The 144179-nt window shown below is 41.4% G+C and overlaps 1 protein-coding gene and 1 long non-coding RNA gene across 2 annotated transcripts; both read left to right on the top strand.

The window, feature by feature from the left end:
* The first annotated feature begins 33448 nt into the window (after nt 1-33448).
* On the top strand, nt 33449-38346 carry SOX4 (SRY-box transcription factor 4). Its single transcript, XM_059851438.1, has one exon. The coding sequence runs from the start codon at nt 34371-34373 to the stop codon at nt 35670-35672; it is 1302 nt and encodes a 433-aa protein (XP_059707421.1). The 5' UTR covers nt 33449-34370; the 3' UTR covers nt 35673-38346.
* Nucleotides 38347-62562: 24216 nt separating this feature from the next.
* On the top strand, nt 62563-143159 carry LOC132324990 (uncharacterized). The gene is made up of 3 exons (XR_009485812.1): nt 62563-62820; nt 64980-65285; nt 143066-143159. It is a non-coding gene; the product is annotated as an uncharacterized LOC132324990 (long non-coding RNA).
* Nucleotides 143160-144179: the final 1020 nt, after the last annotated feature.

The following is a 144179-nucleotide window of genomic DNA, read 5'->3' as shown; positions in this document are numbered from 1 at the left end:
TGAAAAGATCTGTTTACATTGTATTTAACTGAGCACTGATAAATATACAGAATATTGGCTACCTCATGTCTAGAAGTCTTTGTCCAGGCCTGATAAGTTCTTAAAACTCTGCAGAAGACACATAAAGTTTACAAAACTGGTGCTGGCAGAGGAAAAGCTTTTCAAGACTTCCATGCATATTAAACTATTTTTTGCTACATGTAAGTTTATGAATGCTATAAGAATGATTGGTTAAGGGTATTATTATTGTTATTTCTAACATCTAATCAGGTCTGAAAGCAGTTATTCTTTGGAGGGAGTGGGAGTCACACTTTCTTTTAAATCCAATCATCAATTCATCACTGTGGGTGCATTTCATTTTTGATGAAAAAAGGTAAGGATTTGCAATAAGGTTGCTCAAAATATGGATTACTCTTATAATATGAATCTTTCAGCTATAATTTATAGCTTCGTGTTTTCTAAAAATTATCTTCTTTATCTGAAAATGGCATATTGTCCTCTCCAATATTCGGTGATTATCCTTCCTTCAGATAAAAATCTACTCCAAAGTATGGACCTTTTGTTTTCCCTTCATACAGTGCCTTGCACAATAAGAACGTTTTTTTCTTGACAGGCATTGTGATTAAATATATAGTAATGCAAATATTTTCCCCTGTGCTGTTATGAATGCACAGAAATTATGGAAGAAAATAGACTACTTATCCACAAATAATAAAAAATATCTGGGTAGAAATACGTACCTGCCTAGAGTCCCTAGGCTACTGCTGTAGTGGAAGATGAAAGGACCTCTCAAATTTGAAATAAAAGGGAGGCTGGGATCCTTTCAGTACTACATTAAGACAGCATTTCAATGCTTTATAAATAAAGAAAAAAAATACGGTTAGGTATTCAGTAATTTTCACACATTTATGATACACCTTGGCAGCTACATTTCATTTTTAGCCCCTAACATTCCCAAATACCACTGCAACCTAAAATTATTTGGAGTAGCCAATTTTATAACTTTTGTGTATTAGCTAGTGATGAAAATTCCCCAAAGTTATCTATGTGTGTGTGTGTATATATATATATATATATATATATATATATATATATATATATATATATGTATGTATGTATTTATCTCAAACACAAACTTAAGGTGTTCTTATTGTTCTTAAAGAGCATGAACTCTGTGCTCAAGACAAACTCTTAATGAGCAGCAATTCCGTCTTTTTTGTCCTCATTTCCTGAAGAGCCTGCTCCTAATTTACCACACACAGCACTAATGATGAGAGCACTACTTTCCATCAGGATTTCCCCCAACTTTTAGTGATTCATTATGTGACTCACATTTGTTAAATAAATTATTTTCATGAAGTGCCCTGTAAGGTGAAAGAATTGTGTTTAGAGGCACTTATTTGCAAAAGTAAAATAAAGACTCAAAGATTATGGCTACAAGTATTGTCTAGATTGAGGCAAACAGTCAGAAGCACCAGAAAACTGCTTTCTTTTTTTGTTTTTTTCCCCCCAATGAAATCCATCCTGCACATACTCCAGATTCTGCTCTGAAAGCTCAGGAAGTCACACACACTCTGAGGCATTCAGAAAATGAAGCACATGTCCTTAATTTTTTTTAAGTAATTACGTAGCATTAAGTTCTGTGGCAGAGGAAAGGGTGCACTTCTGAATATAAGAAAATAAACACAGAATACAAAAAATACAAAGTGCAAGCATTCATAACCATATCAATCCCATTAGCTTGCAAAGACAGGCTGCCCCTCATGGAAAGGTGGTAAGTTTAGTACAGGCAAGCTTTGAGGAAAAACCTTACCTTTTGACAAAAGGAGTTGCAACAATTCATGCTTACTTGCACGCATAACAAAGGGCATGCTGTGTCACTCAAAGGAAAAGCAAAAATACCTTTACCAAAAAGGCCAGTTTAAGTGGGATGTAGCTGCTTAAGCCAAATCTGAAATATACAGTCACTTTACAGACATTATGGGTGCAGTGGCACAGGCAGCTGCATTTACATGCAAATTAACAGAAATGCTCACTGTGTATGAGCAAACATCAGGGTAGCCTCTTGGGTTATGGACCCTTTTTCCACAATCGCGACTGACAATTTAAATTTCCCCCATGACGTGGAGCTTCACCACATGATAGTCATGCTAGGTATAAATTTGACAAGTTTGCAGAAGAGCTGCCTTTGAAAACATAGAAATTAAAGATGTTCCTATTCCTCTTTAATTACTTAATACTGATGTTTTCCCACTTTTGCTTTGTAGGAGAGTCAGAAGTGTGTCATGTCAATGCCCTTCTGCACACCTGCCTCTCCCCAGGCCCCACCAACTAGGACATTGCCTTCAGGAGCACAAGATGAGGGATCTCATCCTTTGGCTACCTCAGTGAAACTTCTTACCTGAAGGTTAGAGGAGTAGCCAGTTGTTGTGACTGCTGTGCCACTGGAGGAGGGTTTTGAATGAACATAGGCAGAAGAAACAGAAACAGGTGAGTACAACATAAGGTTTTTCTGTTGAGCATTTCACTGAATGTAACGGCATATAATTTAGCTGTACATTTATTTCTGCACTATCTCTGTGAAATATTGAGTATAAGTGAACAGCACAGTGGCAACACCATAATCTATCCATTTATATTTTTTTTTTATTTCAACAACATTTCCCAGTTTAGCACACAACTGCTAATTTGTTGTGTGTGCTTCACTATGCATGGCCATCTACAAATGAAATATAGCATTGCAAATATTATTTTGAATAGAGTTTCTTGGTAAACTGTGAGGCAAGGCCTGTGGCAGAAATAATGCCAAATGTAGTTAGAAAAGAAAAAAAAATCCCTTATGCTTTTGGACAAAACTTTGGCCATGTTTTGAATTCCTGCTCATTTTTAACTATGGGGGTTTTTAAGAACAAGTTCTAACACAATAAGAAGTTTAAGCTGACCTGGAAAACCCCCAGCAAGCATCTCTGTTGGCATGAGACCTGGGAAACCCATTGCCTCTTCTGTAATTCTCATTTAGGTTTTCATTTCCCTCTTTTGGTTGGTCAGAAATCATTTGATAACATAGCTTCTGGTTATGTTACACAGCTAAAAGCACAGAGCAGGTGTACACATGTAGTCCATAAAGAAACTGAACCAATAGTGTGAAATGCAGTGCACATACTTTGAAAGCCAAAAGTTGGTTGTGGTCCTATCTGTATGGTATAAACTGACATGGCAAAATTATTTACCTCTATCACATCCTGGAGTTATGACATCAAAGAGGAAGGGAGCTGCTCAGGTATTTTAATTGTGTCAGTGAAACACTTGGATTTTCTTCTGTTTAACTCTGAATTTCCTGTGTCAAAAATGATTGGTTTGGAAATGCTGCAGTTTTCATTTCAAGTTACATTGGTCTGACTTTCTCCCTAATGTTTGTCTTTGGAGGTGATGGTGTAAAATTCCCAGCAGCCAGATTGCAGGGGAATCTAGCAATTCTTCATACATAATCATTAATAATGTATTTCTCTACATTCTTAAGGGATCATATTTCCATAGGCAGCTGCAATTAATTCAAATCAACAGTACAGTGAAAAGAAAAACGCAATGAAACCCACCACAGACCCCTGTCCTCAGGGCTCTTGTCCAAATAGATACAACCATTTCAGATCAGAACTTGTGTGTTTTATAGCAGATGATAATGCAGAATTGACAAGCAAGTGAGCACAAATATTATCAGCTACAGATGAGAAGCTCTCTTCAGTTGTCAAATAAACCTATCCTGAGATGTTGATTTCAGTGTATGTTTGGCTCAGATCTTGTGTCCTGAGAAAGAATCTTCTGTTCAGGGTTGTGTCAACTATACATGACTCTTGTAATCAAGGAGAAAAAAAAACCCCAACAAAATAGCAGCAACTTTCACAAAAAGGATGTAATGGAAGTACATTAATGGATCTATCTTTTATGTTGATGGCACAGGGAGACTTGTTAGCAAATTCTGTGGTGATAGAATGGGCTCCAATATGTTTTTCATGTGTGTGATTGCATCATGGATGCTGCCTAGATGCAGATGAGGGTTCACCAAATGCATGGGAGTAATTCGACTGTGGGGGATATATGTGTTTACTTGGGAACTTAGGTAAAGAAGGGTTTTGTCCGTCCTTTGCATTGCAGATTGATTTATAGACAAGTGTAAAACAGTGAAAAACAGGCTTGAAACTAGACTAATACATCTTTTGATATGATGTATATTAACTGTTCAATCCCTACTGCTGAAATTAGTGGCTTTATGTTAGAAGTTTCTTGTTGCAGTCTGCCATTTATTTTGACTCGTATAATTATAAATACTAAACACTTCAGCTATAACTATCCTATAGGAAATACAGAAAATGCATAGATGATATAACTTGACTACATTTTAATACTTTCTATTAAATAATATTGCTATATTCTCTTCACAATCCTGCATCTGGAAAAGTTTAAAGGCTTTTTCCCCATTTGCACTTGCAGTGTATCCTGTTGACAGATTGCAATCCTGCTACCTTTGAAACACACATCACCCCAAATGGCAGAGCTCACTTTCCAAACTTTTCCAGAGTACTTTTCTCAGAATCTCATGGATACTCTCACCTCCTGAGCGCGCTGTCCTAACAATGTCTGGCAAATCCTGCAGGAGCTCACACTGGCAAACATCATTAGGCCTGACCAGCACAGCATGTTTTGGAATATGAGGCCAGTGTGGAGCAGTGGGAGAAAGCCAGCAGCATGCTTAAAACTCAATAACAGAAACACAAAGTTAGAGGACTCCAGCACAGTTCCACAGAAGGATTTGTTTGGGGCCCTTATGTGAAGCCACCAATAGCTTTTGAGCTCTTCCTTAGCTCTGCTCTGCACTTGTTAGTGAGGACATCTTGCACCCCATGGCCAGCTGCTTTCTACAGGCTGTTGCAGCAAATATGATTGATAAAAAATTAGGGTTGTAAATACCCTGGGGAATCCAGTTGGTAAACAGACCATGATTTCAATGCAGTATATGACACTGGAGGAGTGTGGCAGTAATAATAATACTGTAAATGCTGCCTGGTACTTGTACAGTGTTTTGCAAAACATTCACATTTCTGTTTGCATAGGGTCCTTAGAGTATAGTACTTATATCAGTATATGTCATATTTCTGTACATAAAAATGTAAATGCCCTTCATAAAATAGTTAAACCACAATGACTAGTTCTCTTCAGCAAGTTCAGTCTAAATGTCTTGATTTTATTACCACAGTAACATAATGTAGGTGTTACACTTTTACCAAAGTTTCAGTATTTGCTCTCAGTTTTTCTTTGTTAAGTTTCAAATACTACACGAAAACGAAGAATACAAATATAACACTGAATGGATGAATTATTTCCAGATAGTATAGTAGCTTGAGAGTCTGTTGTCTAAGAACAGCATTTTGCTAAATCACATTACTGAATCATTTAAAATTTGAGACTTTTGTATAATCATATTTTGTGCCCTTTCAAGTTCCTTTGTTATCACAGCTCACGCTGTAAAACCTTTTGCCCCTTCTACCTCTAGAGAAGTCCCCACTAATATACTGAAAATTTGGAAGTACAGTAAAATGTGTTTTGAAAAGACAAAACATATAAACAAAACATATAAAAACCGAAGGTTTCAGGACCATTAGTATTTAGGTAAAATAGGCACTTATTTAGCAACAGTAAAGAGCAAAAGATTATTGCAAACAAAATTTGTAAACTGTTTTTGTGTAACATTTTTAGAAATGCATTTTCAATAAAAATCCATCTTTTAAATATGCTTTCTTGCTCAGTTTTAACATGAATATTGAAAAATTTAATTAGAGGTCATGAGATCATGCTGTATTATGTAACTATGTGCTGTAAACGTGCACTTCCCTTAACAGAAATACAACACCGCCATAGAAATAAGAAGAAATACTGCTTACCTTCCTTCCTTAGAAAATATTCCCTGAAGGCAGAGTAAATCTGATTATAAAATGAAAAACAAGCCTGAAGTATACAACTCACACACATACAAACAGCAGATACAGTCGCCTCCATGCCTGCTTCTAGCCTTCTGTACGTTTCTCACTTCTTCACATTCTACTTATGCTACAAGGACTCAAACTGTGCTTAAAATACTGTTCTGCAGCATAGCTGTAGCCACCAACATATTGCATAAATGGTACTTACTGTTCCAGAAGTCACGCATCATCCTATAGGAAATTTACACCTTCAAAAGAGGGATTTGTTACAACTGAGCAGATTGCAGCAAAACACAGCGCCTGGCTTGTCAGAGAAAGTTGTTACTTTCAGAGATCAGCACATATTCATTCACAGAGCACAGTAGCTTTACATTTATGTATGTGCATGCATACCTACACACACACACACACACACGCACGCAGAAGGAGTCACAGCCTGTCTCTCACAACCACATGCTAATTGCTGAATGGGGGGAAAATCTTGTTAGTATTGCACGCAATCATTTCTCTTGACCATGGCTTTTGCATACATATTTCACATAGTATGACCAAGACCGGTGATGCTACAAAACGTTTCTAACTCAGACAGGAGTAATTATTCACATAAGGCACAGAACTCTTTTTTGCTTCCCCAGTGAGAGTGCTACAACTGCAGCAGCAGTGCAGGGTCCCTGTGCTGGCACTCGCTGCAGTCTTTGTGCGTGAGTATACATTATAAACTAATTAGTAACACAAAGACATCTGATACCCAAGAACTAAAGAAAATCATAGAGAATCAATCAAATCCTACAGCAGGCATGTAGATTGGCTGTAAAAACATTTAACAGCAGGTAGATTTTTTCCTGTGCTGTCAAAGTTAAAGGTACCAAAAGGAAGCACACGCTAAGGCATTTTTGTTCCACTGTGATATTGATCCAATGCCAGACGTGGTGAAACACAATGGGCACACAGTCAGCCTTGGTAAATTAGGTAGATTAGAGATCATTTGATGGTATTCTATTGTTGCTATTGTAATCACAGTAATTTTCACTGGTAATGGTGCTTCGTGATGAAGTGCGGTTCTCACAGGATAATTGTGAAAGGTATCGAAAGATTCAGGGTGTAGCATCTGGTTTAAAAAGCTCTTCAGATTCAAATTGGCATTTTACTTTATCTTGAAAATTTATTAGAGATTCAGATCATGCCGGTTTAAATGGAAAGGTGAAAGCAGGGTAATTTCAATCTATGAATTATTCAGATTCAGACTGGTGAAATTGCCATCCATGAACTGATTCTCTGACAGTCTCTTTTGCAGAGCCTCCATTACGCTTGTCATTTTTATTTCTTTATCTACAATCTCTCCCTCAGTTACTGAGCTCGTCCCTTAGGGCTGTGCTTCACAAACCAAGTATTTAAAATTGGCAATAACCTAAATGTGTTGCTGTCTCGAATCGCAGTCTCCACAGGCTGTCTTTTCCAAATCATTAAAAGCCACATTCACGATGGTGTCTGTTAGGCTCTTCGATTAGATGAATTAAATTTAAAAAAAAATAGAAAGCCAGCAAAGAGAAGAGACCAGGGTGTCATATCGAAGAAGAGCTATGTTCCTGTAACAGTCCAGCAAAGAAAGTGGTGCTTTGTGCTTGCTCCTTTGTTGTCAGTGTAACCCATTCTAGTTGCATAGCATCACGCAGAAAGAAACAACTGTTAAAGCAGGCTGACTTCGTGCCCTGGTTTCCAGCAGGAGCAGATAAGGACTGCGTTATAGACAGACTAATCCACGCAAATGGACAGGCAGAGACCAACCGCAATTAACAGCTTCTTACAGGCAAGAGAAACAGCAGTAGCAGCAGTAGTAGTTGCAGTTGTAGTATTTGTAGTATTAGAAGAAGAAGCGACTGGATACCCGAAAGGGTTTCGTTCTCTCAGACTCCAACTGATACGGATTGCAATCCCAGAGACTCTCCACTTGATGGCTGGTTGTGTCATTGCTAGTCGACTGCTGCCCTGTATCCAGAAGGACTGGGACTGATTTAGGTCAGAGAGTCTGGTTTCTTGTTTGAGCTTTGCCCTAACTGATGTAGGAAATTGCGGCAATCTGTATCACCAATCTATCTGACCCGGGGATGCTGGCACAGCTTCGGCCGTGAAGTACCTGCAAAAGGCCCCAGTCGGACGGACAGTGACAAGTGCCATCTCCTTTGTCCTATTGCTGCAGGTACATCACCGTAGCATAAAGAAAAAACCCCTCTTAGTACGCAAAGTGGGAAATCAGGCGTTCTTCCTCAGAGGCAATTTGGGTACAGAGCTCCGAGCAATCCCTGCTAAGCTGAAAATGCTGCCAGGCGGAAGCCAACACATCCAAGCTGTGTCTGTTCCTACGCTAACACCAGGAATATTCCCCTCATATGAAAAAGATAAGAATAAAAAAAATCTATGCTGCTTTGTGCCTGGTTCTATGCGTCTGCTTTGCCGCACTGCGACTAGAAAACTGCAGCAGTAAGAGCTCTGGCAGTTGCGATAATGTAGAAAGCAGCAGCTCTGTGACACAGCAGTCAGCTGACTCGCAGTGTTATCATTCAATGTCCTCTATAGAATAAGGCCAGTTTCTAAGGTAGCACCAGGAGGATGACCTTGGACGCAGAAACTGGGCAAGAAGGAGTGGCAAGGCTTGTGTACACCTGCGAGTGATTTTTGTGGTGATGTACTGCATTATCACCCTGTCGGTCTTTAAAGGTTTCTTTTCCCTCTCTTCTTTCCTCCTTGGCCAAACAGAACTTGTCATCTGTTGAGCAGTATTTCTTCCATCACAATATGATCATGTACAGACAATGACAACTATTATCATTAATAACAGTGTTTGGGTAAACTGTTTTAAAAATGTTTTTTTCCCTTGTGGATACATTTCCACAAGAAATTATAAGTTTTTATTAACTTCCCCCTCTCTGTGACTATGGACATGCTCCAGGAGACAGAAAGTTATCAGGTAAACACCCCTGAAAGGCAAATCCTAGTTGGCAAGACTATGTCTCTGAGTTCTAATTGAAGCATCTGACTACCTAGACTGATTTTCACAGTTCTCTGTAGCTCCCAACTAGATTCACGGGTAACAGCTTGTTGTTCCTGCCTCTGGGAAATCAGAGGGGAGAAATTTAAACTTACAGCTGGCAAATATGGAAACTTACTAGAGTTCTGAGTCCACAGGAGTCAAATACCCCACTGCCACCAGGGGCTTTGAAAGTTCCCATGGGGAGCATCAGGCAAGCTCTTGAAAACCTTCAGCATGTGTGTGCCTACTTAAATTATACCTAAAGCTACAGCAGGTTTGTCAGAAATTGCCATAAATCAGCTTGTCAGTCACTTACTGAAAGAATTTATATTACATTGCGTTATCCTTGGCCAAGGATGGATCATCTTCCACTCATCCCAGTGGATGTGTTGTACGTGCTCAGGCCAGAGCTAAATTGGCTCCCACAACTACTACTGTAGACTGTGCAATTTCAGTGAGACACTTTATAAGTTCATTTTAAAGTGCACAGAAAGTCTTATCCTGGAGTTTAGCAACAGCCAAGTAAGGAATAGCCATTATACACCAAGCTAGTATGTCCTCTGATTTCCATACTCATGCTAAATTACATAAGCATTAAAATGGACATAATACAGAATTTGGTTAGAACACAGCAGTTTGCACCAAAACCCAAACAAACTGTAATAAAGCCATAAAACTGGTGAAAGTCCTGGTGTATCTTTAAAGTGCAATTCTCTTGGACAACACAAAGAGCAGAGCACCCATACAAAGACTGCAGTCCATTGCTGGATTGCTTCAGGGGGAGGGATGTCTGGTCTCATGTGCAGACAGTTAATGGGTGAGTAATGTAGCCACAGTCCTGTCTCTTCCTTAATAATTTTTTATTAAATGCCCTGAAGGCCACTATTCCTGCAATCAGCAAAATCAGCACAGACGTCAAGTGGGGAAATGCTTGCGCTCTGCCCCCTGCCTTACAACCCCCAGACCTCGATTACAGCCTGTGCCTCCTCAGCCCCATGCATTTGATGCTCAAGACTATCTTTTTACTTGCTCATCTGGGATCTCCTACAGAAGCCTAGGAAAGGAGCATGAACTCTAAGCAAACTCCTGGAAGCCAGGGATGCCAGTTTTCCTGCCTTATAGGATTTGCTGAGTGACTGTTGTTGCCTTGACTGAAGGCTCTTTTCCTGCTGAGCTCTGCATAGCCCCACTTTTTGGCAAGATAAGCTGGATGGCTGTTCCTCCAAGAGGGGCCTTTCTAGCCTCAGCTCTTCCTAAGCAAAGGATGGTCTGTAGATGGCAGAATTTGTGTTTCTGCCACCATTACTGCCTTTGGAGAGGGAGCACTTCTCTCCTCCAGCCCCCACCTCTGTGGGGCCAGCTACAGCTGTAACAATCATAAATCTGAATTTTCCACCATGTTTTTTTCCCTGTAATCCTGTAGTCGCTTCGGGAGTAGATAGAAGTATTTTATTCCCCCAAAGCTCTGTAGGTTGATATATGCTTTGCAGCCTTTGCTGAGGGAAGGGTGAGGAAAGCCAGCAGTGCCTGGGGGGTCAGCAATGTGTGAAATGCAGGATGGGACATATCCACTGAGAACAGAAGCTCTTTTAAAGCCCACATCAGAGTTTGTTTCTGAGATTGACTTTTCACTTTAGTTTTCCGGTGTTGATGAAGGCTAATGCAATTTCCTGCAATGTGTGCAGAGCTCCTTTTCTAGTCATTAACACACACATTTCCCCCCATGAACAAGATCCTAATTTGGTTTACTTGAAGAAGGTTCAAAGATGAGAGTTTTGATTAGCTCTTGTCTATGTATCCATGTGTTTGTACTGTGTTTCACTGAATGATATTGCATTATGTTTTGGGTAAGAAATCACACTTGGACAAATTTGGGAAAAGAAACTTTTACCTCATTCCCCACTTAAGCACTCCAGGAAAAGAACACATATAAGTTTTGCCTCTTTTGTCCCCTTTTTCTTTTTCACTGAAATGGAAATTGCATCCAAGCCCATAAACGGGATGCCAAGTTTCAACTGAACACAATTAGAAACAGCTTAAATATTAAACTGAAAGCTGAGGGGCCAGTGACTTTTAAGGGACTCTCTCCCAGGCTCTCAACCATAGCACTTCTGACAGAATGCTGTGTTAGAGATTCATTTTGAAGGCATCACCAAATATATCCCCCATATGATCCTACATAAATTACAAATTCAGATGTTTTGGAAGTCTTTTGGATGCAGTGTTCCCTCTTGTAAACATGCAACACTGTATCCATTTGGCAGAATGGCTATTTCTTTTGGTATTTCTTTCTATATTGCTTACAGTTTTTTGTCAGTGTGTACAATCAAATGCTACTTTTTCACCAAATAATATTTATTTCAAATAGATCTTTTCAATTTTTTTTCCTTTTTACTTGTCAGATTTAAGTAAGTTTGATTGTCTTGATTTTACTGATACTATTGTGTAGGCATGTAACAGGGAATACATTAACCTACAGGTTTTTCATGTCCATTGTTCATTGACTTATTTTTTGTCATTACTTCCCGGTGTACAAAACTGGGGCCTTCAGGCATTTTAAATGATAAGCACATACTGCATAAGATCTTCCCAACAGCTAGTTCTCTTAGGATTTCACCTGTGTCTCTGTATATTCAATAAGGCCCATTAAGTTGAGTCTACTGGGAGAAATAAACTCCAAAATTCTTACTTTTCTTCCACAAAATTTGCTAAGGAACTGACTTTTCTGAGAACCAGAAAAGGCTTTCAGAACTAGTCCCTAAATACACTTTAAAAATGGCCTTCTCAAATGGGACTCAAATTTGAGACACAGAATTAAACTTTTACAAGCTGCCTTTGGAAGACTAACAGGGGCCAATTAAAAATGTAACTCCTGTCACGGAAGTGAAAGAGAATCCTGTGTATTTCCCAATCCTGCTTCTGCAAATCCTTCCTGCTGAAACAGCTGAATCAGAACAAATTGCTTGTGTGTGAGTTACTTCAGCCATATGGTGAAGGAAAAAACGAGCTGTGTGCCTCCTCAGCTATGTGGTAAATAGGAACTACCTCCATGTGGGTTTATACATTTATAGCTAATGTGGAGGCTTATATGTGAAATCAGGGAAATTAAGTGAATTTGTGGGTCCCTCTCTGGGACTTGTGGCTTATAACCTGTTAAAAAGATGATATTCAAACAAGTATAGGCATATATTGATATATTGATATGCATGTGTGTCTATATATATATATATATATATATATATATATATATATATATATATAAATATATATATAAATGCTAATTTCTGGTATGAATAACCTTTTGCCATTCAAGTGATTAAAATACAAATAAGACTGTGTGAAAAATAGAACAAAATGGTGATACACAAGCCCTGCTAAGAATAACATGGAAATTTTTTGATCCAAAGTGTGAGAGGATCACTGCACAAGGTTGGTGGATAGGATGTGACAGGAATGTCAGTAAAGGACAGGCGCAAAAGAGACATCTTGTTGTCTGTGACACATCATTGGTGTCAGTCACTAATGATCTTCTTGACATGTTGAGCGTATAGCTCAGAATGTATCAACATTACTTCTTTCTTCTATCATTACTGTTGGAAGTCAGTTTTAAGTTCCCATGATAGAAACCAAGGCTTGTGTAAAGGGGTGGTTGTGTGCCTTGAGGAGGATTACAATTACATGTTTGACCTTATTTGGTTATGGCATTTGATAGATCTGGGATAATTAATCATGGAATAATCAATGAGATTATCCATTTGGGGCCTCTGGTTTTTCAGCTTTTGTTTGTACTTGACTTGGTAGTTCTGTTTGCTGAGAACGACTGCAGTAGTGCCAGGGATGAATGAGGAAACAATCCTGGAGAGAAATAAAAAGTAAAAAATCTGGCATAAATAGGGGGGCCTCTATAAAAGGACAGAACTGAGAGAGTGCACTGAATGTATTGGGCAAATGCAGCAGTCTGGAGATAAAGCCATTAATCTGCAACAGCCCACCCAGAAACTTTAAATTCTCTACAAACTCTCAGGAACATAATCCTCTAACAAAAAAATTTCACACCTATATCCAGATCCACAAGCTGTCAGTGCTTACACAGTTGTGTATTTTTTGTGTTTGATAGGTAGTGATTTTATTTAAAATTCTCATACTCTTAATAGATACATTTTTAATGACCACTATTACTTGCAAAATTAGAAAATGAATCAATATGTTGAGTTAAATTATAAAAATACTCACAGCTAAAAATAAAAATTGAAATTAAAAATTACAAATAGAAACAAACATGCAGGGAAGTGCTAAAATGAATGCAATCAGTTCCAGATTTAAAACAGCCTCCCCACACTCACCCTCCCCCCACTTTCCACTACTGGGTGGTCACGGACTCATGGCAGTTACTACTGGTTTTCTTTAGAGTCATTCCAGACTTCTATTTTCACTCATTTTAAATGGGAAGAAACAGAGGTATTGACTTAATTTTCTACATGTTCTGCCTAGGTTTCAAAATTAAGGAAGCAGCCTACTGAAATGGTGGCAGAGTGTTCCTAATCAGGGGAGCCCCAGGAGCCTGGAGGAGGCTTATGGTATGGAGAAGTTATTTTCCCTCAGGATGGATCTTGCTAGGTTTATAGTGGTGGACAAGGGCTGGGCTCCCAGGCCTTAGCAAGGGATGCAGCCCACTATCAGCTGAGGGATACAGCACAACACTTGATGCCAAGCACCTGGAACCAGCCCTGCCTGAACTTGTGGGGCTTACTTGGTACTTTACAGCTGAAAGGTGTGCTTCAAAAGACCCCTCTTGATCCAAGCTGAAGTAGTTTCTGTCTCTTACAGACAGAAACTCTGTTCCCATCCTATGGTCAGTCCTATAATACTGCACTATTTCAAAGAAAACAGATACTGGGGACCTGCCATTCTGACCTCTGCTCCCTTACCAGCCTTCGTCTGCTGTGTGTCCTGAGTCAGGCCCTGTGTGACACAAAACTGCTTGTATCCAGTAGCCAGAAGGATAAAAGCACCTGGGGCTTTGTGTAAAACTAAAAAAGAAATTTGTGTAGGAATACTATGTGGGTTGATGTTATGTAATTAAGTAATCAATTAACACAGTTACTTTTTTTTTTTCCTGTTCCCATTCAGTTACTAAATAAACATTTTAAAGGATATTGCATTGCTGCTTGTTTTAACTTGCATGTTTCTTACTTTCCCTTTCTCACAGCACAACTCTGATGGCCACTTGCCGTTTGACTCTCTAGTTCTGAGATGCAACAGTGACTCGGTCTGACCTCCCCTGCTACAGGGGCAAGAGCTCAGCCTTGTGTCCCACCCACCCAGGTGTTCTGATTTGGCAAGTCCCAGCTTGAAGTTCTCCTACGTGTGTGCAGTGCAAAGTTCAGCTGTAAATACCCTGCCTTTCAGAGCATTAAAAGAAGCATTAGCTGCGAGGTAGTGAGGAGCTAATCCACACCTCCTTCAAGGAAATAACCCCATGGGACAAGAAAAAATGTCCTGAGAGCCTGGCTTGGCTGCAGGCAAACCTGTTAAAGCCTCCTGCACAGTCCTCCTCTCTGGACACAGGGCTCCCCATACCCTGGATGTCAGCTTAGCTTCCCTAAAACTAAAACACATATTTTTAATGAGCCTTAGCAAGCTTTCCCTGCAAATATTCTTTCTGACATTCTAAAGTAAGTAGGGCAATAAATCACAGTGTAATGCAGGTTTCATGTTTGGTCTGCTGGGATCTGTGGAGCTGTGGCAATGCAGCCACTTAGTTAGAATTAACCAAACCACTGGTCTGCTCACTGGCTTAATGGAAACCATTTTACATGCAGATTTGTTACTTGTTCTTCTGTTGAACTGTAAGAACACTTGCACTTGTGCACTGCTCTTGTACTACACTCAGCATAGCTCCCTCTTCCAAAGCTGTGAAGTTGCTTGTACAATAAAGTATTATCCCTCAGAATTAGTAAGATTATTAAAACTGCTTTCAATGCTGCTGAAGGCAACCACTGTGTTTTAGTTTTTCAATTAAGAGAATAAATAAGCTCCTGTATAAAGGAATAGACAGTTCTCTCATGCAAGTGCACCCAAAGGTAACATCTGGAAGACCTTCTTCCATACATGTACATGGATTTTTGACAGGCCCCAAACTCAAGCACAATTCATGGGTAAGACACGTGGGCACACCTGCAAACAGGTTCAGGCTTGAGCACCTGGAACACTGGAGGCTCCTGTGCAGATAAAACCCTACACACAATGACCTCTCTTTCATCCTTCACCCAGGAACTTTCCTCCTTTTTTAAGCAGGGGTAAACCACACTTACACACCACATTTCATACCAAGGCAGGCAAACTCTCTGCTATGCATGTAGGACAAGCAAATTGCTAGGTCTTGAGAGATGTCTCTGTGAAATACCACCCTAGACTTACCCACTTTCTCATGCTTTGTTTTCTCCAACATTCCTCTTTCCAGAAGCAGAAAACTCTGCCTGATGGACTCTCACCGACTCAGAGGAACTCTAAAGCAATTATATTAAGCACATGGCAAGCACACATCACTTAGCAGCCATGCACTTACATCCACAGCTCATTCACCAGCCATGTGAGAGTGCTTCACAGTCACTCACAATTTACAGGCTTCTTCACTTTACATTTTCAGTTTTGCTCTATTTAATGTGTCTGTAGTTTTATACAGCCCCTGAAAATTAGTCGTTCCTCCCTCTGTCTGCAAATCAAGTATAGCTTGATCAAATATAAAATAGAATTTAAATCTATTTCGGGGGAAATAAAAATGTGCCACTCTGGTTTGAAATTTATGATGAGTAATAGTGGTTATATTTTCCCATTGACTTAACAGGGCCAGGATTTTATGTGCAGTATTTCCTCTGCTCTGCAGTCTGAGGATGGGAATCATGTTTCTGTGTGTCGTTGACTTAACACAAATTGCAGTGCATCTCTGATCTTATCTGGAACTATAAAGTGCTGTTATGCTAAACAATAAAGTAATTAATGATTTAAAAAGAAAAATCAGCAAATGAAGCTCAACCAGTTCTTCTAGTTGAGCAATTAGATGCAATTAACATTTGCCTCAAATTTATCCCCTCATTCCTTTCTGGCATAGTTTAAAAACTGAACTAAATGTTTCAAAAGTAACAGAAGCCTCATTTAAAGTATATGCTTAAAATTACATAAAACTCTTTCCTGTAAAGAGGTTTCTCGGATCTCTGTTAACCATTCTCCTGAAGGTTCACTCAGGTGAAAGTTTTTTATTTGTTTTCCTCTTTGATCTTCTTAGTTCTGTGGTCTGTGAGCAGCTTTTGGGCTGGTGAGTTGCTATGTGGTTGTTATTTATTTGGTTATAAGTTTAAGCAGTCAAATGTGTTGAGTTAGATACTGAAATTCTAGGTTAGAAATACAGTCTGCATCTATAACAGCATAAACAAGGTTGTGTATATTTACCATATCATTAAATTACTCATAGTGCATTTTAAAAATATGATGCCAATGTTTCTGAAAGATAGAATAAAATTAGTCTTAATCAGTGTAAAATAAGGTGAATCCAATCCTTAGGAATGAACAACTCCTTCCCTGCTGTGAGATACTGTCTTAATTTTATTGATGCAATACTTAAAACTGCTTAGGCTGAAATGTTTCATGGCACACATCGAGTTCAGGCTGGCAATTTACTGAGAAGTTGTAGCTGAGACCATTGTGATATTGTCACCAAGAAAGAACATATCCTCATTAGGAACACCACCACATTTTCAAGCAGCTGTCTCAAGAAGCTGCTTTGTTAAAGCATGGACTGAAAATCTGAGAGCCAAAGAACTGCATCACTGTGAAAATAGTATGACAAAATAATTAATGTTTGAAATATCAAAGCTCATGTGTTTGGGGTTTAAGGTCTAGTATTCAGTGTTTTGGAAAATTAGGAGCTGCCCACAGGCTCTGCTTGTTCCATCTCCAGAGTGACTGAGGGTGCTCCATCACCTTGCACTTCTGGGTATGTGGCTGGCCAATGCCCATGTCATTCCAAGGAAACATTATATAGTCTGAGGCTGCAGCATTTCCTTGTACTTGCAGTTTTTGACCATTGAAGGCTGCTGCAATCCCAAGAAGAATGTCACAATACTTGTCAAGAGAAAATCTATTTTCTTACATGATAAAAATTTATATATTAAGTAAATACAAAAAGTAGTTTTGCAGAATGCCAGGATTACGGTTAAAATTAAAGAAATGCATTACTAATATATCCTACAGACTTCTAGGCCAACATTTTAAATCGTATTTTAAATAGTCCTGCTTTCACCACATAATTTCATTGCACAGAACTTTGTATCTAATAACGACTTCTCAGCTTGCTCATAGCTGTTTTATAGCCATTTAAACTTTTGATAACCTCATTCTTAGCTTAACTCTGCTGGAGCTGTTTACCCTACTTACTGTTTATTTTAAGTAAGTAGAAGTCCAATCCCCTCTCTTCCTTGAGATTGCCAAATTAAAGAAACCAATCATTTTTAGCCTCCATACACCCATCAGATATCTCCACTCCCTCCAGGAGTGACTATTCTCTAAGTCTATACTAATCTGAATTAATCTTTTTGGAAAAACGAAGGACTAGTGTCCCAGGTTTCTCACTAGTATCTTACCAGGGCTGTGTTTAACAGTATTAATACTTTGCAAAACCTCTGCTGAAAAAATAAGATTGATCTTAGAATCATTATGATTTATGAAATCATTAAATTTATGGCTTTCTGTGTCTGCTGTGCCTTGACAGATACTAACCCTGCTGTTACAGACCTGTGTATGCAGAATGTTCCGTCTGCCTTTATAATTTATCAGCACTGAACACTTATTCCACAGTAATAATGATTGCTGGGAACCTCTACCAGCTTGGACTCACACTTTGTGCTTTTGTAGCCCTTTCCTCCTGCCCCATTCATATGGTAACCCAGCTCTTCCTGTAAGTTATCCCAGTCCTGCTCTCTAACAGCAGTGTCTCTGAGTTATGAGCAAATTTCTTTAATGTGCTTCCAAATCATTAATGAAAATGCTAAATGAAAACAGTGTCAGGACCAATCCTTGTCTACTTCACTATGAGCTTCCCTCCAGCTAAAATCTTCTCTTTTCAGCAGCCCCCAGAGCTGATCTCCCTGCCCCCATACCTCACTAATGTCACAAATAAAATTTCCTCTTCTTCTCCAGTTAAATTAATTATTTCCTCTGCAGCACTGCATCAAATACTTTACCGACCTCTTAATCCTTCTTTCTGTTTTCCTAGAGAATTTTTTATTTTAGCTAAGGCAGCCTTCGTGTCACTCAGCCAGAAGATGCCTTTGGTAGAGCCTAAACTGTGTTTGTTCCATCTGCCATCTGTATGTTATGCTGCCTGGACTGTTGAGGATCAAGGACATTTCTTGTCATCACCTTGATCTAATTTTGTTCTAAAACTCAATTATTACTGGGTGCAGCAATGGTACCAGTGGTATCATCTGTCCCTTCTGTGTCACATGCATTTAGACTCGTGTCAAAACTGAAGGGCAGATCCTGGCTCCAGTAGATGATCCCATCTTTCCCTGCCTGAGTTTATATCCAGCAGAGGACTTCGGCTGACAATATGAAATCTTCAGTCTGGAGCACAAACAGAAGGACCTCTGCTGTGGGACACCTGCCAGGTTTGTTAGAGTTTAAATACCACTGAGAGCCACATTTTCTCCTACACACTGCTTTGGGCAACAAATGGCACTGCACAGTCCAGGGGGAACTGTCTTTCTCAAGAAGGTTTGCTGTGAATGGAAAGGGAAGTTCCTGCATCCTTCAAATAACAGCACTCACTTCCCTTAGCTGAGGCCAATGCTTAAATTTATGCCCACTTGCTGCAGAGGTAGCATCTGAGACTGGTAACAAGTCTTTTTAAGGCTTGAAATCAAGGTGTAACGTAATAAATTTAGGAAGGAAAGAATGCATTTCTTACCCCCTTTCATAAATATTTCCCCTAAGCCGAGAAATGGAAGATTACTTCTAAAATCTAAAATTCTGTACTTCAAAAGTGTAAAAAATTAATATTCTGTGAGGGTAAAAAAAAGTCAGTTGTGTTTTCCTGCTCTGAAATCTGACAGAATGTTGGTTTAGTAGCATATTCTGAGTTGTATATGCTCACCTGTAGACTGTCAGTAATGAGTACGTGGGTGACTGAAGCATCATTATTAAAATAATTGTGTGTTTAGTCATTTAAAAGCAAAATGAATCCAATACCATTTCAAGTTCTAAACTGGCAAATTTGCAGAAAGCCTTCAGAGTGACTTGAGAAGTCATCTTGGAAGTGGAGCATTCCCTCCCTAACCTACCTGCAGGGAGAAAAGCTTGGCCCTGGCAGGGTAAAGTAGTGCAGGTTCTGAACTGCTGAACTCCCAGGGCCAAAACAACTCTATGTACCTACAACCAAAGGGAAAAAGCCTAAAGTTTCATGGCACAGGAGAGCCAGGTCAGTTCAGGGCTGCTGCTGCTGCTGCAATGGTATTTGAGCCTTGAGGACTGACTGCATGATATTAGGAGTCAGACCATGCTCTGCACTGCAAAAGGTAAACACAAAATAAAACACTCCCTTAGAGAGCACGTTGGATTAGGCACTCTCACGATGGTTGTGTCCCACACTGGGAAGTTGCCCACATTCAATCAGTAAAAGAACAGGCAGACACAAAGAGGGTGATGAGCACCTCAGCACCTGGTGGTTTGTGCTGCCCTTGGCACTGTCACGGGGAAGCACAGAGCAGCACTTCTCTCCAACATGGCACCCCTTTCAGCTGTGCACTCACCTGTGTTCCTCAAGAAAATTACATGCACCCTGCACTTCCTAAGACTAAAACTTCCCCCAGTGGATTACTTCTTACTTCAGTGGATTACACAGGGCTGCAGTCAAAAATAGTAATATAATAAGGAAGTATATAGAATCCTGATACCTAGAGACCTTTGGTGACACCTGAGCCACAGTATTTCCTTGGCAAACAGCCAAAACAGTCTCACTCTCTTTGCTTTGGGAGAAAAAAACATGAAAACATGACCCAGGTGCTAAAGCTGCTGAGATGTGTACCTTGGTGAGCAAGAAGATGTCGTGAGAATTGGGAGACTCCAGCATCTTGCCCCAGATTCCAGAGAAGAGGTGGACCTCCTTGGGAACCAGACTGGTTGGGAGTGGTATTGCTCCTGCACTTTTGCAGTTGGCTTCCCTTCAGTGCAAGGCTGATAGGAACCTCTAATGCCCTGAGTGGGCAGAGAACAGCATTTGCCTGACATCCTCCTGCCACAGCACCAAAATGGGGCACTGCCCCCTGTGCCTTTCTTCTTTGGTTTGCTCAGCAGTAAAATGTCAGAATTCAGGACATCCCTCTGGCTGTCCTGGACTGCCAAGACCCCTGCCAGGGGGCTCAGAGACCCTGGCACAGACCCCAAGATGCCTGTGCTTTTGATTGTGACCCATGGAGCAAATTACCAACCTTAAATAAAGATCTACAAGCCACGACAGTTTAAGTAGAATGATAGTGAATTTATCATGGGGTGAAAAATAGATTTTTGGAGTTTTTAGAATGGGGGTTCAGGGGGCAAGATGGAGGAATCTGCGTGTGTCCAGCCTTTCTCCTTCTTCTTGGCCTCCATCTTCTGCTGTGATATTGGCACTTTTTAGATTGGTTTAGAGTAGAAGCTCACTGTCTGACATAAGTGTTAAGTATTGAAAAGTAATTGTAAATATTGTACACGTAGTTTTTAGTTTAAAAAGATAGCACTGCCCAGGGGCAGGCAGAGTGCCTCTGACTGTCTTGCTGAGCAGACCTTGGCAGGCCAGGAGAAAGAATTTTATACATAAGAAACAATAAAAAACCTTGAGACCGAGAAATGAAGAGCTCTGACTCATTCTTTGAGTGCTGGGCTGGGAAAAGAGACTTTCTAATGTATCTCGGGGTCACTCTGACCAGCTAGAGACCCCGAGAGTAAAATACTGAAATCACATTGACAGACACTGGAGAGAGGGATGGGCCAGAGATAAGGAAAGCATGTTATGGTCCTTGCTGCTGGTATGAGCAGGTCTCAGTCTCAGAGAAAAGTGGAAAAGGAGAACATTCAGGCCCCACAGTGTTGATGTGAGGCCACATGTACCCCTGTCCCCACCCCACAGAGCAGACAGGGAGTGAACTCAGTGTGATGTCCATGACATCCCAGCAGTTGGATGTGCATACACATGTCAGCATCTTCTGCTTTGGACTGGAAGTAACATATGTGACCAAGCATAAGCAGTCAACTATTCAAATTGTCAATCTGTGAAATTTAAGAACAGATTTGACAGCTAAAACAGGTAATGAAGTAACTTTTTCTTCCAACAACTAGAGGTCCTTAAGCTGGAAGCTTAAAAATTGCTATTATGGCCCTATTTTCTTAACTGTAAATTCATGTATTTTTACAGTCTCTTTTTCAATCTAGATGATTCTGTCTCCAATCCCAGTGACAGAGTAACTGATGTAGATATATCTGGGGAAATTTTAGCCTTGGCTGGAGAAGTCTTCCCATATACAGTAATGTGATGAGCCATAAAGAGGATGAACACCAGAGCCTACAAAGAGAGGTCAGTGGTGAAAAAAGGTCAGTTTGTGCAAATCTTTGCCTGTACCCAAACATTCTTTATCTCAAATTACAAAATACTTTAAAACCTTCATCTTGGATGCTCAATCTATGAAAAACCTGGGGGAGGGGGGTTAAGAATCTATGAAAAATAGGCTTTTTTAGCAAAGATCTTATTTTTAGTGTTTTATACAGCAGTGCAAATATAATGCTAGGATTAAGAATCAGAGCAATAAAAATGTATTTAAAGGTGAAAACATAATTCAGAATAAAAAGTGAGAGGGAATTCCAATCTACCTCAAAACAATGTGTGCAGAGAAGGGGGCTAATCTGAATATTATTCCCTCCATTATTTCTTCAGGTCCCTTAAATTCACACATTTTACTGTTTCCAATTCCTATGCATGTATATAGTGCTCTTTGCCAACAGCAAGACACTGCTGGTTGTGCATTTTAAAAGCATCCTCTGGATCAAAATCCAAAATTCTTTTCTTTTCTCTTTTTTTTTTTAACTCATTTACATGTGCAAATTCATTGCTTTTAAGAACACCTGACTTACTCACATGGAAATGTGTTAATAACTGTGCTCTTTACAATTAAAACTCCTTTTGTTGGGAAGCAGATTTGAAGATAAATTTAAGAAAAACATATAGGTATCAAGGAATCATTTATTTTATCACTTTTTATCTAACACAAAATGGTCTTGATGTAAGTGAAGGCAGAAACCCCAAAATAACACAACCAAGACTGTCACCCATTACAAAAACTGGAAATGACTCATTAGTAAGGACCATATCCAATCATTTTAAACAGCATCTTTATTTTTTGTACCAGAATATGAAAGCTTTCTAGGTTATATGGTTTATTTGATTGGTTCACTGCTGTATATATGTCTACACATCCTGTTGTCCACAGTGTGAGCCATGGAGCTAAGAAGAGAATTTAAAACTTACCTTTTTTTTATGACCAGCATTTAAAACTCAGCTGTTATTTGATTATTTGGAAAGGCTGGTAGTGAATTCATCACATGACTTGATGGAACTAAACAGGAAAAATGAGTCCTCATCCATGATAGACCAGTCTGAAAAAAAGAAAAAATTTGGCTTGAAAAAACCCTCTGTTTTACTGTAAATTAGAAGCCCAGAGAGCACACTACTTTAGAGTTTCTAAATCCCTAGAAGAGGAAATGGAAAAAATGTAAACAAAAGGGGTTCACTGAAAGACATTGTCATTTTCTTCCTGAGTAGCACTAACTAACAAAAAAAACCCCACACACACAAAAATTAAATGTAAATTCAAGATCTAGGACAGTTTACAAATCATTTCTGTGGCCCCAAAGCAAGATAAAAGGAAATAAATTTACTTCATGGTTGGTAACCTATTAACTGACACCAACTGTTGCAGCTGCGAATAAAGCAAATTCATGATAAGATTAGATATGTTGTTTGCACCTGGCCATCTGTAAATTGCTGCTTACCATAAGAATCACATGCTTTCTACTAGTCACTGTGATAAATGCAGAGTAACTGTTGTTGGTAGGGTGTTTTTTTCCTTTGGTAAATAATAGACGAAATAATAAGGAAAAATTGGTATGCAGTGGATTTGTTTTCCTATAGTTTGTGCAAAGTTTGCCCTGGTGTTTCCCTGCTTTTAAAGAGAGAAGGAGCAAATTGAATAAATGAGACTGTATCTCACCAGTGTGGATGGAATAAGTCATCTAAATGTGTTTGTTTCTGATGGAGAGGGGAAGTAGTGCTCTGTAGTGAAATTGCCTTCAGGACTGCAAAGGCCTTGCAAGGTGTCCTAGGGTTTTGGACAAAACTACAGGTTAACCTACCAACAGCTTGAGGGAGTCACAAACAGCTCCTGAGTAACAGATGATGGTGGTGGTGCTGCTGCTGGTGGTTATCCCTTATTGTCTGGCTAGAAAAAAAACACATGAGGAAGTTCATTGCACGTGTGGTGTTTGGATGTTGCCTTGCCCAGTCATGAATGGGTGTCAGAATGCTGAGCAGAAGAGGGTGGCTGTGAAGAGCAGCATGGGGCTGTTGCAGAGACCAAGGCATGCAAAGCTTCTGTCACCCTCCAGAAAGCAGCAGTCATCCCCTCCAGAGCTGCTGTCCCCCTGCACACACCAGTGCTGGGGTGGGCATCTCCTCAGGGAGGGCAGCAGGGCTGGGAAGTGCCCAGGCAGCCCCTGCTCCTCTCCAGCAGGGCAGTGCCATCGGCTCAGCGGGGCCAGGACAGAGGGGTACCGCAGACCAAACCAGCAGGATGTTTTCCTGCTTTGTCATGGGAAGATGCTGCCAGAGAGGTGTTCTGAAGGATTACCAGCCCTGAGAAGACTTGCCACATGTGCAACCAGACCTAGCAGTCACAAGTCAATTTGAAGAATCCAAAGCCAGAATGATAAATAAGGAATGATTAATGAGTCCCTGAATACTGAACCTTTTCTTACTCCAGCTGAATAATTTTTTTACTCCAGCTAGATACTGTCCTCTACTCTATTAACTAAACCTTAAAAAACTGCTCAACCATACTGCTGAAAATGTACCTGTGCTATAATTTGTCTTTGTTTCAAATGACAGTATCAGCTATACAAGTCTCTCATTTAAGTAATGGCACATCACAGCAGCCAGCATGAATATTACAGCCCTCATTAAACAACACATTCCACTGCTCCTTTCACTGCTTAATATAGTGCTGTTGCCCTGTGTTCCAAAAGAAGAACAATTGCAGGAGGGAAAAAAAAGTAAATACAATCAAATGTCTGAGTTGAAGTCTTACCATGGCTGTGAGATAGTTGAGTGTCAGATATCCTTTCCCAGCTGGATTTGCTTAGAACTCTGTGAACAATCCAAAGAGCAAACAGATACCCCTTCTGCTCCCCTAGTTTGCAGTAATTTTGGCATTACATGTCGAGCTTTTCTGAGAAGCAGCTTCAATCTGTTGATGTACAGCAGCAGGCATTTTCAAACCTCTGTTACTGAATATAGATATGAAGCATATAAGATTACAAAATACATCAGCATAAATCTATGTAAGAACAGCAGAACTTCTTCCATTTATAGCAGTAAAGATGGCAATATATTTCTAGGATAAGAAAAAGGGAAAACAAAAATAGATTACTTGAGAAAGTTTTAATGGTGCATGATTTTTATCTTCATCAGTAGGTGGCCAATTTTTCTTCTTACTTGCTGTGTGTGACTCTGAAGATGAAATCAATAAACCACCCATAGGTAAATTTTTGCAAAGCTAGATGGAATGAGAGCTGTGCTCTGGGTCATTGCTGTTTAAATTTCCTTTATGGGATTAGTAACAAATTAGTGCAGAAGTTGTTCCAGAGGCTGAGAAAAGTGATACAAAGTTCAAGACACAAGAAGATGTGGCTGGTGAAGTTATGCAAAGGAGCCAAAAGCCTGCTCATGCTCACTTGGTGAAGCCTTCCCCTCAGGATGGAGTGGAGAGAAGATTTGTGCACAGGGGAGCAGCAGGACAAGAGACAGGCAGCACCAACAGCCCAGTTCCCAGCTGCCGTGTAAGTGCCTCGGAGAACTGGAGCCACCCTGGAATCACTGCTGGTGGGATGCATTAAACAAGGGTGAGAACCTAAAAAGCTAGTACTGTTTCTGGTGTCTGAGATGGCTCATATACTGTTAGCTCAGGTATTTTTACACCACACCACAGACTGTAGGGTATATCTGTCCTAAAAAGCAAGTGTCTCCAGTGTGTATTTCTATAGGAACTTGATACCTTCTGTCTTTTTTAGCCCTGTAATCTAAATATTGGGATTTTTTTCCCCCAGTGGTCTCCCTATTTTTTTCTGCCAGCGATTTTTTTCTCCCACTTGACAAGGTCATACACAGAAGTCTTGAGCACAGTGACTGTGCATATGCACATGCTTCTTTTAGCAACACGTCGTGGTGCCTCAGAGCTGCTCCTTGACAGTGGCACACCTCTGGAATGAGCCTGGCTTAACACATCGGCTACAGGACACACGAGATGCAGCCTTGTATCCTGGTTACCTCCAGGCCCTGTGAAACACCTACACTGTTTCCACATATCACCTGGGCCACCCCAGCAGGGGCTTTCTCCGGTGCTTTGTGTCCCAGGGGTGAGAGCCTGAGGAAAACAGCAAGATCTGCACTGAAACAAAGTAAGTGCCTCAACCCCCGCCCCGGCCCTGGGGCAGGCGTGGGACGCTCCCGGTGATTCCAGCCCTGGAACGGTCCATGTGTGGGGATGCTGCAGCATCCCCCACCAGCACCGTCACCTTCCACCTCAGAGCCTCCACAAAGACCAGGAGGAGTGCATGAAGGAGCAGACCTCAGACTCCTGGTGAAGGCAGGTTTGATGAAGTCTGAGCAATGTTGGTGTAAATGTTGACTTTCTGTATTGCCTGGGAGATACTTGGGTTGTAAGGACATTATAACATCTTACTTTGTAATTTACCAATAATTCTGAGCAGACTGCTGATTTGTGGAAGTCACACCCATCCTGAACTGCCCATCACCCAGACATTAAAATAAGGATTTTAAAAAACAAATAAATTAGAGTAACAACAGACTATTTGGATGTCCACAGTCTTCCTGAATACAGTGAAATTTTCTAACTTATCAACAAGATTTACACCTCCAATTTCAAAGGCAGTCCAAAAAACCAAACAAAAGTTTAGCAGGTAATGTTCCTGTGAGAGCTTTAATTAGCAGAAATGCAATATTTGTAATGTTTTTCAACTGCTGCATTTATAATCCACAAAATTACTATACACTGGCATACTCCTATACAATTTAAATATCACAATGATTTTATAAAGCAAAATTCAAGAATTCAGGGTTTTTTAAAATTAATTTCTGATACTTAGGTAAGACATGAGACTTTGTGTTATTGGTGGAAACAGGGGTTCATGATTTTAATTTAGGAAAATTCATAGAAAATGCCTGATTCTTGTAGTGTGTAATATTCCAATTTCCAGGGTTCCATACAAACAATTTATTTCTTATAGCAACTAATTCAAACTTGAATGCAAACTCTACAGAGCAATGCAAATTCAGACATTGTGCCTCAGTTGAGCACACCTGCACATTGAGATAACTCCTGTGTACACCTCTTGAGTGTGACAGCTAGATCAGGATTACATAGGGAAGTGTAGAATTCTCCACCTTCTTCCGACATTCTGTTGAGAAAACACGATTTTGAAAAAAAAAAAAGATTATTTCTAAATAAATATTCATGTTTAACATCAAACCAGTAAACTTCTTCTGCACAAACAGCCTAAGTGAGATAAGTCTCAGAGATTATAGAAGAGATCCTGGCAAGTATAGAGTGGAATCATTTGAGCAATCTATTCAGAAAAGATTAAAAAACAAAATCTGCTTAATAGTTGTCACACTAGCACCATCATTAAGAACAATTATATGGAAGGAATCAGGATGAAAGCCAGACTTCTATTTGTCCAGCGCACAAAAGGGAAAAGAGAAAATTACTTTTTTCTCTCATTCATTTTAGATTTAAATGCATTTTGCCTCTTCCCACCAGAACCTGATCAAGCTTTTTTGATCTGTGCATCAGGAACATCAAATCAGAAAAGTTAAATAAAAACTGTTTGACAGGAATTAATCCATTAATGTCTGAAGACTATGGGACTGAATGGAGGGTGATGGATTTTTTTGAGTACAAAGGCAATTTTATTATAACAAGTACTAAACACTCTCTAAGGCTGGAAATGATAGACCACTCTTTGTCTACCTCTGCCAGAACACCTTGTACATGGATAACCCCAACTGCCTGAAGGTTGCCAGAGGAATTTTCCTTACTTAGGGTTGGATCCTGTAGATGTTCACTTGCTAATAACCCAGAGCTTGCAAAAGAAAGAAAGGACCTTTTCTCAACTAAACAGTATGCAAGATATTTTTCATTTCTCCCCCCACCTTTTGTTTCATTATCTTAAATATATCACCCAAGAAATGACCTTGCAAAAACCGAGTCAGAAATGCTAAGATCTACATTTTACAAAACAACTTTTTCTTGTGTGCACAGGGAATACCTTATGCTTCCTTTCCAGGAGGAGTAATCACAAGCAGCATTTTTCTTAATACAAGAAGACATTCATACACTGAATTTAATAGCATGCAACATCCCACTTGAAGGTCTTTAAAAACAACCCACATTTAATTCAATGCACAGTGGTTTTGTAGCTCCCTCTTATCAGTGATGCTAAAATCTGGGTGACATCACAATGTTGTGGAAGTGGGCACAAATATTACTTCATTCTTGGTACTGTGTGGGCTTCTGCTGAACTGCCTGCTTGCAGCTGTCTGCTCTTTCATAGAGATGGCAGGAAAAGATGAGCTGAACGTTACAAGGGCGGGCGGTGGGGATGAGGTTGTAGAAGGCAGGGGAAGGTGAGGGCAAGCAGGAAGGAGAACACAGATGGCTGGGAGGGAGCTTTAGGGGCAGAGGAGAGGAACATGTTCAAAAAGTGCAGTGGTCCAAAGAAGTGGGGCCCTGCCTCCCTGACCCCCCTGCAGGGAGGAAGGATCGGCCCTGTCAGAGCGCTGGCTGCGGGCACCGCCAGCTCCCCTCCGCTGGCTCTCCTCTTGGGCTCCCCTTCCCGGGGTGGCCTTCACGCAGCTGCAGCTCATGCATATGCAATCTGCTGCTACATATGCAGCAGACCGGTAATTCCTCTTCAACCTTGTGGCTTTTCGCTTTGCAGAAAAGGCTTGCCAAACCGTTTTTAAAAATGAACTAAAAGCTCCTCTTATATGAAGCTGTTAAAAACCAAAAAAAAGTCTACTAAATCTTACAGGATTGAATAAGAGGTGCAATTCTCCTTTTAAGTAAATGCAAACAATGTGTTTTCCAAGTTTCTTTATTATTAATATTTTTAGCAGAGCTTTTTGAACTGGTGTTACTCTTAGGGAACAAGTTTAAACTTAAAAAGTCACCAAAGTGGATAAAGGATAGAAAGCATTATCATATTTTCTTACTAAAATCACTGGAGAGGTGTTCCTGCCTTCCCAAACCAAACATTTACATGTAAGAGATAAATATCTGAATTAATATAAATATGTATATGCAAATGGATTCCTACCTACTTCTTTTATTAAATGAGCTAGAAATGTGTTGGCATTTCATAACAGGAGCACTGGGTGTCTTTGTGCAGGCTTGTATTCAAGTAAAATGTAAGTGAATATACAGTCTGGAAGGAAACAATACCATACAACTTTAGGCAACAGATTTTCACTCCTAAGTAAATAATATCCTCCATAAAACACTTCCCAGTAATAAAAATTCTTCTCCACAAAGCTATCAGAGAGAGTTCAAAGCGTTTATGAATCACCTTAAATAAAAGTACACTGTGAATCGGAGTGATGCAATTGTACAATGGAGTTTTTTTCTTGCAAACAGGACGAAGAAGGAGGGCCCTCTTTCATGTCTCAGTTTACACCTCTGATCCTTAAGCACGCTCTTTGATCTTTGATGAATATCTATTATCATCATGTTATTTCAAAAGCCATGCCTCTTTTTTTATTTTTCCCCCTTAATGGCGAGTATTTAGTCTACTTTATTTTCTTTGGATCAAAATAGGCAATAGAAAGGTGGTGGGGAATGTGTTCTTCAGCAACATACCTCTGCCCTGGCCTTGTCACTTGCAGTTCAAGAAGGTTAAAATAACCCCAATACACCTATTTTGAATGTGGCACAAAATGTCAGGAAAAATATGTGTTACAGAGGTGAATTTTGCTTGCAGAGAGGAAAACACTCAGAAATAATAGAGGGGTTTTTCAAGATAAATAAGATGCCACCTTTCCCCACCCTGTGGATGCCTGTCACGGGAACACGGAAAGCAAGATGTTCGTGAATCGCCTTTCATTCATTCACTTATGTCCCTCAGCGTGTCCCCTAGGATGGCTGGCCAACCTCGGATGTCACTGCTCAGGACGCGCCCGGGTCAGAGCCCTGCCCCTCCCGTACAGGTGAGCACGGCCCACGCGGGTTCAGTCCCGCGGGGCCGCTGCCACCGGGCCCTGCCCTGCCCTGTCCCGCCGTGGGGACCTCGGGGGGCGGCGGGGCGGGGAGCGCGGAGAGCCACTCCCTGCGGGCACACCCGCCCGCGGAGCGCCCACCGCGCCGCTCCGCGCATCCCTGCGGGCAGGGGGCACCTGCTGGGATCACAGCGCGGAACTGACGCGCGGGGAAATGAACCCGAGGGCCGGGACGGGGTGGCTGCGGAGCGGGGAGGCGCAGGGGGTAAGAGGCGGCCGCAGCAGCTGCGGGGGCTCCTGGCTGCCCTGCGCCGGGACAGGGAAGCGCTCCGCGCCGGCGAGGGCACGCAGGAACACGCTCACGGGAGGGAAGGTCTGCTCCCGAGAGCTCAGACGGAGTAGGCTGCAAAGCATTTCCCACAGCCTACGGAGCTGGGGGTGTGGAAAAGACCGACGGCAAGGGCTGCAGTTAAAGGAGCCTGTGCGCTGGAAATCCTCAGTTTAAAACAGAAGAGCGGGGAGGAGGGGGGAGGGGGGGGGAAGAGCGGTGCTAAATCTGCGTATCCTTAAGGCGTTTTAACCGGTGGGGATTGCGTGCTGATTCACACAGAGCACCTGCAATCAAACACGGAATCATAGATACATAGAACGGTTTGGGTTGAAGGGGACCTTAAAGATGACCTAGTTCCAACCCCCCTGCCGTGGGCAGGGGTACCACCCACTAGATCATGTTGCTCAGGGCCCCATCCAACCCCGTCTTGAACACTTCCAGGGATAGGAATGCTGGAATCGATGCTTGCGGTGCCCAGTCCTGCAGTAGATTTGTCCAGAGTATTGTTCCTGGAGCAATCTCTCGCTCCATGCGCAATGCGAGCTGCAGGTCCCGGTGTGTGAGAAGGGTGTTTTCAGTGCCCCTGCCTTAAACCCCGCATCGGGGTTTGGCATCACTCGCACGCTGTTCCGGCGGCGCACAGCTGACTGCGTGGGCACTGCCGCTCTTTGATGCAAACCCACCGAATTTCAGTCAGAAACTTGCAGCGTTATGCTGCACCGTAAAACCACAGGCGGGGAAAAAAAAAATTAAAAAAATAAGAACCGCGGGTTCGCTAGCTCCACGTTTTCCCACGTCTGGCAGAAGAGGCTCAGCGCTGCCACCTCGCGTTCCATGCCGCATCCCCGGCCTCATCGAGCCTACAGGAAACAGAATGGAGTTTTAAGGCTTTTTAAGTTGTAAAACGAGGAGAAGCCTTGCCAATACTCTTAAAACTTCGTTTTAAGACGGAAGCTCAATGCTCACGCTTTATGCCTAGGCTTAAAAATTTTGGGGAGCTGGAAAGTACTTTCAGTCTGCCACTGGAGAATTAGGGGTGGAAGCAATTAACTTTGAGGAAACAGCTAAGAAATTGTTGTAAAATACTTTTTATAGAGTTTCACATCGTGTTCTTCCACTTGCTTTATTAAGTAGTCCTAAATTTCACTTTTGTGGAGTTTTTGTTCAGGAAAAAATACTCTTCTGTCTATCCCCACTTTTTGAACCAATATTAAATTGATGTGGCTGCTTTGATCAGGAAGACACTTAACTCCTCACCTGGAGATGAATTTTATTCAGGGTGGCCAAGACCTTGCAGAACTTAGCACAAACAGGTGAAAAGCTTCTTATGCCTTTTCTTTCTATGTTTGCCTATCAGTTTGGAGTTTGTTTGTTTTGCTTTAATTTGTGTCTGGAAACATGGGAATATTTCACTTGCTTTGTAGTTTAAACAAATTGATATTTATATGTAAAATACAACAGTTGGGGGTTGAAATCCTGCTGGATACCGTGCTGACAGGTGGAGCAGCCAGAAGCTACTGACTGCTCCCAGTCCCAGTTTTTCACACTGCTGCACATGAATACTAAGAGTGTAAGCAAAAGCCAGTGCTTATTCTGGACACCAAACCCACGGTGAGCCTTAATTTCTGTAGTTGTTGGTGGTATAGGGTGGAAGAGATTTGATTTTAGCTTTGGGGCTGTAGGGGAAAAACACAGTGTAATTTACTACTTACAAAGTGTAAAGGTGAGAAACTCCACTGATGTCACTGGATGTTGTCAACCTAGAGGAAAACAGTATTTTATCCAGTCTTGACCAGAGGCTGTATGAGGAACTAATGTATTATTTTTGCAAGCAAAGCTATAATTTAATTTGTATCTTTGTAAACAGTCTCAGTAATGTAGGTGGCCTACTCAGGGAGGTACTGAGAATTCAGGATTTTTCTCAGCATTTCACAGCCGTGTTCTTTGAGTCCAGTGTGAGATCTTAATATTCAAAGCCTGTTCCCAATCCAGCTAAAAACTCTGCTAAAGGATCCTACCATAAGTTTTCTTGCAAACATATGCAATTTTTTTTAGACCTCTATCTTAGATATTTTAGCTGTATCCAACCATTATTTTGCTTCTGATTTAAAAGGTGTTTTTAACTGGTGTTGTGTAGAACAAAAATTTTCATAGCTGTTTTGCCTAATAGCTTTTCTGGTCCCTGGCCTGATGAGTGATGTGAGGAATCTTTGGGAAATAACACTGCCATTGTTTTTATGATCTTACTGCCCCCTTTACCTGAATATCGAAAGGGGGGGGTTGATGCCACGAGGCCTGCAGGGGTGCTGCACAGCGCCTGACCTCGCTGCCCTGCTTTTCTTCATTACTGATCATGGCAGGACAGAGGGAGGGGCACATGAGACCAAACAGCAGTACCCGAAAAGCACATCCAAGGAAAAACCCCGGAGAGCAGGGGGGCCCTCCTCGGCGGGGCGGACTGGCAGGAGCACAGCAGCACCTCCCCCCCCGGGCCAGTACCTGCCTGCCGGCTGCGCACCGCTTCTTCCTCCCGCGGCCCCTCCCGCTCTCTGGGGACCCGGAGAGGCCGAGCCGGGACCCCCAGTCGCAGCCTCTCCCCGGGGTCGGGCGTCTCGGTGGGACCGCGGCATGCGGGAGCGGCAGGTAGCGAAACGCAGGAGAGGGGTCGGAGGGTAAAAACGCGGTAAGGGCAACACCTCTTCCTCGCACAGCGCCGGCGATTTGGGACGGGCGGCAGCGGTTACTCAGCGCCGTGCCCGGTGCCCGCCGCCGGTCCCGTCCCACCCCTTGCGCGCTCCACTCCAGCTCTGTGGCGGAGGGGGCGTGACGGCAGCGCCTCGCGGGCGCTACTCCAGGGCCGGCGACCCCTCCGTGACACTCCGCGTGTGGGCGTGGGGACGGGCGCGGGGCGCCCTGCGGCATTCCCCGGGCAGCTCTGCCCGCTGGGCGTGCGGCGGCTCCGGGGCGGCAGGAACACCCTCCCGGCCCTTTGTGTGCGCAGGTGTCCCCGCTCGCCGCCCCACAGCAGCGGCGCGCGGGGGCGGGACGCTTTCATTCCCTTCTCTCCCTTTCTTTCTCTCTTCTTTTTTTTGTTTTTTAATTATTTGTATTATGATGATTTTTTGCTGATTTCCTGATTTTTTTTTTCCCCCCTGTCAGGGAGGAGGGGAGGGAGGAGCGCGGCCGGGGGGCGGGGGGCCGGGGGGTCGCGGGCACGTGCGCGGCGAGGCGCGGGGCGGCGCGCGGAGCTGCCCTCCTGCCCCTTTTAAAAAGTTCGCCCCGCCGCCGGGAATGAGGTCAGCGCGGGCGCTTCCCATTGCACGCGGCCATTATTACCGCTCCGCGCCGGCCGCCAATCCCGGGGAGGCGGGCGGGGCTTGGCACGCGGAGGGCGTTGGATACAGCGCGCGATTGGCCGCGGGGCGGGCTGCGAAAGGATAAAGCGGCGCGGGGCGGGCGCGGGGTCCGCTCTCAGCTGCGGCCGGCGGAGCGCGGCGTGCGGGGGGCGCGGGGCAGCGCCCGGCGGGCGAGCGCGGGGGGCGGCGGCGGCTCCGCGGGGCTCCGCGCGCGCGGAGCAGCAGCAGCAGCACCGCCGTCGGCAGAGGACGAAGGAGGAGAACGGAGCTGGGCGCCCGGCTCGCCGCTCTTCCTGCCGGGGACGTACACACTCGTTCATGCACGAGCGCTTTTTTATTTTTCTTTTTTTTTACGGCGATTTTTTCAATTATTATTTTTGCCTTCTTTTTTTTTTTTTTTTTTTTTCCCTTTTTTTGCCTTATCCCGAGGGGTTTCCTTGTCGCTCGGTACCTCGCAACTGCCAAATCCAACCTGCACAAACTCCTGGCCACCGACCCCGCCGCCACCACGGGTCCTGGAGCCGGGATTTTCGGGGCTTCGGGGGCGCGCCGCCTCCCCCCTCCCCCGCGGCGGTGCACGCTGGCCGTGCCCAGCGCTGAGAGACTTTCGGCGGCAGGAGTGCCGCTCTCCTGAAACGCCGCGGGCAGGCTGAACGCGCTTGTGAACTGGACCAGCTGCTTCGGGGAGGGGGGAAACCCGATGTGGTGAGGAAAAAAAGCAGACCGACACCCCCCTCCAACAAAAAAAAAAGCAAACCAAAAAAGCCCAACACCCCAAGAAAAAAAAAAAAGGCAAACTTGGACGGGCGGCTCGCGGCGCTGCTTTTGCAGAAACTCTTGTCTGACCGCGGGCGGCCCCGCCGCTCCTGCTTCTGCTGCCGCCGCTGCCTCGAGGGGGAGAGGACCGCGCCGCCGGGGACGAGGCGCCGGTGTGGAAGTACAAGTGGTGCGGGGAGCGGGGGCGCGGCCGCGGGGGGCTGCGCCGTCCCGGTGCCGCTGTGAGAAGTTGCGCGCCCTGCCCCGCGCCGGAGCGGCGCTGAGCTCCGGAGCGGCGCTGAGCCCCGGCGAGCCCCCCGCCGCCGCCGCCGCGATGGTGCAGCAGACCAACACGGCGGAGAACACGGAGGCGCTGCTGGCCGCCGAGACCTCCGACTCCGGGGCCGGCATCGAGCTGGGCATCGCCTCCTCCCCCACGCCGGGTTCCACCGCCTCCACGGGGGGTAAGGCGGATGACCCGAGCTGGTGCAAGACACCCAGCGGGCACATAAAACGGCCCATGAATGCCTTCATGGTATGGTCACAGATCGAGCGGCGAAAGATCATGGAGCAGTCCCCCGACATGCACAACGCCGAGATCTCCAAGCGCCTGGGCAAGCGCTGGAAGCTGCTCAAGGACAGCGACAAGATTCCCTTCATCCGGGAGGCGGAGCGGCTGCGCCTCAAGCACATGGCGGACTATCCTGACTACAAGTACCGGCCCAGGAAGAAGGTGAAGTCGGGCAACAGCTCCGCCAAGCCCGGCGACAAGGCGGACAAGGGCGGCGGGGGCGGCGCCGGCGGCGGCAGCGCGGGCGGCGGCTCCGGCGGCCCCGCGGCCCCCGCCAAGCCCGCCCCGAAGAAGGGCGGCGGCGGCGGCTCCAAGCCCTCCCCCGCGGGCGGCGGCGGCGCGGGCGCGGGCGGCAAGCCCCACGGCAAGGCGGCGGGGGGCAAGGCCGCGCCGTTCCCCGGAGAGCCCTCGGCCGCGCTGCTGCCGCCCGAGCACCAGGCGCTCTACAAGCCCCGGGGGGCGGCGGGCGCGCCTTCGGGACCCGGCAAGCCGCTCGCCGAGAAGAAGCTGAAGCGGGTCTACATCTTCGGGAGCGGGCAGGCGGCGGCTGCCTCCGCCTCCCCCGGCGGCGCCGTACCCGGCAGCCCCACGCTGAGCAGCTCGGCGGAGGCCGGCGACCCCTTGAGCCTCTACGAGGAGGGGGGCGGCGGCGCGGGCCGGCCCGACGGGGACTGCGGCGGCGTCGCCTGCCCCTCGCCCTCCGGCTCCGGTTCGCCCTCGGATCACCGCAGCTACACCAGCTTGCGCGCCTCCTCCCCGGCCCCCTCGACGGCGCATTCCTCCTCCGCGTCCTCCCACTCCTCCTCTTCTTCCTCCTCCGGCTCCTCTTCGTCGGACGACGAGTTTGAGGACGACCTCTTGGACCTGAACCCCAGCCCCGGCTTTGAGAGCATGTCCCTAGGCAGCTTCAGCTCTTCGGTGCTCGACCGGGACCTGGATTTTAACTTCGAGCCTGGCTCGGGCTCGCACTTTGAGTTCCCGGACTATTGCACGCCGGAGGTAAGTGAGATGATCTCGGGGGACTGGCTGGAGTCCAGCATTTCCAACCTGGTCTTCACTTACTGAGGCGAGAGCCGGGCCCTGCTGGAGGAGGCACCGGCGCGCGTGGCTGTCGGCAGGACTCGCCCACCCCGCCGGGCGCTTTTGTGTCTTTTTCTGTTTTGTTAGGTGTTTGTGTTTTGGGGTTTATTTTTTTTTTTGAGGGGGGAGGAAGTATTTTGTTTGTTTCTGGGAAGGGGCTGTTGAGAGACTGCTTTTGAGCTTGGAGAAGGAGCGGGATCGCCCTCTCCTTGCGGAAAGGCCAGCAGTCCCCTTCCTCCGGCTGCAGACGAACCCGCACACACCCCCTCCGAGAGAGGAGCCTGACGGTGCTTTTTGAGAGACTGGCGGGAGCGAGACACTGTCCTTTTCTCTTTTTTTATTTCCTGAAAAGAGAGACAGAGAAAGGGGGAGGGAGGGGAAACCACACACACCTCTGGGTTCTTTGTTATTGCCCATTTTATACGAATAAAGAGGAGGGGAGCGATGCGTTGTGCTGAGCGCACACTGGATGTCTTGAGCATTCGCTCTTTCCAATGAAAGAGCGATCAGAACTGCTTGGGGAAAAAAAGAACAGAAAATCCACCCAAATCCTTTGCAATGTTCACATTTGTTGGGAGAAATCCTGTCCCGGTTTCTTCTGCGGTGAGAAGAGGCAACAATGCTGGGAGGAGGAGGAGGTGGATGGAGCTGGACTGAGATCCTAGTTAAGCGGAGAAGAGCCAGACTTACACTTGAGAGCTGTCTTGGAAATACGGTGGGGTAAATAATAATAAACTGAAATGGATTTGCACGTACAGATAAGGTGGCGGCAGCGCTTTTCTCAGTCACCTCATGTAATATGTAGAGAGAAAAATAAGGCTGAAACTTCAAGAAAACTGAAAACTTCTTTTAAAACAGAGACCGAGTGGGAACAGTTTCTGTCATGATGTGGTACAGGGGAAACTGAGGGCGATGGCTTTTGCAAAAAAAACCACAAACAAACAAAAAAAAAAAAAAAAAACCAAACCCGAAAATACAAAAAAAAAAGTAGTTTTTTTCTTCTTACTCAGAATCGTGATGGTGTTGGATTATTTCACTGGTGGGGTTTAATATAGCATGTTATACTGTCTATCTTTTCAAGATTTCTGTAAGACTGTTGAACAGTTTGAAAAAAACAAAACTAGTGTTAGGATAATATAAAAGCAGATAGATGGCGCTATGTTTGATTCCTACAAAAATATCACCAGCTTTTTTTCATTCTTAACTCTTTAAAGGATTCAAACGCAACTCAAATCTGTGCTGGACTTTAAAAAAATGAAAATTCAGGACCAAATTTTTTCTCAGAGTATGTATGTGTTTGTTCCTTATAGCTGTAAATGAAATGACTGTTTTTTCTCACCGATGCTCCATCCTCGTATTGTTTTTTTTTTTTTCCTTGTAAATGTAATCGGATGCCATTTTATAAGTGGACGTATTTATACTGGCCAAACATTTTTGACTTTGTATTTCTTTGTCCTTTTTTGGTAGTTCTCGTTGTTACCCGCACCATTTTTATGTCTCCTTCACTGAAGGGCTAGAGTTTTAACTTTTAATTTTTTATATTTAAATGTAGACTTTTGACACTTTTAAAAACAAAAAGAGAAGAGAGATGAAAACGTTTGATTATTTTCTCAGTGTATTTTTGTAAAAAATATATAAAGGGGGTGTAAATCGGTGTAAATCGCTGTTTGGATTTCCTGATTTTTAACAACAGGGCCGCTGGTTAGTATCTCACACGCGTGTGCGCGCTCACGCTCACTCACACTCTCACACACCCACGAATCAGCCCCTATTTTGTCCATGTTTACACTCCAATCTGCAGGCATCTTAAAGTGACAGCATCCCTCACCGCCCCCGCCGCTGCCCACTCCGCAGCCCCCCGCCTCCCCGCGGAGGGGGCGGCCGGGGGCCCGGGGGAAGGGATTCACACTGTATGCTACCGTTTTGGGGAGCCACCTGTCCCCGGATGAAGTGAAGCAACTGGTGCATTTACACAGAAGGGATCCTGTACCTTTAACTTGTAAACCACATCTTTTGCACTTTTTTTCTAAGCAAAAACGTGCCGTTTAAACCACTGGATCTATCGAAATGCCGGTTTGAGTTCGCGACACTATGTACTGCGTTTTTCATTCTTGTATTTGACTATTTAATCCTTTCTATTTGTCGCTAAATATAATTGTTTTAGTCTCTTATGGCATGATGATAGCATATGTATTCAGGTTTATAGCTGTTGTGTTTAAGATGAAGAAAGTGAAAACATCTTTGTACATTTAAGTCTGTATTATAATAAGCAAAAAAGAAGATTGTGTGTTTATGTATGTTAATATAACATGACAGGCACTAGGACGTCTGCCTAATGAGGTGGTTCCGTTAAGGGTTTAACTTTTTTGTTTTTTTTTTTTTTTTTTTTGTTCTTTTTTTGGTCATCCATCCTGTGCAATATGCTGTGTAGATTTTTTTTTTTTTTTTGGTCTACGGTCACCCACAGCACAACGTGGGGAAAGGAAAAAAAAAAGAAAAAAAAATCATGCCAGCTAACCATGTCAAGTTCACTGCCTGTCAGATTGTTGATATACCTTCTGTAAATAACCTCTCTTTTGTTTTGTTTTGTTTTTATTTTCCTTTTTTTTTTTTTTTTTTCTTCGGGAAGGAAATAAAATCAGCTGGAACTGAACCCTAACACTGGGCTGCCCTTGTCATCCTTGCTACGCCCGCAGCCCCCTCGGGGCAGGTGTGTTTTGTCTTTCCGGACGGCACGGCGGCGGCCGGCCCCGCCGGGAGGGGCCGGGGAGGGAGGGGCGGCCGTGCTGCCGAACCGCCCACCCGGGACCGGGGTACGGCTGGGGAGTGGCGCCTTTACCGCTGGGAGCTGCGGGGCCCTGGCTCGGCCGCTCCAGGGCAAGGAGGTCCCGCTATCCCGGCGCCTCGCCTCCCGGGGCCGCTCGCCCTGGCGGACCGCGAGTTGAGATTACTTTCCCTTTAAAGAGATTTCCCCTCCCCTCATGTTTTTCCTTCCTGCCCTGGCGGTTCGGGTGAGAACGGCCGGCGCGAACGGGCGAGCGGCAGTGGGGCCCCCCGCCCACCCTCCATCCAAAATAGTTTCTCCGGGGCACTTTAATGAAGACTTCGTAAGGCAAAGCGTAAGGAAAACCCCGGCCGTCAGCTGTGTAGGGATGCTGGGGGCTCATGGGGGAGGTCCTTGTCCCCTCCCCGCTGGCCGCCAGACGGGGCCGAGGCCGGTGACCCCGCTGGGTTTCGACGTCCCGGGTACCCGCCTGCATTCCCTTCCTGGCTACGAATATGTATCGTACCTCGAGCAGTGTTTTGTAAACCGATTAACGCATCCCACTGACATAATGGTTTCACTTAGCTGTTAATTTACAGCTGGCTTTGAGCCACGAACTCTTTTTCCATGAAAAAGGAGCAGCAAGCTAAAAGAGCCGTGATAGCGGCTGTTTCGCAAAGCCACCAGCGCAGGAGGTTAATGTTTGCTCTGCCTTATCCCAGTGAATTCCTGGGTTGTATTTGCCTTACAAAAAACCCCATCAGCAGCTCCACGCCACTCATTGCCTGGGAGCTTTCCCGGTTAGCCCCCTTTGCATACAACGCCTTTCCTGTCCAGGGTCATTTGCAAATACCGTGTCTGTGCCGGTTGCCTCGCATGTTCCCCGGAGCATCCCCGCCCGGCCCAGGGCGGATAGGCAGCCCACCGGAGGGGTGCGCCCAGCCCCGCCCGGCCGGGGCACCTTGCTGTGTCCAGGCGGTGTGGTTAGTGATTAACTTCCTCTTGGGTCTGGGCACTGATTAAAATCAGCGGAGAAAACGGCCAGGCGTGGTGATGGGACAGGCGACAGCATCCGGCTACATCCACTGGCGAGCAACAGGCCTGGAGCTGCATCCCTCCCTTTGCCTGGCTCCGGTTCCCGCTGCATCTCCAGGCCCCTTGGCCGTTGGCTACAGTTAACTTGAGGGGTTTTATGGTTTCCTGCCTATGTGGTTTGTGTTCTCCGTTATAATAAAGTCCAGTGTTGGCAAACGGATTGTTTCTCTGGGGACCCTTTGCTGACACAAGTTGTTGTTTCCTGATAGCTTCAGGAAGTCAGTCCACACAACAGTTACATATGTGCATATGTACATAAATAGCAAAAATTTCTCTGTTCCTTGCTGCTTGCAATAAGACAAGTCCCTCACTACAGGAAGTACCCAGAACAAAGCCTCACAAGGATGTATCACCAAAGATGCTCCCCTTCCCCCCTTTTTGTTTTTTTCTTTTTTCCCCTAATAGACCATATTTCCAGTGTAATTGCTTTGGAAAGAAAAGTAGTAGCCCTTTAGCAAAGGTGAAAGAAAGCAAATTTACTGAAAGGATTTTATAATGAAGATTAATGTAAAAGAAAAGTAGATTTTAGGGATCGCAACTGGTGTCTGACTGTAGGATTGCCTAACACTGGATCATCTCTTGGATGTGGGCCCCAGTGGTGGATGCCTATGAAGAGGTGTATTTCCACAGCTTTGTGGAATCTCCAGGACCAATCACTTGAGATTGCTGTAGCTGTCATTCCCTCCTACTGCCCTGCCACCATTGCCAGAGCCTCTGCCAAAGCTGCTCTTGGAGGCCCCAGCCTTGCTCCGGGCAGGTGTAGCCACATTTCAGCACACATGGCAAAAAAAAATCGCTCCTTACCTGCTGTGCCTTCACCCCAGTAGTCAGCATTTTAGGGATATCTACAGCCACACGTGGTCATTGTCACCAGTGAATCCCACACCACTAATTATTTATTCTGTCCTCCATGGCATTCCTTTCCTGCCTGTGGCCTCTGCAACTTCTTGTGGTAATACTGAGGGAATTCATTTGTGTGCTGAGTGAAAAAATGAAGTTACTATTTCCGTTTTAACTTCAGTGTAGATAATTTGGTTTATTCTTATACTGTGACAATTTTGTCTCTTCATCTTTGCTAGGACACTGATTTTTCTAACTCTGCTGTTTCTCCATCAGTTTATCTCATAGCGCAGAGAGATATAGAAAAGAATTGAAGTAGAAGATTTAAATGAAAAAAATCAGCATAATAGGCTGCATATGTCTGTCGCTAAAATTTATTTTTAATAGATCATGCATCTTTGTTAATCATTAATTTACCTTCAAATTAGATGAAGACTGTTCACCTCAAGAGTGTATATATAATTTTCAGTAATCAGATCTGCTTCCCCTGTGTATAATTTCATTTCCTTCCCATCCTTGTGAAGTAGTGTGTGATGTGATTGCATGCATAGACAGTATTGTATTTTCTTTCTTTTCCAACAGCAATGTAGGGTTCCCTGAGAGTTAGCAGTGCTGAGCACATTTGCAGGCTTTGTGCTCCTGTGTTATACAGCCAGCAGAAATGGCCTGAGTGGAAAGGACAGGATGGAGCCAGAGGCCTCTCCAGCCTCTCTGCTGGCTGTTGTGACATACACACTTCATCATATGTGACACAGGATCAGCCATGTGAGTGCAGAGGCTTTGTGTGGCCGGCCCCTTCTCTCCCACATCTGCATCCACAAAAAAGTGGAAAAAGAAGCAGATTTGAGCTCAATCCTCTTCCCAAGGGCTCTTTTGTTCTGCATGTTGTATCTAGTTATTGAATGTATCTATGAGGGTTAATTTTTTTCATGTAGAATAACTCCATAAAGGTCTCTATAAAGCTTTGAAGACATTAACAAGGTATTACAATGAGACCTCCTGGGTCTACACATGTTGTGATCATCTTAATATGCTAGAGTTCAAAAATTATTATCCACCTCCTGCCATTTCAACCTCTCCTCTACAGGGCCCACAAAGGAGCTCTAAACATCAGGTAGGATTTTTGTCACCAGCATGAGGAAAATACATGTAGTTTTCTCCAAGATGGGTATACCATGGCACAAAAGATGACTCAGTAATTTCCTGGTCAGTAACTGCTCTGTTTTGTGGACTGTACATAAACATTGCAAAGCAAGGAGTAGCATTCACTACTGTAGTAACCCACCCATAGAACACCAACAGAATTAAATCCCCTCAGTAGGCATAACTCACAGCATGGCTAATACAGAATCTTTGACCAGATTACACTAGTCTGAGTCACTTCCTGTGCCTTTTTTTCTTACCAGTACACTAACTCCTAGTATCCTTTCTCCCCCTGTGTTAGCTCCTCCATGTTTCTTGCAAACAAAGCTTAACCCTCCTATTTGGCAAAACACAATGAGGCTCCAAATAGCTCATGTTACATCTTTCCTTCTAAGTGTGTTTGTTTGAACCAAAGGACAGTATAATAGTGGACCAGAACATGATGTCTTACCTCCTTCCCAGACCCCATTTTTCTCATGTTTAAGAATCTATCTCCTTCCTTTGCAAAAGGCATATTGCATTTCTAGTAGAGTGAAAAGAATCTGATTTAAGATGTATCCAAGATGTACCCATGCTACCTTATCACCCTGGGCTTAGACCAAGGCTCTCAGATGAGGGTATCTCTGCACACTGACTCAAAAATAGCACCAATCTGGGTACAAACTGTGATTCTGTTTCTGAAAGCTAAATGAAAACAGCTGGTATCTGGCTGAATAATTTAAAAGGTTCTTGCTCAGGTTGGCTGTTTTGAAGAAGTGAAATTGCTATGAAACTAGACAAGATCTGACTGTGTGATCTCAGCACAGCTCACTGAAACCTGTACACTCAGGTTCAAGTCTGACTGCATCTCTCAAATAGTCACATTCTTGACGTGTCTGAGGAAACAGGACAGAGCAACCCTTTGCTGCAGCAGCCTGCCTGAAGTTTGTGACTGTGTGCAGCCCTCAGTCTGTCCCTCTCAGAGAAGTGAAGCAAATACTCCAATCTTTCCAGGCTCCTAGAACTGCTGAAGCCATTATTCCTGCCCCAGTGGGATGGTTGCTAATGAGGGTCCATTGGCCAGGCATAAAGGGACTGCAGCGCTGGTGGTAGTGAGTTAGACAGGACAGGGGGAGACCCAGTGTCTGGCAAGTGGAATGGCACTTTGAAGGTGAGTCTGGGCATTTATACAGATTTTAACACCAGAAACTGGATTGGTTTATTTCCATTACAACAAATTCAGATATCCTCAGGCTCTTTGGACTTTTTGCTGGAGACTGCTGTCATTCAGAAATGTGGCATTTGATGTGACCATGATGCCATTGATTCAGATTTACTCAGGGCACCAAGGAAGGCATAATAATTTATCATTACGTGGGGTAGTTCCTGTTTACATGTAAGTACTTATGTGCTCTAATTATTTCAGGCCAAATTTTCAAGGAGGGGGCATATTTTCTGTAAATAAGAAAAAAACACAATTATTTTCAAATGAAAGAACTTGCATAGTTCTAGCTGTAGGGAAACGAGAGGTACAGTGGATAAAACAGTCAGAAACAGGCACCTTCAAATTAATTCCTGGTCTTCCTGCAAACTTTGTCCAAGACTCAAGGTCATTCGGAGAATCTTATTAGGCTGCTTTCCTTTGGATTGGTTTAAATGTTTATTTGTGGTTTTTTTGTTGTTGGGGTTTTTTTGACTAATAAATTTAGATGGTTTCTAGGAAGCAGGGTAAAGGAGCAGAGTAAGAATACATTTGTACATTCTCATTAAAAAATAAGGAGAAGGAATACTAAGTATTTTAAAAATATTTGATTTTGTTCTCTTGTATCAGCTTTGAGGGAAAGAAAGCGTGTAAATGTTCTTTGAGCTCTCCTCACTTTTAGCACGAAGCCTTACCAGCTGAGTCCTTTGCTTTCCTATCTTGAATTGAAAATGCATATTAGTGCTCTGGAGCTTCTTTGCAAATAGAGAGTCATAAATTCCAGCTCAGCTTATCTAAAGGGTGTACTCCATGTAGTTCTAAAACACTGTATTATCACTGTGAAAGATACACACCATGAGTTAGACTTTGACTGACGCACTCCGTGATAATTACATAAAGGAAGCTTCCTAATTCCATTAACAAATTGTTCCAGGTTTAGATAGAAATGAAATCATAGTCTCCTCCTCTTCTATTGCATTAATATTGCTGTTATGTTGGTGCCCTTAATCCTAGATCAGCAGCTCATGGCCTGGATGTGCTATTAGTAGAGGACAAAAAGAGAAGATCCACTTTAGATTGTTTATGATTTAAATGTAGGACAGAAAAGCAGCCATGGATATGAGGAGAAAACAAACTAATATTGCCATTTGGTTTGGCAGCACTGATGTCACTACAGAAGCAGCCCGAGTTAGCTGCGCTTTCATTTTTTGTAGGTGTCGCAGATTGATGATTTACAGATTTAACAAGTATTAATGAGGGATTTGGAAGAGAACACATATAAATTTGCAGCCGTGAAAAGGGACCTCTTCCAAAGTATTTGCCATGATAAGAGAAAATACAAAACATAACAAGCAAGCAGTTAATAATTTGGGACCATGAGGTGAATGTGTCCAGCTCTTCACTGCTACACAGGAACAATGAGATCGTTGATAAGCCTGTGGTGGTGCTGGAAAGGACCCTGGCACCAACTTACTTGTGGAAAAGGGCTCAAAGACCACAAATCAGGTCATCATGGTCTAGCCCATAGGCCATGAAAATGGTCATCAGAAAGTCTGGATGCATGGGAAGAAGAGGAGAAAAACCTATTGCAGTAGCTGGGACCTAAGGTGAGGTGAACTTCAAGAAAAGATTAGAAAAAAACCAGTACTCATGTTAAAGCATAGCCTGGGTATTAAAGGAGAAATATTGCTGGTGACTAGAAAGAAACTGGTATTTTAAGGGAGCAATTGAGAAAGAGGTAGGAGGAGGGGTTTAAGAGCCTAGTGGAGATAAAAATTGTATCTTGGTTTAATTCTGGCAAAGCATATGAGCTGAGTATCCACAGGCAATGTTAGAGACAAAGGATAGTTTTGAATTTCTTGTGAGGTGAGGATATCTGCAAATCATTGTGTCAGCCAGTGGAACGTGGTTTCTACAGATCCATATCTTAGGAGAGCTCCTGCTACAACCTATCTGGCAGGGCCTGGAGCACATTAGCTTCATTCCTCTGGCCAGCCCTACCTGCAGCTCTCAGCCAGCCCTGACAAGCTCTGGGCCTTTCTCCTGGGTATCTCCTTGTGCAAAACCTGTAGAAATGTAGTGGCTCTTGCTCTCAGCTTCCCTCTATAAAAGTTACAGCTGTGTGGATGGATGGATGGATGGACGGATGGATGGATGGATGGATGGATGGATGGATGGATGGATGGATGGATGGATGGATGGATGAAGAGAAGTGTATGACACCTCTTGAGGAAAGCAAGTTTAAAAGGGAAGTCCAAAGAGCCTTTTACCTGTAGCCACCCCCAGCTGGTGAAATGTGTTTTGGAAGCATTTGAAGGTTATGCTTGTGCTACTCTGAGTGACTCAGGCACTCTGGTGTCCTATGGCTTTACAGATGTGTTTTCTTGTAGCTTCCTCTGAAGGATGTTGGATGCTCAATGGCAGATGTAAAGCTTTTGTGGCTCTGCTTGTTACTGGCAAGTCTGTTGGTGATCTGAAACTCAGTTAAGTATAAAATTTTCCTGTAATGTTATGAAATGTGAGAATATTTTGCAAGAATGGGGAAAACTATTTCTTAAAATATAAAATTCACATTTAATATTATTTCTTGGTAAATAAAATTGTGCCATTGGTATGCTGAAGTGTAGTTAATGTTCTTCTTGTCAGAAATGAATTATGAACTTGTAGAGTAAAGTGTACTCATAAGGAAATATCTACATGTGCACATTTACAAATAATTTTTTCATCAGAGGCTCTGAGAACAACAGGGATGACAAACAAAATGGGCTGGTTTCACATCAAGGGGATAGATTTAGATCAAAGCCATTTAAATTGCCAATTTTAATCATGATTTAAATTGTCAAGTTGGAAACCTTGATTTAAATAATTGATTTTCATCTTGTTTTGCATTTGTGCTTCCTAAGTATTTTTCTAAATAAGGGCTGATTCTCATTGGCTGTTGTAATTCAGCTTTTCCTTTTGCTAACCATTAGGCTTAAGAACCTATTAAGTCTGCATATGTTCAAGTAGTTTAACATATATTTACTCAGATTCTTAATTTATACACTTTTATCATGCCAGAAAAATTATTAATGAATATTTTCTGACTTTCTAAATGGTGTTTATTTTTCCTCATGCATTCATTCAAACTGTATTTGGTTGGTAATTAGACTTTCATTAAAAATACATAAAATCTGGAGGGGAAGGGGGATGTTAGCTAGAATATGCTGGGTGGCTAAAAAGTAGTTTTGTTACAATGTCTTCCCATTTAAAAAAAGGTCTAGATCTGCTGTGCCCTTCAGTCCTGTAGCTATTTTATATAAAGTTATTTTAGCAGGGCATTAGTTTCAGTGTTCCCTTCAGCTGGGAAGGGCTGCATTTCTAGAACCTTCACACACCTCTTTAAGACTGCATAGATGCTGTGTTGCAGTTCCCCCGTCTTTTCCAGGGGAAAGAGGGGTAAGCCGCCAAGGACAGGAGCTCATGCAAGGTCCATGGTTACTTTTCCAGCCAAGCTGGTGCCAGTGGAGAGATAAGGTCACCAGCCATCTTGAGCCTCCAGGACAAGGACAAAAAATTCTGGTTCAGAGCTTGCTTGGAGGCAGTTTGTGACAGTGGTTTTTACAAAAGTGGGTTATTTCTACCACGTCACCATTTTGGAGTTTAATGCCAAAGTGCTTCTGCAGAATGTATCCTAACTGGTTGTTAGATTGCCTGCATAATCTGTGGCTGTTGAGCTGAACTGTCACTGTGTCTTCCAATATTTTACAGATGGATTTCAGTGTCTTGTAATGTGTCCTAGCATGATAGAATAGGAAAAAAATGGACCACTCTACTTTTAATCCCTGTTGTTTAATTTGTGCATCTCATTCTTTCGTCAGAGACCTGGTTATTGGAGAATGGTCTTGATTTGTTGTGCTGGGAAGTATAAGTTATTGAATTTTTGACTCTGAACAAAGCATTTATACTTATTAATCAGCAAAAATACAGCCTAGTTTTGTGGCAGTTCATTTTTTTTAGATTTAAATACATATATGGTGCTTTTAGCATTCTTTTGTGTATAGAGTAATGGGGAAGACAGTTTTTGCTTTGCTAACTGTGATATCTTGAACATATTGATTTTATAAACTAAATAGTAAAAAAAATTAAAAAATGTTTTAACCTTTCATCCTGGTGACAAAAGATTACTTGTGAGTGTTGACTGGTTAATCATTGTCTGTTCCTTCAGGTAGTGAAGGAACTGACAGGAAACTTTGAATGAAAATATTTGGAAGGTCTATATGACCCTCAGTGTCACCCTCATTTTTACATGTGATAAAACTGAACACTGAATATATTCCAAAATATGGAAGATGTATACAAAGTGGATCCTCTGAATTATAAAAGGACAAACTTAAATACTAGTTGGTTGAAGCTTTCCCTAAAATTAACCTTCTAAATCTCTTGGTCCCCTTAAACTGCTTGACCAAGGTTGTTTCAGGTGTGAATAATTGCCAGAAACTTTTTTAATTTTTTTTTTTTTTTTTGAGACTTAACCTCTAACTCTTGATTTCTGCTTAAGTAAGTCTGACTTTTTTCCTATTAAAATTTTTGACATGACAGTCAAACCTAGGAAATGTTACAAATGCTAATTAAGCCCTGTCTAATCTGAGTCTTATCTGGCCATACATACTCATAATGTTTCTCAGGTTTAAAGGTACTAAGCACTTAAAACAGCCAACTCTGATAATTGAAATTAATGGTCTATTAATTCAGCCCTTGCAGAACAAGCTACTCATCTCACGTATTTGTGTTAGCATTTCTGTCATTGTGGTTCCAAGTGTTTGGTAGTGCCTTGTCTCTGTGATTAAGGCAGGGCCCATAATGCCTGAACCTTCAATCTTAAACATGTAGCCAATGTAAAAAGAGACACACAGAAAAAAACCTCAGAAAACAAAACTAAGTTACACTTTATATGGTGATGAAAATGATGTTAATGAGATTGTCTTTATGTGTCATAGCCATGACTAAGACTATAAAATTTGAGGATGCAGATTTTTTTTTTTTATAATACTTTGTAGAGGAATAAATATAGTCTGTTCAAAACACCCCTACATCCCTTTACTCTATCCTCAAGCAGCTGCTCTTGGAAATTTTCTTGCCTTTTTGCTTAAGATCTTGATTTTTCTCCAGCCCTGTATATCTTTTTCTGCAACACCTCAGAGTTCGCACTAACAATGTTTCTTTTCCTCCCACTTTCTTTAGTTCAAAGTTGTTTCCAAATATTTCTCTGCAACAAATTAACATATCCAATGAGTATGAGTTATAAGGATAGGATCTCACAAGATCTTCTGCACAGGTGGAATATAAATTCCTTTAATGTGTACACAAGTAGAAATTAGGAAATGTTTAAAATTCTGACAGTGCTGTGCTTGTAGGTTGAGTTTTGATTAACAGCTGATAAACAGTTCTCTAAGGTTTCCTGCCATATATAATAACATGGGAGAGGAAAGAGGATATAAGTTGCTTTAGGCCTTGTCCATGTTACTGGATGTCACATCAGAGATTAGATTTAATTTCATCCTTTGTGCAAAGAATTCTTTAATAAAGTACCCATTCAGATTAAAGGAGAGATTAATATATTATTTATAGTAATGTCTTGAATTGGATAATGTGTTACCTCTGATGCTATCACAGAAATTATTTACTCTGATCAAATACTTCTGGTTTTTGTTCAGTGGAATATAAGTATGTCCCAGAAACTGCATTCCAAAAATAAAGAAATAAAGGGGTTTGAACTATTTAAATAGGTTATAATGAAAAGTAAACAAAATAATGCTGTCCTTAGTTTAGAAAGAAGAGAGACTACTTTTAGTTCTGCTGTAGAAGTCTTGTTGAATACGTGAAACAATGCAAATTTCTCAAACACACTCACACCCAAACTGAACATTTTGGATTTGATAGCAGAGGTAACAGCAGAGAGAGACCAGAGAAACCTCACAAGGCAATGAAGTTTTGTGTCTGTCCCTGTCATTTTATGCTGGCATGAAGCTGGGTTTGAGTTGACCGTAGCTTTTCAAAATGGCATAAATTATTAATAAGTATCCTAATCCCTCACTCCTGGGGGCAAACAGCTTTGCTGACAAAGGCTGTGCAGGCTCAGGAGGAGCAAGAAGTGATCCCCATTGCAGCTCTGCCTTGTCCTTCCTGCACAGCTAAAGGCCTTTTGTGCTCTATTTGTTCCATTCTGCACTTCAGCTGAAACACCATGAGACCCAAAATCACTTAAATAGCAGCACCAGAGATGAAAAAATGAAGTTTGTTAATTAGCTAGCTTCGCCTTATTGTCCACAATACAACCTAGGGTTGTGAAAATATGCCTTGGTGTTTCAGGTTGGTTTTAATATTTAATACTTTTCTAAAGAGAACATCCAAAGTATTATTTTATGGAATTTGATGCAATGTGGGCTGAACTCAAGAATAAAAGGCACCAGTGCTTTAAATCTGCTTTGGATTATGCTCACAGTGGGACCTGAAGTACCTTTCTAGTCAAGCATTCCCCTTCCAAAATAATTCTCCCTCTGAAATTGTCTACTTGACTACTTTGTTCCACAGGGCTTGTTTATACATATATATTCTGATTTTAAAGGTACTTTTTGCCAGTAAAAGCTAAGACAATTCTCTTCACCAGTGGTTGGAAAACTGAGGAATAATTTAGTGCAAGAAGAATCTCCTGCAGGACCTGCAGGATGTAGTATAAAACACGTGACAGCTCCAGCTGGGGATGTGTGACTCAGCAGGGAAGAGGGTGATGTAAACTAGCTTAAGCTAGGAAGTGCAGGAGTGTGCAGAAGAGGAAATCTTGATTTTTTTTTTTTTTTTTTTTCCTATTTGATAAATTCTACTGAACAATTTGAGCCACCAATGCAGGTGCCTCTTCCAGGCAGGGGCAGGTCACAATCCCATGACTCCAAGAATCCTTGTAATTGCCTTTCAAAACCCAACATGCGTTATAATATATTGCAGAATATTATCCTGTCATACCACCCAGTTTCTGCTAGCTGATCAGCTCTGTGCACCCATTCTGTCCCACAGGGAAAAGCTGCTGGTGCCTACAGGAGAGCATCTGAGCACAAAGCAGAGAAATGGGATTTATTGGCAAACATCTGAAACCCATTGTGCCCACCCTTTCTGGCAGTCAGGACTGATTATTCAAGACTTTCTGTGCTAGAGAGGGCTCTCACATGACTTTCTTCCCTGTCCTCCCAATCACACAATGCCCAGATACCCTCCTGTAGGCACCAGCAGCTTTTCCCCATGGGAGAGAATTTCCTAAGGCAAATTAATCATATAGCTTCATGCTACTCGTTTATCCCCTCTCTGTAGTTCTGTTTCTGATTTTGGAGATAATTTAAGAAGTTTGTGCTGTTTGGGCTGCAGTTACATCTAAATGCTTTTTGCCTTGTAAGTTCAGATAATTTTCTTACAAAATCATTTCTGTTTGGGGAGTGTGTGTGTGTGTGTGTGTGTGTGTGTGTGTGTGTGTGTGTGTGTGTGTGTGTGTATACAGTGTTTTACAAACAGAAATTTGCACGGGCCTGGCTAAGAATCTAGTTTGTCTACAGTTTATTTGCTATCTGTCATGCCACTGGGTGTTTAGTCTCACGGTGTAAAATGTTTCCTGTTTCTAGAAAGGCATGCTGTCTGTGGTCACTTCAAAGGACATTTCCCTCTTCAGATATTCATATTTATTTATAGTTACAGATCAAGAGTATTTTAAAATGTTGAATATTTAAAAATGTTGTGATACTAGAACATTCTTTCCTTGATGATAGAACAAGGAAAGCATCACTTTTCACACTGATTTTAACTTCGGGATTTTTATTTTTCTTGGAATTCTTAATTAGAAAAATAACTTGATTTTTTTTTGGTATATAAATATAATATTTATGTAATTTTCAGAAAGAAATGCAGGAAACGAATTATGTAAGTAGACATTTTCCCACTAAAATAGATTTTAGAAGTCTGGTGATCATATGATGGCTGGAAGCTCAGCATCTGTAGTTTAATAATGACTCTGCAGCCTCTGGTTGTGGCTAGTTATCAATATGATTTTTATGAATTTCAGTTTTTCACAGATATTTGCTCATTTTATATGAGCAACCTAAACTTCACACATGTAGCTGTCTAAAAAAGCTTTTTATTTTTTTTCTCTTCCAAATCCTGTGGTTTCCCTGCAACTCATACTCTGAATTTGCAGAAACTTTTTTCATGGAGTGGAACTTTCAGCTTCTGTTTTTCAATGAAGTTGGGAGCAATTGGGTTCCACTGCTCTTTTGTTTATGTTTTCAATTGTCTGTGGCAATGGAAGTGCAGACCTTATGGACTGCTTTTTTATGTGATGGCAGATGACTAAAGAGGAAAGGAAATTTCCCAGAAATCATTCCAGTGCTTTTAAAGTGACCTTTTCAGTACAGTGTGTCTACATGAAACAAGCCACCACACGAAATACTCCCAGTGTTTTTGATATCTGCATCCAGGTGTTTCTGATAGAGGCTTTAGAGTATAAAATCGGTGTATTCAGCCATCACTACAGCTGATAAATTGCCAAAGCTGCTCTCACACACACATTGCACACGTAGGTGGCTTAGTGAATGAGTAATTCAAGCCAGAGGTTTCCAGAGTTTTCACTGAAGAAAGGAGGAATGAGGCTCCCTATCAATATCTAAGGCTCAACTCATCTTTATCTCAGATATTTCACGAGCATTTATATCTGTGTGAAGTAATCTTAAGAAGAATTAAAAAAAAAAAAGCCCTGCTCCACTGGAATTTACATGGCTCAGGAGGCTCATAATAGGATGAGTGTCTTTACTTCAGGTCACTGATTTAAATCCCAGTTAGAAATAGCCAGAAGTCATTACAATCTGATGGCCAGTTGGTGACCTATGAAATGAACTGGTGATGGGAGCCACCAGTTGCCACCAGGATGTGGTTATGTGTCACACCAGTGAAGCAAATTCAGTATCCTGCAATTATGGAAACCAGAGTTTTTCTTTTTCTTAAGGAATATTTCATTTCTCACTGCTCAGCCTGTACTAAACAGTGTGCAGTTGAGTTTTATCCATTAATAGGAGATTTTCTTAGAATTACAGTCTTGGTAGCTGATCCTTTAAATCTGTAGAGACAACCAGCTGCAGCCTTTAGGTAGTAATTTCTCCACTGCCTGGATTTTGTCTAGTAAATATTTGCCTCTTTTTATGCATATGGTGATTTTCTCCAGGCTTTTGCTGTCATCACCAAGGATGCAGCCTCTCCTTATTGTCTCCCACACTTTATTTCACTTTGTAAAAATAAAAAATATATTAAAAAAAATTAATCAGGCAGACCCTGTGAATATATTATTGAAAATAGTTTTGTATAGTTGGAGTCTAATATAAAATACCAATTGACCTATACACCCCATAAGTTACTCCTTGTCTGTGGAGGCAGAACCTGTAAACACAGTGTGTTCATGTGTAATAAATACAGAATTTGCAATTGGAATTTACACGCAGAGGTTACTGACAGATTATGCATCTCTCAAATCTGATTCCAAGCAGTCACATATTATCAATTATGTTTTCCCTTCATGACACCTCTGGCATAGTGTGAAGCATAAATTCGAAAAAATTAGGCTTATTTGAGCTTTATTATGTTTTAATTTGCTACATTATCTTAAAAATGACAGGTCAGAAAAAAAATGGAGGGGGCAAAATAGGCTGGGGTGTTTAAAATAGGTTGTAGTGTTTCAAGCTGATGTGTTTGGAACTCACCGTAGAACTTGACTGAAACATTCAAAATTACAGCTTTCCTGTATTAGTCAGACACATTTGCATGAACTCACTTGAGTGGGAGATTGCATGAGTGGGGCTGGAGAGAGCACTGACCTCATATTGTGTTTGTGTTTGTATGTGGGCAGACATCATCAATAGTGGTGTCAATGATGTTTTTTTCAGTCATTCCACTGACAGCTGGATTGAATCTCTGCTTAGAAATCATAGGTTTGAGCAAAACAATTTCCTGTTTTATGAATAGTGACAAATGTGCACCTCAGCTTCCCTGAGGCAGCACAGGCAGTCTCTCATTGAATCTACATATTGTATCTTCTTACTCATGGAATACAGAGGTAAATTCAACTTTTAGCAGACAGACGTTGTTATTACACTTATTTCCTGCATACCAAGTAACCTTTATCAAGACTGGGTCTCTTCCAGGCGCTGGCTTTCAGAGTACAGTTTGTATTTTAGTCCTTATTAAAACTAGGATAGGCTTTGAAAAATGTTAGCAGGGTAGTGCATTGGGTTTGCACAGCCGGGCTTCAGTACTGAGGCAGAAGCTAAAGGGGTGTCTTCTGTGAGAAGCTGCCAGAAGCTTCCTCTATGCCCAGCAGAGCCAATGCCAGCCAGCTCCAGGACAGACCTACTGCTGTACGAGGCTGGGCTGATCAGGAATGAAGTGACACCTCTGTGATAACATATTTTAGAAGAAAAAAATGTTATTATGCAGATGTAATTGTGGCCAAGAAGAGCAGAGTGAGAACATATGAGAGGAGCGGCTCCAGAGACAGCAAAGTCCCTGAAAAAGGAGGAAGAGGAGGAGGAGGAGGAGGAGGAGGCACTCCAGGTACTGGATCTGAGATTCCTCTGGTGCAATCCCTGGTGCAGACCATGATGAGCTGTGCCCCTGCAGCCCATGGAGGTCCATGGGGATGCAGAGATCCACCTGCAGCCCGTGGAAGAGACCCACACCAGGGCACGAGGATGCCTGGGAGGAGGCTGTGACCCCGTGGGTGTCCTGTGCTGGAGCAGGGACCTACAAACCTGTGGAAAGAGGAACCATACTGGAGTAGGTTTCCTGGTAGGACTTTTAACCCTGTGGGGGACCCATGTTAGAGCAGGCTGTGCTGGAAGGACTGTACGCCATGGAAGTGACCCACGTTGCAGCAGTTCATGGAGAACTATTGCTTGTGAGGGACCTCATGTTTGGGTAGGGAAGGAGTCTTCTCCCTGAGCCACAGGAGAAACAACATGATAAACTGATCACAACCCCCATTCCATGTCCTCTGGCACCACTGGAGTAGGAGGTAAAGCTTGGGAAGGAGGCACTGTTGGGGGAGGGTGTTTTTAAGATTTGTTTTACTTCTCATTATCCTGCTCTGATTTTTCTAGCAATAAATTCAATTAATATCCCAAATTTAAGTACGCTTTGCCTTGATGGTATTTAGCACGTGAGCTCGCCTGAGCCTTGTCTCAATATGTGAGCCCTAAATTATATTTTCTCTCCCCTGTCCACTTATGGAGGAGAGTGATAGAGCAGCTTTGATGGGTGCCTGGTGTCCAGCCAGGGTCAACCCACTACAGGGATTTTGGGTGCCAAAACCCAGGCTCATGAAGATTTTGAGACAAGGGTAGTAACAGGGAGAAGTAACAGGCAAAAGAAATACTGAACAATGTTAGAGACTGGAATAATCATGATGAGTTTTTGTTGTAATTGTGCTGAAGGGACGAGGGGTGGGTTTTGTGTAAATTGGTTTTGTGATGATGTTATTTTGTTCTTTGTGTAGGGGATTTTTGTTTTGTTTTATTTGTTTGGTTTTGCTGCTGTGAGTGGAGACTGTGATGAATGTGGATTTTAATGATAGTGCTTAAATATGTGAAACACAGGTGAGGGGTGAAAGCTGGTAAATCATTTGTTTAAATAGTGTCAGAAGAGAAATAAAGTGATAAATAAGACTGAATAGCTACCGTTTTATGAATATGGATCTACTCCTGAAAGTATTCTGTATTAGTCAAAGGCACTAATTTTTTAATAACTCACAAATAGAATAGGGTTGTAACTTTCCACATGAGGTTTTATTTGAAAAATTTGAAAGCACTGGCAGTGTTGAGACTGATAATCATATTGACCTAAAGGATCAAAAAGGCAATTTTAGAGGTTATAGGCAAAGGAACAAAGAACTGTAATAGAGGTCATAGGCAAATGGAAAACCAGACAGTTAGTTTATCTCATGTCTATTATTTACTATGCTGGTTTTACCAGAGCTGTATAGTATTTCTTAGGTGACCTTGATGTTTCTTGCAAAAACAAATTCTATTCCATCATCCTGCAAAATGGCAGGTGTATGTCCACGTTTTTGCCATACTTATTTCTGTGTGGAAAGGGTCAAACCTCGTGAGACCTAAAGATACAGTAGGTCAGTACTTACACATGCCAAAATCACAGCAGGGAGGCTGGGCTGGTTTGCTGGATCTGTGGCAGGAGAACGTGGCACTCTGCAGGGTAAACAAGCCTGGTTTTGCTGGTGGGTGGAACTGCAGTGCAGTCTCGTGGTGGCCTGGGTAGCCTCGTGTTTGGAGGAGGCTTTGCCTGCTTGCATGGCCTCTGACAGGGTACTGGAGTCTGTCCTTCATCCCCTTTCCTCAGCTCTTCACTTGCTCCTTCCTTCATCTGGCTCTTTCCAGCTGTCCCAAAAAGCAGCAGACCCCTCTGGCTGCACGAGCTTCCTGTGCCCTCCCTGGTCCTTGGTGGCACTGAGAATGTCCAGAGCCAGGAGAGCAGGAGCAGCTTTGCACTCTCTGGGCTGGTTCTTTCTCCTGTCCCTTTGTGCCTGTGGGGGAAGTGTGTGCTGTCTCATAGACTATATTTTTTTTTCTTTTTTTTTTTTTTGAGGGCTGCAGACGGTGTAACCGCACCCACATGAAGCGGAAGCGCCTTTTTTTTGTAGCACTGGCTATGGTTGCAGAGTTGGGGAAGTCCCAAATTAGATTTTGTGCTGGCCACAAAAACCTCTGTCTGTGTATCTATCTGGCCGTGTTATGAAGGCACAGAGATATATTATAATGCTACAAAGAGGTTTTTCATATCAAAACAAGGTGCACAAATCCCTCTTAAGTAAGGCCAAGATTGTAAATACGATTAAAATCTTTTTTCTGGCATTGTCTTGTATATTTGCTAAATGAGGGAATTCAGAGCAAGGATTTTGTAGTTCTTTGCTTCTCAAATATTCAGGCGACTGCTTAAGAAGTTTTATTTACCAAAGAGTTCATATTGATAATAATTCTAGTCCAGCGCCTTTGTCAATATTATGGGGTGATTTCTTAAATCACAAAATGGTGAGCTAAAAAGGCAGACATTTTTACTATAAACAAAGAAGGAAGACAATTAATTAAATCTGTTGAAAAACTACTAGAAATGACTTGAACATTATCTGGGGGTGGGAAGAATGGATATTATCAAACACTGCGTTCAGAATGTTAGACTCACACATTCAAAACAAATTGCCATATTTTTCTTACAATATTGAAGGTGAAGGTATATACATTAGATAACATCTATACATTATCTAATTTTGTGGCTATATTGAAACTTAATACTTGTCAAACAAATCAAAATGTTCAGAAAGGAATAAGTCCAAGTTGATGTTTTAAAACTTTCAGGTTGAAGAAGGTAAGGATGAGAAAGAGCTCCCCAAACTTTGTCTTATTTTGTTGAAAATAATTTATTTAAGTAGAATGCATATATAGAGTAAATGGGAACAAGATTATGGAAAAGTGACAATTTTGACCATATCTAGTAAGAATAATATAAAATGGACCTGTTCATTTGTTCAGCTTACTATGGAGATCTCATTCTTCATAATAAAAATTTTCATTTGTGAGGAATTGAAACTGCACTAGCAATCATCATGTAAGAACATATTGCTAAACTAAACACTTTTTTGAATTTGTTTGGGAATTACCTGTTTCTCTAGGGACTCTTGTACAAGATCTATTTGTAAAACCATAGGCTCTGGAGGAAAAAGTGAAAGAAACAGTGAGAATGGAGTCATATCTGTGCCTGATCATTGATTTGCCAAATAAAAAGAGTGGGTTTGGACCAAAAAAACCCAACACACCCCCATCCCAACAAAATCCCAACAAAATAAAATATAAATGGAGGTGACAAACAGGCTCTGGTGTATGCATCTAGAAAAAAAAGTTATGTTTATGAGGTTTGCAAGCCAAGACTTTTCTTGGCTTGAGCAAAATGGAGACTTCATGGCAGAAGACCAGAGAGGATTTCACTACCCTTTTTCTGGCTTAGGAGAAAACACTAGGAAAATACAGCTGGCTGCAAATCAGTTACAAATTGTATTTTCTTTCTCCAGAGTGCAGATGTTATAAAGAACCTTTAGGTGATTAAAAAAAAAAAAAAAGCTGGAAAGCTCATGGTTTTCTACCTTTTCAGAATAATATAGTTTGTGTTGGGTTTTTGTTTTTGTTTTGAGTTTTTCCTTCTCCCCCAAAAATAAGCATCCTATGAATTTTCTGGGTATGTGTCTACAGAGAAGAATATATTCATGCCAATACAATTCTTTCATTTGCAGGTTTGTCCTTCTTGGTCTTTACATTTACATGAGTGGATTGGCCTATTGATTTGATTCACACTTCTACAAAAGAGAGTAGTGGTGCGATCAGCCTCTGCATATAGAAAGGTAAAATGAGAAGCAAAAAAATTTGCTAGGAGATCAGCGGATCCTCTGAATTATCCCCTAAGAGACCACATTTTGCTGATCATCTGCTGCACTGCTCCTCTTCCTGCACATGTCAACATCCAGAAACTCACAGTGAAGTCAGAATTTTCAGATGCTCCTGGAGGATGAGTGCTCGTTCACTTCTCAGGAGAGCGAGGTTAAGCAACCCTGAACTTTTCTTGCCGTTTTTTCTTCTCACAGTGAAAGCAAAGACAGTTACTGTAGCTGATTTACACTAAACTTCCTATGAGTTCTGTGAGTTTAATACTGATGTATTAAAATAGAAAGAACTGAAACCAACCTCCCCTCTGCTGGGGTGCTCTGTGGTAATTGGAGTGAGACATAATCAGCACTCAGCTCCCTGCTGCAGGCTGGGCTGCTCTTCATTTTCATCTGCATAGTAGGTGCTTACAGCAGCTACACAAAATACAGGGCTTGGGGAGCTTCACATCACTGTTTGGCACTGACTGTGCTTCTAAATGGCCATTGCCCTTGGTGTGGCAACCAAGTGCTGAGTGCCACAGCCCCAGAAGCCCACTCAGCTGGCAAACTTCAAGCAAATGTATGTTTTCTTGGTAAATGTAATAGAACCTCAACAAGTTAATGTAAGTAATCCCTCGAAGAGATTAAAACAATCCTGTAAGTACATTATCTCTGCAGGAAGGTTTCCTGTCCTGTGCAGCCAGCCCTGCTTTCAGGCCCCCATTTATAAAATTAACTGTACACTAATTTAATGTGGTGGCGAGACATGAAATAAATTTAAAAAATAACTAGAAACTAAAGCCAAACAAATTTTGATTTAAAATGAAGTCTAGACCTTGTTGTTTTTGTTTTGTTGTTTTCTTTTTTTAACAGCCAGGGAGGGTTATAGTTGGTTTTGTTTTTAAGAAAAGTGGTTGACTGCCTGTCACACAATGTTTTAGCAAAATGGGACACCTTTCTGGAATATGGACCACCAGGATAAATACAAGAGAAACTGGACTATGTTTTTTGTCTAGTTTGCCAAGGAAAAATATTTGACCTTTTATAAGATGATTTGATGAACTTGTGTCTAGAGTTAATTTTGATGAAGCCTTTCCTTGAGGAGGCTTGGGAAGCAGAGTAAAAGTCATATGGAGACAGAAAGAAATCAGATAGCTGAAAGAATTAAGATAAATGAGGCTGTGCAGTGTGGGAGTCCAGGATTTAAAAAGTAAACACAGGTAGTGTAGGCCAGTTGTTTCTATTATTTGGGAGCCAGACAAGACTAGGTCACTGCCATTTGGAAATGTTTACATATTGGCTCTCCATGGGAAATTTCTTCCCTGTTGTGACTTTCTTCAAGCCAGATCAGTCAGCATGTGGAGCTGCCACTAGATCTGTATTCCAACCCATCCTATATTCACTATGAAATTTAAATACAAAGGCAAAAAAGGAATTAAAGATAAAGGAGCAGTGTTTTAGAATCATAACTCTTATCCTTAGTTCTCCTTGAGTGTAGTCCCATGTTAGGCTTTCACTATTTTTTAAGGGGTGAATGTCAGGCAAAATGGAGTATTGTAATCTGTGTCTTTCTGTTTGCCCCTTTTTCATATTGGCAAAATATTAGCAATAGACTCCCATAATTTCTGTGGCATTCCAGGATTTATTAAACTGAACATAGCTGTGACATAAAGTACCAAGTACTTTCTGATGTTAGGGTGCAAGCCATGTGGGGCTAAGGATTCAGTGTTTATTGGAGATAGGTGCTGCCCAAATACCAAAAAATAGGTTATTTTCTGTGTGCAATATTTATCTTCCCATTTACAGAACACAGGTATCATTAGCAGAATTTTTTGCCTCATAATTAGAACTGAAAGGCCTATGAACATTATTATTAGATGCTTCATTCCCCACTTACTGTAAAATTATTTTAATTTCATCCATTCAAAATGTGGATTTTTATGTAATGTTTTTGACTTTTCCAAATAATGTTCTACATTATATAATTTCTACTCCATGTTAATTATCATAAACTGATCCTTTTTTTATTGCCTCTTATGTATTCCTTTTTACTGCTTAATGCTTCTCTTTACCTGCCCGATGAACCATGAAGGAATTTCAACAAAATTTTACTGTCTCAATGGCAGATGGCCACTTACCCATCAAATAAGGCCTTCTGTAAGACACAAAATCTTTTATTGAAATGTTTCTGACAATTTTTGTCCTTTCTGACAATTTTTCTTTTTTTCTCATCCTTGCTCAGTTAGCTCTTCACAAGATGTTTTGAGTGGTGACTCTCCTCTCTTTATGTGTATTGAATGGGATCCATGATTATGGGACCCTAGGCAACAGGTGACTTCTGATCCAATGATTAGTCACCTTTATCACTCATAATGAAGTGATAAGGTTGACACATACTTTGTTTAAGTAGCACCAGTACCAAAGAGTTACAATGTATATGATAATACCTTTTTAGAGGCTTTTGGCCTCCTGCTTCCAAAGGAGGAAAAGAAGGAGGCATGGGTGATCATATTTACCTGCCCCATAAACTCCAACTCAGCTGAGTGGAGTCTGGGGCAGACCATGGGGCAAGTCGACATCTTCACAAATTCTCAGCAAGTTATTTCTTTATGCAACATGTCATTGATGTCTGTCAAAACCAAAATCCCATGGCACAAGGAGCCACTTGCACAATTTGTGTTTTTCCAGAGAAAGCCACCAAGAGTAGCCCTTTGTAGGATGTTTGCAGGTTGTGCCACAATGCACAACCAGCAAACAACAGGACTGTGTTCTGCTGGATTTGGGAATCGTCTGGGAAAGAAATACAGCAAAGAAATACATATGTGTCAGCGGAGGAGTGTGTGTTTGCTGGACTTCACTGTGCCCTGCTAAGAGAGTGTATGTGGAAACCAGAGAAAATAGGGGTGGAAGTAAGGGAAGGTGCAGTCAACATTCCTCTTCCACCATAAAACCAAAGGATTAAGGAAACAAAAGTGCAGAGGTGGAAAGAGAAACATAGAGAAAACAACCATAGAAATAGTGTAGATGGAGAGAATAAAAACCTGTGAAAAGTCAGAAATGGATGGAAGGGAGAAACAGTGCATAGAAAATAACTTAGGAGGAGATTTTAAAAGTGTTTTGATAGTTGCTCCAGATCACTCAATCCATAAGAGCTGAAGAAGGTGAGTGGTAAAGAATGACTACAAGGATGCACTTCTCATGCCAGGCATTACACTCTATGTTAGTTATCATTTCACCACAGAAATCTGTAATGAAAACCAACAGCAATGTACATTCCAGCAGAACGTAGGAAGACAATGCTCAAGAGCAACATAAATAACAGGCAGCAATGGAAGAGCTGGGGGCAGTTTCTCTGGGGCACAATGATAAAAATGTTGATCCTGGGTGGGGACTTGCAAAATGTTTTGAAGAACAAAATTTTGAGGCTTACATCATTGGGTAGGAGGAAAATTTTTGAATGAGTCTCAAAGATAGGGAAGATGGGGAGGGGGAAAGGAGCTGGAAGGAGGACAAGTTGGGGGCTGTTGGCATGAAATGAACATGAACTGAAGGGAAATAGGAAGAGTCATAGGTGAGCAGGGACTGTAGAAGTTGCCAACAGGACAACTTAACCAAAGGCTAAATAGTGTGCCCTTCCGTTCTCTTTTTCCTTCTAAAAAAAAACCCTGCATCTCAGGATCATCCTCTGGTATCTGACTTTGAAAAACCAGCCCTACCATATTGGGTGTGGGCTGCTATGAACTACCATTTCCCAGTAACTTTTCCAAGGTTCCACTTGTTTCTAAGGCAAAAAAAGGCAAAACGAAACAAAAAACCCAAACAAATCAACACAAAACCAAACAAACCAACTAAAAAGAGAAAAGAAAATAAAGCAAACAGCACTAGGGACATATTTCAGGCCTGGCAGGCAAGGTCCTGAGGGCTGGAGCCTCTGGCACCCACGTCCACTGTGCACACAGAGTGCACAAATTCACAAGACCCCCACGCGTGCTGTGGACGCCCACGCACCCTCCACGCCGCCCTGCCACAGGCACACCCTGGGACAGACAATGAGCAGCGGGTCCGTGTCGTGGCCCCCCCCACCCGGCGACACCTCCCGGTAGCGCTCCCGCCCTGCCGGCAGCCCCGGGCCCGCTGCCCCGACGTGGGGGTCCGGCTCCGGGCGCGCCGCCGCCGCTTCCCCGTCCTTCCCGAGCGCGGGGCCGGCCCGCCGGGATGCTAGATGGGCACTAAAAAGTTAGGGACAGCGGGGACAGGCGGGGCTGGGGCGGCAGGGCCGCTGCCCTCCGCTTTGTTCAGCGCCGGGGAGCGGACCCTTGGAGGGGCTGAGCCGGGTGGTAGCGCCCAGGTCCCCAGCATGAGCCTGTCCCACGGCCCCGCCGTCGCCACAGGGCCGGGGTGTGGGAAGGAGGAGGAGGAGGGCTGAGGCGGAAGGTGCCTCTTCAGCCTCACTCTCCCTCCAAGGTGAGTTGCAGCGCTGCTCCGCGCTCCTTTTGTCTCGGTGCGAGGCCGCGGCGCAGTCCGGCTCCGCCCCGCCAAACTTTCGGCGGGGACCAGGGCGCCCCGACGGCCGCCCGCGGAGCGGGGCCGGGCAGGGCGCGGGCGGCCGCTCGTTCCGCCGGGGCGCGCCGGGGCTGCCAGCGACCCCCGTGCCGGGTGTCCCAGGGGAGGCTGCCCGAGGGCAGGTGGAGGGGCCGTGGGGTGCGGGAGGTCCCCTCCTTTCCTTTGGGTTTCTTTGGGACGGATGCGGTCGGCCCCATCTTTGCGCTTTACGCAACAGGTAGGGATGCCAGGAGCTGGCGGCGGCGGCGCGGAGCCGCGGACAGGAGGTTTCGGGGGGCTTTTTTTGTTACGTTCTCTGGAAAAGTGCGAAGGGGAGGGGGAGGAGAACCAACAGTTTTCCGAAATTCCCCTTCAGCTGTTTATTTATGTACTTCCCGTGTCCATGAAAAACGGGTTCGTTTCGCAACTCCGGAGTTTTATATTGTTGTCTATTTACTTTTCCCCCCCATTTTCTCTCTTTTAAAGTTACTTTTCTTTATGTCCTGCGTTTGTCCGTCTCATTCCGGCAGATCAAACTGTCCGAAAGCAGATCCCCAGAGGCTTGTCCTCACTGACAGTCGGGGGAATCCAAACAAAGAGGTGCATCTACCGGAAATAATGATTTGAGAGATGGTTCTCTCCCTTTCCAGCCCCCACTCCCCCGCCTTGAATTAAATTGTTTTCTTTTTCTGGGAGGTTCAGTTCGAGGGAAGTTTTGCGCCGGAGCTGGGGTCGGGGCTGAGGAGGGATGGAGCAGACGGAAAGTTGCGGTGGTGGGAGGAGGCGGGGGGCGAGGGCAGTACGGGACCCCGGCGGCGCCCGGACCGCGGGGGGAGCAGGGGCGCGGGGGACCTGCCGCCGCTGCCGGCTCTTTGTCTGCTCGGGCAACTTGAACAAAAGGAGAAACTCGGATGAACTCTCCATCTCTTCCTCGCCTCTCCCCGGTTAACTCATCTTCGGCAACTTTATCGGAAGAGATTTGCTCAACTTTCTTCGAGTTCTCCCGCCGCTTAAAAGCAAAGAGCCCCGCCGTAGACTTCTAAGGAAATCTGGTTTCACAGTTTAGAGAAAGGAGAAGGTACGTTTGGACTTGGGGTTTATTGTTCTTTCCCGGCTCCCTCGTCGCTCCCCCCTCCGCCCTGCCATCCGCGCCCGGGTATTGGAGCGCAGCCGAGGCGTCCGCGGGCCACCTCAGCCTTTCCTTTGTACTTTTGGGAGCACATGCAGGTATTTTTGGGGAGGGTAAGGCGGTCATTCCGCCCGAACTCCCGTAAGGCGGGCTGGGGGGCACTAGTCGGGGGGGCGGGCTTGCCTCCTTCTTGTGCCGGCTTTGTTTTATTTTAGTGGTTTAACTTTTTTTTTTCCTTTTTTTTTTTTTTTTTTTTTGTTTTTGTTTTTGGTGGGGAGGGAAGCGGACTCGGAGGGATTTCTGGATCGGGCTGTGTTTTTAAGAGTTGGGACAGAGAAAAGCTGAAGACGGGGAAAACTTGATGGGATTACAGGGAGTCCTGGCGGCCCTGGCCAGGGAGTGGGGGGCTAGCGAAGGCCGTGGGACTGGGCTGGGCAGGGCAGGGCGCAGCAGGGGCAAGGTGGGTGCTCCCGTGTGCCAGCTTGGGTCGCGGGGCCCGAGCCACCACAAAGGGTAACACGTTGTGGTGTGGGACCATCCCAGGGAGCCAAGGTGCGCAGAAGTGCCGAGGGACAATTTTTGGAGAAGAGGGACGGACCAGAGGGAAGACTTTGTTGTTCCGACTGCGTTGATCGTAGAGAAGGGAGAGTGGGAAGGGTCAGTCCAGGCTGGCCCTTCCTCGTCTGGGCTTCAGTGCAGCTCCCTTCGTCCCTTTGGAAACGCGATAGTTCTCTTGGGTTTTGTTCCATTCCTTTTGGTTCACGCTTTCTAGAGCAAGCATCGCAACTCCACAAAACTTACTTGTAAGCTCTTTGTACTTTTCTTAATTATCTTGATCGATTTAGTATCTTACTATTTCCCCATCTTCTTTTTCTATGTAATAACCTTTTATTTTTGTCTTTTTTCATCCTAGTTCTCTACTTTCTTGTGTTTTCTTGTCCCAGCCTCCTAATTGACCCCCTCTCTCCTTAGATCTACCCATTTTAGAATTTTTGAAGTCTACTTTTTACTTTTTATTGTTATTCATTCTCCTCCTCCTTAATCTCTTCCCACCTACTCTTCTACCTTTATGCTTGCATTTCTCATGAAAAACTCTTTTTGCCAGGATCTTTCCTTTCCTCCATGCCTAGAAATGCTCGTTTCTCCTGATGTGAAGCAAACATAGAGCTTCTTCTTGTTCTCTTCTAAACTTATTCTTCTGTGGACTGCCCTACATCCGTGTTAACCAGTTATGCAGACAGAGATTCTAGTGATAATTCTTGTTCATAAATGTTCACTTTCTCCTTTCTTCTCATCTTTGTGTACATGCATCTTCCAGTCTCTAAAAGCTTCTTCTAGTTCCTCTCCATTGTCCTTAGTGTGGAAGTTTGTTCTTTTCCCTTTCCCCCACTCCATCTTGGCAGACGAGACCCTGTTCTTCACGTCATTGTTCCCGCCTGTGCAGAGTACTCAGACCTTTCTCTCCATTCCTCATAGTCCCCTTCCCAACCTAATTCAAACTTGCTTTTTGCACCTCTGGAGGAATTGCACAGAGGGACTACCTGAGTAGACTGATGTGGGTTGGGCTACTTTGGCTTCTTCTGGGGCCAAATGCCATCAGTAGTGCTCAAAGTTTAAGTCCCAGCTGAAGCAGTGCATCTGCTGGTGGAGGTGTGTGGGGGGACATTGCAATGGGGCTAAGGAGGCAGAGAAGATCGCATATGTTTCCCTCAAAAGGGTTGATGAGCTTTATTTTTGCTACTTGGGGTTTTTTTAAATTGACTTACTGTTTTCATTAGTTTTTAAATACCTGCCAGGGCAGTTGAAGAGCCTATTTGTTACCCTTTTTCTCTGTCACTTCAGTGCTTTCTGGAAGGTAAGACTGTGCAATCTGTAGAGGTATATGAAAGCCTTTTTCTTAAACCTTCTTCTCTTACACTCCAGCCCCACAATGTTTTTAAAACAAAATGCTATCACCAGGCTGTGAGTTTAGGATGTGTCTAAATCTGTGAAGAAATTTGTGTTGGAAATTATTCAGAAGAAGGTAACTTTATATTTGTAGGTTAGTTCCCGAGTCGTGTGGCAGAGTTACTGTGCTGAACTAACACTTCTTCCTCATTTTTGAACAGGTCACAACGTGATTGTTGGGAAAATGGGGTGGTTGCCAGAACATCAGTCTGTGATGGGTGCCATATTGCATTGCTCTTTGGATGGTGGAATACAGCTTGGGATTCCTTGGGCTGCGCATCGTGATTCAAACTGGACCTTACAGCTGCTTAACGTCTCAGCTGTTTGGATTCATAGTGATGGTTTATGGTCTCCTGGGGGAAGCGGAGGAGCCCCATGCTGAAACTTGTGGATATTGTGGGACATGCTGCCGAGACCCATTTGGATTATATCACCATCTGACACCAAGGTTCTGCAGCTGATGAAAGGTATGCTTCTCCCCTGGTGCAAAAACCCTCATACATTGGAATACTAAATACAAATACTTGACTCTGTTTTAAACAAACTTGCATTGTAGCTTGTTTTGTTTTGTTTTGTTTTGCCTTGCTACTGATACCTGACAAGAGTTTTGAGTGTGTTAATCTGACAGAAATGTCGTACTAATAGTTTGATAATGTTTTATCTTAAATGCAAAAGGAAAACCCAAATATGAAAGGGTTTCTTTTTCCATAATTAACTTATATTTTGAAGGTAATGACTTCTTAGAGTCTATGAGTGCATAGCAGCTCTAGAAAATGAGACTACCTAACTTTTAAGAAAAGCAAGTTAAAAACAACTTAAGCAGAGCACTTTCTGCAGTTATGATCTTCCAATAACCCAGTTTGTTTGAAGACATTACTATTTTCTATTTTGAACTCAAGATAGCAACCTTCTATGATTTAAACTCTTTTTCTCCAAATGAGCAAAAATATCAAGGATGGCTTGTGTGGGGGAGAAAGAGCAAACAGAAGTATTTCAGTTAAAAATTCAAGGAATTATTTTGTTTCATATGTTTTAAAGTTTTGATGTAAGGCTTCTTGCGGAGAGTGCTTGCATCTTGAATGTCCTAGTAATATGAAAATCTACTGGATGCAGTTCAGCACTCAGTTTTCCTACTAAATGAGGTAATCAGTGTATAAAATTGAACTGGAAACTAGCAGAGAAAACAAGTGGTTAAAGAGTTATTAATGAACAACAAATTATTCTTGAATCTAGATGAGGAGTTAATCCGAGAGTGAGGAAACAGTGAGCTCCTCAGTGAACTGTGGTAATGGTAAAGAGAATTTTAAAAGTATTTAAAATCTGATCCTTTTATACCTGTTCTGTGCACTTTTTTTGCTACAGCTGAAAATGAATGATGTGAAAAAAGTCGGTTTTGCTACATGTTTCAGCTCAACTGATTGGTTTCAGCCTAAACCATATGTAGGGCAGACAAGTATTCATAATCTTAAGAAAAGTGCTGAGCTGGCTGGCCTACTTTAGAGCAAAACAGAAATCTGAACAAGTAATCACTTGTGATCCTTTCCTGTAGTAAACAGAGATACAAGAAGCAATACAGTTCTAATTTCCTGGTTCTGACTGTCTTTTAATAAAGACCTACTCTTAATTTTCCTGGTTATTGTGGGTAAGCTTTTTGTTGTGTACTGGATGCAATTAATGTACATTTAGATTTACGGTTTTATATTCTGCATTCGTACTATTTTTGAACTTTGCACAACTGAAGCTAGCCATATGAAAGTCTTTAATTTGAAGTCTCAGAAATGGAAAGTCTTGGGCTGTTTGTGGAAAGAGAAGACTGAGAATAATAAATAGATTGTGTGGATGAAAATATTTAGAGCTGCTATCTAGTGTCATCTTGGAAAAGAAGCCTAGTTATTATTGTTGTCCATTTAAAGAAAATCAAAACTGCAATCCTTTTTAGTTTCTGTGAAGATTTTGTTTCATCTGAGTTTCTTCTCAGGCACTTGCTGCTCTTTAGGAAAACTAAATTGAAGTTAGAGGTACACTTAATTTATCTGCATGAAAGCTATTGATTTCATCAGCACTGAAAATGGAGGGGAATTGTTACTCTAAGGACTAAAAATTACTGAGGAGAAACTACTCCTTAGCTTAATCTGAGAGTTTGTGTAGATTGAATTTTCATTATTGCCAGAAGATTCTGGATATAGTAGGCAAATCATTAGATATATTTGCATTTGTTTGTACTTTGAACATTTTGAGTATTAATAACTGGTGACAAACTGTTAAAATTTACAACCTGTCTTCAAATTTCTTTGGGTTATTTCCAATAAAATCCAAAGAATCATTCTCCTGTTCGGAGATGAGATCTGCAGAGAGAGGAAGAGCAGGGCCAGATAGAAAGTGCTCAGCATGGTAGTTCCCAGCTGGAGGCGTGCTGCACTGGTGGGAGATGAGACCCTTCTGAGGCTTGCAGAGAGATGGGGAAATGCTTTCTGGGGGCTCTGGCTGAAGTGTTCCTGTACCTTTCTCCTGGGAGCAGTCCCAGCAAAGGCACCAGATGCAGCAGGGGCTGGGTGGAGGCTGAGAACTGTAGGGAAGGAGCAGCACCTGGGCTCTGGGAGGGGTGATGGGGACCACCTGCCTTAATTGGGGTGGGAAGGAGCCTTGATGCTCTTAGAGGGGGCTGGCTGGGAGGAGCTGCTCCTTGAGAGAAGGTTTTTGGGTATGGGAGCCTGAAGTGTGGGAAGGAGGTTGTTTCTGTGATTTGTCTTTGGATGCAATTGGCAGTTGCTTGCTTTGGTTGTGACAGTCCTGGAAGGTGATTGAAACCCTTGCAGGTGTTTTGAGGCAGTGTGGTTTATTCTGAGGAGGAGGGAGTTCTGAAATCCCCCTCAGAAGCCTACCCAGGAATTTTAATCTGGTAGCAGAATTTGCGCCTAAAACAAATTAAACAAAATCCAGAGAGTTTAAACAGTGATTCCTCTTTTGAAGTGTGCTCTCAATTAAGTAAGTCTTCTAGCCAATGTTCTTGGTTCTTTGAGAAAATATTTTGCTCTATGTAACTGAGGTGAAAGTAAGCATGAAGGTCTTTCAGGCCAACCCAACCTGAGTGTGGAAGAGATTTAACAAGCTGCAAAGAGTGTAAATTTTACAGTGTAGTGTGTGTGAGCAGCTGAGTTGTATTGTTGGGTTTGTGCATTGTGAAAAATGGGCAGAGGAGAACAGGGCAGGTTTTGTTACTGCCAGATCTTTAGGTGAAAGAGGAGATGGCACATGGAGTAACTTCCTATCCATTAACACCTAGGAAGGTAGAAAGGAAAATGTGAAAAGGTCTTGATTTCTTTGACTGCTCCTTCCCTTTGGTTGAAGTATTTTTCTGGATGCACGGATTCCCAAGTGAAGTGGAAATTTCTGTAGACCCATGTGTGCCCCTCTTGGGGGGTTTCTGATACAAAATAGAGATAGGGATGCTTTCCTGGCGGCTGGCTGCCTTTCCCCCCTCCTGTGGGAGGCCCTGCTTCTGGCAATGGAGGACAAAGAAGCCTTCTTCTATGGACGCTTTACCACAGTGTCCTCCTCAGGATTTGGAGGCACAGTTTGATTCTTGGGTAACATTTTGGGGGAAAGCTTTTGGGGTTAAGATTGTTAGTCCCTGAAAGGGCTTCCAGGCAGCCTAAAGGGTATTGGGCAACCATGAGAGGGCTGGGTGGGTAAATATTCTCTTCATGATCTTCACTGAGAAAGCAAGATGGAAGCTGTAGGTCAGGGTACCTTGCCAGAATAGAGCTGTCTTTGTATCTTTGGTTCCATAGAAAATGCTATTGATAATTGTGTCTGGCTTTTTTCCTTTGTATTTTGCTCAAGGCTGGGTGAACTTCGTGTGTGAAATCATATAGCTTACTATAGTAGAAGTCATAATTTTTAATATTTTGTTTTATTTTTTTTATTTTTATCCTTTCACTGGTTTGTCACCTTATTATGCAACTTGAGGTACAGTATTCTTACAGAAGCAATATAACCATTGGAGTACAGTTTGTTTGTTGTCAGAGCAAATTCTTATGAGAGGTACAAGGAAGTTAACCAAGGCTGGAAAGAGAGAGCTTCCGCTTGAAATCTGGGTGTGTGTTGCAGTTTTGACTGAGAAATAATTGCATGAAGACTTAAAATGAAAACAAACCTTCCAAGATGCGACCTGCTTTTTCTGTAAAGTGCTCTCAGTAATGTCAGGACAGAGGCATATGGTGTCTGGAATCGTTTTCTGTTTCTTGATTGGATTTATTTTATGTAGCAAGAAGCTTTCTAAGTCACTAATGGATTCTATTTTTACTCTTCTTCTTTTTTTTTTTTTTTTTACTTGCATTGTCATAACATGAAATTTATCACAAACTATTTGTGAAGCCTGAGGTAGGGCCACATTGTGCTTGATATCTTGACCTTTCCTTGATTGAAATGCATAGCTGTGTTTGGGTTTGGTAGGGGGAAATGGATAAGCTAGGGGGACTTAGAATATTTCAACACCAAATTAATTCTGGCCTTCGAGGACAGGGACAGTACTTCCCCCAAAAGGTTATGAGACTACTGCAAGTGTGGATTCTATATTTAAATCCATGAATATTGTGGATTAGTGAGAAGAAATTGGGTTTGACTCTGCACAAAGAAAGAAGAGAAAAAGCTCCTACCTAATCTGGATGTGTCTACTGCTGCTAAAAATTGCAAACAACTGATTTAATTTCATTATATTAGTAAGCTAAAGCTACAGTCCTTCTATTTAAGAACAATGTTGCAACTCTATGAAATAAACTGCATTTTGGTACATCTGAAAGGTTCCAGTATAAATTTTTCTGTCACTTTTCTGTGCTTTTATTTTTGTTTGTTTTTGTGGAGTTTTTTTTTTTTTTGGTGGGTTTTTTGTTTGTTTTGTTTTTGTGTTTTTTGTTTGGTTTGTTTTTTGTTTTGTTTTGGAAAATGGCTGATGAGTGAGATGTTGCTCTGGATGCCAGCATTACTTCCATGTCAGAGATAAGAGAGAGCGCTGAAGTAGAATCATTAATGTTTGCATGGAATTTCTTGAAGGCCTGGGAGGCAGCTGGCTATGGAAGGAGGAGGCATGTGATTGCCATAAAATTAATAGGTGAGCAGTGGGAGTGGGTATTCAGGGCTGATAAGGATGGAGTCTGGCTTGGTTGTGAGCCAGTGATGATTGGTGAGGAAAGGAAGTGGTGAGACATTTTGAAAACAAGGGCTAGTTGCTAATGATGGATGGGAAGAGGAAAGAGACGTGGATTTTGTGGGAATGGATGAGAAGCTGTTTGTCATAATTTATGTGTCAGGACTCCTGTGCTATCAGAGCATTTCTAATAGAAAAATGGAGTGAAATCTTTAAATGGCTGTGGCATAAGTAATAAATATCTCAGACATCAGTAGTTGGCTTCTTTTTGGTGTGTGATAAAATTGTGACGGTTAATGCTATGAAAGGAAACAAAGTTAACTTTCGCTTTGCACATTTTGTGTTAAATTACTCCCTGAATCCCGGCAACCTTCAATTGAGGATGCAACTTACTATCTTTTGTTTCTGTTTGCAACACTGTTCAAGGCAACAGTTAATTTAGCTAAGTGTTTCCGGAGTTCCACGTGTTGTTTCCAGATTTTCTCAGGGGCGAAACTTTGTGCGGCTGCCATTTAGTTACCTTTTAGAATTTGAAAATTGGGGTTTGATTGGTACCAGTATTGATCTGTGCCTATCCTCTGAAATAATTGAAATTTGTGGTGGCTCCAGAGTATATAGGAAGATGCCCTGGATTATGCAGCGATCACTGAGGTGTTTTTAAGCAACTTGATGCTTTTGATGCAGGCTGGTGTGCTGCCATGCCAGGTATTAACTTTGGCCTGGAAGCTACTTTGTATAATTGTGCAGGTTCATCAACAATCTGTCAATTGTTGCTTTTCTTCTGGGCTTTGGTGCAAAGTGGATTCAACTCTGCTGGGTCTGGATCTGACCTGTGGCTTTCACTGGGCTTTCTTCATTGGGGTGTATGTGAACATGAACTCAATTATTCCTTAGAGAGAGGCTGTTGTTTCAAGGCTTTGGGCCTCAAGTGTTGAAAGAGATGCTCTCTTGCCATTACAAAAGTTGCTTTGCCTCATGTTAAAAAAGATGGATAAGATAGATGATGAAAAGAGTGCTATCTCTGGGGCTTAATTTTACCATATTCAAAGTTTTATGATACCATGTAGCCAGTAGTTTTATTCATTCAAGCTCCTGGACTGGACTTGTGAATCTTATATAGGCATGGCTCCTCACTGAAAATCAGACACTGGAAAGAAGTGTGGTTCAGGTTCATAACTTCATGGGTTTGGTGCTTTGGTGCTTGGGTTTTTTTTTTTTTTTTTTTTTTTTAATTGAAGTTGCACTTGAAGAAGAAGGAATGAAAGAAATGTAATTCTAAACCCAAAATCTTGTTCTTTATCACACTTGCCACTCAGCTTCAGGATTTGTCTACATTTTTTTTTATAGCATTAAGTCTATGCATTATATGGCTTTACAGCTTTCCTTTTTCATGCAGTTAAAATATGTCTCTGAGATCATGGCAGTGTTTGATATATATCCCCTGCAGGAATTCCAGTGCTTGGGCAGTGTAGGAAGGGGTCTATAGCCTGGTGTGTGTTCCTGACAGCACTTCACCTAGTAATAGGATTGAAAAGGAAGTTTTAAAGGCAGCTATAAGAGAAATTGCTCTCTTATCCCAAAGAAACAAGTGAACAATTTACTTAATGTCCACTGAGATTCATCTTGGACCACGTAATGCATCTAGATGGAAGATTAATTTGATACTGGTTTATTTTATATGCCTTATTTAATAAAACTCTTAATTAGCACCTTCCTTGTTTTCATTGTTGTGTGTAGTAGCTCAAAAGTAATACCTGAAATATTTTCATCGGCCAATTTGGTTTATCCAGAGTACATTTTCTTCTTATTTAGCCACAAATTTTGTGCTGTTGTGTCTAAATCCAGTCATCCAGGTCAATTTTTCATGGAGCCAAATAATAGCTGCTGTTGACTTCAGTGGCGATACTGATGGCTAGAGTTTTTGGAAAAGCAAAACAGACACCAGAGTACCTCCATGTGTATGCACATACATTACATATATATATTTTGAATATAAACTTAAGTGCATTTAGTCCAGAACCAAAGGTATGCTTGAGGCAGATTCATGAAGGAGAAAAATAATTTTTTTCCTCTCTGTTTGGAGCAGTGTCTTGTTCTTTCTAAGACCTTGCTTCTTGTTGTCTGCTGTTGGTGGACTTCAATGCTGTCTTCCCTCTTTGGTTTGGATTTTTGGGTACTCAAAATGAAACGTGTCCAATTCCAATTTAACAGTTTGTTTATTAAAATACGTCCATCCTGTGTGCATATTCTGATGAGTTAAAAAACATATAATGGAAAAGTGTCTGCAGAAAGAATTCGCTGTAATCAGCTGTAAAACACTTTCAGGCATACTGCTCACTCCTCCCCTTCACCTTCCAAAAGGCACCACTGAAGAGCAACAAGGCAGAGCTGAAATGTACTCTTGACAAGCACTTAAAAAAATTAGTTTCTTCCACTAGTAATCAATATAGATTAATTTTTGGTGTGAGCATGTACAATGTGTATATATGTATACTCCCACTATGTGCGTTGGTTTTTGTGGAATTCATTGCTTTAAATTATATACAGTGTAATACTTTAAATGGCTAGAGGTGACTATTTTTAATTTTCTTTTTAACATCTTCCGTAGCAATTGTTTTGAGTGCAATCAAAACCATGGATGGAATGCTACTTGTGGGCTTCATGCAGGGTAGGTGTATTAGTGGACCTATATTTGACACAAATGAAAGGATCTTTGTGAAGGAAGACCAGAACCATTTCCAGATTGATTTCTTTGCATTTGCAAATGCAAAGAAATCAATCTGTCACTTTGACCTTGGATTGTGTGTTCCAGTTGAAACAGGTTTTTTTCCCCTGAACTCTGTAGCAAAAGGCAGTAAGTTAAGGTATGACAGATCAGAGAGAATAAGACAGTAAAGAGCAGAATAAGAATTGTTTCTTTTGTTGAGATTGTTGTTCAGGGTTATACATCTTGAGATTTTCTTATAGTGTTAGTGCAATCCTGCGAAACATTGTTGGGCTGACTGATGACTTTGTAAGGGAGAATATTGTAGATGCTGAAAAATGTCATTATTAAAAATAAGGATTTGCACACTTGCTGTAATCTGGTAGATTGTCTCTAAAAACAAAGTGGAGGGGAGCTCTCTGGTTTGCTGCTCTGCTGTATCAGAAATGGTGTATCCAAGTGCTGGATTGAAGCAGTGTATATTTAAGGCTTCTGGTTGCTTAGTGTGAACAGTGCTGTGCAAACACCCCAGGAGCTGCCAGGACCCATTTTGCATCTAACACATCCCATGTGGTTTTCTACCCTGTGCAGTGGTTTATGTCCATGATTTGTGTAAGAGGTGCAGGGTGTCTTTAGTCTTAATTTTTTTTCTGAATGCTCTCAGGCTGAAGAGAGGGATGAAGGAGATCTGGTTATTACAGGTCAGTGCTTGGATTAACTTCTTGGCAAAAACTTGCTATGGATCATGTTCTGCCATCACCACAAAACACAGTAAGTCAGACAGGGTATCTCTAGCTCTGTTTAGGTAAGATCAATTTCTTCTATGAAAAACAAAAGGAGAATCTCTGTGGAGAGGTGGGTGTTGAATGTAATATAATAACCACTTGCCAGAGAGATACTTGATAGTAGCTAACTTCTGAGGGAGTTACAATCACTTAGTGTGTCTCTAAAGAGAGCCAGGGTGCTCTCATTGGAAGGATATTGGTCTATCTGTTGGACAACATATGTATTTTTGGTGAATTTTTTGCTAGTATACCTATTGTAAAAATAAGTGTTAAAGTATGAGCAACATGAACTCAGAAGAATATTGCCAAAACCAGTTGATGTCTGCATTTGGGTATAGGGCCATACTTGCTGTATATAAGAGCTGTCAAAATCTATAGGAATTACTGACTGAAGGGGAACAAACAATTCATTAAATATAATTGAGTATTTAATGCATCTTATAGTTTTTGTAAGGTTCTTGTTTTGTCTTGGCTCTTCAGTTCTTGGATTTAGAATTGCTATGCTGTCTGCCATGCCTTGTTCTTTTATGTTGAAATAAGTACAAATTTTATTTTGAGAAGAAGCAGCATAATAATTCTGAACCAGTTAATTTTAAAAGTCTCATACTTCAAGGGCCAGCATCTTTTGTTTGTGGAAAATTATCAGTAAAGAAGTCCTCTGTATCTTTAACTGAAATGGCTTGTAATTTATGCTTGATTCTTCTGCTAGGTTAATGTTAATTAGTTTAACATATCACTCATAAAAGATGTCATAGTTGAGTCATTGTGTAGGTAACAAATCTTGCACTGGCTAGCAATGAAGAAATATTACCTCTATTAAAACCCACACTTAAACTGTGGAGTCAGTAAGGGCTCATGACATTTTGCAGTTATCTAGCTTAATGCATTTTAATGCCTTCAGTGGTGTGAGGTTTTTCCTTGGGAGGCTGTGTGGGGGATAAGCAAGTGAGGCAGAGCCTTCAAATTATGCAGTCAGTATAAAGTGTAGCCTGTGCCAAGTGAGAAACTCAGCAGAAATGCTGGCTCGAGCTGGGCTGGGGTTTGGATACTTTTATAGTGATTTGATCTTAAAAACCCCACAACTGACCAGTGTTGGGTTACCCAATGAAAGCATACATAAGCAGTGGTAAAAAGCTCAAATCTGCTTGTATTTAGAGCCCAAGTAATTAGATATTAACAATGCAGCTAAGTATGCAGGCTTGTAATTAGCTAAGTAGTTTCATCCATTTCTGCCCTGAGAGAAGCATTAGAGCTGGGCCTGTAGTGGAAAGCAAATTTCAGTTGTGATTGTGGAGTGGTTATTGTGACTCTGTAATACTTGATTTCAAAATAATCCCCCAGCTGCTCAGAGGAGGTGATGCTGTGATGCTGCCATCATAGCAGTGAGCCTGCACTGAGTCCTATCATCCTGCTCAGCTGGTACAGGTATTCCAGGCTATGGTGTGGGCAAGGCAGAGTAGTTGATCAAACCACTAGCCAAAATCTGCTGCCCACATTTCTTTGTATGTTTAAACCATCAGCATCTGGATGGCAACCAGCAATTGAGTAAGCGTTTGAGGATGCTGTTGCTTCCTCTGCCTGAGGAAGCCTGGGTGAGGAGGAGGTGCTGGATCTTGGAGGTTGGTGGAGTTTCACTTGAACAGCACAGGAAGGCACAGTCAAGAGTTTTGCATCCAAAGCATTAATGTAAAAAAGTTTAAACCTTCTCCCATTGCTAAATGTTGTAAGCACTTCCATGGTACAGGAGCAAGGCCAGTCACTCCAGTATGTGGCAGGGAATGTCTGAAACTTTGGAGTGCAACTCCAAATTAGTGAACCAAAATTCTCCAGATGTATTTTCTTGCAAGCTGCATTCGTTTCCCTGTGCAGCAGATTACTCTAGCTTTGTGGCCAGGTAGTCATGGTGAGGCTGATCACAGAAAAGAGGGTTACCCCTATTTACCAATGTAAACAGCTGGCATGTTCACAGTCTGAACATCAAAATAAATTAGAGTTTTTCTTTCATATTTTTAACTATCCTGCTAAATTCAGTGTTTCAGATCTGAGAAATGGCAGCTTTGCAGCTGGTGGAGCTGGCAGAAGAGGAGTATTCTTCTTCTGCCTCCTTTCAAATTCTTTGTGTTTGAGCTCCTTCGGACTGCTTGTACTTCTGTACCCCAGTAGAAGGCCAATCTGGTGATGATTCATAGTGTGAGGATTCAGTGAAATTCTGTTAATAAAAATATACAGTTCTTTTCCATCTTCTTTTCAGCTCTTCACACTGGTATATTTGCTGAGTGTCCCAGCATAGTTAGTTGAAGACATAGGACAAGCATCCCTTTGAAGTGACTACAGTTTTCAGTGTGTCAGCCTGAGTTTTTAATGAGTTCATCACTGTTATGTATGCAACTATGAACATTAGGTTTTCTCTTGCTAAAGGAGACCTCTTTCTATGAACAGGTTGCTCTTAAGGTGATGTTTTCCTGAGACAGTTCTATTTCAGCTTCCTTAGCCATTTGTTCGTTCATTTGTTTGCAATTACAAATTCTGGTTACCATGAGACTTGAAAAATTGCAGCAAACAAGCGACTTCTTTCTGAATTTGCTTCTCACCTTGGATTTGCATTAATCTTTCAGACTTCCTTTAATTTTAACCATGAAAACTGAATATGTTACAGTGATTTTATTAACATCAAAAGGCTTCAAATTGTTCACATGTAGCTCTTAAAATTTATAAAGCAGCAGTTTAAGACTTTGAAATTCTTAACAGATGCTCAGCTATGTTCTCAGTAGTTGAGCTTAAAGCAGAAAGAATTTAACTCAATTATAATAATGTAAACCTTTCCACTTTGCTTTGCATAATTAAATATTTTCATTTACATAGCACAGAAGTTTAACATTCTAAACAGGGTAGATAAGCAGAAGAAAAAGGCAGACAAAGATGCATCTTTAATGCATGCAGAGTAGTAATGCACATGCTGGTAATCTTACTGTGCTTATTAATAATAACAACTTTAACTAGAAATCCATATGCAAATTCCTGTGAATATGGATTGTATTTAATATGTTGATTTTTTTTTTTAAATTGTGTGCATCTTTGGAAGTGTGCAGAAAGGTATATTAAAACTGGAGCAGGAGTGCAATAACCTTGATATCTTCTACTCCTTGTTTTAAAATATTAATTACTGGAACAGGTCTGAGGAAAATTAAGGTATCTGGCCAATTTTTGTGGATGCAGGAAATGACTTAACTATGCCTCTGTGGAAGTCTGTCATCCTACTGGTGTAGCAAAAACTACACTAGAGGTGGTTATTACTACCACTTTGGATAATGCTGTGTCTCAGATTCACCAGCCTGCTGTCAGAGCAGCTTCTCTGTGGTATAATAGGAAGCATTGTGTGTTTTGGGGGCTATAAAATAGACACAAGATGTGCAAATAAACACCTGCACTTTCCTAAATTACTGCTGTCTGTCAGGTCCAGGTCAGCAAGATGTGTCAGGCTGAAAGGAATCTTTGCTGGTTTTGAAGAAATTTAGTGCAACTTCTGCTAGCTGGTTTAATGTCACATTTTTACATCTGAATCTTCTTGAAAGTGGGAGGATCAGTTATGTTCTCCTATAATAAAATAAAATAGCTGTGATTCTTATGTTCCTGAATTTTCGAAGTGTATAATATATTACAGATTATGTCACATAACATATGGAAAAATATAGGCATGTTAAAAAAGGGAGAAATAAAAGCTTCTTGGTTTATTTTCTTTGGTTTTTTTTTTTTTTTTTTTTTTTGGTAATATTTTCTTACCCTTAAACTTCACCAGGTGACTGGCTTGCTCTGGTTGAATGCCTTTCATCAGTGGAGTTTGGAGGTTTGTCTTTGTTTTACGTTTGTTACGTGCTTCAAATCTCAAAATTTAAGTGCCAATATATAGGACAAATACAATAATTCTATACATTACAATTAAGAGAAGATGAATTTTTAGAAAAACTTGGGTTACATTAAACACTATTTCCCAAATATGTAGGTTTTAGGGCATATATTAAACCACTAAAAGAAAGTGGAAACTCAAGCAAAAGGGAGCACACTTGTGTGTATATTTCTGTGTGCATGCACTGCAGTGAGTTGGGGCAGGGGAACTCAAAAAGAAATTTGTTTGTTTACCTTTGATTTTTTTTTTTTTTTTTTTTTTTTTTTTTTTTTTACATTTTCCCTAGGGTTCTTTAGGTATTGAGCTTTGGAAAGTTCTTTCAGTGGCACTTACATTTCTGGGGATTTCTGTCAATTGCCTAGGTTTCTTCCATTTGCACATAGATTTTCTAGCGCGCTATAAGACCTTCTGTCATATTTTTTTCTTGTTTGATGGGAATGGAGATAAGAAAGGAAAATGCAGGGGAAAAAGAGAATTTGATTTCCACCGAAGGAAAATTTCATGTCCTAAAGCTGCTCCTGACAGCCATTCTTTTAATACAGTGAGTGGCTGTTTGCTAGCTGCAAATCCAGCAGTGTAGGTTACTTGCTTAAAGAACAAGTGAAGCTACAAGGATCTCCTTTACTTTGATTTTCATGTTATCCCAAAAGCTTGTAGCAATACATGTGCTCTTGTTTTCTCTTGCTTCTGATCACTGGGGAGTGCTTAGATGTAGTAAAAATTCTTTGGCACCTCTGAGCCCCCTAAAAATAATTTCATTGGTAAGATTTTATTGCTAGAAAGGCAACCGGAGGCTGAGTATGGAGTTCTCTTAGTTTTCAATTATTGCTCATTTGGCTTTAGCTATTGAGGATATTGCCAGTCTTTTCCATGCTTGCTTCATTACACTTGTGCTGCTTTTCTGAAGGGTTATGAGAAGTTCTCATTGTGAAGTGGCTGCTTAGCTCAGGAAATCATAGTATTCTCTAGATTTTTGAGTTGTTTTGTTGTTTAGGAGAAAAAATGGGATTGTTTTGGTTTACATTGAATGCATGTAGTAAATGTATTGTAGAGGTGTCAGTGTTGTAGTCAGATCAGATAAGTGATTTTCGTATTTGAAGAGAACATGTGGTTCTGTGGTTTTGGGTTCTCAGCTGTATGTCTCAGGTGTGCTGCCTTCCAGCTGGTTTTCTGTCATACTGTCTCTAGCTCTGTTTCTGCTCATTTGCACCTGGATTTTACCATACTGGAGCATCTCCTGGGAGGTACAGAATCATTTCAGCAGTTGACATTGGGCACTTACATAACTTCCTATGCATATGAGGTAGGATTTGGATTATTTTGGTAAAAGAATCCTGTGCAGAGAGCTCTATGTAGAAGGTAGGAAAATACCTTTCTTGGTCACTAGATTTTGTCTGCAATTAGCTTATGCTATGTCACTTAATTTACTGCAGAGGTAGTGTGTTTCTGCTTTACTAAGCCTTTCTCTCATATTAATTGTGTGCCCATTTCTCATTTAAAAGCTAAACAAAGAACCTGGTATTCCAAAAATAATAGTGGAATATTAGGCCTGGGGTTCTGTGGAGTGTAACCACTTATTTGTGTGTTAGGTGCAGTTTCCTGGTTTCTGTCCAAAGGTTTAGGGAGTGTCTGTGCACTTTCCACTTCCCAGGTCATTAGTGATTTGTGGCTGATTTGATCCAAGTTTAACCATTGCCTGTAATCTCTAGGGATTAGAATTCCAAGATGTTTTAATGCCTGTAACTGTCATTAGAAACTGCAGTGAGTAAGCAAGTACTGATTTATGAGCACTCAATCTTAATGCCTGGGATTTGTTCCAGTAAATTCACACATCTGGGTGAGTGCCCAAGGTTTTCAAAGAATTCTTAAAATTTGCATATTGACCTTTGAGGGCTGGATAGTAGGACCAGCCTGTCATGCACATAAAACAGTTCTTCTGTGCTACCTGTTTTAGTATTTTACATTATCTTTCACACCATGCCTCTGATTGAAAAGGGGCAGGGGGAGCAGATTCTTGCTCTGTTCTTGGTTTGGAGAAGCACTGGGGGGATGAAATTGTATTTTTAATTTTTTTTTTAATTTGGTGTCTTTTTTTTTTTTTTAATTCAGTTTGAAAAACAGACCCCTCCACAGCAGTTTAATCCAATTGAGAGTTGGTCAGCGTATCTCATTTTCCTAAGAACTCTGATGGGGATAATCCCAGGTAACCCCATCATAAGATGATCTCAGTATCTGGCAATACCCCTGATGAGTGCTGTGATACTGCAGGTTGTGTGATTAGCTGCTTGAGGTTATCTGGTCCAGGACTAGATGTAATAAATCTAACCCAGTGTATTTTAATATTTTTGAGTGTGAAATTTTTCAGCTTGAAAAGTGGATGGTGGCGGGGGAAGCTTTGGCTTGGAGTCTCTCTGTGATGGGACTTGGGCTGCACACTGGAGGAGTGAAGTATTACCACAGTAGAGGGAGGATGTCATACTAGGAAATGGTTAAAAGTGGGCACATCAGTGCATGGGATCAGGATCCTTGTGGTAAAGTTGTGATTCAACTGATGGCACCTATCCCTGGCTGGATTCCAGTGGATGTAGCTGTTTCTCCATGGCTGTGAAAAACAGGCATCCTCTCCATGGGTGCATTGTGGCAGGGGTAAAAACGTTTGACTGTTTTCAGCATCGCCTAGGGCTTTCCTATATGGCTTCTCTAGCTGGATCCTTTTGTTCTCTGGACTGAGAGATGCTTCTGAAATGCAGGGCACTGAAGTCCCAGGAAGGATCCTGCTTCCCTCTGCACCAGTTGTACCAATTGGAATGGGAATATCATGTGGGGCTCTGTCTCTGTAGAGTATCTGAGCTGAGAATTTTACATCCCTCTCTGAGATTTTTATTTTTTGCCTGTGTGGTGGGAATTAGATTTTTTTTTTTTCCCCATCAGTTCTGATAATTTTGCTCTAAGAGGTAATACACAGGGGAGGACTGTCTATCACTTTTATGTGGAAGCTACTTAATCATTATACCAGGAGCTTTGGGTACTTAGGTACCCAAACTGAAACAAAAACTCCTGGTATAATGATTAAAACTGGTTTCAACTTGTGTGCTCTATGATCAAGATTTCTGAATGTTGTGTGTGCTAGGTTTTGATTTTTGGGTTTTGTTGTTTAGTTGGTGTGTGTGTGTGATTGTCTGGTTGGGTTTTTTTTTTTGCTTGTTTTTATGTTTTGGTTAGATATTTTTGGTGTCCCCTCTCATTCCTTTCCTTTTGTAATATCACTGTTGAAATTGGAGTCCTTGAAGGTGTCTTGTTTGCTGTGAATGAAATCCACAAATTTAGTATGTGGGAGAAGCAAGCTATCAATTTCTTGCTATCTTTCCCTGTCCTTTGTGAGGGAGAGTTTCAGTGAACATCTACATTGGCTTGGCACTGCATTTTCTGCTTGACTATAATTTTTTCCTTGTTATTTGTAACTACAGCTAATCTGAAGATATGAATATGAAAATTATATTTTGCCCACCTATAAAAGGAAAGAATTTGCAGTATTGGTAAGGAGGAGGGAGAAGTAGAGGCAGGAATAATGATACTTAGTCAAAGATTTTTCTCTTGGATAGAAAAAGTTACAACAAATACACTAGAATTTTTTTTGTGGTGCATTCAAATGCACCACAAAAACAATGTATGCACAAAAAAAAGGACTATGTAATTGGTAGCTCAGAGGCTTTATTGTAGTGGGTATAAGTGGTTTGATTCAAGACTGTTATGGTAAAGATCCTCTCTGAGCTGTTCTGGGCACTTCAGGAGGAGTGTGGGAACAGGAAGAGTTTGTATTAGTGCTTTCACATTTTCCAGTGATTTATGGCTTGTGAGTCTTGAGCTTGCCTGAGTGAAAGTGTCTTTGTAGTTTTTAATAATCTCAGGATTTTTATTCCCATCACTTTTAGAACCAATCAGGTCTGGTAGTATTCACTGTGCCCAGCGGTGCTGAATTCCACAATGGACTTCATGTGAAGAAATCTAATTTTGTTTGATTTGAACCTGCTATGAGCCTGTTCTTCCAATGCCCCTCTGCTGTTGTAGCAGTAAAAGGCAATTGTTTCCTGCTTGCATTACCTTATCAGCAAGGATCTTGCAGAAGAAGAAATGAGGTTTATGCAGGGATACAACTTTAATTTTTTTGTCGTTGACGTATTCCGTATGCATTTCATAACAATGATAATTATTAACATTCTGTGTTTCCTTTTGGACTGCTACAAAGAATTATATTGTCGATTAAAATAATCTGTTGTTGCCACAAAATTTTGTTTGTTACTGGTGGGACTCACGGCTGTCTCTGTAAAGGGAATACTAGGTGTGCCATGTCATCCTCTCGCCCCACATTCATGTTTTGTTGCTTTTTATTCAATTTCACCCATAACTTAAGTGCTGTGGTCACTGAAGATGCTGATAACATTTCTTCAGAGGTCAAAGAAACACTCATCAGAATAAAGCTGAAAAGCCATAGCCCTTCTGGAGCTGTCTCAGCTGACAGTGTGGGTCAAAGATGAGCTGGAAGGGCTCATTCCTCTGGGAGCTGGACAGCAAGTACACAAATCTGCTGAGTAGAGGTAGTCTGTCCTTATCCTTGGCTAAAAATGATTTCTGTTTTTTGTATCTAGTATAACTAAATAAAAAGGAATATTTTTTACTACTTAAAGACATTGGTGGAACAAAGGATTTTAAACAAATCATCTTATTGTTGAATCATTAATATTTTGACAAGAATTCATAGCAGAAAATTGGTGTGTGGTGTTTTGCATGTTTTCTGCTACTTTTTTTTTTAAGTTAATTCTCTGACAGACATATATTTTTGGCTTCTGAGAGTTTCACAGAAAAAAAAAGTAAAATAATTCTCCTGATGATATCCACCTAAATTTTTCATCTAGCTAAAACATCCTGAGGATGGAGAAGGAAAGTAACTAGATGCTTCAAGTGCATTTGGAAAGAGCTAGTGGTGTTGTCCTAAAACTATGCCAAAGTCAATAAAAATACATTATTTCTTTGTTAGCTGAGCAAGATGCATAGCTACAGCATACTAAGATGGAGGCTGCTGTCACCGTGCCTGGATACGAGCTCGACAGACAGGGAAGAGTTCAGGGATTAATGGGAACTGTGATGTAGCAGCTGAGAGGAGAGGCATTAGGAACAGGGAGCAGTCCCATGCATATTAGAGATATTGGAAGTTTTTTTGTGTCAGCTTTCAGTGTATGGCTTGTAAATTGCACACAGACCCAGGTGATATCTGATAGTTGCAGTGTTTTCTATTGATTCCTGGGGGGGAAAAAAAAAGGTAAAAGTCAGATTGTGTGTTCTACTCTGTTCAAAAGTGTAATTTTTAGTTTTCCTTTTAGTTTGGTTATATTTGGACCTCAACCACTAGAGCTGCTTCAGAGAGGTACAAAGGAGATAGTTAAATCGGTAATAAAGGATAGAATACCCTGGCTATCTCTGTTCTGGGCAGTGTTTTGATTAAAGACATTTAAATTGCAATTAAGATGTTAAACTTTTGGAAGAAGTGGTATGAAAATCACTTAGGATCAAAAAGGTAACAGGAAGATCAGAGCTCTTCTGAACTGGTTTCAGAGGAATGGTGTGGCTAAAGGAGTCATTAGTTCTTCTTGCATAACCCAGAACTGAAATATAAACCTTGCCAAAGAACTCATCCCGGTTGTATAGGGAACAACTGAGCCCTGTGAGCAAAGCAGGCATGAGCTAGTTAAATTGCTGTTGCTAGAAGTGTTTTTCTCCTGTAGAGATGGTACAGCTGATTATAATGTGTGCAAATTGTCTTGTAAGTTCAGTGAACTTGAGTTTCAGGCACTGGGGATTTAAATTTATAATGTTTAGGCTTCAGTAGATATGTCTAACAGGTTGGTGCATCTATGCAAAAATTAAGCAGTACCTTTTAAAAAGAATGTGGAATCAGATTGATCTTGTATTAGCCGTGTTAAATTATTGAACAGCATTGACAGGGCATGGGCCACTGCCTGCTGGCACTCTCTTCAAAAGGTGGCAGAAGAAACTCTGTCTGCACAGTTAGAAACTGATCTCAGTCACCAGAGGCTTGTAGAAGTGTAAAGAGAAATGGAAGGCAAAACTGAAATCCTGTTCTTGGGTGTTTCCACTGCATTATGAAAATTATACTTTGCTTGGCTATAAATGGAAACTGTGGTTTCCAAGATGCAACACAGGGGATCTTTTGAGACTCTCTTGTTAATTGTGTGTGTCAGTTTAGGAAAAATAGGCATCATCTCTCCAAACCCTAAACAGCAGGAAAGAAAGAGCAATCAGTTTTTTTGCCCATGGAGGCCTTGGGGAATAGCTATAACAAATTAGGAAAGAAAAAGAGAGTGCTGGTTGATTTCTGTTTTGCAGTACCAGTGATGTTGATTTCCTGTAGGAGATGCAGGGGTCTGTTTACTGCACACTGCACCCCAAACCCAAACACTGGTTATCTAGTTATAAGGGCTGGAAGCTCTCTGTCAGTGATGATGGTTGAGTGGTGTGTGTTTGCCTTGAGAAGACTGATGCAGGGAGCTATACTGACTTTGGCATGAACTTCTCAGAATTATATTTTGCAGTATTGAGATTAGTATGCCTGATGTTTACTTTCTGCCAAGCAGGTTTTTGAATGGCAAGCCCTTTGTGCTCTGTAGGGCAGCCTTTATTTTGAGTGAATGAGTTTGCAATGCCCCCACAGACATCAACCTGCTCTGCAAATTCCATGAGCCCGAGTTTACTCGGTGTGAGCTGCAAAATTGTGCTCATTTTTAAATAAATGTGTTGAGTTCCAGGAATCATTTGCACAGGTATTTAGTTACCTCTTTATTGTGCTACCTCTTTTCTTTTTCTTTTTTTCTTTCCTGCCCCTCTCTAATGATTCCAAAATGGAAGAGTGAGTCCCAAGCGTGTGTCCCTTTTTCTATAGTGCCTGGCTCCAAGAGCAAATGGTATTCTCCAGGCTGTGCTGGGGGGCCTGCCTGGGAGAGGTGGCTGCTTTCAAGATTCTAGTTAGGGAGAAGTGATGGATGGCTTTGTTGCAAGCTGCCCTCTCCCGTTCAGGGTGAGCCTGGGAAGGACAGGGCTTCTGAGAAGTTGTCAGGACTTGATGCTGTGAGCTGGATCACTGGAGCAATGCTGAAAGGATGAAATAGGAATAATCCAGAGACCTGCCGGTTCAAACAGTACCTGCTAGTGTGCTGAAGTGAAGGTAGAACCAAGCATGTCTGATGAATCATGTCTTGTCCATGGTATCAAATGGGAGCTAAATATTGCATAGGTATCAGATTTATTAAGAGCTCTTTTCTTTTTCGTTGAATATTAAAGAATGATACTTCTTGTGTTGAATAAAGGAGATCTGTTGATAACAGTCTTTTTGAATCCAAAGATATCAGGACTGTATTTTGAAAGGTGGTGCTTACTAAGAAACAGATCAGTTGAAAGGATTTTTTTTCCTAATTTCTCTTCAATGAAGAAATGCAGAGATATACTTGAGCATTTAGGAAAAAAAAAAAGAGAATTATAATTAATTTCTCCATCCAGTTAAAAAAACCCAGTGATCCTTTGTGTGAACATTAAAAAAAAAATTAAATTATGCACTTTTAATGGAGTCCAAAACAGAAGTTTGTTTGATAGTTATACCATACTGTGTGACTGGTGTGTTTAACACATGCATCAATGTAACATCCCCATAAGTGATCATACTTTCCTCACTAACTCTGTCTTTTTGTATTGACACAGTGCCTTATTTCTCAACTTTACAGTTAATGCTTAAATAACCTAGTAGGGTATTTTTACTTGTCATTCCTTTCCCTTGTCTAAGAAGAACAATATACTTTGCAAGCAAACCCATTTAAATTGAAATGAAATCTGTCCTCTGTTTCCAGCATTAGTCTGTATCTAGGTGGAACCTTTACATGTTGACATGTGTCTGAAATTAGAAATTGTGACACAGTGTAATTAAGTTTACATCTCTACAGCTGGATCTGGCACTTAAAACTGAGATCTTTCTTTGCTATGTATGAAGGATAAAATAGATCTTTTGGTATATCAATCAGACAAAAAAAATATTTTTGGAGAATTTAGGAATTTATTAATTGACTTGAGGTAAAACTGTGTAATTTTAAATAGAGGTCATTAGAGAAGATAGGCCAGACTTCTGGTTCCGAGTGTTGTCTAATAAACTTATATAGCTCAAATGAAGACACTGATTATGAAGGCAATGGTCTTAATTTATTGTTGCAATGGAAAAAAAGTCTTGTGCTCCCTTGCAGTAGGAAAAAAAATTCTCTAGAAGGTGACAAAATGTTTTAGCTTAGCATTTGAAGGAGGAATTAGTTATTTTTTCAAAAACATCTGTCCTTTCGTATGTTTTCCAAATGCCACAGTAATCTTGCTGTCACCTCCTGCTCTGCCATAAAAGGAGGAGCCTTTTTTATTTTTAGAAGCCCGGTGTGATGCTTTGAGTTTAGGTACAAGTGAAGGATCTCCTACTTGCTTTTAAACCAGCTTAGACTGGCACTGGTGGAGGAGAGGAGGTGCCAGGCTGCTGCCAGAGGCTGTGGGGCGCACTCGAGGGCTGTCCCCCCGGGGAGAACAGGAGTCCTTAAAGCTGCTGCTGCCCTCCAGGCTGGCCTGTGCCAGGCTCTGCTCTGCTCTGGTGGGAGTGGGGCAGGGAGGAGTAGTCAGCTTTTTGTGTGGTGTCCCTGCTGTCCTTGACAGCTGCGCTGTGTCCCACTGCACGTGACGAGCTTAGCGAGAGGCTCCTCTGGGGGAGATTAAAGATGGGCTGCTGCCTTGGCCTGTGAGGACTGGAGAAGAGCAGATCTCAGTTCTACATCATCTGTTGCCTTGCTGAAACATGAGCTGTAGGACCTAGAAACCAAGGGTATTCTCATTTTGTTGATCTGGTGATTTTTACTCGTGCAGACCTTGAAATGCAAATCCTGCAGAGAGCACATGAAATCTTCCCTTGTTCCCTTTCAGCCTGCTGGCCACAGGCCTCTGGAATTGGTTCTGTGATGGAGTTACTGGGAGCTGGCTTTACCATGTCTGCACACAAATAAGGACACTTACAGATCATAAAATGGTCTGCAGTGCAAATGGTCTCAGTGGAGGATTGAGGAGCTATGAGTGAAGTCAAGATACGAAATGTGTTTGTGCTGTCATGGAGATATGGGTGGAGTGGCTTATCTATTCTGGCTTCACTTGTGTAGCATGTAAATACAGCTACTCTGCTTTTGTTGCTTACAGTAGCTTTGTGTTTGGGAGGTTTTGGTTTGTCAGTACAGAACCAGAGAAATGGCAGTGTTGTTTCAATTGCTGCCACTTTAGGAAAATATTTCCATGTTTAAAAAGCAAAAAGTCTAAATTGTTATGAGGGTAGGAATAAATGTTAAGCAGAGAAACAGGATGAGGAATTGTTGGTTCCAAGGTTTGGGTGATTTTTGTACAAAATGGTTGGGTAGGCTTCATTTCTTCATGTTACTTTTAAATACCCAAATGCACTAATAAAATCACAACAGCTGATTGTGTGAACAAGGAAATAAATGCTGTTAAATCAATACTTACACTTTTATTTAGAGATAAAAGCAAAATTTATTATTTGAAAAGGGCTCTTCCTGACAGACTTGAGTTGATAAAAATATTTTTATTTTGAAAAAGCATGTAACAGTTCAATATTTTCTTGAAGTAACGTAGAGCTTAAAAATTACTGGAGAGTGAGGCATGAGTTTATTTAGGCTTGAGGAAATTACTGTAAGTTAAAGAATGAATTCAAATTTTCTGTTGAACTTGGAGAGAAAAATCAGCTTACTGAGTGGTGGGAGTCTGCTGGATTTGTGCCTGAGGTGTGAGCATTTGACAAAGCCAGATTGTTCATGTAGAGGAAATATTTTCTTTCCATTTTGTTCAGTACAGTAGCTATTTCTTTCAAAATTAAGAGAAAATTGGAAGAGAAGGCAGGAGAGCTTGTTTTCCATCTTCTGGCACAAGACAGCAGCGGGTGTAGTAGGTGAGGATGTACTAATTCTAAACATTGCTGTGCATGGTCACCAACTGAGTCAATCACATTGATTAAATATAAATAGAATTTATGGCAAAGTGCTGGAGCTAATGTAAGGATAATAGTTAATTTCAAATGAAAAGGTCTGGACGATTACTAACACAGGAGGTTTTTTTTCTTAAGGAATATAATGAAGCATGAATAAAAAGCAAGCTGGAATTATTTTTTTTTTTACATTGACACAAATGGTGATTTAAACTGTTGTTTTTAAGTTCATTCATTTAAATAATGTGATGAAAGTAAGAGTTTGTGAAGGGTATTTACTTTTTATTTATTTTATTAGTATTAGAAAATAAACACATTAGGCCATAAATAAGTACTATTTCTTCCATTGTCTTCAGCTGCATTTTATCATCTGTCCCTTGAAATTAGAGACCTGTTTCAGTGGGTCCAGGGGTGAACATGATATCTATATTTTGTAATTTTTTGTGCAAGATTTTGAACTTAGTGGCATTAATAATAGCATAGGAGTAAGTGATCTGTACAAATGTTTGAAGTTATAACCTAATTTCTTTGTCTCTGGCATCCAAGATTTCATCTGTGGCATGAATGCTTTCTGTGGGTGTGTTTTTCCTTCATTTCCACTTTGTCAATCAAAAGCTTTCTTTTTGCTTAGCAGTGTTTTATCTGATTTTTAAGTAATGATATGTTTTCTTCTGAATGTCTCTAATTTTCCATAGCTCAAGAACAGAAACAGTAAGCAGAAGGCAAAAGTCATAAGAAAACTTTGATTTTTATTTTTTTACCAGAACATTTAAAAATTGGTTTCTCCCATCAAAACCTCTAGATAGCCTTTTTTTCTCCATCATCTGCTTTGCTCTCTTTTTCTTCAAAGTGCAAAAGGTGAAACAAAATCACAGACACACAGACACACTCTCCCCTTTTCTGATTCCAAGCAAAAAGAGAACCTATGTGTCTTTATTTTGGAATCTATTGCCTTGATGCATGCTGGTAGATCTGTCCATGAAGTTAAGTGTCAAGAACCTACTTTTAAAAAAAATTAAAACATGTGGTTACATTGAATCCCACTAAGGCCAATACTGAGTTTTGGATTTTGTTCTGAATAGAAAGTACTGAGTTGGAGTATGGGATGTAAAGTGTTTGGCATTTTTTATGGATGATAGATGCGTGTGTACTCTGTCTAGAGATTGTATTTTTGATGCTCTACTAATTGCAAATGTGATTCTCACAGTTTGGCATATATTTAGCTATTCTGCACCCTCCAAAGAAGAAAATAGTAGTTATTCAAAAGATAATGTACTGAAAATAATATTGTTTTGAATGGACATGGCAGTAAGTGTGAAGGCTTGTAAACCTAACTCTTTTAGGAACCAGTCATATTCTTATGTGTGACTCTAGACACTGTTAAAAGGTTTCAATGATATAATGATAAAAATAATTGTTGATGGCAAGTCAAACCAAAAACTTCAAGTCGCTTTTTAGGTATCAAACTGTTCCTTCGATATTTTTTTCTTTTATCACAAAGAAAAAGTGAGAAACAGATTAGGTTTAATGAAGCACACGATAATCTACTCAGCAATCCAGCTTCTTGCATCTCTACTATAAGGGTATGGCCTGTGCTCAGTATGGATTTAAAATGCAGTGCAGAACTGTACCCAGAGCCTGTGCTTTCTGCGTGGGAAGAGTTTCCCTCTCTATATTAGCCAGGAGGATGACTATATTTCATAGTTTCTTGTTGTTGCTTTGGGCTCTTGGCAAAGTATCAGGAGAGCTTCTGCTGGTATGATGTTTGGAAGTGTCTCTCTTGCAAGAAAATATTTTGGCACCTTATTATGTGTGGTTTGGTCCAGCAGAAGAGTGTGTGGGATGTGTAGTCTTCAAATGGAAGTGCTGTAGGAGTATTTATTTTAATCAATTTTTAAACATGCATCATGGCATGGCTAAAAATACCTGCCTACTTCAGTAGAGTGAAGAACAGCACTGTAAATATAAACGTAGGTGGTGTGAATGGCTGAGAACTGGGTAATGTTCACTGTAGGCTCCTCAGGGCTGTCTTTTGAGAAATAATGAAACTCACATGTGAACAGCAGGTCATAGAATTTATTTTTTATTTATATGTTTATAAATAGCTGGATTTGGCATATGAAAAGATAGTGAACCAACAGTGTGTTTTACTCGTTATGTTGGATAAGGTCAGGAGCATGAACTGTTCAGACCTGACTCATTGTGTTTGGCTGCACTGAATATGAGGGAAATACAAAGGCAGTTTTAAAACATGTGGCTACAAATAACTTGTCAGTGTTTGGTGATGCAGAGTCCACATAAATCTCTACGTCTGGAATGTGTGAACCAACGAGTATCTCCTGTTAATTATCCTGTTTGACATTTCTAAAGCTAAAGAAGAATTATGGTTAGTTATGAATCATATCTTGCCATGCTGAAATGCCAAGCTTGGTTTTATTGCGATAGAGATTAAGGCCAACAGAGTCGTAACCAGTCTCAGCATCACAGTTTTTGCTACTGTCAAACTGCTGATGCAGCATTTGCTTAATATAAATGAACCTTTGCACCTCTATAAAGTGCTTTAAACCTAGGAAAAATTTATGCCTTATCAAAAGGTTAATCCTGACAAATTATTGTAAATTATCTCCTGTCTGTGCGCTGCAGGTGCAGTGAAAATAATTCTGCGCTGCGCAGGCCGGTGCCTGTTCCATTGCATGGGAGAGCACTGCTGTAGGTGCCAGCAGCACTGGGGTGGCTGTCAGGACCAGCCAGGGCTTCATTTCACAGCACTCTTGATGCTTCAAGTCTTGGAGTTCCAGTTCTGCACAGGCCAGCAAGCTTCATTTCTGCCGCTCAGCATTTTGGATGGCACGTGTACCAGCCTTGTTTCACAGCCAAGTGTGGAAAAGAAATGCTTAAAAAATATCAGATTTCAGTGGCATGAAAATGCTTCAGCGAATCACAGCCCCAGGTTGAATGTGGGGTTTTTTGTTGGTTTATTTGGTTTTCTTTCCTTGTAGGATAGCATCCACTTCCTCTCTGGACTGCGGCATTCTTAGTCCCACTATAAATGCGGCGTAGCCTCCGAAGCAGTGAGTGCTGGGTAGACTTTCACCATCACAAAACCAATCCAGATTTAGTAATTTGAGCACTGTGTGTTTAGCCAACCTCATAGCTCAGATTTCAGGAAGTTTGTGAGTACCTGTCACTTCCTTTCATTTCTGTTTTGACTGAGAATTATCAAGAAGTCTAATTGAAATCTGTATTTTTAATCATGTTTTGAAGTCATGTGAAGGTGTAGGCTTGTGCCTGTGAAAATTGCATCTGCATTAATATTTTGTAATTTCTATTGCAACATACAGAATAAAGTATTTGTGTAAGTATGTGATGGGATATATTGCATTGGGATAAATTTCTCAAAATGGGCTCTGTGTGTGTGTGTGTATTTATGTAGTTGCCTTGTAGCTGCAGTGGCACACAATCCTTCTGAGCAGGATGCTGTGCTTGCTCCAAGTCGTGTAAGCAGCTGCCAGGCTCTTGGGCAACACAGTGGGTTAACAACTGAAGTAACTTCCACCTCAGCACTGTCCTGTGTCTTATGCTGATAAGCATTAAATAACCCTGACACGAGGATACCCTCTCAAAAATGTTACAACACAGGATTTTTTGGTGATGTTTGTTAATAACGCCTTTGGCAAGTGTGAGACCTGCTTGCTACTTAGCTTGGAAATGCAAGAGTTCACTGTCTCAGAATGACCCTTCCTTTTTTTTGTTCTTTCTGAGGCAAGAAAGATGCATATAAGAGGTGTGATAAGTTTGTTTTAATGTGAAAAAAGTTTTGTTTTAATGTTATGCAGCCAATAGGACCCAGAGCGTGCCTAGCAGATGTCTTCAAATCCGAACCACGTAAACGGAGCTGTGGTTTCAGTTCTCCTCTGAAATAGGTCCTGTCAAAGCAAATGGTGGGTTCACTGCTCTTTCCCTGCAGAAACAGTCCAAGTCCTTGTTTCCCACCTTCTTGGTGAGTGCCTCATCCACCCACTCCCGTGGTCTGTTTTTATGGGGGTGTCATTTTGCTGAGAGACTTTCGGTCTGCAGAAGGGAGAGGGAAATGGAGTCCCTACCATGGTGCAGGCCTGCATTCCTAGGGACAGCTATCCTCAACTCTTCCTCTGTCTCTGTCACTCTCTCTATATATGTATTTTTATTTCTTATAAAACAACTATTGCAGCATTCCCTGCTGGTGTGGCTGGCGATGTCTCCCTTCTCTTTTGCAGTTCCTTATGTCCCCCCTATTCCTCTTGATTGAAGTTCTCTCTTTAACCTCTTATTGTATCTACCCAATTCCATAAATTCTTTTTTTGAATTCCCATTCCTTCCCCACAAAAAGCCCCTTATTGTCAGAGGGGGAATGCGTTTTTGCCTGACCTCTGGACAGCTGTTCTATTCAAAACCTTTCCCCCGGAGTAAGAGGCATCCCACAATTCATAGCTTTTTTCTTTGCCACGGTAAAAGCTAAAAGAATGTCTAACAAAGACCTACAATTGGTGATGGGGGTGGGAAATGGGAGTGTAACTTAATAGTTTCAGAAAACTGATGAATAATATAAGCCTTTAAAGAACCTTTTTGAATGCCTTATCCCTGTTCATAAGCAGCTGGTAAAGCAATAAACTGGCTGAATTTGATACAAATATCTTATTTGGACCTCGGTGGCAAGTCATATATTTTAATTATTTAATATTTCAAAGGTTTTTTTCAATGCAGGGTGGCATGAAATTAAAGCACATATTACACGTTCCAGGTTGATAATGGCTAGGTGAATGATGGATTGTATTGCGTTTTGGAGATTTTGGAGCCAGAAATGTCATGCAAATGTAAATTGAGGGCAACACATTTGTAAAAAGAGGGGTTTTTTTAATTGCATTGATCCCCTATAGCCATTATGCTTTCTTTTAAGGATTTGTAAATGTTTGATTAACGCTATTTTGGTCATATAGGAAGCATTTGTGGTATGGATTTGGATCCTAATCTGAACAAATTTTTTATGGAGCGCTGTGTTGAAATTGGTGTTTTAAAGGAATGCAATTGAGTTAAAATTACAGTTTAAATGTTAAAAACCATTTTGACTTCCCTGCACTTGCAGAGCAGTGCTATCTCAAGGCAGGATGAGGAATAAAATGCTCTGCTCTAAGTCTTTTGCTAGTTGAACCGGCACCTTTGACAGCCTTTCCTGCATGGCGTGTCCCGCTGTGTTCTCACAGTGGTCACTTGCTATTTTCATCTGAGAGGCCTTTTTGTGGGGGTGGGAGCCTGGTGACAAATGCTCCTGGTTTTGGATGCATTTAAATGGAAGTGCAAGCGTGCTCTGCTGCCTCTTTGCCCGCCAAGCCGTGCGGGGATGAGACTGCCATTTTGAAATGCTGAGCTTCTCCTCACACCCCGACCGTGTTCCATCCTTGTGTGCTGGCACACACACCTACAAACACACCTTTGGCTCTCGTGAGGCTCTAGGAGCGTTGTCTGACCCCTTGCTCCCTGCATCTGAAGCCCCTTCTCCCTGTTTTAGGAGTTATTTCTCGCCCTTGCACATGTGCTCAGGGTGTCTGGGTCTTGCACCGGCGCCTGGCCCAAGCCTTGTGGCTGTGCTTTAGTGCCACTGATGGCCCCTCCAAAGGAGTCACTGTGCTGCATTGCTGCAGCCCTTTGCTTCCCCAGGGGTGGGCACGGGTGGACAAAGGATCCCCCCAGCCAGCCTGGGATTGCCTGGACCCGGACATATGCATATGAATGGGGCTGTACATCTGCGTTTGCTCCAGCCGTTACTCCATTGTCACCCATTCCTGTAAGGAAGAGTCCCTGGGTATTCATTAACGTGCGTGCTTCAGAAACGTCTCTGGTGCAGAGTTCTTAGCTGCGGCATTTCTGTGGTTTCAATGATAGAAGAAGAATAATTTAAAAATTGTGTTTAATACTAGTTATTATTGATCAACTTAATTTAACCATAAATTCAAATTTTAACTGTTATTTGTTTAATAACTAGTTAACATATAGAAAAGCTGTAAGGCAGAGAGGAGAGAGTCACGCAATATATTCATTGTGAAGTTATGCATTCTCAGAACAGTCCTCTGGTGCTGTGGGGGTGATGATTTTTTCACCAGTGGTGAAGCAAGCATTTCAATGAAAGCCAGGCTTTTCTGGTCATGACTCCTGTTTGTTGTGCTGATCTCTGGTGTGTTTGCAGGTATGTGGTTCACATCACCTAATTTCTTTGAGCAAGCTTTTTCGGCAATTCTGCAAATCTGGTCCAAGGTATCTTTAGTGTTTTCCTGTTGCAAGGTGCCATGAGGAAGCCTATTTATGCTGCTGAGGTTTGAAGTGTGTGAGAGTTCCATTCTGCAGTGGTTATGTAGAGCCTTGCATTGTGTCCCACACCAGCAGCCCCTGCCTGGGGACTGAGAAGGAGCTTTGTGAAGGATGACAGTAGGCTACCAGATGCATTCAAAGCCAGGGCTGCCGAGCATTACCCCATCTGCTTTGAGGAGAGCAGCAGGGGTTTTTAATGCCCACGTATTCATTATGTAGAGGGAGTGGCTACATGTTTAATACAGGTCCTCATTAATTTTGTGTAGCCCACTAGAGTGCTCTAGTGTAAGTATGAAGAAATAGAAGTCATAATGATCTCTTCTGTTTCTCCAGCTTGCATCTGCTCTACGGGACCCTCACCAGGATTTTCTGTCCTTTTTTTTTTTCCCTTTTAGGCTGTAATAGGAAGCTTTTAGGAACCCTATGAATGTTACTCTACCTATGCAACAAGGACATGCATGTCAGGCAGGGGACTGGAGGCAGCAGGCAATTTGGTGAAATTATATTCTTTCTGTGCTGCTTGAGAGTGCCTGGCCAGCTGGTGCCAGGTGGCCTGCTGCTGGAGTAGCAGGGGATGTGAAAAATAGGCCTGGCTTTCAATGGCAAGTATCTATCCTCCTGGGCTTGCAGTCTCTGCAGGGCAGCTGCCTCCTCTCCAGTGAGTGCCAGATTTGCATGGTTTGAGTTCCGAGTAGTCTTATAGGGATTTGGAAAAATGTGTGACCATCCCCCAGAGACGTGATAGCAGCCTCTGACATGCAAATGCAAATCTCACCTTCTCATCTTCTGATTGGTGCCAAAGTCTTGCAGGTCCCAGCATGTAGGCACTGGTTGTGCTGGAGTGTGGCATTCATGTGCTTGTGGTGTTAGTCACTTCCAGAGTCACTGCAGAGAAAGAAACAGCCACAGAGCTGATGCAAGAAGAGATGCTCTGTTAATTTTCCCTGACATTAAAAATAGTAGTGAGATATTGAAAACTAGCAAGAGACACTTTTCCATCTTTTCCCGTCTTTAAAAAAGCTGGGGTTTTTCTTTTTTTTTTTTTTTTTTACCTCTATGATTCAGAATTTCTGGATATATCTCAAATATTGATTTAAAGTCCTAAATAATTTGTGTGATAGCTGGAGATCTTATAGCTTTTTATCACAGATTTTTTTTTTTTTCATACTGTGCTCACTGCCTGTTGTTGTCACTGAGGCAGTAAAATTTTGTCTGCCGTGAGAGAGCTGGAGTTTTGAAGCCTTTGGGTAGGACACCAGAACCAGGTTGTGAATTCCTTGTTTAATCTTCATTCTTCTCCTCTAGCAGCAGCCGAGGAGGAGGAGGAGGGGCGTGCTGGTTCACAGAGCTCACAGGTCCAAGATCCATTCAATGCTTCCTTGTAGAATGCTCACCTGCTTGGATGGATGACAGATATGTAAGGCTTTCTAAAGCTTTACCTATCAGAAAGAGATACCAACGTTGCAAACCCCAGGTGTTAAAGAGTTCTTGACTTCTTTTTATCTCCCACTTTAGAGAATAATAGCCGCAGAAAAAAACCTCTTTTTTTTTTTTTTTTTTTAGTAGCATGCCTACTGCCATGTGCTCATTTATGAGTGTAGATTGTAAGGCAAAAAATTCAGATTGCAAGCTTTTAAAGTGTGGTACTGAATAAACAAAGTGGGATTCATGTTCTGTTGCTTTAAAAATGCTGTTAATTTCCTGTAAGGTGAATAAATATAAAATCTAGGCCATTATTTTCTGTCCTAGCTCATAGTCTTACAGTTTACATGAATACGTCAAGGCTGAACAGTGGTGAGGGTGGCAAGGGCATTTGTTCTCTTCTGCTGTCTCAGCTGTACAGATGGCAGTCCTTGGGCAGGAGTGGGATGGGAGAGGATGGTGTCCTACCCCCTGGCAGAAAACTGCTGCAGCTTCCTTGTCACAGCCCTCATTTACTGCTATAAACCTCTGCCTTTCCCCTTGTTTATAGGGAGAGACAAGCTTTCAGGCTTTGTCCGCTGAATGATCCCACTGATTTTTTTAGTAAGACAACTTATGTGAATAGTGCTGCTTTTCTGCAGATGGCACAAAATATATGATGAAAGTTAGAGAGAAAAAAACCTCGGGAAGCAGCACGAGTCGAGGTCTATTTGCACATAAGCACTGTGCAAAGGTATTAAAGAAAATTGCACTGAAGCAAGTTTAAAGTGCTAGGCAGATGATGCAGGCTGTGATTTTTATCAGCCTTTATCAGGGGCTAACCTAAAAATTAGGCATAGTATTAGCTTACCCTAAGGTAAGCCTTTTGATTTCTCTGCATATTGTGGAATGGGTGTTTACATTTTGTTGTTCCCTTGTTATTCCTTATTTACATTTATGTTCCCTTGTTTTGTGAATATAGGTCACAACCATAGACTATTTTACACTGCTTTTAATCATGAAAAATTCATGACAAACCTTGAGAAGGCTATCTCCTTGTATAGCTAAGTGTTACTGGTAATAAGTAAAAAAAAGATACACTTCAATGCCTTTTGTCGCTTTACATTGGTGGGGGGGGAATAGAACATTAGATGAATTTTATAAGATCTTTATTGTGTCTGATGTCTGTAAATCTATGATGCTGGTTGGCTGGAGTGCAAGTCAGTCCATTAAAGAAATGTCAAGTGTAATTTTGGAAGAGATATGTTTTAAGACAATACATGCATAAAAAATAGCATAAGGAATTTGCCTCTGGGTTGCTGTGAGGGTGACACATTAATTGTCACAGATGAAGAGGTAGACCTCCCTTGGAGCTCATGATTTGCTGTTCATGATTTATGAATCTTGCCACTCATTAGAGGGGGACACATGTGCTGTTCTCATAGCATTCAAAAGATGGTCTGTCTTACCTTAATCTGTTAGCAACAAACTTGTGACTTTCTAAGATCTATCAGTGCCTTAATATTACTTCTCCCAAACTGTGCTTTCATTTGGTTTTTAATTGAGCAGCAAGTGCAGCTGGGTTTCTAGTTACCTTTTTTCCTTTCCTTCTGAGAACCATTGCTTTTAAAATAAATATTGATTTTTATTTCTCCCTTTCTATCAGGATGTACTGAAATGCAGACAGTTAAACCAGTGGTTCTTGTATAGTACATAATAAATCATATCTTGTCTATTTTTTTCCTTTATACTTCCTGTTCAGTTTGTTCAATGCAGCTCGGTGGTGAGATCAGCTAGATGATGCTGTTGCAGCAGAAGCAAGACGGTGATGCTGTGGCAAGTACTCCCCCTCCCCCACAAGCGTTTATTGCAACTCAGGTCGTTTCTCTGCCAGTGTTCATCTTGGTCTGCCTTGTTTTTTGGTGTTTTTTTTTGTTACTTTTTTTTTTTTTTTTGTTCCTCCACAAGCATCTTTTGCTTATTAGCTGAGAATTGCTGCTCTTGTCCTGAAGGTGATGGTGGCCCTCACCTGTGAGTTTAACTATAGGAAGAACAAGAAATGTTGCACAAGGAACAGAAATGAAAGCCTTTCACATGGCCCTTCTCTCCAAGCCTTGACAAAGACTGCCTGGCGATGTTTCCCTTGCCTCCTGTAGGCATTTCTGTTCAAATTCAACTATTATGGTAGAATGCATTGAATTTTAGATCTATAGGGCATGAAGATAAAAACATAAGCATGAGAATATAGTGCCCAGGCATGTCTTTGTTTACCGTGCTGCCTCCAAAACAAAACTTGAAATTTTTCTTGTCGCTGTGAGATGTTCTTGTTTATTCTTGCTGAATAGAATGTCATGTGGTTTTTCACTCATGATGTCAGCTGTGATTGAAATGCTTTTATTGATTCTTTACACAATCTTTTTCCCTACATAGACTAGAAGTCAAGTAAGATTGTGATAGTTTTTCAGAAATTAGCAATCACTAAAAGACACATCATCCTAACTTTGTTCCTTCTGAAGGCACTGAAGGGCATTTGAAATATCCATCTGTATCCTGAATTGATTTTTGTATATAGTGAAAGACAATTGAATTCATCTGCTTCAGAAATAGAGTTTAATCTTTATTCCAAAAATAATCCCATGGATTCTACATACCACCATGTGGATTTTCAGGTGGTCTATGTCACTACCAAAGTGAGAGTATCTCTGTGCTTGTATGGATGTGCATATGGGAAGTACCTCAAGACTCCTATGTCCAATTGAATTGCCCCCTGGAAGGGAGAGGGCGAGGGAGAGTGTGCCACAGGCTGAATATTCATTTTGGGGCTCAAACTTGCCACAGAAAACTTTGTCCTTTGCTGTTAGTGATTTATTCCATCCCTTCAGTAGCCTTAATATTGCTTGAGTGTTTGCAGGAGTTGGTGTATATTTATTTGTCTTGCTTATGTAAGCTTCTCACATCTTTGCCAGGGACAAAAGGAGTGGTGCAACTTCTCATAAGTAACCCCTTCAAACAGTCAATATAAGAGCCACCAGACTTCAAGAATATTTCATGATTTTGGGGCAGTACCAGGGCATTCAAACTTGCATTGTCAGTGTGTTATTTCCAGGAGAGATTTACTTTTAATTTGCATTTCAGTCTTCTGAAACAGAATGCCGATAAATATGTTTTTGTGCCGGTATGAGTGGAGAGGATCAAAAGTTGTAATTGTGCATTTTCCTGCTGTTGCATATTGCCAAAAAGGTGGTGAGTCCAACGTGGGCAAATTGCTTGTGACTTACTTGATCAGTGATCTTTTTTAGCCCTTCATTAATTTTCAAGGATTTTAAAGCATGAGTTTAGGCTTCACTATTTTTTCCCCTCCAGATGCTTATGGTAATTTATACCATGTTATTTCAGTCACTCCTACCTTATTATTTTACTACAGTGTATTTCTAGAAAGTCTGCTGTTCTGTTTTTCCAGATACATAAACATTTGCCCTATGTCTGTAATGTGTTTTCACTTTATTTCTGCTTTTGTACAACTTCTGTTTTGTTTTTTGTTTTTTTTTTAATCAGATCAAGTTCTATAAACCAAACTGGTTTACATTTTATTTTTGAAATGCTGGCATATTCCAGGAGCTTTTGAAACATGCTGTAAGGTGATGCTACTACTCTTCATTTCTAAAGTTGAAACTTCCTCCTTTTTTCAGTCAGTGGAGTGACTGGTGGACTTGATGGCATGTGTGTCTTATTTGGATTGTAGTTTCCCTTCTGTTTCCCGAAGATTTTTTAGACTATTTTTCTTTTTTAGAATACTTTGATCATTGTTACTGTATTTCTTGCTGTAAATGAATCAGAAATGATTCAGTGTCACAAACACTATCATAGCATAAGAATAGAAAAATGACTCCAGAAAACACCAAAACCCACTTTAAATACAGTGAAGATGACTGATGAGCATTCATTTAATGGCTGTAAAAGAACTGTTTTTTTCCTAAAACTGTTCTCAAATTCACACTAGTAATCTGTTGTTGTGCTTAGGAATGGCATTCCCCAATTTAATATTCCCACTAAAACCATGCACTGCTTGTTCCTCCCTCCCCTTCCCCCATCCTCTATGGCAGGCTGGAGAGGAGAATTGGAGACACAAAAGGTAAAGATCACTGGTTGAGATAGGAGCAGTTTAGTGGAAACAGCAATGAGATGAGGAAAGGAAGAGGAACAGCAACAATATTAATAACAAAATTGTACAAAAGAGAGAGAATGATTCACAGGCAAAATGCTCCCCCAGCTGCCACTCTGACTGCTCCCTCTGGATTGGAAGGGCCATCCCACTTCTCCTTCTGCCAAGGTTACTCAACCAGGAATAACTTTGCTGGAAGAGTCTCCCTCCCTCTCTCCCACCCTCAGCACTGATGTGAAGTGATACAGAATAACCTCCAGGTCCCAGCCATCTTCCTGCCTCCTGACTACTGCAAACATTAACCTTGCTCTGGCTGGAACCAGGGCATCTGTTAAACCAGACTGAAAGATGTGGACAATTTAGAGAAGACTTTTTCATTGGCTCCTTCAAAAAAAAAAAAAACCAACAGAAATATGCTTAAGATTAGGAAGAAGGTGCCCTCAGTGTACAGGCAATTGAGATGTGCTTGCCAAATAACTTAGAAAAATGAAACTGGATAAAAACATGAAATAAAATCTAGGCAATTGCAGGAACAGATTGAATGGCCAGAAAAGCCAAGCTGTTTTAGGAAGTGTATGAAATACAATAGGTAACTTAGTCTGCATTTAGCTAATGCTCTTATCACAATTGGGTATTGGGATCAGTTTCCCTTGATTTCAAATATAACATCATAAAATACAGCACTTCATGATATGGAAGTGCTTACGCTGCTAATAAGTCTTGCTTAAATTGTCCATTACCAGCTAAATTGACTAAAACTGATTTTCTGTCATGAAGCATTTTCCAGCTAAATAAAACTCTTTAGCTGATGTCACATGTAGCATAAGCTGTTTCCTGAATTTTTAAAACATGTCTAAAGTACTTGTTTGTACATGGAGAATATGTGTAGAGAAGATATGTTAGTAGTATTGCACCCTCCTTTTGATCTTGGTTTAATCAGAAGGTAGAGTTTCCAGTATAAGTGAAACTACAGTTTTCACTCCTAAGTGGCAAGAGGTGGTGATCCACAACAATGCAAGAAACTGATATGAGTTCCAGGTTTGTTTCTGGTTTTTATGTGACCTTAAGACTGTGATGACTGAACTGGTCTGGCTAAAATGAGTCAGGCCCTCATCTTAATTTATATGCTTAATTTTAGCACTGCATGTTTTCAGGTTTATTTCTATGGAAACGCTCTGCTTCTGAAGTTCTCTTTAAATTGGTTCACCCAAACTTTTTGTGTTCTTGTAGGCAGGCTTTGGGAGTCTTTGTCATGGGCAGAGATGCAGTTTTGCTAGAACTTTGCAAACTTAAGGGTGATTATTGCCCCTCAGAATTTACAGTGCAAGTGTTGGTGTTGCATTTGTAACTGTTTGGGAGCTTGCCAGAAAGGGGCTATTTTGTGTTACTGCAGAGGGGCTTCTTGCAGAGCCCAGTCTCTTGCAGATTCCATACTCCACTCACAAACACTTCTGCACAAGACAATGATTCCATCCCCTGTCCCTCCCCCCCCCCCAAAACAACCATCACACAATGAACAATGCAAAAACGTAATCAAAATTAGCACTTATTTTAACTTTCTGTTAGGTGTTTTTTTGCTTGTTTCAGTCTCTTTCTGTTTGTTACAAAGCCCAGGAAATAACTTGTTGTGAAGCAGTGCACTCAAAAATCTGCAACCAAGCATAAAGGTTTGCCACTTCTTAAGCTTTGGATGCCAGTTTCCTGGTTCCCAGGTGGCTGTCCTACCAAGCCAGCTGTACCTGCTGTACACATCAGGATGGACTGACAAGACTTATTTCTTAACTGTTCACTTTCTCTGACTTGGAGTGGCCATGGGATTTGCAGTCCCTTGTCCTTTTGAGTTTCCAGTGCTGTGCTCTTTTCCTGCAGCTTCAGGAGGAGAGTGTCTCAGTTTAACGGGCAGGGAGGGAGAGCTGGCAGAAGTTTTCAGGGTAGCAGGAGCAGCACAGGATTTTTGTCTTAGACAGTTGTTGCTGTGAGCCACGTGTGATGGGTATTTATGGCTAGAAACAAAGACTAAAGTACTTTTTTTCTGTCTAGAAGATTTATCTGATCTGCACTTGGTCATCAGAGTGGGTGCAATACAGTTATACAGCTTCCATTTGAAAATACCATCAGATCATATTTGATCTGATGGTATGCTATATACCTTCAAAGGGATTTGTGAACTGTGTTCTCAAAGAGGTGGGAGAAGTCTTTGTTTCACAGGTACTCAGCAGTAGTTCCAGGTCATCACCAGCAGCAGTGCTCCTCATGGTGCTAGGGAGTAACAGTGTTCTGTGGAACAGTGCTTTTGTGATTGTAACTTTAAAAATAGAATAAGAGAATTTTGGGGGTGATGATGAGGAAACAGTGTCCTATATAAACACAACATAAAAGAGACATTAAGCTTTTGGAGTGTCCAAAGGAAGGCCATGAGGATGGTGGAGGCCCTTGAGGGGAAGATTCTGAGGAGCAGCTGAGGTCACTTGCTCTGTTCAGCCTGCAGATGAGATAGAGGGGAGCCCTCATTGCAGTTACAGCTTTCTTGTGAGGGGAAGAGAAGGGGCAGGCACTGATCTCTCTCTGTGGTGACCAGAGATAGGACTTGAGGAAAGAAACAGCATGAAGCTGAGTCAGGGGAGGTTTGGGTTGGATATCAGGAGAAGGTTCTTTGCCCAGAGGGTGATTGGGCACCGGAACAGGCTTCCCAGGGAAGTGTTCAGACCACCAAGCCTAACAGAGTTCAAGAAGCTTTTGGACCATACTCTCAGGCACATGTTGTAATTCTTGGGGTGTCCTGTGCAGGGTCAGGAGTTGGACTCGATGCTGCCATGTCCCTTCCAACTCACATATTCTATGATTCCATAAGGTGAAGTAGACTGTACTATTCCAATGACTACTATTTGCTTCAGGGCACTTGTTACCCAATGTGTATTCTAATTACGTGTTGAGAGAGACCTGCAGAATGAGGACCTGCACAATGGAGATGTTTTAAACCATGGCTGTTTGTTCAACTGAAAATTCCCTTTCACAAATGTAGGGAATGTATTTCTTTCCATGTGATGCAACTACATCTTTAAACTGATCATCAGCATTAGTAGGTAAAAAGAGCTGTGTATTTATGTAGCACACAGAGAAGAACAAATAGCGTACAGAATAATGTTAGGTTGATTATGCCATTACTTTGCTTGCTGCTACTCAGCTTGTTTCTTGACCCATTTTTAAAAGACTTAGCTGCTTGAATGGTTGCTATAAAATGAGAATTTCAACTTTTTCTTCTAGAAGTACGATGACAAAATGTTCATGTGGCGTGAAACACTTATCTTCTGCATATTTATTAGAGACCATGAGCTAAAATATCAGGGTAATGGGGCAGGAAGAGAGGCTATGTGAGCAAGGAAGAGGCAATATGAGGTGTCAATTTAAGGTGTTAAGTTTCTGAACTAAGAAACCCTTCAGCCTGATGTGAGGGTGTGGATGGTCCCATACCTTGCATAATATATGTCATAAGAGGGGACACTAAGACTTCTGCTCTGTTTCATCTCTTTTTCTCTTAGGATGAGTTCATTAATACTTCTGTCATTTAGGATCATAGATTGTTTTATGTACACGATGCATCTTCATGAGAAAGGGTTCTCGTGCAGATTCAAAGGTTAGAGCTGAGTAATGAGCAGAGCTGAGTCTGCCTGAGCATGTTACATTCCCATAGAGGTTTTGTATCCCTTGCTGTAGATTTGGATCTGAATTTTACACTTGGGCAGAAATTGTATGGGGGGCATTTGTTTCATGCTTTGAGACTTGACTGCGCTTTATTCAGCTTGTTTCCTAGCTCTGCTCTTGATTTCTGGACAAAGTACATCACCGGTGTTAATGAGTCTGAATCCTCACCTATTCCATTTCTCATTATAATTTCTACCTTCAAAATCCCTTTTCTGCCCTTTCAAATTCAATCAATAGAAAACTATATTTATTGAGAAGTAATAGTTATGCTCAACAGATAATGTAGACTCTCAGTCCTGTGGTAGCCTGGACCTGTGGCATGAAGGCCTCCACGCGTGAATATTTTTTTTTTTCCCCCAAGCATGTATTTTTTTCTATTCTCTTTTGCCAAACTGTTGGCACTCAAGTTTCAATGTAGGGCAAGATACATTTTTAATTTCCAAATATTTGATCATGTTTCTGTATCTTAACTATGGTGTTTTGCAGCCTTTCATATTGACAGCTCACTGTTTTGTATAAATTAGCAGGGGAAACCTTCGTACTTTGGCAAGTCAGAGAAAGGTAAATTGTGTTTTGACAGTTGTACAGACTTTGAAAGATGCTTTGGAACATGGTGAATTTTAATGAATGAGATGGTTAAGGCAGCTCATAGCTCAGCTGATAGCTTCAGATTCCATACCTGCAGCCCTGCAAGTGCAACTTTATTAGCTCGCAGTTATCGGTTGTTTTAAAGTTGCCTCTGCAACTCTGAGTGCAGTGTGCAAATTGGGATTTTCTACCTTGGGAAGTAGAAGTAGGGCAATTCCAAATTTGCATATGTCACCCTAAAATTAAATGAGTAACTGTGACTTTTTGTTTGATTTTGTGGTCTTTTTTGGTTGTGAGTCTGAATGCATATTGTGTCTGTGCATATTGAGTTTGGATGGAGGCACCAGAGTTAGACTCTTGTTTCTCTTCAGGTACACTATTTCTGTGACAATTTTTGTATTACTGATATTTTAAAATAAGCTGCATTCAGGGAAAAGGATTTGGCTAATGGGTCTGATACACCTGGGGGGGGTATCAGGTTAGTATGCTTAGTTGACTGTGACAAAAAGGGACAGCTTGTCAATCCTATTTGAAAATTTGAGTTTGAGCAATCATCTTTGGGCAGAGGTCCCAGAAGAAACTGTTCAATTTTTGTTTGCTGAATTTTCCTGTAGCCATGTTGCACAATGAGGGGTACTTGTGATTTGTAAGAATGAAAATATAAGCCCATAATATGTGATTGGTAGTTAAAAAAGAAAAAACAGTCAAATATTCTTCTCAGCCCCAAAGCAAAAAGTATTGCGTAGGCTGTTGCTCCTAAATGAGGAAATTGCAGGCAGAGGGAAAATTAGACCAGCTCCCAATAGTTTGCTCATGCTTTTACCAACCTTTTTTAGCATCTTTAAATTCTAAGTGTGAACATATTTTATTTAAGAATATGTGGCAGAAGGCATAGGCTTTTCTTCCCGTTTTCTAGCAACCCACACTTTTCATATGCTTGTGGATATTAGTATGAAGTGTATTTTCCATAAGAGGAAAGTAATTCCCAGGACTGTTTGAGGGAAGGGGTGGAGAAAGGATCTGGATTTATGTATTCCATTTTAGTTGAGTTACTGAGTTTTTCTTCTTGTTTGGCTAAAGTAGGTGTCATTTTTTCAGTTCATCCCATAATGATCCAAAGGGTGCAATGCTTTGCAATGCTTTGCAGTCGAAGTTACAATTACCGCCGCTCATTGCCATGTTAACATTTTGGTTTGATTCAGGAGCTCAGTTTTGGAGTGAAGTCAGGGCACTGAGAGTTGGCCTGTGTTGTGGGGAAAGCCTGAGAGCCCAGTTTGAATTAATTTCAGATAACACCAAGTCAAAAGACTTGCATCCAGAGTACTTTCAGCACTTCACCTCTCAGATCCTGCTCCACCAAGGGGACATAGTGGAGCTGATCTGAAATAACAGTCCTGAAATATGCTGTGTGCCAAATGTTGAGCCCTCAATATCAACCATGTTGTCTACTCCCCCCTTCCAGTGGGCAGAGTGATGAGATAATGTAGGAGTAGCCAGGAGGCTGCCTGAGTGGCCTAGAAATAGAGTGAGAGGAGCAATATTTGGAGGAGATTGAAATTTGTTCTCTAGCTTGAACGAACTCTCTGGAAAAGTTTGTTTTTTCTGGACTTTATGGAGATTTTTGCCAAGTTGTAACAGTGTCTAACTTGGAATACTTCTTCAGCTTTGAGTAACAATATTTAAATTAAACAAGGCTTCTTTTTATTTGGAATTACTGGGTTGTGAGGTTTCTGGAGCCCCTCTCAGTGAATTTTGGCAGTTGCCAGCTGGCTTCTCTCCTGTGATGGTAGATATAATGTGTTTTACTTCTGACTTTTTAAAGTTCATTACTGAATTGAGTAGTTTAAAATTTAACACCATTGCTGCTACAGTAATGCAGATAAAACACCAAATATTCATTATTAATAACCACTTAAGCACAGTTAGCATTTCTCTTGCTTTGATATCAGGTAAAACTGTCACGCAAAGCCTGTCTTCAGCGCATTCTTACATCAGCTGTTCCAAACCCTTCTGGCTATGGGCTTTGCTTTATGTTGCTTTTTTGACTGCAGATACCATTATAAACAAGTGTACTTCTGTTGGGCTCATGACCCCAGCCATAACTACTGTGACCCTGCTTGGGGGTCACGGCCCTTCTTTTGGGATTAGCCACCTTAGAACAATCTCAGAGTTGTCCTATGCTAATGCATCGGGGGCAAATGCAAGTAACTGTCAAGAAAGCAGTGAAACAGATTAATCATGCAGAGGGCTGAAAAAATAGCAGTAGTTTCTGCATGTTCAGTATCTCAGACATAAATTCTGTTCCACACACCTTTTATTTAAGAATAAAATACCAAGAGCCCACATGTCGGAAACACATTTATGAAAATACATAAAAATCAACCAGCTATAATTTCATGCAAATGCTTTTTTTTTTTTTTTTAATTTGGAAAGTAAAATAAAGGTTTTAAAGTACACAAGCCTTTTCAACTCAGTCTTACCCAAATTCATTAGCCCGTCAAAGACAGGAACTCTATCTCATGTTGAGAACTTGTATCAAAGTTCAGCCTGAAAAGACTTGGTTTATAATTCTTAGACTAGTTATTTGGAATTAAGATAGTGATAGCAGTGAGTTTAATTTTTCTCTTTTTCAAGGAATAAACTTAAGTCTGTTTTCCCAACATCTAATTTCCACCATAATTTTCATACTTCAGTAAAGATTCAGTAAGTACACCTTTCTTGGTTTGTGGGTGTAGTTTAGCCCTGTTCTGGATTAATTTATGCCACACACACTCAGCCTTTTTTAAGTTAATGAAGCTTTGTTTCTTGGGAGAGGTGACTGTGTCAGTGTCTAGGGAAAAAGTGTTCTGAAACAGAATTAATGCTGATCCAGGTTGGTTGTGCTGCTTGAATTATTTCGTATGCCTGCCTGTGTAATGGCAGTCGTGGGCAGGCTTTGCCTTGGCTCTTAGAGATGTGGATGAAGGCCTATGCATCCTTTTTCAGAGGTGCAGGAAACTCTGTTCAGTCACCCTGCTCCCCACTGTACCCCAGGACTGACAAAGTATTGTGGAGCTAAGGGCAAGGAGTGCACCTCCATCCTTGGTCGTTACACACAGCCTTGGGTACACATGGGTTGGCTGCCATCAACAGTGCTGCTCAACACTGTTGAGAGAAGCAAAGTAACACATGAAGCCCGTCCCATGAAAGCTGAAGTGGCTTTGTAAGAGGCAGCACTGGGAGATTTGTTTTCAAAGATTTTTGGGCTACTGGTGGGTGAGAGACTGGATACGACCCAGCAATGTGCACTTGCACTGAAATAAGAGTGACCAGCAGGGTGAAGGAGGGGATTCTGCCTTTCTGCTCTGGTGAGACTCCACCTGCAGTGCTGCATCCAGCTCTGGAGTCCCTAGCACAGGAAGGACATGGATCTGCTGGAGTGAGTCCAGAGGAAGTCACCAAGATGATCAGAGGGATGGAGCACTTCTTGTACAAGGAAAGGCTGAGAGGATTGGGATCATTCAGCCTGCAGAAGAGGCGACTTTGGGGGGACCTAATTGCAGCTTTCCAGTACCTGAAGGGAGCCTACAAAAGAGATGGAAGGGGACTTTACAAGAGTAGGTAGCAACAGGACAAAGAGGAATGGATTCAAACTGTAAGAGAGTAGGTTTAGATCAGATATTAGGAAAAAGATATTTACTAGGAAGGTGGTGAGACGCTGAAATACGTTACCCAGAGAAGCTGTGTACATGCCATCTCTGGAAGTGCTCAAGGCCAGGTTGGATGAGACTGAGCAACCTGGTCTAATTAAAGGTGTCCCTGCCTATGGTAGTGGTATCAGCTGGAATCAGATGATCTTTAGGATCTTTTCCAACCCAAACCATTTTATGATTCTGTGGTCTCTGTCTGTGTGCAGGGATAGGATGGATGCATGGCTGGTGTATTTTAACTCTTTTGCAAGCTACCCATGTCAGCAATATTGTTGCCTTGCTGTAGTTTCAGTTCAGCTTCTCAAAAGAATCAGTGATACTGGCATTCACTGAGGGTTTCCTTTGTGCTTGTTGCTCTGTCAAAGATACCATGCTCAGATGAGGCATCTCGTTCATGCTTTTACAACTTGTTAGTGTTTCCCAAGCCAACTGCTGTAGTGTGCATGCCCTTCTGTGTCTGTAGTCTCATCACAGAGATCCACTGACTGGCACTTGAGTTGAGAATGAAGAGACTTTAGTTGGTCCAAAACAATCAGGTTTATAGGACACTAGAGTAGTTAAAAGGTCTCCTAGGAAAAATATTAGCACCTCATGGCTTCCAGTCTTGTGTATTACTAAGTATCTGTCATGCAATGCATGGGGCCTAGGATGCTTTCACTGAATGTCTTCCTGGGTATTGAATGCTTTGTCTTGGTGCTTGCTTGTTCTATAACTGTCTGATTTCTTAACATGTTCCAATTTAAATCTGAATTTGTTTGCTAGACTGCCTTTGCAAACCTCTAATTGTTTTCAGTGTTAGCTGTTAAAATTAGAGGGCAGTTATAACTGAGGGGGGGAGGGTAGGGTAAAAAATAACCTGCCTCATTATGATGCCTATCTCCTGATATAATCCTGCTAATATAATTACTCTAGTGATACTGCAGTAAGTACTTCTGCTGTCAAATGCAGCTGATCATGGTTAAAGGAGAGGGAGCAAGCCTGATGAAATGCAGCACTGGCCTTAATGGCTTTGCTTTGGATTTATGACAAATGTTATCCTTGGAAGCATAATTCTTATTTCTCTTCTTTCATCAAGCAGCAAATATTTAGTCAAATATTTTTTTCTGCCTTGGCAAGTGTATTACTCACATTTATGTGATTGGAGTAAAATAGCTGCTTGTACCCAAAGCCTCTCTTTCTGAGAGAGACCTGCTGAAGGGGCACAAACTTTCCTCATGTAAGTCTCATAAATACTTTAGTACATAACTGCACTGGCTTGTAGAGGTAGGTGTCTCTGATAGAAGCAAAACAGGAACTGTAGTAAATCAGTATATTGCACTAATAAGAAGTTAATGACTTAAGTTTCTTCCATTTCTGGAATACTGTGAATGTTGCATCTCAGCATACTGAAACATAACGCCCATATGTTGACAGGAAACCTTAGCATACTGATTTTTGGGAAGAAAATACATTATTTATTTATTTGATGTTTTCTTCATGATTTGTAGGCAGTTGTTTTCATGGTGCACTAAGCTCCTGAGTAGACTTTTGGGAGTTTAAAGATAGCTTCAAGAATGCTGCAATCTAAGAATCTCTTTGCTTAGCCCAAGTTGGTTTGGTCTTATAGGTGTTCATGGTTGATAGGTCTACAAAGCAATTTAAATAGGTCGCCCACCCCCTAAAAATATTAAGGCCTCTAAGGTTCCTCTGGCATTTGTATAGGCCTTCTGGAAGGGAAAAATATACAGACTAGTTTTTTTTTCAGTTTCTGGCAAATGATATGCATATGTGGTTATTGAAAGAGGTGCTGCTAATAACCTAATGAAATCCTGGCTAACATTTAATCTCATTCCCAAGGAGAGTCAGAGTGTCTATCAAAAATTTTATCTGAGGCTATACTGACCACTAAGACAATTTCAATCAATGGAACAAGGTGATAGCATGTGTTGATTGCACTGCCTGCATTTGTATAGGTAGTTAATATTTTTTCTAAAATAACAGCAGTTAAATAATGGTGTGTGTGGTTTTAAAAATGACAGTTAAATATAAAATTGCCTGTAGAATCTGTTGATGTTTCTTCTGTTGGCCTCTGTAAGTCTCTCCTGCAAGAGTTTTAAGATGATGAAAAAATGACTTTATGGACCTAAAGTTGATATTCTGTCTTCTGAGAGCAGTTAATGTCTGGAGAGTGAGAAAGGAAGCACATGCATGGCCTTTAATTTTGATAAAAACTTGTCCTTGTTTTAAATAATGCTATTAGTGGAATCTTAGAGACCTGATGTAACTTGAGATAGAGATAGGCATAAAACTTCCTTCCTACTATCAGTTGTCTTGACGAAATAAAATGCTGTAGAGATACTAAAATAATAAAAAAATTGAGACAGTTATTTTTCTTGTATTTCCAAAAAGAGTTAAAGATTCAGGTGATAAATGTCTTTGAGCACTTTTTATCTTCACTTTGAAAATATTTTAGGTTGTAAGACAAGGTCTAGTCTATGCCCAGTCATGGTAATGGCATTTGTGTGGTATTATGGGAAAAGGTATTGTCTTCCCAGAATCTTAAAATTAAATATAACAGGTGAGAGGCTCTGAGGATGGTCCATTGCACAGCTTTTGTTTTTCAGTCCCAGTTTTGTTTCTCTTTGCTATGCTGCCGTGGGGAGTATGAACTATTCATTTGTTGACTCTTGTTGCCATCAGTGGTGATAACTGCATTTTCCCAGGATTACCTGTGTGGCCCGTGAATGTATTTAGAGCCAAACCTCTGGAAATCCCTCAAGGCTAAGAGTGGGACTCTTGAGCTAGTCTGGGAGAAAGTGGAGGGTTTGCTGCACTTTCTGACATGCTCTTTGTGGGGCTTCCTACTTGGTCAGTATTCACATGTACACTGGAGCTTCTGCTGTTTTCATGCTGTCCCACACAATAGCAACCCCAATGGCACCTCATTTCCTGGCGAGCTGGAGACAGGAGAGACCTGTAATTGTTGCCAGGACATTGTTAGTGTTGCCAGGAACTGTAATCAAATAAGGTTCAAGGTTTCATAATGATGTGATGGATGCAGTACATGTGGCTTAGATTGAGGGGGAAGGTTGATTTTTGGGCTTGGTTTTCCAAATGTTTCCTCTCTTTTTATCAGTGTGGCTTCTCTTGTGCCAGGTCCTTTCCACGTGGACACAGATCTCTTGCTGTTCTGTTGACCTTTTCATGATGGGTTGGGTGCGCTCGCTAACAAGGAGAGATAAAGCTGGGTGGTGTGTGTCAGTGTATTGCTACCAGATGTGACATCCAGCAGCTGCACAATAGCATCCAGAAATCTGAGGGTGGAGTAGAGTATCAAAGGCTCCTCCTTCCCTCCGCCCTTCCTCTGCAGAGCTGCAGCTGGCGGTGTTTGTTGGGTCATGTGTGGATGTGTTTTTCTTTTGTTTTGTTTTTTAATTGGTTATTTCTTTCTTTGTTTTTGTTTTGTTTGTGCAGGTTTTTTTACATTGCTTCCCCTTCTCCTCCACCCTCCCATACATTAATTTTGGAATATAGGATGGTTCACAACTCGTCTCTGGTTTTATTCTTTCTCCAAATATCTTATATCTTGTTAGATGCTGTGGTGTGTAGGTTAGGGTTTGTTTTATTTTTTCTTTTTTTTTTGCCTCCATGTGAGGTAACTAAGGTGTTGGGGTAGGAATAGGTGAGTGCTCAGGGTCACAGGACTGAAAAATTAATGGAACAAGAGGGAAAAGGCTTGGAAAGGTTGATGTACCTGCAGCTCCAAACTGTCATGTACTTGAAAGCACCAGAGGCCCTTACTTCTAATTGAACAAGATTTGGAAGTGTGACCCACAGAAATCTGGGCAAATGGCACTTTCTCAAGAACTCTTAAAACTTGATAAATGCTTTGTCATCCTTATAGTACCAGAGATCCTGAATTTCTTTCCTTAGACTAGAACAGTATGAATATGACCTTGCTGGTCAAATTTAATCACAGTCCTGAAATCAGCTTATGTGTGTTTATGTTGTTTATGATGTAAATACAGAGCAGACGAGTAGGACACTGGGGTTTCATTGTTTGAGCCTTTTAGCTTGCTGAAGTTAGTAGTCAGTCCATTTCCCTCAAAAGCAAATCAATTTTCTGTTGATGATCTTGGTTTAGATAAAAATATTGCATCATTAGCAAAGGAATAGCCAAGCTTTTAATATAAAGCTATGTGATTAGGTAAGAAAAAAATTTACTTTTCTGTTACAGCTCATTTGAATACCATTGAATAATTATTGTGATTTCTAGAGGGACACACTACACCTTCTATAATAAAAAATAATGCAGAGTTGGAATGTCCTTATTGCACAACTTGTGCAATGTGCAGTGTGGTATCAAAGCAAGAATCTTAGCTGTAAGAGTTCATTCCATTGCCATGACAAAACAAGTGATAGTCACAGTTCTTCAATTAGCCATAGGGGTGTCAGCCTGTGCTCAGTGATATGTATTCACAACTGGTTTCTCCACTTGGGTTTCTGTGTATTAGCTCAAATGCAGTGATTTTTTTCTTTAAATTTTTACCTAGGTTTTTTTTTTTAAGGTAAATGTTAATTGCTAAAACAACCACACAACTGTTTCCTCTTCACTTTATAATTTCCCCCACATTGAGCAGTACTGACTCAGAAAATTGGGGAGCAAGTCTGTTTTAAGGTGATGTAGACAAGTGTGTGAACAGGAACTTAACCCTAGTCAGCAGCGACATCAGTGACCACTTTGTGAAGAGTGCATTTCAGTATTTGTGCTACTCAGCTAAGCATTTTTTCCTAACGAGTAATTGCATTTACTTTAGTTGTTGTAACGGAGTGAATGTTGGTTTGGTGCATTCCTGTGTTAAATTAAAATAGTAACAAGTGATTTTTTTTGTATACTCTAGACTTTCGTAGCCAGTGAAAGAACATTTTTCAGATGTGCTTAACAAGGTAGCAATGTCAACACACACTCTAAAAATGGGAAATGTATTGCAGAATTGAGTGTGGGTTTTTTTTAATGTACTAGTGGAAGTGACTTCCTAAATGGTTGTTGACTGCATACAGTAAGAGCTGTGAAGAGAATCAACAGTTAAGCATAATATTTGCTTGCTTTTCTCTTCGGTGGAGTTGTCATCCTGCTCCAAGCTGACACAGTGATAGTATTGTGCCTGGGAATGCCAACCAATTGATGCTGATTTAGAAGCTGCTAGGTGCTGCTGGTTGTTATATCCCCTTCCTAGGGTCACTGCAGAGGGACCAGGGCTTGGGAATGCATCTGAGGCGCGTCAGTGTCCGGTGTCTTTAGCTTGAAGTGCAGCTGGTGTTGATGGACACATGCAGCTGCTTCCTGGGCTTGGCTTGCTGGTCTGGCAAGTGGTAACAGGCAAGAAAGAAGGGGGAGGGAGGGTGGGAGACGTATTAAAGCCTAACCCACTGCAGCTGTTTAAGTGAGTCCATGTCAAAATCTCTTAGATTTAAAAATGCGAGCCACTGCAGTGGGTGCTGTGCTGGTGGTTTTCCCACACTTCCTGCGCTACAGTGATTAGGAGGAATGTCCTCTGTATGGAGTGCTTCCTAGGAGCAAAGCTGAGGCCTGAAGTATATGATGTGCCCTGTAGCTGTTCTGTCCCTTCTTCGTCGCCAAAGACCACAGTCAAGGCTGAATGTTTAATGGGTGACCAGAGGGAGCTAAAGCAGATAGAGCAAAGCCCATTAACAAAGTGGGATTATAAATGCTCCTCAGCCTGCTCCTAGACACCTTGTGTGGTCGCAGATTGTTAGACAGTTATGCCAGAGGCAGAAAGAACAGTTTTGTGGTCAAGGCACACTGCTATAAACTTCCTGTTTGTCTTGATCCCCTGTTCTTCTGTGTCCCCTTATGGAGCAGAGGTTCTCATGCCTTTCCCCTTCCTAGCCTGTTTTGCCAGCTCCCTAGGGCAGGGAATGTCGTGTGTCCTGCCTGTAGTACAACAGGGCTCTTGTGATCACTCAGTGCTGTATTCCCACCTGACACCATGGAGCAAAAGCACACTGTCCAGCCAGATGGTGAGCCTGGTAAGGAGAGCGTTTGGGTAAGAAAGGGAAGTGTCACCTGCAGAAACACATGCAGCTTGGGAAGCAAGCATTGCATGCATGGTGACAGCTGTGACACTGCCAGTTACAGCAATGGGATGGGACAGCATGCAGGACTGTGGTGCTGTGGAGAGCAGATGCAGGTTCTGGAGGACAGGGAGCGAAGGGAGGATGGAGGGAGTTTCACTGCGAGTGAAAGAGCAGCTTGAATGTATGGAGTTGTATGGAACAGATGACAGGCAGGTGGGGAGCTCGTGGGTCATGACCTGTCATAGGTGAGTAAAAGGGGTGTCATGCTGGGAGTTTTTACAGATCACTTGATGGTGAGAAGCAAACAAAACCAAGTCTTTTGAAAATTTGAGGAAGTGTCTGTCTCACAACCCTGTGGCTCCTTTGAGTGACTTGAAGGTCTTTGACATCTGCTGGAAGAGTGATATGGTTGTTTACAAATTAGCCAGGGCTTTTTTTGAGGATATCAGGTTTCACTTCTTGATACAGGCCTTGGAGGGGTCAAACAAATATGATATGTGATTGCATCTGCTCTTCACAAAGTAGGCAGATGTGAATAAGAGAGTGATAATGGCAGCCTTGGCTGCAGCCCCATGAAACAGAGGAATTCAAGGTCATTAGGGGCATGAGAAACAGAGTGACAGACTCTGGGCTTCAGGAAGGCAGGATTCAGCTTATTCAGATGACTGGTACCAGTGAACACTGAAGCTTCAAAACACATAGGAGCTCATGAAAGCTAGACAGGCCTTGAAGGACAATCCCTTCAAAATGCAGGAGTAGTCCTTACTTAGAAAACAAAAGGATGTATTGGAAGACCAGACTGGCTGGGCAGGAAGCACATGATAGAACTCCGATGGAAAAAGGAGGAGGAAGCAGTAAAAGAGGAACTTAGAAACATTGTCCAAAGGCTAGGGTTACGAAAGCTCAGCTGGTGTTGGTGTGTACAAGTGGTAAAAAGGGCTGCAGAAGAGTTTCTACGACTTATAGGGAAAGGTTGAATGAGGAAATTTTGGATCTGCTGCTGAGTGGGACAGGTAGCAGCAGGCACAAGTAAGGCTGAGGTACTTGTACCTTGTGCACTTCAGTTGTCATCAATGGGATCTCACAGGCCTCTGTACTTTTTGAAGGAGTTCAGGAAGAGAAAGGAGTGTCATGGATTACTTGAGAGCTCAGCAAGCCCAGAGAAACTGTGCCATCTCCACCCCTTGAGGTCTTCAAGATCCAACTGGATAAAGACCTGAGCAAACTGATCCAGCAGTTGACTCTGCTTTCAGCAGGAGGTTGACCCTAACCTCTGAAAGCTCCTTCTAGCATGAACAGGTCTGTGGTCCTGAGTAATGTCTGTTGGGAGGGTTGTCCTCAACCTTTTAGCTCGCTTTTCAAATTTTGATGTGTGTGTTGTAACTCTAGATGTAGAAGATGCTTTAGCTCTTTGTATAGAAGGAAGCCAATTTTATAACATGTTAGGGTGTCTGTCCTTCCCTTGCAGAGTCTGTGCCATAGTGTGTGAAGAAAAGCATAGCTGTAGCAATGGATCCTTTAGAGGAGTTTGTACACTGGTTTCTTGAGAGGTGTGGTCAGCTAAGTGGGAGGCTGTTCTATGTAATCACCTCAGACTTCAGAACCCAGTTGGATGCTGAGGATGCCTCTCCACTTGTGCTTATGACCACTTGTCCATGAAAGATTGCTTGAAGCTGCCAGCAGCGGTTCTCCTGCACAAATCTCTTCTGATGGAGCCAGTCCCAGTGTGAGGAGGGGAGTGCTGCCCCCCTGAACTCTCCTTTGAGACTCATCTGTGTGGTGCTGTAGTCATATGACTGAACTTCTGTTCCCCTGTATTGCTGAGAAGCTTCTGACTTGATGCAGAGGACCATGTTTCAATGATGAATGGGGTTGGTACTGCTAGTTTGCTTGTAAAATGCTTTGGGAGTCTTCCCAGTGAGAGGCTCTGTACTGGGAAGTGAGAAGCTGAAGTGTGAATCACTGTTATGCCTTCTCTTGCCAAGCTTCCCAGGCTGAGGCCATCAGGCTTAAATTCCAAGTTGTTCCGGTTTTTCTCAATGGGCTTGTGAAGAACTTTTACTATTTTTTGTGTGAGTAACTATGAAGAAGTTACATGTATAAGGCTAGTTAATGAACTGTCCTAATTACAAGATAATTTCTAGAAACGACTTTTAAATTGCAGGACCTTTAAAGACCTTTTGTGGAATTGTGTATTAATGAGGAACTCTCCCACCAAGGGAGCCAAGGGAAGGATGGAAGAGGGAGAATGGGGTCAGGTCTCCTTTGGGACTACAGCATTCTTGCCTTCATGCAGTGTACAATGAAAAACTTAATTTGGGGTGTATTTTCCTTGTGCCAACCCTTTCTTTCCATCTTTCCAGTCTGAATTGCTGACTGTATTTTTTTTTTTTTGGACTGTTGTTCAGTTGTTTGTGGTGTTAATTCTATCACTATTTCCTGATAAATTTGAAAGCATTGTATTTGTTAATATATTTTTAAATGTTTATTTCCTCATGTGTGTAATTATAGTCTTGGGAATTTTCTTCCAGCGTTCTGCTAATGCTTTAATATTTGTTTTATTCTTAAAAAAATTCATAACGGATGTATTTCCTGGTTTTGAAGTATGTAATAGGAAGAAAGGAATCACAGTTTCCCCATCTCAGTGATAGCCTGAAGCAGGATGTGTGGCATACAACAGACTTTCACCAGGAGAAGGAAATTAACTGGCTACAAATTAGGGAAAGTTCGTGAGAAGTCATTACTCTTCATTTATTTCTAAGTGAAGCTTTGAATCTCTAGGCAAAAGACAAATTATATGGTGAATGGAGTCCCCCTGCACATGAATGTGCAGTGTTTAGATATCTTTGTTGACTGTGACCGTGGTAAGATTATGCAGCTTCATATATTAGCTGTGTTATCATGGAGCACTGCCTCTTCTCCTTCCCTTTTTTTAAGGAACGGTGTTTTAATGCTATTAAGTGAAGTACTGATGAATGTTTCCATGGCCAGATTCTGCTTGTTTCCAACTGGTGTATGGTGGGAGTGTACATAATTTATCCAGATATGTCCTGTCAGCCTTTTTGTCCTTATTCTTTTCCGTGCCTGGAAAAGTGAGATAAAGCAGCTTATCTTCTTTGAGACCTGTGCTGCATTCAAAGCAGTTTCAGAAAAGAAAACGAACCTTCAACAATTTTTCTAAAGTTAATATAGGCTAATAATAAAAAACCATGGCCAGAAGAGTTACTGCTAATAAGGCTTGAAATTTGCATTACTCTGAAGAATCTGCAGGCCAGTGGAGGGAGGGGAAAGGTGAAACGTCTAAATGGCTTTTTTTTTGGAAAAAAAAGCTTTCTTTAAGTAAACTTAGGTTGCAACCTTTCTTTTGCATAGTTTACTAATTCTGTGATGCAGTGTCTCTAGGCAAAGCATTGAAATCTGCATGAATAAAAAAGTTTACTTCAGCTGTTATTTTTCCTCGCTGGGGACACCTCCCCTCCTCCTTGGACCACTCTGGAGTTTTGTATAGCATTGAATTCAGTGTAGTGTTTCAGTGTAGTAATGCTTACCTTAACAGTGCTGTTCTTTTTAAATTTATGCTATTTCATAGTCAGTAACACAGAATTTATCCATAGGATGCTACAGGTAGAGATAATTATCTGAGCTTGAAGGCATTCTCTTTTGCACTACATTTGTTTTGACAGGTGACATATGCAAAAAAGCTCTCCAAAGGTAGGAGATTCATATTTTAAAAATTGCTTTTGTCCACTTCCTGGCTGCATGTTTTTTCCCCTACTTCTTTTTCAAATTCCATTTAGGGTATGTTTTATGATGTCTTCATCCTTTCTTGCGACTTTTTGTGCCTAATTCCTCACTCGTAAAAACGTACAAATATTTCCTCTTCCTTCCTTTGTGCATTTCCTCCATTTTGCCGTGCTGCCTATTTTTGTATTAACAATCCAAAGTTGCTCCTCAGATTAGAATTTGTGTTGCTTATTCCCTGGGAAAAAAAATCAGTGCTGTTCTGAGGAGTTCTACTTAAATGATGGTTGAATGTTAATCCCAGTATTTTTACAAACGGACAGGATTCCATCAAAGATCCGTGAAGGAGGGGTTTGCAGTGAGAATAGTTTCCTGAATTATACAATTTTAATGGCAGTGAAGTGATGGTATACAAATCTTAACGTCTATGGTTTGCTCCATTTTCGTGCTGTCCTGCGAGTAGTATTAGGAAAAAGGCCACATTACTGGTGACATGTGGTCTGTAGAAATGTCTATTCACAGAGCTGAAGATTCCATGGACAGCTTACCCAAAGTGAGTGAAAGCATTTTTATTTTTAGTATTTAACACTTCTGTTTGAGGCCCTTGTTCCGTTTGCTCTGTGTTTAGCATACACAAGTGAGAGTAGGTTGGCTTCTCGAGGTTGTGTTCCTCCTCTGCCAGGTATCATCAGCTGTAAACTCCTGACATCTGCATGGGAAATCCTGGAGAGCAGCTGGGAATGCCCAGAGGAAGCCAGCTGATGCTCCTATCGATTTGCTTCCTGGTGCCTGGCTCCTTTAAAAGTGAAGTAGGCCTGATGAGTGGGAGAAAGAATTCATTCCTGTAGCCCTGTTGTCAGCTGGAAGGAACATTAGAAGGGTAAAACTTCAACAAATCTCTCATTTGCAGAATTTGGCCTGTCAAATCTTATAAATGAGATGCACTGGGAAAGCTGTTGCCAAATTCACATAGAATGCTTTTTGTCTGTGGGATTGTAATGTATACAATTATCTCAGCTGAAGTTATAGGCTGTTTTGGTCTTGATTTTGTGATTTTTATTTTTTTTTTTGAGGGGGGATGGTGGTGGTGTAAATTATTATAGTAAAATTATGCAATCAAAATACATAATTTGCATACTCTCACTGCTTGATGAAACAGGACTTGTTAATGAAAAATCTGAACTGTTGAAAGAAGTGTGGGTTTTTATACATACAGACACATTAAAAGAGTTTATATAATTTTTTTTAAATCGAGAAGAAGATATGTTAATTAATTTCCAGCCTTTGCTGTCTAACAGGCTCCTGGTGGAACAAGTGACACACTGAGTAATATCACACCAACGCATGCATGACTTCATTTTTAACTCTTTTAACATCCTGTGGCCCAGCACAATGTGAGGATCTCATATGAGGCTCGTTTCCTACCACACGTGTGTTGGTGGTCACGGTGCTTGGCTGTGAAGTGGAGCTAAAGCTGCTGGGGGGCCACTTTTACATTTAGCCCAGACACACAGTGAGCAACCTGTCCTGAGGGCTTTGTTCCTTCCCACATATTAATTCTATTAGTTTATGTATTTTGGCTTTTAACTACCATGGGATTAAAAGCCATACACAGTTTGATAGTGCAAACCATGTTGTCTTCCTAGGGAGTGTTCTGACCTGATAAACCAAAGTGTTTTTCCCTGGCTGAGTTAATTCTGGGTGCTGTTCTGTAAAGTGGCATGATACACAAAAGTGCTGTTCTCATGTATTTTGTGGGTCTGATGTCCTTCAGGGAGGGGAGGACTGTGGGCTTGAGAAGCTGATGTGGCATCTGTGAGCCACAAGTGGTACACGGAGCACACTTAGTATTTTTCCTTGTCAGTGGAACTGCTTGTGCGAGTTTTTCTTTTAGGTTTTGTTTTTGTTGTTGGTTTTTTTTTGTTTTATTATTTTTTTTTTTAGTTGTTGATGCCATAATTTTCCTAAAGCTCCAGCTGTGGTCTGCCAGCATGTGAGATGGTGAGATTCCATTTTATCCCTTCCTACTCCTGGTCCCAGGCTTCCCTTTGCCAGGGGCTCCTCATGCTCTCTCCTAGCCACCTTGTAGTGTGAAATGTGTGAAAAAGCAAGAAAGGAGGTTTTGGTTTGTGGAAGTTAATGGTGAAAGTACACATGCCCATGGGCTTCAAGGCATAGTAGGTGGCAGACGTGTGGGACACACCAGGCCTTTTAATTCCACCAAGCTTTATTTGAGGTGCACAGGCCCACCCTTTGGGAATTTCCAAAGTGTTTTTCCAGTGCCCTGGCTGAAGAAATCTGTGCAAAGCATTCAAGCAATCCTGTGAGTCAGAGAATTTGACCATAGTCTTTCCTGGGATCTGGAGGTGAATAATCAACAGCTAAACCCTCTTGAAATGTTTTCCTTTGATAAGAGCATGAGCTCAGCTTGGCAGAGATGTTGAACAGACACAGAGGGTATTTCTGGAGAGATGGCTGTGAAATCAGGAAGGTTGACTGGAAAGGATGCAAATACACAAGTGACAGAGGTCAAAACCTGACACATACTGCACTCTATTTGTTTTGTATTCACAGCATGTAGCACCGACTGGCTCTTCCAGGCCACACTCTTTTTTTTTTTTTCCCCTTCCTCTGAGGTAAGTCACAGCTTCTGGTATTACTGTACACTTTAACCATTTGCCAGTAATTTTTGCAAAGGGTTGTCATCAATGCCTGTGCTCTGTGCTATAGTGCTGTTCCCCAGGGCTTAGTGTTGGGGCCAATCCTGTTTAATATCTTTAATGTCCCCTCTTGACAAGGGGACTGAGGGCACCTATTAGCCAGTGTGCAGATGGCAACAAGCTGGACAGGAATGCTGATCTTGGAGGGTGGGAAAGCTCTTCTGAGGAATCTGGAGAGGCAGGATTGATGGCTCAATAAGGTGAAGTGCTGAGTCCTGCACTTGGTTCAGAAGAAGCCCTTGCAGGGCTTAAGGCTGAGGGAATGTGGCTGGAGAGGCGCCCAGCAGAGAAGGACCCGGGGGTGCTGGTCAATAGCTGCTGAACAGGAGCCAGCATGTGCCCAGGTGGCCAAGCAGGCCAGTGGCACCCTGGCCTGTGTCAGCAATAGTGTGGCCAGCAGAAGTATTCCCTACTGTGTCCAGCTGTACTTGGCACTGGTGAGGCCACACCTTGAATCCTGTGTTTAGTTTTGGGCTGCTCACTTCAAGAAAGACATTGAGGTGTTGTAGCTGTCAGAGAGGGGCAGCAGAGCCGGTGAAGGGTCTGAATCACAAATCATATGAGGAGCAGCTGAGGGAGCTGGGTTTGTTTAAGCTGGAGAAAATGAGGCTCAGGTGGAACTCATCACTCTCTACAGCTACCTGAAAAAAGGTTTTAGGGAGGTGAGGATTGGTCTCTTCTCCCAAGGGACAAGTGACAGGACAAGAGGAAATGGCCTCGAGTTGTGCCAGGGAAGGTTTAGATTGAATATTGGGAAAAAATTAATCATAGAAAGGGTAGTCACATTTAGACCAGACTGCTCAGGGTGGTGTTTGAGTCACCAGCCCAGGAGGTATTTAAAACATGTACAGATGTGGCATTTGGGGACATGGTTTACTGGGGAACCTGGCAATGTTAGGTTAACACTTGTATTTGATGATCTTAAAGGTCCTTTCCAACCTAAAGGATTATATGATTCTATAAATATTTAGAGAAACCAGAATAAGAGAACAAATACGTGGGTCCAATTCAACCAAGAAAATACTCTTTTTCTTCTATGGCATTAGGGAGAAGAAAAAAATATCTTGCAACCTTCAGGTTTTCTTTTATCTGTTACAGAAAGACCTGCCTACTCAATGTTTTTTTTCTTTTCCTCCCAGGGTTTAGCAGCCCTGTCAGGGTTTCTGGCTGTGTGTCAGTATAGTGGCTTGTAGACACAAATGGTATCAGGCTTTACAGGTGCAGGAAACACAGCAGCATTAATGCAACATGTTGTAAACACCAACAGGGCTTTATCTGTGTCTCCTTTTAATGATTTTTCTTGAATATGGCTTGCTTTAAAATAGCAGTTCAGGTCCCCTGTGTGAGTTTTGACACTGGTGCTCAGCTGAAGAAATATATTATCTTTCAATAGTAAGGGTTTTGAGGAGAGTGAAACACCAGCAGAATAAATAAGTAAATATCGAAGAAAACAAACAAGCCCCTCCCTTCGACATGATGAAAGATGCAACCCAGGAAAAAAGTAGGTTTAAAGGATGGGTAGGAGGGCAAAACCAAGCCAGCTTAAATGTGTGGCTTTGATGCATTGCTTCGTTTCCCTCCTCCCACTATGAGCTGTTGTCTTTCAACATTAACCTCCAGTCTCAGCGTAGTGAATGTTGTGCTCTGTAAGTCCTGCTCCTGCCCTTGCTTTCCTGCTGATGCCCCTGCTGAGCTCAGTGCTGACAGCTGGGAAAATTCTGTGTGATTTAGACTTGGGAAGTGCTGTATCAGCACATGGGAGATTAAGGATTTTAGTAGATTTTTTTTTTTCCTTGCTTGTAGAGGGGAATTAGTGAGCTCCCAAATTCACTGGATTTATTGGAAATCTGTGCCTGCTGAATGTGTTTATTCCCCCATATTGCTGGCTGTCCTCTTGACAGGTGCTGAGAGGAGATTTACAGAAACAGCAAATATTTGCTGGAGTGGCCAAAATATCTGAGGATTATTTAGATGTGACTCTTTATCATCATCTCTCTTAGTTCTAGTTCAGTAATTTAAATGCACTGACTTGAGCCTTTGGAAATTTTTAATCTACTTCTCTGTTGGATTTTATACAGGTTTCATGACAAAATCCTTCTACCAATGAACTAGTATAGAGTTGATACACAGACTTTGAGAGTAACTTATTTTTCTGGTTTTTGGTTTTGATGAAGTAATATTACAGGGAGAGCAGAACATGCTTATAGAAGGGTGCTGCTCCACACAGCAGAAAGACTTGGGTTGTGTTCCTCTAACTCAAAGGAATCCTGGAAAAACCCCTGAAGATTTTCTGTATTAGTTCCTCTGTTCATATTTCTGCAGGACTGCTTTTTGCAGAATTTAAATTTATTGTTAAATATTTCTGTAGATAAGTTGTATACCAATAGTTTTTAGAGGAGATACAAAAGGGTGAGAAAATAAGAAGAAAACAGCGAACTCCTTCTAGATGTTCAGGACCAAAATTTTAAAAGGAAACAATAAAAGCAAATCATTAACCTTCCCTCAGGTTTCCAGTGAAATACATAGAAATCAATATCAGCTTTGCAGTTATTTGAGATGCTGACAAATATGTGCTGTCATGCACCAAGCCTGGAAGAAAGGTTCAGAACTGGTGCCCTGTATGGAAAATTCCAGGTCTATGGTTATTCTTATCTCTTCTCAAGTTCTCCTACCTTCATCACTTTGCCTGACCTTAATTTTGACTGTTCAGGGAAGTAGGTAATTGCTGAGGTAGCAAGGTCCAGAACTGGTGAAAACATCTTTGTAACTTGCCCACAGTAATCAGCAGAGCACTGAGGCTGTTTGTGGCTCTGTGCCACCTGCCCTTGTGTTTCTTAGCACAAGAACAGCTGCTTTGCAGCTGTTTGCACCCCTGGCAGGGTGAGAGTTTATCAGAACCAAGCAGCTGAACTTTGTTTGGTTAAGATGATACCTGCTGGATCATAGGAAATGATTAGGCGGAGAAATGACAAATTTCTTCTGATTTGTTTTGCATTTTCTTCTCCCACCCCACAAGTTTTCTTTCCATCTACAGGGGCATTGCTGGGAACATTGTCCTGTGAAGTGCTTCAAAGGCAGAAGGCCTTTAATTTAATATTTTACTGTGTCTTTCTAGCCCTTCCTCAGTGAAGAGTCTGAGCTGATTTTGCTTCCTTACAAGCCTTCACACAGTTCTCAGATCCTGCCATTTGATACTGCATTAACCTGCTCCATCTGGGGCTGCTGACCACAAATTCCACAGGAGCTGATGCTATTCTAAAATGTGCTATTTATTTACAAGTGTATGTGTAGTTTCATTTTTTAATAGTTTTTGTTTGTTTGATCTCGTTTGGTCTTTTTTTTTTCTGTCTTCTTCTGAGTACCATTCAAGATGGATTTTGAAATTGTTCTCCCTTTCCTTTGCTGCTCTTACAGCAAGATGGTTTCAGGGTCTGAGAGCCCATTTCAGAAGGGGGGTAGTATGGATTTGTGGATGTCATATCCTTGAATTTACTTTTGTTTCCTTAGGCTTGGGGAGACCAGATATTTATTGACCTTCATGACCTGTTTCAAAGCCTGCTGACTGGAGGGAGTAGTGTGTCTGAGGCTTTGAGTTTCTGGCAGCACCAGCCACTTTGGTTCAGTGGAGGCATGGATGTGTCTTTGCAGTAATTTTTATATGTACACCTTGGTCATTGCAGGTGTGTTCCTGGGCCCTGAAGGAACAAAGCTCTGTAGATGCCTGTGCTTCAAAATATTTTTGATTGACTGATTGCTAAGTTAGTATTCTAGGAAAACCTGAAAATATCAATCCAATAGGAAATTAGTAGAATGAGATATGATTTAATGAGAAATCACAAACCTGGAAAGTTGACTGACACCCACAGCAACACTGGACTTTGATGACAGTTGTGTATTAACATAAAAGCACTTAAACGCATTCAAGAAATGAGATGTATTCATGTTTTCAATCAGGATATTGCATTTCTCCTGCTTCCACATGTCTTCAAGTTCAGCTACAGTTTCCATTGTAATACTTGAAAAGTTTGAGTTGCCATGCATATTGAATATGCAAATGTATCTCTTTATTTTGGGGTCTGTTGACCTGAGCAAACTAGCACTGGCATAAGTACTCTTCTTTTGCAAAGATGATATTCCATGTTGACTTTTGCCCGCAGGGAGTCAGATTTGTATCGTGTTCTGTGTCACCTATTGTTGGGTAAGGATTACAGAAATGGTTTGGTTAATAACAAAGAACTGTTCCAAACAGTAATTCCAATCACCAACACCCAGATCTCCCCCCCAGTATCTATATGTACATATTTAGAGAGCTTAGTAAAGCAGAATTTTCTATGGAATATGTTTTTGTATGTGGGTGGGGGGATAGGTAGAGGATGAAATGAGTATGGCTCTAAATCTGCTTTGTCTAGCAAACAAATCTAGCAAATGTTTTGGGTATGAAGGGAGAGAAGTGTGAAGAGAAATATTATGGGTAAAGAGAGAAAAGCAGAAAAAGCTATTGTTCCAAAGGGGCTACTAGTGCATTTTTATTTCCCTTGTCTCATAGTATACTGTGAAGAAGAGACATTATAACTTATGTTTATGGAAAAATCTATCTAGAGTAATTTTCTCTGGGCCCTGTGGCCTCATGCTTGGCAGGAAATGTGTGGGAGAAGATGCAGCAGATTGTTTTGCTCAGAGGAGTAGCCAGAGCCCACTGGGAGCACCAGAAACACTCAGGCAGAGTCACCGTGCAGAGCCTGTGACCTGTTGAGGCTTTCAGCTCGACTGCCTCAGCCTGTGTCATTTGTGTGATGACAGAAATGGCCAGGCAGTGGTTGTCTTTCACCTTTCCTCTGTGCTTCTAAAATTGTCTGTGTCATTTACAGCACTTTTGGTCTGCTTCACTTAGCTCTGCGGGAGACTTCAGTCCAGTGCAGCTGGACTTGCCTTTCTCTTCATCCGATGAGAGCAAAGGTGCACCTAGAATCATTGCTCTAGTTGAGTTGGTAGGCTGTGTAGATGTAAGTCTAAATTACTCTGGGCTGGGAGCAGCTGAGGAGGGGATCCCTCCCACCCAGTCATGCTGTGCCTGTGCCTGGCTGCCAGCACTCCCAAATCAGTCAGCAGCCACAGTGAAATTCTGGAAGTTGTCCCCGTACGCGTGGCAAACTCATTTTGGGTTGTCTGGGCTGAGTTCCCTCTGGCTGAGCTTCTGTCCTCTTTTACAGTTTCAACACTTTGTAGCCCTGAGACATTGTCTTCTTCCTAATTAATCTTTTCATTCTTTGTAGAGTCTGGACTTCCTCTCAATATCCTGTTTGAAGTGTTTATTCATCTGGGCAAGCTTCCAATCTTTCCTTACCATTTTTTCCCTTCCTACTTGCAATGGGAGTGTGAATAACATTTTCTTTTTTCAAGTGAGGTATTTCTGTGTTTGAGCTGAAGTGTTTGAGCACAGCCTCTGTAATTTCCTTGGTTTCTCAAAATTTACCATTCTGAGATCCTCAAGTCCTCATTGCATTTCCTTTTGTCTATTTGATCCTTCTCTCTAAATTGACATATGCAGCAGCTTTTCACAGTCAACTTTTCTATCCAGTCTTTGCTTCTCACTAAAGCAGTGGCTAGAATACATTTATCTCATTTTTTCCTTGTTTATATAGTAGGGGGGAAATAGCTCTCAATCTTTTTTTTTCTTTTTTTTGGGGGGGGAGAGGGGCAACATTTATCAAGCAATGTGAAAGAAGCAGCACATTGTGTCAGAAAGGGAAAAAGAATTTGTTCCACATAGAGGTGGTCATTAGTGAAATTCTGTTTGTGTGTATCCACTGACCTTACTTAGCTGCAGCAGGCCTGGAGTCACTCAGTATTGAAAGACTCTACAGGTTAGCCAAGACCTCTGTGCACCTGATCTGTGGCCTTTTAGTGCACTACATGGATCTTCCAAACAGTCTCTATCAGGATTTTATATCCTAAGCTGGCAGCCTGCCTGAGGAGTATCAAATACCCTAGGCAATTTCTAGGCTGAAGAGTCAGAGAAAAAAGAGGAGAGAAACACTGTGATAGAGATGGGACCTGTGGAACAGTTTTTGGGCTTTCTCCCTATTTCTCATGAGTGTGACAGTTATCCATGCCTTCAATAAGTGCATTAATTTTTAGGAAAGCAAATATCCCATATTATTTTAACCTAGTAATTTCAGGGCTAAACTTGATACCCTGACACCACTGGCAATAGGATGCATGTGGCTTGCTTCTGGGACATAGTGGCTTGTAAATAAAACCAAGACCAAAAACCGTGCCCAATGAAAACTTTTTCCCAATGTCTGTATTTTTTTCACTGTGTATTCATTCAAACCTGCATGTACCTCCCCTCAGTGAAGATGTTTGCTCTGTGCCAACCACACAGATTTATCTAAGCATAATAAAAGAGCACAATAAAAGTACTGTGTAAAATCAGTAAGAGGAACAGTGTTAAGTGCACAAAGCTGAAAATGCAAAAAGGCTGAAAGTTTAGGAAGTTTAGAAATTTGGCCCACAACATGCACCAGAAATGTCTTTGTGTGGATTTTGTCCCCTTGTTTTCCTTGGAGATGCAGAATGCCTGTGTGGAAAAACCTCTCTTGCTCTTTGCTTTTCATTCCTTTCCATTACTGAAATGAATCCAAGTTCTCATAGTTCACATGAAATGGATGCAGTCCAGAGAGCTCATTGCCCTGTTCTCATTCTTAATCTAGAAGGTTTCATACTTGCAGCGTGTCGCTGTGCTGTGAAGAATATAGAGAGGACAGAGGCGTCTGCCTGGGGGCTGGGGGAGAGGAGAAATTCCTCCCTCAGTACCCAGCAGCCTCTTCAGGGGTGATTTCATGCAGATTTGAGCATGAGCTAGTGCAGAGCCAGCCCAGCCCAGCCGTTCTCACGGGGAGTCCTTGTGGGAAGGGGAGGCTGGGCTGGAAGAGCCGTGGGACATTGCGTTGAGCTCTGCCACTCCCATCGCCAGTCCCTGACCCAGTGGGGAATTCCAGTTGGAGATGGTGAGACCTACCCTAAACTGAGTCACACTGTATTTAAATTAAAATAAATATTTAGTGAGTGTTTTTCTTTAGGACCCTCTTGTGTGAGACTTATTAAATGTCAGTGTTTAACTGGAGTGCAAACACAGCTGAAATTAGAAAGGATGTTTTTGCTTACAGCTGTGTGCCATGGCTGACTGGGGTTTGTAACTGTGTTATTAATGGCTTTTCCCAGTGACCTGGTCTGAAGTTTACCAAACCACAGCTCACTTCAGGTCTGCAGGGAGCTGACACACCATGGCAGCTGTTCTCTGGCTTCTTGCCAGAGATCAAATCATTCAAGAAAGCAGCTAAAAACTGTAGGAGTGGCAGGGGGTAGGTCAGTTGGGATGGATGGAGATGAGAGATCTCTGAAGCCAGGTTGTGGAACTTGGGGTTTATAGCAAAGGGCCTGGGTGCAGGGACCTGCTGGGAGCTGCCAGCCAGAGCTCAGAGCAGGCCCCAGAGACGTAAAGAGAGTGGGAAAGAGAGAGAAGGCAAGAGAGTGGTGAAGAGGATGAGAGAGTGAGGAAGAGTAAAGAGGGTAAGAGAGTAAGAGAGCAAGGTTTCCATTACAATACAATAAATCTTCTGTGTTGAATATTCTGATTCTCACTAACCAATCTAGTACAAGATACAAATCCTATAGCATTTACATACAGCCCATAAGAATCGTTACAAGTTACATTACCATACTGTGTTACATTTTAAACCCTAAAAACTACTCTTGGGTCTCTTCTGCCAAGCTAGAGGGATCTTCTCTGACCCTTGGGCCTGCCTGCAGGCAGAGGGTGTTGTTTCATCAAAAGGGGATTGCCTTCAGCTAGCCACCCCATTGTTTCCCAGTTGTTCAGTAACTGAGGTATCTCAAAGCTTGCTTTCATTTCAATCTCACTTATAGTTTCTGTATTCTCAAAATCTTTTGCCAGGCAATCATATTTATAAGACTTTCCTGTTCCATCTTCCCCAACAAAAAGCTCTCTGAATGCTTCCCCTGCCAGTTTCCCCTCTCTCCCAGCACCCCCATCCCTCCCCCAAGTAAGCAAGTGCTGTCGAATTCCTGCAATTTGTTTGTGAGTGGGAGGAGGATCTCCCAAGGACATCAGCCCTCTGGAGAAGTGGTCTCTGGTAGCTCTTTCTGGAGGAGTCATTGCCACTTCTTTCTTTGTGATTTTTTTTAAATAAATGGTGCTTTATATGCATTGGTGTTGGATTAATACTTACACCTACCCTCCAAGGATTAATAGCTAGGTGACTTCTGGTGTAGAAATTAACATTTTTGGTGGTCAAAATACATGGAATGTACTATATACAGAATCCATTATTTGAGATACAGAAGAGGATGGTTTCACCTTATGAAAAATTAGTATTTTATGAATCTCAGGTATGACAATTGTTGCTTTGTTTAGGTTGGTTTTTTTTTCTTTCAAAATCAAAACATTAAGTAACCCAAAAGCCAAGTTCTGACCAACTTCTATTTCAAGGTTTCTGGAAATACTGAAGACACAATTTTTTTTTGTGAGCTGCATATTTAATTAATATCAATTCTGTTGGTGTCTTATGAATTTTCTTATTAATTCTTGTTATTTCTCTCAAGATTGAAGAGTGCTTTTTTTTTCAAATAAAGGGTTAATTTTTTTTTTTCTGTGGCTCAGGAAAGGAAATTTTTGCATTGTGAGAATATTTCTTTTTATCTTATCGACAAGGATGTTGGGATGAAACAAATACTTCTTTAAAAGACAGCAGCTGGTTCCAGCCTCCAGGTCTGAAGTATTTTCAGTCTCATCTGCTTACAAGCAGCTGGAAGCAAGCCTATATGGGTTGCTTATTTAAGAGGTTAATGTACTTTCTATGGGGAATGAAGAACTGAATCTCACAGAAAGGAATATATTAATGTTGTCAGTGATGAGTTTTCATAAATTGAATTTGCACCAGGGGCCTTTGAAAAAGTGCTTTGCTCAGAAAGTAATTTTGATCTTCTGCAAATAAAAATAACAAATGTTTGACCATAGCCAGATTGCAGTTGTAAATGGCAGTTTAGCTATTTCAGGTTTGTCAGTTGATTTAGTTTTTTTAGATGAATTTGAAACAAATATTCCAATAAAAGGAAGTTTTCAGGGAAGGAGAGTTGTTTTACATTCTGGCAAGGGAAGGAATGCTTGTGCATAGCCAGAATCTCACAGGCAGCCTTTCTTTTTCATGGAGAGAGTGTGTGCATGTGTGTGTGTGTATATATATATATATATTTATATATATTTATATATATTAGAATTTTATATGCAACTGATATCTAGCACCATATAAGTCTAGCAGAAAAAAGATTCAATTTGAGAGGTAACCATTCAGCAGCTTCATTGGGATGATGGGGGTTGTTCAGCTGATGGATTGCTTAACAGAGAATATGTACTGAGTGAGAAGGGATTATTTTCACTTGAACTGCCTTTGTGATGGAGGGAAGATGAGACAGAAGCAAAGTGGGTCATGTTGAATCCCTCATTCTTTGTATAGACTTTGAAAAAATGGAAATCGACAAATTTCAGTTTATCCTGTTCTTGCTGTGTGCACATCCTGTATTTTCAGGTTTTAATAAAACTGGTAATTCTGTAGTGCATGTTCCTTAAATTCTCAGCAGCTAACATGTATTCAAGATGCTTCCCTTAGGAAAGTTTTTCTCTTTCCATATGCTAAGTAGGGAGCTGTGAGCAGCACTGTCTTAAAGGGAGAGAAATGCCTGGTTCCAGAATGGCAGTGACAGACATTGTAGGGCAAAAAAGGTGACAGTAGTGTTTCCCCAGAACTGTGTTTGCTCACACAGTGTGGTACTTACTGTATGTTACAATGACCTGCTTAAAAAAATTATTTCATTGTCAAAAAAATTCCTGAACATTGGGAAATATAGTTTGAGACATGTTTTTGCTTAAGATGTTGATAAGACTTTTATTTATTTTTCTAACAATTCTTTGAATATTATTGCTGAACACGTGACTGAGTCCTGTCAGATAATCTGTAGCACTGAATGAAAGTAGCTGAGGATATAAAATATGGTATCAATTTGCCTTTTTGCAAACCTAAATGCACCCCACAGCCAAATTCCTCTTGATGGTATTTTGAGCTTGTAGGTTTGAGTGGTCCCATGCAGATGCATTCCTGCCTGGTATCAGTGGATTCCTGGAGTCTGGGCCCTGCCATTGCTGGCTACTTGAGTCAGGGCATTGCAGTACACACATCTTTGGGCTATTTCCTACCTTTGGCTCATTTGACACCCAGAACCTTCTTACATGAGATAACATGTGAGCTGTGATATATTTACTATACCATAAAGTTCTTCTTGCACTTTAAGGAAATAACAGGGGTTGGATTGAATATTCATTGCCCTGATTTGCAGAATGTGTTCTTTGGCTGTGGTGATCATTTCTGCAGAGCTGTTTCCCATCTCCACTTTCTCTCACTTCTGGTGTGACCTATACTGTGTGTGCATATGGCTCTGTTTCACTGCAGAAATGCTGTGTCTGGCAGCCTATTTGTCCTCCTTGGTTTTCTGCACTTCAAGAGACCTGATGGACACTTCTGTTTGTGTGTCCCTAGAGTATATTCTGAAACCACAAACAAGGAAAACCCAGCCTTAGGATGCAGGTGCCACAGCAAGTAACTGGAGATCAAAGGGTTTCATTTTGTGAAGAGATGCTATCAAATCAGAAGGTGTAGGAAAAGGAGAATGTTTTTAAGAGGCCTCAATCTAGGGTGCTTTTTTTTTTTTTTTTTTCCCCTCAGGACATATAATTTAATTTTCTGAAAAGTTTCAGAGCACTTTACCAGTGCAGTTTTTTCCGAATCTTTCCTGTGTTATGTTGACAGTTTGTGAGCTGGGAAGGAGTGCTATAGGTGAACCACAGAGCTTCCACATATTAATCTGTGTTTCTGCTCGTTTTTAATTTTTCTTTAAGAATAATGGCAAAAACATGCTTTGCAACTTTCATATGAATGAGAAGGAAAAACAAAGCAGCCAATAGGAGACAGATATGTGTCCATGTCTTGATCAGTGCTTCTTCCTGTTTCTTTTATGGGAATGCTTCACTATAAGGGTGCTTCCAATATCTCTGCCTTTGCAGGTAATGATTGTAATGAATAATTAACTGTTACATTATGTCACAGCAGTGCACTTCTGAGTGGTTTTTAAAGTTGTTTTTTTTAAATACACCTGTGGGTTGATAAATAATAATGCTAATGAATAAGTGTAAGGCAGACTGCATGTGAGAGTTTGACATATCAAAAAGTTACAGATTGTTTTTGATAAGAAAAATCCTGAGAGGATGAATTTTGTGTTTAAAGGATTGCCTAGGGTCACATAACTTAGTATACAAAGACATTAAACTGGAATTACATGTGGATTTTCTTTTGCAAACTGGAAATTAAAATGCTCTCAGAAATGTGAATGGAGGGGAGATAAAAAGGGACTGTGAAGCTGTAAATCATGACAGTGTGAAATAAGTAGGAGCTAAATACAGTACTGGATCATGATAATGGGACAGCTAATACCTTTTTAGCTGTACTGCTCAATCTATACCTTTTTAGAGAGAAGATGTTCAAAGTTGTGGGGAGGCATAACCTGTTTCAGGATGGAAGGAAGCATCCCTCTGGCCCTGAATTCTCACCTGTGCAGCAGCACTTGCTATTCTGTTCCATTTGCACTGGGCATGGTGGTTGGGGTGGGAGAGACTTCCCAAAACTTGTTTCTTGGATTCCAGAAACTTGAGGCAGCTTCTCCTCCAGCTAGGTCTGGGGTTTCAACACCCTAGTCCTGTGTAGCATGTGCTCTTGGAACCACAGCTTGATTATTCTTAGAAGGACCCATGTCAGTCACAGGTTAATATGTCTCCATATTTAGGAGAGGTTTCAAAATTTAGGATTAATCTGCCTATTTATCTGGGAGATGTGTCATTTTTACAATTCCTGTCTAAACGTTAAAATTATTTTCTGCTTGTTTTGGTTTCGCTCTGCTAAATTGATGACTATAGTCCCTCATTTGAAGTTGATTAATAAAGATCTTAACATACTGTTCAGATTAAAGCAGCTTTATATTTCATTAGGAAAATATTGTGTAATGATTATATTTGGATCTCATCTTCTTTTTCTTTTCCCCTGCTAGTATTATTCTGTGGTGGCCTTCAAACAAGGGATCCTGTTAGATTCTCACTGGGTGGCCAAAAAGCAGATTACAAAAGTTATAAAGATTCATGTTTGTTTTGGGTGGAGGCTTCAAAGGCTCACAGGCTTCCTTACACAAGGATGCAGTCAGAAAATGTGAAGGCAGGGAAAAAAAGATTCTGAATCTGTTTTGTGTAAAAAGGGGGTCATAAAGCCACTGTCCTTGCTTAGCCTCAATGGAAAGGCAGTGTAGTGATGGGTTTCTTTGATGTTTGTGTTAGTTGCAGCCAATAAAGCTTCATTCTTTTCTTTACATGTATTCCTTAGTAATGTAAAATGCAGTGACATATTCATAAGGCAAATAGTAAACAGTGTGCTAAAGCTTAGCGACTTAGTGCCTATAGTTTTGAGGTGCCGGATGATGGGATGTATTCCAGTCCATATGTTCTGCAGATTGCAATTAGTTAAACCCTCCTGCTGCTATGTGGGATAAAGTGTGAGTTAGGATTTAAAGCTGTATGCTTTTTTTTTTTTCTTTGATAAGTTACTGAACCTCGTCAGTTCCTTGCAGAACCAAAGATAACTCACTCATGTGGCTTGTCCAAGCTGGTCTGTATCTGGAGGCCTTCTGATATTGCTGTACATCGCCCATGTTATTAATTTTATTAGGTGATGTTAAGATATGGCTGTTAATCAGAGTTCTAACATGATATTATGAATGTCTGCAGGAACACAGGTCTTTATATACCGTGTAAGACTCTTAATGCTGAAATGATGGTGCACAGATATGTAGCAAGGATGGATGAAAATAAAAAGAAGAAATTATTTCTTGCCCTATTCAATTGACTCCTCTCATAAAGAAAGGAAGGAAATGCTTAACATTATTAGCATGTAGTTGCCTATATGTGCTCTCAGAGGTGTTATCTGCTATGTTTTTAAATATCTAATACTCTTGGTCAAGAAAAAAAGTTTTGTCCTTGTATTTTCTACCTGTAAATATTTTTTCTCCTGAGGTTCCCACCCTTCTACCCCCTCAGTTTTCTTTTAGGAGGCTTCCACTTAAGGAAGCTGCAGACAGGAATGGATTCAGATTGTAGAATGGACACTGGCAGCATGCATATGCATGAGAAGATGCTGTGAGATAGCCAGGGCTTTGAAATAAAGTCACCATGGAGCAGTAATCCCACAGAGGAATGACTCCATGTACTTGAGTTACTTCTTTGAAATCGTTGCTCTTTGTCAATATTTACCTATGTAGGTATTATTGATTGGGTTATTTATGTTCATTAATAGGTTAAACTTTGTATCACTTTTGTGGTGAGGTAGCTCCTTGTTTTAGTGGGGAACTGAAGTTGCAGAGCACCCAAGCAGTGTTTCAGTTTGTCCTTGGGGGCATGCTGCAGAGATGTTACAGCTGTTTTTGAGCTCCTTCTGGGTCTGTGTGAACCAAGATGTAGGGGAAAGAGGGAGGTCTTATCCCAACACTAGGACAGGACATAGCTTGGGGTTCTTCTTGGTGAGGATGTGATGTGCAGCTGAGGTCAGTAATGGGATGCAGCCTAAAAGTGGCTTGGCCAAAGCTGCCTGGGCAGCCAGGACAGGGCAGGCAGACGAGATCTCTCCCATGCTGCTGCTGCTTCTTGGACAAATTACTATGGGTCAGAAACTAACCAATGCAGGACATGTTCATTTAAAATCATGACTTGAAGTCACTCCCCCATTGATTTAATCAAACTGAAGCTGAGGAGTGGCAGCAGACACTGCAGTATTACAAACTGCCCAGAACCCAAGCTGGCCCTGCGCTTAGACCACAACAACCCCCTGCAGCACTACAGGCTGGGGACAGAGTGGCTGGACAGCAGCCAGGCAGAGAGGGACCTTGGGTACTGATTGACAGCAGATGAACAAGGGCCTGCAGTGTGCTCAGGTGGCCTAGAAGGCCAGTGGCATCCTGGCTTGTATCAGCAATAATGTGGCCAGCAGAGGCAGGGAGGTCATTCTTCCCCTGTACTTGGCACTGGCGAGGCCGCACCTTGAGTGCTGTGTCCAGTTCTGGCCCCTCAGTTTGGGAAGGACATTGAGACACTGGAGTGTGTCCAGAGGAGAGGACAGAACTTTATCAGCATAAGGCTGGTAAAAGGTCTGGAGCACAAGTCTGATGAGGAGCAGCTGAGGGTGTTTAGCCTGGAGAAAAGGAGGCTCGGGGGACCCTTATCAGTCTCTGCAGCAACCTGAAAGGAGGCTGTAGCCAGGTGGGGTCGGTCGCTTCTCCCAAGTTACAAGCAACAGAACAAGAGGACACAGTGTAAAGCTGTGCCAGGGAAGGATCAAGTTGGACATAAGGCATAAGGGAGTATTGCTTCACAGAAAGAATTGTTGGGCATTGGAATGGGCTGCCCAGGAATGTGGCAGAGCCACTGTCCCTGAAGGTGTTTAAGACTGGATGTGATTCTTAACCACAGAATCACTGATTCTGTGATTCTGTGGTTGACTGAGCATTCAACAGCACTGCATGGGAAAAATCAAGCAAACTTAATTTTCTTGGCAATAGTTACCCTTGTTTTCCATTTCAGGAGGATCTAGGGCTCTGTGGAATATAACTAGAGATTGTCGTTACAAGTCAGTTTCCCAAGACCTCTTATGCTCAGCCCTGACTCTTAAATTAGCTCCAAAAACTCTAAAAATAGACATTACAGTGTGATTGTTGCAAGATTAATGTTATGGATTCCACAGATGTAAATTATTATCCAGTTTGAGAAGGTTTGCATGTATAAATCTCTCACAAATACCTTCAAGCAAATATTAAAAGGGCGGAGGATGTTCTGTTTTGGGTTTCTATTGGAGTACTTGTTCCAAGAACTCACTTCAGCTCGACTTTAGTGGCAGAAAATGAAACCTGACATAATTTCCACTTTAGGTTGAGAAGGTCAAACCAGTTTTGAAATCCAGACCCAAATCCAAGAACTGTCCCAGGTTCATCAGCCTAGAAGTGTTCCATTAATATTATGAGCATCCTTGCCATGATGAAATTGGAGATGAGCAGACTTACAAATAGAAGCTGTAACAACCATTACACCAGCAAAAATCAGTTTTGTCACTGGTGTGGAAGGTATTCAGACAGGCTTTCTTTTCTGCTGTCCTGCCTCAGAGCCACTGCTGTAAATCTGAGAAAACTATGATTGTTGTTTATGTTTAGGCATCCTAATGTTGCTGTGGTGGTACCCAGGGGCACTTGTCTGATTGTGTTTGATACATTATAAACTGTGGTAATATGGTTGTGTTGCTGTTTCCAGTTATTCACAGAAGTAACCGATTGCTATCTTTAAAAAAAAACTCCAGTGATTCTCCCTTCTGAATTTGTTATCAGTACAATTAAATTAAGTATATAGGTTCTTAGATCAAATATGACTAAAAATTTGCTTTCTGAATGTGAAGGTATTTTCTTTGTTCTAGAAATACATCCTAAGCCTTATAGAGCAGGTGGCTAAAAGTGAGTGACTGTCTAAAGATACACAGACACAAAAATAATAATAAAAAATACTGTTTGAAATTTTATTTATTATTTCTTGTAGTGCCTTTTTAGAGACTTGAATATGGTGTCTTCTTACCTATCAATGCTTTTTCATTTGTTTTTGTATCCAGACACTAGAATCCATTTCTACTCTTTTTAAAAAATAAGTTAAAACTTCTCTGTGTTGTGAGAGTGATCAGAAATTTCTCAGGTCTGGGTTCTTCAATCGTTTTGTAGTGAATATTGCAACTTCACTGAGCGGCTACAGGTAGTCATACAAATTGTAACCAATAGGAAAAAAACAAATCAATGTTTGTGTTGCTGCTGTATTTTGGAAAAACAATTTTGGCGGTGCAGAATAGGTGTATGTAATAAGCTCTGGGTTTTAAGTATAGTGAGAGGAATATAAAAGGAAATTGCTTGTATTTTTATGATCATGACTCATAAGGGATATGTTTGCTATGGTTAATATCCAGTGGGATTTGCCCTCCTGTGATACAGTGTCCTATGCACAAAACTCCTTCACTTGGCTGATCTTTGGCCTTGTCTTGCTGTGGGTTGATCTTCAATGTCTTTAGTCGGAGTCAGCTGTATTTTCCTTATGCACACCAGGGGTAAATACTGCCCCACTGCACTCAGGCCAGATTCCCTCCCTATTTCATGTTTACACTGCACCATGTCATGGACAGGTATGCTCTCAAACCCTGCCTGAACTCCAGTTTTTGGAACCAGCAGATGTCTGCCTGCTTTGGTACACATTTTGGCAGGCACGTGGAACCTGTACTCGCTAATTGCACTGCCAGTGATGACAGTCTTGCAATAGCATCCCCCCAAACTTGGGTGTTTGTGTTGTCCCATGGGACACCATGCCTTCTGGATGCTCAGTCCCGAGGTGTGCTAGCCATGGCATGCAAAGTGGGCATGCTTCCTGCTCTCTCAGGCAAATAGGTGCAGCCAAAAGTCGGTTCTCAGGAGGAGACCAACTGGGAAAGTACAAAAGGAGTTGGTGGGAACAACATGGAAGCTCCCCCTTGCTTTTCTTGAAATGGATGCTAATGTTGTTTAAAGACAAAAAACCCCAAACAATTTAATAACATCAAAAACCTACAGGCACACATTTGGGAATTCCCATAAGAAAAGAAAATGTGACAGATGCTGACCATCTCAAAAAACCTTATTACTTTAGTAGTAGATGCAGTCGATACATGTGCTTCTATCCTGCCTGTGTCTGAGGTACTGGTGTTGGTACTGGTATTATTTCTGTTCTGTGTAATCCCTGACATTTTCTAATGTGCAAGTATCACCAGTTACTGAAAACTGAAAGTTAAGTATAGAACTAAAGCCATCTGGTAGTTCAGAGAGAAAAGTTAGATAATTAGCTGTTCTTGTCAAGGGACTGTGATTAAAATAGGCCATCTTCATAATAGTGACTAGTTTGCAAGGGACTTCCTGGAAGCCACCTGGGATAATGATAATGAAAAGAACAAAATTAAAAACGAGGGGGAGGTGGTGCCATTATAGCTCATGATGACTTTTGTAAGTGAATTAAGTCAGCTTTTAACTTGAAGGCTGCTTGTTATTTTGGTACTTAGGAGAGAAACGACGATTGAGTTTTCTGACTGTTTGGCAATGTGCTGCCACTAGGTCAGCCAGGTTACTGCTGGAGATCCTTAATATTTCTGTGTCAAGCTCTGGTTTCCTTGCTCACATCCTTATTAACTTGGGAGGGCTGTTGGCACAGCTCATCTTCAAAGGCCTCTCTAATCTGTGTAACCTGATGGCTCCTGCTCAGGGATTTTCTTCCATTGGGGGAATCAGTGCTATTAAGAAACACCAGAAGAGGAAAAACCCCATCAGAACAGCATTACTGCATCGTTCTTTGTCAGCTGATGATTGGTACGTGCGTAGCAATGTTAGTGCAATGTGAATTTATATTGATAGATATCTCTCAAGGAATAAGATGTTTACCAAGTAGTGCTTAGAAGGGAAGCTCTTTGTGTAGTGGGAGGAAGGATCTGTGGAGCTTTGGCAGCTCCAGCCCACCCCCCAGCACTGGTGAGGAGGGGCTCTGTGTTCCCTTTGGCCTTTACTGCTGAAATCTTGTCCTCCTCATCCAAGAGGGGAGCAGCAGGGAAACCTCCAAAGGCTGCACAGCACTTGCTCTTTCCTGTATGTGGATTCCTTGGTGGATGCCCTATGTCAATGTGATCGTTTTAATCAGGGAAGTCTGACCTGAATCATATGAGTAGTGTCTCTTTGAGAGCATGCTATTGAGAGCAGCCATGCTAAATGCACTAGTAGGATAAAATAAACGTGTAATGAGAATGCTCCATCATTGGTGTGATTTAATTAAATATATTTTCACTTCATACTGATAAAAACCCTATATCTAAATCAAATTAATTGAAATTTACTTGTTTTTTTTTTCTTTTAATTGGAAGCTGCTACTTATTAAAAAACTCCAGTAAAGACCTGCTCATGCTATTTCAGAGGCTTTTAAGAATTTCAGTGTGACTGTAATATTTTCTCAGAGCGAATGTGGTGGAAATCTATTGTAAATGTAACCAAGTTCAATACTTAAATTAAAATATGGGCAAGGATTAAAAGTACTCTGGGTTCTCTCTTTGCTTAGATTCTCCTCAAAAAAAAATCTGCTTCTAAATTATTTTCATTAAATGAAGCTTTTATGCCTCTTTATTCCTTGATTGGGAAAGCAATGATTTGAAAAATTCAAGATATTGAGGTCTCAAAAGTGTCAGGGATGCTCAGCTTCAGAAAGCATAAGTAAATATTTCAGTGCAATATGCTCAAAATAAATTGCTGTGAATGCTTGTGGATATACAAATATTCCTGATCAGTTTAATGGGTCAAACTTTCATATAATTAGAAAGGTGCTGACTGTACTCATGCACGATCAAGCTAATAATGTCTCACTGCATTCTGTATAAAACAGGAGTGTGATGCATCTGGTGAATGCTTATCTAAGGTTTCTTGTAAGAAGTGTTGATCTGAAAACTGCTTCATGAATTCTTTCCCTTTTTTTTTTTTAATATTGAGAAAATCAAACTATTTAAAACTGCTTTTGCAGTACTTTGTTGAATACCATCAAAAGCAGAAAATCCAGATTTTAGATTTCAAGTGCAGATTGTCACTCATGTTTTAAGTTCTGCCTGCTCATGACCTGTTTCAATATCTACACCTGGTGACCTGATGGCCAAGGTTCTACCTTGTAGCATTTTTTTGGTGACAGTCTTTTCCATTATGCCCAGTCAAACAGTCTGACTTTCCAGCATTCTTCCCACCTCTATTGTTATTTACTTACACGGGAGAAAATGGATGGAGAAGTTGACAACTAAGGCGAAGCAAGAACAGGCTTTTTACTTGGTGATGCTATAACTGACTTCAGATAAATCTTGCAAATGAATAAGTTACTGTTAAAGGTAGGAGATAATAGAAAGCCTGAGTGGCTGGAGTTAAGCACTGTGAAGTCTGAATAACCTCTTGGGGGCAATTCATTGGAGTAAAATTTAATCTGGTTATAAAATTCAGATTTTTTATTTTTAAACCTAAGGATTGTTATGTGGTATGACAAACCATCAGAATATTCCTCCCCCCCAAACTGTACCCCTCTAATGTGCAGAGTTTTTTCTCACCTGCTCTTTAATGAGGTGTCTGATTATAGATTTTTGGTTTGTCCTGTTCTTTGTACAAGTTGGTGAAATTCAGATTTTCCTGTAGATAAGCCTTTGGCTTTTCAGTTGCTTCTGCCTTGCAAAGAAATTAATTCCTTCAAGCCAGTTAGTCTGCAGCTCCAGCTGTGACTGTAGATGAATGTTCTTGCAGGGTCATGTACTGTAGCTCTGAACCTAAATAAAAGGATTAACAAGAGTTCACTTGGAGGAAAAACACTTAATTTCACTATAATAACTATGAGAATCCATAGGGAAAACCAATAAAGCTTTACTATTAAAATTGTTAACAAATGATTATTCCATCCTGACCTTTTCTTCCCGCTGTTATTGTACTTTTGAACAGTAACAAATGATGGGATTGACCTAGTTCATGGTAGTGCTTTTGTCCCTGGCCTACAAATGATCTTTTTCTTGTAAAATAATTCCTAGTCTAGCTCTTATGAGAAGCACTGATAGTATTTTTGAAAGTAACAGTGTTTTCTGGTGCATTTCACATGATTTCTGCCACAAAGCTTTGCTCGGTGTGAAGGAAGAAGGGACATCATATAGACAGTGATGCTGGAACTGAGCCTGGCAGCCAGCAATACCCACAGGATACATCTGACTGCTCCAGAAGAGCATGACTGATTTCCACAGCTACCACAAACAGCTTTTAATGGTTCCTGGCAGAAAAGGAGGAATTCTGGGGTGAGCAACTCTCTTCAGTTGCATATATAGACCTCATTGTCTCATCTTCCAGCAGCACCTCTGTCCAGGAATGAGGAGAGCAGGGGGCTGCTGGCAGGGGCTTCCTCACTCAGTAATATCTCAGTTGGCTGTAGATGACTGTGGTGCAGCTGCTTTCCACTCAAGCAAGTGCTGTAGAGAGCCAAACCACTGCTCAGGGCATTAGTCTGATCCTTCAGGGTTCTCCTCTCTCTGGTGGGGATGCAAGGAGAGGGCGGAAGGATTTTGGTTCTAGTGATCTTGACTCTCTCCAGTATTTTACGACTGCCAGCCTCAGGCAATGCTATTGTCTGAGTAGACAAAGCAATACTTGTATCCATTTCCTTGGGAAGGAAGTCAGGTAATTTGACTAATGTGACTGCCCTGATTGGCTTAAAAAATCAAACAGATGAAAGCTGTCTAATTTAAAGGTTAAATCTTGATATTAGCTTTGTCTTCTGCTTTATTTGGGCTTTGGAGGTGATGAACAAGTCCTGGTTGGTAGGTTGGTGACCATCATGAGCCTCTGTCTGAAAAAAATGCCACAGTGCCCATCTGGGTTACCTGCTGGGAGCTCCTGGTGTTGAAACCAAAGCATGAAAGCTGGTCTCCTCAAAAATGGTCTGAGGTTCTGCTTGGGCCTACACTTCACACCAAGAGCTGGAAAATATTCTGGGTTCTGTCATGTGCTTTTGTGTTCCTTATTTTTGCTTCAAAGATTTTGCCCCTGTGAGGCATGTTTTATGAGACTAGTATACATTTTCAAAGAAATATAACTTGTAAAAGTATACATCAATCTGTCTTTCATCAGTAGGTAACCTAATACTTTTTCTTTTTTTCAGTTAAAAAAAAAAGTATGGATAACATTGTGCTTTGTTTCAAAAATGTTTCTCATTTGTGACCAGATGAGAATCACACTCAGCTTTGACTGGTGACACTCATTTTATTTCTCTCCAATTTTGCTGCTTGCATACTCAGGAATGTGGTTTTGGTTTTTTCCCCTCTTCATGATTATTTTGTGGAGCACCTTCTGAAACTGTAGAGACTACCAACAGTCCATAGGGATGGCCTAGGAGCCACAGCCTGAATAGAATTCCACAGAACTTTTGTTCTTCACTATACCCTTGCTCCAGCACTCTTTGAGCTGAATGTTTATGATGGTTCAATACCTAATGTGGCTTTAATTAGTCACAAGTAGCAATTATCCTCTAAATTTAGGAATCACAGTTAAATATAGTAGGTATGCTCTTCTATCAACTAATTTTCTTTTTTTTTTTTTTTTTTTTAATGCCTTAAGTTCAGGTAGGCAGCTTGTGCTTTAGAGAGGTTTCTGGTTTTCCTACATTTTTCAGTGATGTTGGGTCTCTTTGCAGAGAAATTGCAGAGATTCTGTTGCAAGAGACTCAAGTTTTAACAGCATGTTTTTTGGGAAAAGTTGGCTGATATTTTGGCCGGATTTTCAGGACCTTAATGTTATTAGATCAAAATTATGGATCAAATCCTCTGCAGGTAATGGTGCAACAGTCTCTGTATATGTTAGGTCTTTGCTGGCTCATTGTTGAATTCACACCAGTGGATTTAAATGTGAATAGGGAACTGTAATTTAGGGTCTCCCGATGCTGTGTAATAGCTTGAATGTACACCAGGTTTATGAGATGCATTCTGGATAAGGCTAACTTACATTTATCTGCTTGATTTATTGATTTAATTTGTAAACAGAAGAAATATCAGAGGAGTCACTAATGAAATAAGAATATTACCTGACCCTGCTGTATTTTATTTCTTAACACAGAGATACCCTGAAGCCTCTGCTGCATAATACAGGGTGAGGTTCTCTAGGCTTTTTGGAAACTATGAAAAATTGGGGTGGAAAGACATAAAATGGAAAAGCTAATATTAGATAAAGCATTTCAAGTTTTGTAGTTTATGAGAGGGGTTTCTGCTTGTGGATTTTTTAAGCTTTGTCTCTGTGTAAATGAAGGACAGGCAAACACAGTTGTAGCCCTGTCCTCAGTGATGCTTTGCTAAGCATGACTTACTGGAGTAGACAGCAGGACTGTCCATGAGAAGCAACTGCACTGAAGCAGCAGAAATCAGAATTTTCTTTCATGTGCTGCAGATTGCTGGAAATTGAGTGGGACCTGTGTAGAGATTGCATTGTACCCCCTAGATCTGATGGAATAATTTTAGAATGTTTCATCCCCTGTGCAGCAGGGAGGAGATGCGTGTTATAGAGGTAGCTCACAATAAAGTGTGCTGTCCTTGTTAAGATCTGTGTGCTGTTATGAAGAAGGACTTTTCCTGTGCCTTAGAAAGCATGTTTTGTCCTGCAGTTTATGGTGCTATGCTTGCAGACATGGGAGTTATCTGCAGTACGTGAAATCTGAAAGGTTCATTTCCCAACTGCATTGTTACTTGGTTAATCAAGTAGACACATGTAACACTAGCAGGGCACATTTTTTCCAATTCAGTATTTGATTTATAAAAAGAAGGCTTTGCAGAGATACAATTTAACTGATGTAAGTTGCAGAGCTCTTGAATATACTCATGTTATGGCTCTAAAGTCAAATGCAGCCCTAAACATAGCTTTGTCCAGAATTTTAAAGAATTCTTTGTACCTGGACACTAAAACACAGAGCTTTCCAACAGAAAAGAAAATAAAAAATATTAAGGAAAGATGTATTTCACATTTAGAGTTGGTCATTTTTTCTACAAAATGTAACCATAATTTGGAAATGTTATGTCTTTTTCTGTGAGAACTGAAAAACTTCTCTAGAACTACTGTGAATTTGTATCAACAAGTGAATATGTAGATGCAGCATAGGTGCAAAATCATCAAACCAACTGTGGTTTACTGTTTTCTCTTTTGATTTTTCTATTTTTACATGTCATGTTGATTTTTTCCGTCTATAATTAGTCGTGTAAGTAATTGTGTTACTTGTGGCTCTGATTCTGCCTCAGCAAAATGTACCACAACTTTGAATGCATGGAGGAATTCCAAATCATTGGAACTAAAAAAATCCTTGCAAATTTAGTGTCACACTGAATTCTGAAATATTATTCTTCTATTTGCAATGGATTTGGTAGCTTTTATATTGTGTAACATGCTATTTCTTTTTAATCACTTAGGAGTTCACCAGATCTTTTTATGTGGTTGCTGAAGCATTGCCCTGGGACAGGAGTAATGATGGATGGACGAACAAAACACACTTCAGGTAAGAAATCAGATATATGCCATTTGGCATGGCTGTTCATTAACTTTCCTCACATTGTTTTGGTTCAGCTTGAATAGCAGCAGTATTTAATGTTACACCACTAAAATTCACTGAATACAAAATATAAATCTCTTGTCTACATGAATGTTTACACATATCTCTCTGTAAATCAGTGTCAGCGGGTTTCTTGTTTTCCTTCTAGATTTGGTAACCCTGGTAACAGATGCTGCTGCTGCTGTTACAGTCTTTACCCTTGCTACTGTATAAATTTCCTTAAGAATTTTATTTCACATTAGTGGTTACAACTGTAGGTCTGAACATAAGAATGATTTCAGCATTTCTTGTGTGGTTTGGGCAACTTAACTTGTTCTTTAAGGCCGTGCCAGTTCAGGATATAGTTGTCAAGTTTTTGATATCCTTGGAAGTTAATGCAAGCCTGTTAAAGCCTGCACAAAGGCAAGCAAAAGTTGGTATTGATTTAATGCTTGCTGTGCCACAAGCTTTGTGAAAAAACATGGACAAAATCTTTAGTTTCCATATCAGTGGGAGCTAGGTGCCTATGTACCAATATGCTTGTATTTCTGGTAGAGAAAATAGTGTGTCCACAGTACTTTTTTTTTTTTTGCACAACTCTGATATGCCCAGGGCTATATTGACCTTTCTGTGTGCCTGAGGATCACCTTGCTGTGCTGGCAGGGCGGAGCTGCCAGTGCTCCAAAGCAAAGGTGGGTACTGCTGAGTGCATATTTCAGCTACAGAGAAAGGCTTGGCCTTATGTGTCAGTGCTGTTTTGATTCACACATGGGGTTTGGCATCTGTGGCCTTTCAGTTGCCCTTGTCTCCTCTTCCTTTGTGAGAGCATTCTGAAGACAGATGTGGTGGAGACTGCACTGTGTTCAGGTTGGAGCCAGATTTGTTAAAGAGTTGTCTCAAGGCAAGGACACAAAATATACAAAGGAAAGGCCCTGGAGTTTACTTTATTTTCCAACTTGCATGGTGCAAAAGCATAAATATAGAAAACACATAAA

Source organism: Haemorhous mexicanus, chromosome 1 (genome assembly GCF_027477595.1).
Source record: "Haemorhous mexicanus isolate bHaeMex1 chromosome 1, bHaeMex1.pri, whole genome shotgun sequence".
Classification (NCBI taxonomy): Eukaryota; Metazoa; Chordata; class Aves; order Passeriformes; family Fringillidae; genus Haemorhous; species Haemorhous mexicanus.
The sequence above is the reverse complement of the archived record's forward strand: the minus strand, read 5'-3'. Positions and strand labels throughout refer to the sequence as shown.

Coding starts and splice junctions, on each gene's coding strand:
- SOX4 (XM_059851438.1), top strand. CDS start 34,371: ATGGTGCAGCAGACCAACACGGCGGAGAACACGGAGGCGCTGCTGGCC.